General features: G+C 40.4%; 2 protein-coding genes and 1 pseudogene across 2 annotated transcripts; 1 reads left to right on the top strand and 2 right to left on the bottom strand.

Annotated features, from left to right (window-relative positions):
• Nucleotides 1-21,465: 21,465 nt before the first annotated feature.
• On the bottom strand, nucleotides 21,466-41,490 carry HSD17B13 (hydroxysteroid 17-beta dehydrogenase 13). The gene is made up of 7 exons (XM_010383130.2): nucleotides 41,221-41,490; nucleotides 37,094-37,201; nucleotides 35,545-35,676; nucleotides 33,948-34,054; nucleotides 31,721-31,858; nucleotides 27,747-27,863; nucleotides 21,466-22,965 (listed from the first exon to the last, which is right to left on the bottom strand). Exons 1-7 carry the CDS (start codon nucleotides 41,428-41,430, stop codon nucleotides 22,875-22,877), a joined length of 903 nt encoding a protein of 300 aa, XP_010381432.1. The 5' UTR covers nucleotides 41,431-41,490; the 3' UTR covers nucleotides 21,466-22,874.
• A 13,680-nt stretch (nucleotides 41,491-55,170) lies between these two features.
• On the bottom strand, nucleotides 55,171-115,460 carry HSD17B11 (hydroxysteroid 17-beta dehydrogenase 11). The gene is made up of 7 exons (XM_030916702.1): nucleotides 115,024-115,460; nucleotides 101,765-101,872; nucleotides 96,144-96,275; nucleotides 94,140-94,246; nucleotides 83,035-83,172; nucleotides 59,478-59,594; nucleotides 55,171-56,000 (listed from the first exon to the last, which is right to left on the bottom strand). The coding sequence occupies exons 1-7, from the start codon at nucleotides 115,231-115,233 to the stop codon at nucleotides 55,910-55,912; spliced, it is 903 nt and encodes a 300-aa protein (XP_030772562.1). The 5' UTR covers nucleotides 115,234-115,460; the 3' UTR covers nucleotides 55,171-55,909.
• An 18,905-nt stretch (nucleotides 115,461-134,365) lies between these two features.
• LOC104677959 lies at nucleotides 134,366-135,017 on the top strand (annotated as a pseudogene).
• The last annotated feature ends 9,162 nt before the right edge of the window (nucleotides 135,018-144,179 follow it).

Genomic DNA, 144,179 nt, shown 5'->3' with positions numbered 1-144,179 from the left:
AATATGTAATATCTTTAAGATATTAAGATATCTTTAATATCTGAATATTTTGTAGCCCTCAGCCCGATCAAGTTGACACTCAATATTAACCATCACATGGTCTCAGAGATGAGGAATTTGTTGGGGACTGGAGCAAAGGTGACTCTTGTTATGTTTTAGCAAAGAGACTGGCAGCATTTTGCCCCTTCCTCCTAGAGATTTTTGAAACTTGGAACTTGAGAGAGATGATTTAGGGTAGCTGGCAGAATAAATTTCTAAGCAATAAAGCATTCAAGATGTGACATGGGTGCTGTTAAAGGCATCCAGTTTTAAAAGGAAAATAGAGCATAAAAGTGGAAAATTTGCAGCCTGACAATGCGATAGACAAGAAAATCCCATTTTCTGAGGAGAAATTTGTGCCGGCTGCAGAAATTTGCATAAGTAATGAGAAGCTGAATGTTAGTCCCCAAGACAATGTCTCCAGGGCATATCAGAAGTCTTCACGGCAGCCCCTTCCATCATAGGCCTGAAGGTTTAGGAGGAAAAAGTGGTTTTGTGGGCCAGGCCCAGGGTCTCTCTGCTGTGTGCAGTTTAGGGACTTGGTGCCCTGCATCCCAGCCACTCCAGCTGTGACTAAAAGGGGCCAACGTACAGCTTAGGTTGTCACTTCAGAGGGTGTAAGCCCCAAGCCTTGGCAGCTTCCACATGGTGTTGAGCCTGTGAGTGCACAGAAGTGAAGAACTGAGGTTTGGGAACCTCTGCCTAGATTTCAGAAGATGTATGGAAACACCTGGATACTCAGGCAAAAATTTGCTGTAGGGGCGGGGTCCTCATGGAGAACCTCTGTTAGGGCAGTGCAGAAGGGAAATGTGGAGTCAGAGCTACCACACAAGAGTCTCTACTGGAGCAATGCCTAATGGAGCTGTGAGAAGAGGGCCACCATCTTCCAGACTCCAGAATCATAGATCCACCTACAGCTTGCACCATGTGCCTAGAAAAGCCACAGACACTCAATTCTAGCCTGTGAAAGCAGCTAGGATGCAGGTTATACCAGTCACAGGAGTGGAGCTGCCCAAGGCCATGGGAGCCTACCGTTTGCATCTGAGTGCCCTGGATCTGAGACATGGAGTCAAAAGAGATCACTTTGGAGCTTTAAGATTTGACTGCCTCACTGGATTTTGGACTTGGATGGGGCCTATAGCCCCTTTGTTTTGGCCAGTTTCTCCATTTGGCATGACTGTATTTACCCAATGCCTGTACCCCTATTGTATCTAGGAAGTAACTAACTTGCTTTTGATTTTACAGGCTCATAGGCAGAAGGGACTTGCCTTGTCTCAGATGAGACTTGGTACTGTGGACTTTTGAGTTAATGCTGAAATGAGTTAAGACTTTGGGGGACTGTTGGGAAGGCATGATTGGTTTTAAAACACGAGGACATGAGATTTGGGAGGGACCAGGAGTGGAATCATATGGTTTGGGTGTTTCCCCACACAAATATTATCTTGAATTCACACGTGTTGTGGGAGGGACCCAATGGGAGGTAATTGAATCATGGGGGTGGGTCTTTCCCATACTGTTCTCCTGATAGTGAATAAGTCTCATGAGGTCTGATGGTTCTATAAGGGGGAGTTTCCCTGCACGAGCTCTCTCTCTTTGCCTGCTGCCATTCATGTAAGATGTGATTTGCACCTCCTTGCCTTCTACCATGATTGTGAGGCTTCCCCAGCCACATGGAACTGTAAGTCTATTAAACCTCTTTCTTTTGTAAATTGTGCAGTCTCAGGTATGTCCTTATCAGCAGCATGAAAACGGACTAATAAAGATGGTAAGTTTTATGTTATGTATTTCTTACCACAATAAAAAATAATAGAAGAGGTGAGAATTGGATGGAAGTATAAATCAAACAAGTTGACCAAGAGTTGACAACTGGAGAGACTGGGTGATAGGTGTATGGGGTTCATTATACTATTTTATACATACTCTTGTATAGTATATGACACATAAATATATTATATTATTTTATGTTTTATAAATTGTCACAATAAAAAGCCCCTGATATGGTTTGGCTCTGTGTCTCCACCCAAATCTCCTGTTGAATTGTGATCCTGAGTGTTGGAGGTGGGGCCTGGTGATAGGTGATTGGATCATAGGGGCAGATTTCCCTCTTGCTGTTCTTGTGATAGTGAGTGAGTTTTCATGAGATCTGGTTGTTTAAAAGTGTGTAGCACTCCCCTTTGCTGTCTCTCTCCCGCTGCCATGTGAAGATGTGTTTGCTTCCCCTTTGCCCCTCCACTAGGTTTGTAAATTTCCTGAGGCCTCCCCAGCCATGCCTCCTATACAGCCTGTGGAACTGTGAGTCAATTAAACCTCTTTTCTTTGTAAATTACCCAGTCTCAGGTATGACCTGTATACAGCAGTGTGAGAATGGACTAAAACAGAAAATTGGTACCAGAGAAGTGAGGCATTGCTATAAAGATACCTGAAAATGTGGAAGCAGTTTTGGAACTGGGTAATGGGCATAGGTTGAAACAGCTTAGAGGGCTCAGAAGAAGACAGGAATATGAAGGAAAGTTTGGAATTTCCTAGAGACCTGTTAAATGGTTTTGACCGAAATTCTGATGTGGTATGGACAATAAAGTTTAGGCTGAGATGGTCTCAGATAGAGATGAGGAACTTGTTGGGAACTGGAACAAAGGACACCCTTGCTATGTTTTAGCAAAGAGACTGGCAGCATTGTGCCCTGCTCTAGGGATCTGTGGAACTATGAACTTGAGAGAGATGATTTAGGGTATCTGCTGGAAGAAATTTTTAAGCAGCAAAGCATTCAAGATGTGGCCTGGCTGCTTCTAAAATCCTATATTCATTTGCATAAGCAAAAAGAGCTGATATTTAAAAGGGAAACAGAGCATAAAAGTTTGGAAAATTTGCAGCCTGACCATGTGGTAGAAAAGAAAACCGCATTGTATGGGTTGAAATTCAAGCTGGCTGCAAAAATTTGCATAAGTTCAAGAGGAGCTAAATGTTAATAGCCAAGACAATGAGGAAAATGTCACCAGGCATTTCAGAGACCTTTGTGGCAGCCCCTCCCATCACAAGCCCAGAGGCCTGGGAGGAAAAAATGATTTCATTGATGCAGGGTCCCACTTCTTTATGCAGCCTTGGGACATGGTACCTGGCATCCTAGCGGCTTCAACTCCAGCTATGGCTAAAAGAGGCCAAGGTACAGCTTAAGCCGTTGCTTCAAAGGGTGCAAGCCCCAAGCCTTGGTGGCTTCCATGTGATGTTGTGCCTGTGGGTACACAGAAGGCAAGAGTTGAAGTTTGGGAACCTCTGTCTAGATTCTAGAGGATATATGGAAATGCCTGTGTGTTCGGGCAGAAGTCTGCTTCAGGGGTGGAGCCCTCGTGTAGATCTTTTACTAGGGCAATGCAGAGGGGAGATGTGGGGTTAGATCCCTACACAGAGTCCCCATTGGAGCACTGCATAGTGGAGCTGTGATAAGAGACCCATTGTCCTCCAGACCCCAGAATAGTAAGATCCACCAGCAGCCTGCACCATGCACCTGGAAAAGCCATAGTCACTCAACACCAGTCCTTGAGAGCAGCCATGGGAGCTGAGCCCTAGAGAGCCACAGGGGTGGAGCTGCCCAAGGCCTTGGGAGCCAACCCCTTGCATCAGATGTGAGACATGGAGTCAAAGGAGATTATTTCAGAGCTTTAAGATTTAATGACTGCCATGCTGGGTTTCAGATTTGCATGGGGCCTGTAGCCCCTTTGTTTTTGCCATTTTCTCCCTTTTGGAACAGGAACATTTGCCCAGCACCTGTACCTCCATTGTACCTTGGAAGTAACTGACTCATTTTTGATTTTACAGGCTCCTAGGCAGAAGGAACTTGCCTTGTCTCAGATGAAACTTTGGACTTGGACTTTTGAGTTAATGCTGGAATGAGTTAAGACTTTGGGGGACTGTTGGGAAGAGATTACTGTGTTTTGAAATGTGAGAAGGACATGAGATTTGGGAGGGGCCAGGGGCAGAATGATATGGTTGGCACTGTGTTCCCCACCCAAATTTCATGTTGAATTGTGATCCTGAGTGTTGGAGGTGGGGCCTGGTGGGAGGTGATTGGAACATGGGGGCAGATTTCCCCCTTACTGTTCTGAGATAGTGAATGAGTTCTCATGAGATCTCTTTATTTAAAAGTATGTAGCACTTCCCCCTTTGCTCTGTCTCTCCTGCCACTATATGAAGAGGTGCTTGCTCCCACCTTGCCCTTCTACCATGATTTAAGTTTCCTGAGGCCTCTGCAGCCATGCCTCATACAACCTGTTGAACTGTGAGTCAGTTAAACCTCTTTTCTTTATTAATTACCCAGTATTAGGTATGTCTTTATAGCAGGGTGAGAATGGACTAATACACCCACCAAAAGTTCTATGTCCTGGATAAAATTTTCCTGACATTGTTAATAATCACACAGCATTCTTTATCCAAAATGAAAATAGCTTTTCTCTCATCAAAATTCTGTATTTTATTTTATTTTTATTTTTAATTTATCTTTTGAGACAGAGTCTCACTCTGTTGCCCAGGCTGGAGTGCAGTGGTGCAATCTCAGCTCACTGCAACTTCTGCGTCCCAGGTTCAAGCGATTCTCATGCCTCAGCCTCCCGAGTAGTTGGGATTACAGGTGCACACCACCACACCTGTCTAATTTTTGTATTTTTAGCAGAGGCAGGGTTTTACCATGTTGGCCAGGCCGATCTCAAACTCGTGATCCACCTACCTAGGTGATCCACCTGCCTTGGCCAACCAAAGTGCTGGGATTACAGGCACGAGCCACTGCGCCTGGCCTAAATTTTATGTTTTACATGTTAACTGTCAAAAGAAAAGAAAAAAAAAATTAACCTTTTTCCATCCCAAATTATGGAAAGACCCAAACAGCAGAGATGACAGTAAAAAGAAATTTAAAAATCACCTCAAATCCTATCATTCACTGGAAAGAAACATTTGCATATATATCCTTCCAGACATTTCTTAATGTAACTGTGAGGGTTTTTTGTTTTTGTTTCTTGTTGTCGTTTTTCAGACAGAGTCTTACTCTGTCACCCAGGCTGGAGTGCAGTGGCATCATTTTGACTCATTGCACCTTCTGCCTCCTAGGCTTAAGCAATTCTTATGCCTCAGCCTCCTGAGTAGCTGGGACTACAGGCATGTGCCACCAGGACTGGCTAATTTTTGTGTTTTTAGTGGAGATGGAGTTTTACCATTTTGGCCAGGCTGGTCTCGAACTCCTGGACTCAAGTGATCCACCTGCTTTGGCCTCCCAAAGTGTTTGGATTACAGGTGTAAGCCCAAGAACTGTTTTTTAAAGTGTCAGTTTGTCGCTGTCAGATAAAAAGAGCCTATATTTATGTCATATGGAAAGTGACTCCTAGTTTATCAAGAATGTCATTCAAAATAAACATATGGATTAGCAATTACTCATTCCATATGCAAAATTATGTGTTTCTACATCAACATGTTTTTTCTTAGAGAAGAAGCCAAAATTTTCATCAGGCATCAAAGAATATGGTGTCTTGAACAGACTGATACTATAATCTTGAACCTCTTAAAATTGCATATTCTATTCAAACATGTCTTTGCAGCCAACCATTTCTTCATTAAAGACAAATTTGGAGGACTTTTATTTTATTGTAATTCAAGTTTGAAATTAATAACACACATCTTCATCAAGGAAAATAACCACCCAACACCAAGATTTTATTTGTTCTACTACTAATAATTGACCTATCCTCCCAGTAAAAAAAAAGTTGGATTAAAAATGTTGAGGTTAATGTACATTTTATATAAGCTTATTTGCTTTTGTAATTTTCAAGATCCAAAGTTTTATTGTGTTCACTTGCTTATTTTTCACAATTAGCCTAATACTTGCATAAAATATTCCGTTAGGTGATATTGAATAAAATGAGTTCAATGAGTCATTTTTTTCTTAAATTACTCAATTCAGAAACAAATTTCAGATTCAAATTCTATTCTCTTACTAAATAAAATGTAACCCCATTATAGAATGGTTTATTACATGGAATTGTAATAATAACTTGTGATGATGTATTTAAAATTATTATATAACAATTTGTAATTTTCATTCATTTAGCCATTTATTCACCATATAAAAGACAGTGAACAGGCAGGGAAAATTCTGTTGATGGCTGAGACTTTGCTTCCAATCTTGAAGTAGAAATGCAAATAGATGGAAGGCTTATTTTTCCAAAACAATTAAAACCTAGAAGACTTCAAGTCAAAACAAGCCTAATGACTTATTCTGTGAATTTTTTGCAATCTATTTCCTAATCCATTTCTTTAATGTCTTCAAGGTCAACTATCAGCACCAGAAGAAGAGGAACCAGCATGCATCAGCAACCAGGACTTAGGAGTGCTAAGTGGAGAGCTTGAGGACAGAATAGAGAGGGAGCCTACCAGGATGAGCTGCCTCTTGTCTCTTCCCTTCAAACCACATGAAATGTCAAAGATGGTGAGGATTAGACTCCTTTGGGTTAATCCCTAATATTGTCGACATACTAACAAGTAATTGTTAAAATTTACATTTCACATGAGTCATTAAATAAAACTTATGGGAGACCATTGTTTTTGACTGAACTCCTGCACTAGGCCCCAACAGACCAAACCAAAATGGAGTCACCTATGTAAAGTGACACACAATCAAAACTTAAAGGAAGCAGAAAAATCCCTAAATAGACCAACTTTTCCTAAAAACAAGAGATTCACAGCAACCAATTGGAAAGGGCCCAGTCAACCTGAGCATGCTAGGAACGTTTCTTCTGCTTTAATTCTTACAAGCAAAGTAACCTGATGTTAAGCAAGTCACTTTTTTTGGTATTAGTCTGTTTCATTGTTCCTGCTCAAGCTACCTTACAAAAACCAATGGTTGTGCTATGCCCAAGGAAGCTCTCTTTATTTTTAGATGGGATGCTGCCCAATTTATGAATAGCTAATAAAAGCCAATTAGATTTTAAATTACATTTGTTGAAATTTTGTTTTCCAACAGAATACACTTTTAGGTTTTATTTTACACAACTGGCTCAAATATTTTATAAGATGTTCACCAAAAGAGAAATTTGTTTAATTTAATTTAATTTTTTTTCCTTGAGATGGAGTCTTGCTCTGTCACCCAGGCTGGAGTGCAATGGCGTAGTCTTGGCTCACTGCAGCCTCCATCTCCTGGGTTCAAGTGATTCTCCTGCCTCAGCCTCCCAAGTAGCTGGGATTACAGGCACCTGCCATCTTGCCTGGCTAATTTTTGTATTTTTGTAGAGATGGGGTTTCACCATGTTAGCCAGGGTGGTCTTGAACTCCTGACCTCAGGTGATCCACCCACCTTGGCCTCCCAAAGTGCTGGGATTACAGGCATGAGCCACTGCACCTGACAGTTTTTATTTCTTAAATATAGTCATGGGTTGCATAATGATGTTTCAGTCAATGACAGACCGCATATACAACAGTGGTCCCATAAGATTATAATGGAACTGAAACTTTCCTATTGCCTAGCGATGCTGTGGCCATGAAAATGTCATAGAGTAATGCATTATTCACGTGTCTGTGGTGATGCTGGTGTAATGAACCTACTACACTGCCAGTGGTATAAAAGTATAGCACATACAATTAGGTGTAGTATATAACACCTAATAATAATAATAAATTATGGTTACTGGCTTATTTATTTACTACACTATACTATTTTTTTTTTTTTTTTTTTTTTTTTTTGGAGACAGAGTCTTGCTCTGTCACCCAGGCCAGAGTGCAGTGGCACGATCTCGGCTCACTGCAAACTCTGCCTCCTGGGTTCAAGCAATTCTCCTACCCCAGACTCCCAAGTAGCTGGGATTACAGGTGCCTGCCACCATACCCAGCTAATTTTTGTGTTTTTAGTAGAAATGGGGTTTCACCATGTTGGCCAGGCTGGTCTCAAACTCCTGACCTGCCGGCCTTGGCTTCCCAAAGTGCTGGGATTACAAGTGTGAGCCACCACGGCTGGCCTACACTATAGTTTTTATTGTTATTTTAAAGTGTACTCCTCATTTTTTTTTATTATATTAAAATGTACTCCTTTACTATAAAAAAAAGGTTAACTGTAAAACAGTCTCGGACAGGTCTTTCAGGACGTTTTTCAGAGGAAGGCGCTGTAATAATAGGAGGTGACAGCTCCATGCCCATTACTACCCCTTCAGACCTTCCAGGGGGACAAGAGGCAGAGGGGGAAGGCAGTGATATCAATGATCCTGACCCTGTGCAGGCCTAGGCTGATATGTGTGCTTGTGTCTTTGTGGTTAACAAAGATTTAAAAAGTGAAAAAGAAAAAAAGAAAAAGAAAAAGCTTTAGAATAAGAATATAAAGAAAGAAAATATTTTTGTATAGCTGTACAATGTGTTTGTTTTAAGCTAAAAGTTATTACAGAAGAGTTAAAAAGTTAAAAAAATTAAAAAGTTGCTAAAGTAAAAAGGTTACATCACCAGTAAACTGAGTTCTTCTCCTATTTTATATCAACCAAAATAGCACCCAGTTAGAAAAGAGGCAGGCAGGTTTTATTCCTGGCCAGCAATGGAGGAGGGGCTCTCACTCTCAATGCCACTTTTTCCCAATCAGTAGAGGCATGGGTTTTTTAAGGACTAAGTAGGCATGCAGCCTCCAGACACACAGGCTCAATTCATGCATATGTCTTCATACAATCCATGTCACAAAGTGATGGAGGAATTTTAGCATTATGGTGAAATGTTAATGACCTAAAGGCAACTAGGGGTCATCTGTTCCAGTTTGTGCCAGTTTGGGAGATCTTAATCTTTCTCTGGTATCTGGTCAGGGATCAAGAAACTCTGCTACCACCCCAGGCCATCTTATTTCTTTAAGCAGTTGTGTTTATAAATAAAGAGACTAAAGAAAAACAATAAGAAAAAAGAACTTTCCCAGCTAATTCATCAGGGCTGCCTGGGTAACAGAGTAAGCTGAGGTTAATTTATTATTGAAGAAAGAAAAATTAGTTTTATAATTTAGTGTAGCCTATCTGTACAGTGTTTATAAAGTCTATAGTAGTGTACAGTAATGCCCTAGGTATCTGGGGAATCCACCCCCAATATTTCAACGTAGGTTCTTTCTTTTTTCTGTAAGCGTTAGCCGGCTGAGAAATAGAGATAGTACAAAGAGAGGAATTTTACAGCTGGGCTGCCAGGGGTGACATCACATATCAGTAGGACCGTGATGCCCGCCTGAGTCTCAGACCAGGAAGTTTTTATTAAGGGTTTCAAAAGGGGAGGAGGTGTAAGAACAGGGAGTAGTACAAAGATCACATGCTTCAAAAGGCGAAAAGCAGAACTACTAGTAAGGATCCAACAAAGATCACAAGGCACAGGGCAAAAGCAGAACTACTGATAAGGGTCTATGTTCAGTGGTGCACATATCGTCTTGATAAACATCTTAAACAACAGAAAACAGGGTTCAAGAGCAGAGAACCAGTCTGACCACAAATTTACCAGGGTGGAGTTTTTCCCTACCCTATTAAGCCTGAGGGTAGTGCAGGAGACCAGGGCATATCTCAGTCCTTATCTCAACCACATAGGACAGACATTCTGAGTGGTCGTTCATAGACCTCCCCCCAGGAATGCATTCCTTTCCCAGAGTATTAATATTAATATTCCTTGCTAGGAAAAGAATTTAGCGATATCTTTCCTGTTTTCATGTCCCTTTATAGGCTCTCTTCAAGAAGTAAAATATGGCTCGTTTTGCCCGACCCAGCAGGCAGTCAGACCTTATGTTTGTTTTTCCTTGTTCTATAAATATCGCTGTTATTCTGTTCTTTTTCAAGGTACACTGATTTCATATTGTTCAAACACGCATGTTTTACAATCAATTTGTACAGGTAACACAATTATCATAGTGGTCCTGAGGTGACATACATCCTCAGCTTATGATGATAACAGGATTAAGAGATTAAAGACGGGCATAAGACATTATAAAAGTATTATTTGGGAACTGATAAATGTCCATATTAAAATGAAATCTTCACAATTTATGTTCCTCTGCCACGGCTCCAGCTGGTCCTTCCATTTGGGGTCCCTGACTTCGCGCAACATCTCTCCTTTTCCTTTTATATAAATGTGCCATGGTGATGAAGGCTTGTTCTTTCTCATGGTTTTGACACAGGATTCTTTGACTGGTCCTGCACACTAAAAACAAGCCGATTAAACAGAGAAACATAATTCCAAAATTTACTACAGTGGAGCCCCCAATAAACTTAATCCAAGTTGTTGGGTTTAGTCCATAAAGACTTCTGCTACCTGATCTAATGCCTCAGCTCCAGGCACAATGGATAAATGAGCTTGAGAGGCTTCAAAAATTTGATTTTTTAATTTAGTTATGTCCAAGGATAAATTATCTTCCCTACCCAGAAGGTGTCCTTTGACCATTTCCCATGAATGACCAGTCTCATAGTAGGAATATGGTGTGATACAGAAATCAGAAGTATTCCAATCACACTGCATTTGCATGTGATGTTTGTGACTCATTAGCCGATCTGCAAGCCAAATAACAGACTGTCTTAAACCATTAATTTGATTAGCTAAATTTTGATCTATGCCCTTTGAGAATTCCACATTTGGGTGAAATTGGCTTGCCAATCATTAACAAAATGAGCCGTTTGAATAGGTTGATGTAATGCCATTCTGGCAGTGGTGGCCAGTGCAGTGACTGTAATTAGGCCCGTGATCACAGCGATTAAAGTGAAAACAAATCTGTTAGATCTTTTGAGAATTCGTTGTAACACTTCATTAATTAAATGTACTGAGGGGGAAGATTCCCAAGGTCTGAGTAAAGTCACTGGTATCCAGATTCCTTCAAAAGCTCGTACCAACATTACACTTTTCCTGGAGTCAAAACGGGAGTTAACAAAAGTATATAAATGACAATTAACGAATTGGATAGTTTGATAGCTTGTCAAAATTTTGATATTTCCCACTAACAGCATGTAAGGAGGCTTAACACAACTCTGTATAGAAATAGTCAGGTTGGGCCGGGCGCGGTGGCTCAAGCCTGTAATCCCAGCACTTTGGGAGGCCGAGACGGGCGGATCACGAGGTCAGGAGATCGAGACCATCCTGGCTAATACAGTGAAACCCCGTCTCTACTTAAAAATACAAAAAACTAGCCGGGCGACGAGGCGGGCGCCTGTAGTCCCAGCTACTCGGGAGGCTGAGGCAGGAGAATGGCGTAAACCCGGGAGGCGGAGCTTGCAGTGAGCTGAGATCCGGCCACTGCACTCCAGCCTGGGTGGCAGAGCAAGACTCTGTCTCAAAAAAAAAAAAAAGAAAGAAAAAGAAATAGTCAAGTTGGAGGTAAACAAAGCAGAATGTTTGAATCTATGTTGATACTGAGGGAGACGAGCAGCAGTGGCAATGCCTGATTTTCTCTGCCATAAAGAAGCAATCTGAGGTGCCCGGGGATGCCGAAGAGGTAGAGGGGCATACCTGGGCTGAGAAGAATTATCATAATGCCAATTGGAGTCCCATAAAGGGGGATCAGCATCAAAAAGAGGAAGAGGGTTCAAAGGGGATTTATCATGGGATTCAGAATCATGGATGTGAGAGGTGGTAGTGGGGACAATAGACAGAAAAGTTTCCCCTTCCCATACTTGCAGTCTGGATGTGGCAATAGCCAATTTCCAAAGTTCTGGGTGTTCTGAGCTCAGTATGGGGAATATCATATGAGGCCTCAGGGTTGGGGGAGATAATGCCCTTTTCTTCCCATTTTAAGGGAAAGAATGAGCTGAACCTCCTATGCAAAGTAGGATGATGATCCTCGTCCTCCCAATAAGAAATAAAATAAGTAGCCTCCAGGCATTCCCTTCTGCCAGAGGAGCAATTGTTTTTTAAATAGCCCTTTGGTGCCCTGTCTATTACTAAACCATATGAGTCATTTTTTAATACTACTGCATGTGAGTTAACGCAATCTTCCTAAATTAAAGTTTTAGATGGGCCCTCAACAATTTTTAGGACATGGTTTTCCTACAGGTTTATATTGAAAGGATGGTGTATCTCCTATTACTCCCTTTTTCATTTGTCTTGGAGAAAGTGAGAGGCTGGAGACCAAATGTCCTCATTCCTCTGTGGCTAATCTCTCCAGAAGATAAGCAGCCCAGACTTGAGTTTCTAGATGGATACAACCAGGTGCATGTCAGAGGCACAGAGGAAAGTATTTATAACCCATAGTAACATTAAATGCTCTGCCGAGGCTCCAGCCGGTCCTTCCGTTTGGGGTCCCTGACTTTCTGCAACACTTAGGTCTTCCCATTCATTCACCACTCACTTATTGACTCACACAGAGCAACTTCCAGTCCTGCAAGCTTCATTCATGGTAAGTGCCCAATACAGGTGTACTATTTTTTAAATCTTTTATACTATATGCTTACTGTACCTTTTCTATGTTTAGACTCGTTTAGATACACACCTACTTACCATTGTGTTACAATTGCCTACAGTACTCAATGTAAGAACATGCCGTACAGATTTGTAGCCTATGAACAATAGGCTATACCATATACCTTAGGTGTGTAGTAGGCTATGCTGTCTACGTTTGTGTCAATACACTCTATGATGTTCACACAATAACAAAATCACCTAATGAAGCATTTCTCAGAACGTATCCCTGTCGTTAAGTGACAATGTCTTTATTACATACACTTGGAAAAGAAGGAGTGAAAGTTATATAGTGTTTATTTAGTAAGGGAAATAGACTCTGCCACTGTGGGATCCTATGTCAGTTTTCTAGTGCTGGGTAACAAAATACCACAAATTTAGAGACTTAAAACAACAGCATTTATGGGCTTATAGTTCTGTGCCAAAAGTGCAAGGAAGGAATGGCTGCATTCTCTTCTCAAGGTCTTAGAGCCCAAATCAAGGTGTCAGTCAAGGCTGTGATCTTATGAAGGCTTGTCCTCTTCTGAGTTCCCTGGAAATTGGCAGAATTAATTTTTTTGCAGTTGAAGGACTGAGATCCCCATTTTCATGTTACCTGTGGGCTGAGGACTGTTTTCAGCTCCTGAAGGTCATCCTTCTCAACGAGCAGTTCATAAAACGAATAAACGTTTGCTTTTTTTCCGGACTACCAGAGTGCATTTCTCTGACTTCTCCTGGGACCAGCCTGAGAAAAATTTTCTGCTTTCAAAAAGCTCATGTGATTTGGTTTGGCTCACCAGGATAATCTCCCTTTTTTAAAGTCAACTGTGTCATATAACATACCCTCATCCCAGGGTAAAATCCATGCTATTCACAGTCATTGGGATTATGCAGGGCATGTACACCAGGAAAGAGTAGTCTTGGGTGCCATCTTAGAATTCTGCTGGCCACACATCATTTCACTACAACCATTATCTGAGAGACAGCAATATCCAAGGAGCAGCAGAAGGAAGACAGCTCTAACACAGAGACTGAGAAAATCAGCCAAAGAAGTCAGAGAAAAACTGGGAAGAACTGAAAAATACAACCTCCTCACATGAGAGGCCTTCTAGGTGGATGATTAAGACCATGGACACTGTAGCTGGACTGATAATTCCACCATTTATTCCTTGGCTGTGTGGCCTTGGATGACAAGGTAGTGACACTTTACAGTTGCTTATTTTTAAACTGTAGCCAGTTTAAAAGCAATCCCTACCTCACAGGATTTTTTGTGTTGATTAAATGAGTAAATGCATGTAAGATTTGTAGGAAAGAGTATCAGAGAATAATAAGTGTTTGCCAATGTTTGAAAGTATTATGTGTTTGTCTGTATGTGTTTGCCAATGTTTGAAAGGATTATGTGTTTACCTACATGTGTTTGCCAATGTTTGAAAGGATTAAATCCCTTTTATATCATATTGATTAATGGAGCATATAATTTCTATTCTCATTGGACATTTAAAGATTCTTTTTAGGCCGGGCATGGTGGCTCACGCCTGTAATCCCAGCACTTTGGGAGGCTGCAGTGGGCGGATCACGAGGTCAGAAGATCGAGACCATCCTGGCTAACACAGTAAAACCCCGTCTCTACTAAAAATCCAAAAAATTAGCTGGGCGTGGTGGCGGGCGCCTGTAGTCCCAGCCACTCGGGAGGCTGAGGCAGGAGAATGGTGTGAACGTGGGAGGCGGAGCTTGCAGTGAGCCGAGATCCCACCACTGCACTCCAGCCTGGGCGACAGAGAGAGACTCCGTCTCAGAAAAAAAAAAAAAAAAAAAAAAAGATTCTTTTTATATCACCAGTTTCCGCCTAGGATAGCCCATAGATGGAGCCACTGCACTCCAGCGTGGCAACAATACAATACAATAGATGAATATAATACAATTATGTGCAACCATTAAGATTAAGAATAATTTAGGTGGTATGGTTCTTTTTAAAAATTTAAACATTGGCAGGGCCTGGTGGCTCAGGCCTGTAATCCCAGCACTTTGGGGGGTCAATGGGGGGACTGCTTGAGCCCAGGAGTTTGAGATCAGCCTGGGCAACATGACAAGATCTCCTCTCTACAAAAAAATGCAAAAAATTAGCAGGGCTTGGTGGTATGCACCTGTAGTCCCAGCTACTCAAGAGGCTGAGGTGGGAGGACTGCTTGAGCCCAGGAGGTCGAGCTTGCTGTGAACTGTGATGGAGCCACTGCACTCCAGCCTGGCAACAGAGCAATACCCTGTTTAAAAAAGAAAAAAATTTAAACATTTAAAAATTATGGGCCCGGCATGGTGTCTCATGCCTGCAATCCCAGCACTTTGGGAGGCCGAGATGGGCAGATCACCTGATGTCAGGAGTTTGAGACCTTGAGACCAGCCTGGCCAACATGGTGAAACCCTGTGTCTACTAAAAGTACAAAAAAATTAGCCAGGCGTGGTGGCAGGCACCTGTAATCCCAGGTACTCAGGAGGCTGAGGCAAGAGAATTGCTGAATCCCTGAGACAGAAGTTGCAGTGAGCCAAAATTGTGCCACTGAAATCCAGCCTGGGCGACAGAAAAGGATTGCATCTTAAAAAAAAAAAATTATGGTGAAATATACATGATATAAAGTTTACCATTTTAACTATTTTTAAGTGTAAACTTCAGTAGTATCAAGTACATTCACATTTTGCAGCCATCACCACCAACCATCTCTACAACTTTTTCATCTTCCTAAACTGATACTCTGTACCCATTAAATAATAACTCCCCATTCTCCACTCCCCTCAGCCCCTGAAACCACCATTCTACTTTCTGTCTCTGTGTATTTGATTACTCTAGATACCTCGTATAAGTGGGATCATACACTGTTTATACTTTGTACTTTTGTGACTAGCTCATTTCACTTAGCATAAAGTCCTCAAGGTTCATCCATGTTGTAGCATGGTGTCAGAATTTTCCTCTTGTTTAAAGCTGGATGGTATTCCACTGTATGTATATGCCACATTTTGTTTATCCATTCATCCATTGTTGGATACTTGGGTTATTTCCACTTTTTGGCTACTGTGAATAATGCTGCTGTGAATGTGGGTGTACCAATATCTGTTTGAGTTTTCTTTTCAATTCCTTTGAGTATATACCCAGAAGTGAAATTGCTGGATCATATGGTAATTCTGTTTACATGCAATGGTTATTTTAATATTGTATTTTTGCCCCCTTATATTTAGTTCAAAATCTGAGAACTCATCATTATGCTGTACTCTCTTGTTGCCTCAAGACTTGTGCACTTTATAATTTTAGATACTCTTGTAAGCACTGGAAATCCTTTCTGAACTAAAGGTGGGTAGAAAGTAATCAATAAATACCAGCTATAATGTGTTAACTTCACTTTTTCCATGGTCAATAATAGATAATCTATAGATAACTATTAAATACATGGCTCAGATAAATGTACTCATAGCAATTTGAAATTTTGAGTGGTTTTATACTGTGACTGTATATATGCCTGTATTGTGAAATTTAATAGCATACATATATTTATCTTTATTTATAAATTGGTTATTTTATAACTTACTATTTTCTTCTGTGCTCTATCCTCCACTTCAGTGCTAGTTTTGTCTTTCTCAACCACAGATCTGATCTCATTGGTTTTATGTACTCTATTCTTTCATAGCTTGCTTCAATAAAATCCAAATTTCTCAACATGTTTTTCAAAACTCTGTACTATTGGGCCCCAAACATCTTTTCCAAGCTGTTATTCCCCCAAATTCCTAGGCACATGATCCGTGTTGACCCTGGATGACTTACCGTGCTACAAAAGCACAACTTCTAAAACATGTTTTACCAACATACACGTTTGTTCCCTGTGGCATGTTCTTGCACCTCGTCTTCTTTGATATCTTTAATCGCATCTCCTCAGCAAAGATTTGCCCTGTCACCCAAAATTAATCATGCTGTCTCTTCACAAAACACATGGTTAGCAACTTTTCAAAGGGACTAACCCTATTTTTATTTGAGTGAGTTGTTATTTAGAAACAGACTGGGTTCGCTGGTCTGTTGTAAACATCTTTAAAGCGAGGATCACATCTTCCTCTCTGATTTTTCTACATTCTAGCATTATGTATTTCCTATCAAAGTTGCTGAGTGGATATCTTTTCTTGAATGAATTATAGAAAAAGCCTTGTTTTGGCTTGAAAAAATCTATGAGTTGTTGTAGTATGTTTATCTTGAATATTTCTATATTAAATTCACAAGCATAGAAAAAATACTCTCAATTTTGCAATATTGTTAGATAACAAGGTATACAGGAACTGAAATATTGTTTGAAATATTTAAATCACATCATTCCAATTGAATTCAACATCAAGTGGTCTTTTTTATTTTCCTGCTACGTAGGTAATAGAGGATAGTTTTGGTGACTGAAAAATAGGCTATGTTTCCAGACTAGATTAGAATGTGGGGAGAAGCTTAGAAAGAGAAGGCTGAAAAGAGAAGGAGTACAATGGAAGAGAAGTAGAGGATGAAATGCATCCAATTAATTGAATGAAGTCTGAACTAATTAGTAAAGAGCCATCAGAAGGAAAGAGGTGTTGAGAAACAGAAAGTGAAAAAATCCAGGGCTGGGTGTGGTGACTCACGCCCGTAATCTCAGCACTTCTGGAGGCTGAGGTTGGCGGATCACTGGAGGCCAGGAGTTCGAGACCAGTCTGGCCAACATAGTGAAACCCTGTCTCTACTAAAAGTACAAAAATTAGCTGGGCGTAGTGATGCATGCCTGTAAACCCAGCTACTCAGGAGGCTGAGGCTGGAGAATCGCTTGAACCTGGGAGGTGGAGACTGCAGTGAGCCAAGATCACACCACTGCACTCCAGCCTGGGTGACAAAGTGAGACTCTGTCTCAAAAAGAACAAAAAAAAAAGTGAAAAATCCTAGTTATTGGAATTAGATGTGGGAACAATTTGGTTTTCCGTGTTGTTTGGGAATATTTAAGTCTTAATTTATACGTTAGCCTTATATTTAAAAGTAAGAAGATCTCTATTGAGATAATGGATCATTACTGGAGGGTAATTGGTAAATGACTTCACTTTTCAGAAGTGTTTTGATGTGAATTGATGAATATTCTCTAGCTGCTCACTGGGTTTGTGAAGTTAGTTTGAATGGGACGTGATCGCACTCTAGGCAAGTCAGAATGTACTTGCTTTGATTTCACTGTGATTACTTTTACTATAAAAGATTCCCATCAAATACAAGTAAGTTCCCACTTAATTTCCTGTAATTCCACCCTTGCTGCAAGCAGCTCACAGGCAAATTTGATCAGATGTGATACATCCAAACAGATAAAGAAGTGGTTTTCAGCAAAACACTTGACAGATTTGAAGAGCTGAATAGAAAAGGTTATGAGCTGTCTGAAAACTTTCAGACACAAGAGGAAGCACATGGTAGAAGGCGTGAGAGCACCCTTAGGACAGGGATTGGTGTTTCCCCCTTATGGTTTCTCACGTAATTTGTGAAGAAATAAACACAAAGGTAACTGTTAAATTTGTTGTAATTATCACACGTTCAGAACAGCCCGGTTCACATAATGCTGCACTAAATTCGAAGTTAATGTTATAAAAAAAGATGCCTCTAAAACATATGAATTACCCAGGAGTTTTTTTAAAATGCAGATTCTGATTTTGTAAGTTTAAGATGGGTTGCAACAGTTTGTATTTCCAACCTGCCTCTCACGCTGCAGCCATGCTGCAAGGGCATAGAGCAATCCTGGGATGGGTGTTTCGGGGCTCATGGCCTGTGTAAATGGGAAGCTTTAACGTTAGATGTTCATTCCATCTTTGCAAACATTATTACATAGATCATATAAGATTTAGATTAGAAACTAACCAAACATTTTCTCTTCAACCGTACATTTACTCTGCTACTCCTTTAAGCTTTGAATATATTTGAAGATTGGCTGTACCTATGCCACCCTTAGATCTGAGCAAGTGGGGGCCTTACCCCAGTCCTGTGCCTCAGAGATCCTTATTCTTTGGAGTGCCCTCTTCGCAATTTTCCAAGTCCTCTTCTGATGCCTGCTCTGTTTTTTCTCTCTGGGGTACTCTCCCTTTCTCTCCCTGTATATAAGGTTGACCAGATGTCCTGGGGAGTTATGCAGCTTGTAACTATAGGATCATCCTGGGATCTTGTTTCCAGGCTTTAGTTTCAGGAGGGTGGCCTGGAGAGCAGATTGCTACTTCTGGTTGGCAAAGTATTTCTTTTGCAGGATTACATGAAATTTGGCTGCCAGAATGATGCTGACATGCTGATTTTGGATAATTCTCACTCACCCTGGGCATAGATCTAATTTAGGGTTGTGAGCTATCTAAGGTCCACTGCTCAAGCCACATGTGTTGACCGATGCGTCCACTCGCACTATGTTCTGAGTATGATGTCACTTCTGCTATATAACATCCAAGGGCTGCAGGGTGACATCGGATGTCCTTACTCCGCTTGCCAATAGCATTCAGGAAAATCACCTTATCCCCTCTGCCGGTTCTATGCCATGGGTCAGGCAGTCCTTGTGTGTGTGTGTTGGGTGGTGGGGAGGGTGGTGGCTGCACTTATCTCTTCTCAGGGCTTTTAAGACTATTGCTTCTTCACACCAGTGTGTCTTTCTGATTGATGGGATGATGCTGTGTTCTCTTCTCCCTGGTCAATGTTAAGCTCTCCTAGAGGAGGGACAGACATTCCTTGTGCAAATGGGACTGTTCATTTTGTTCTGTCCACAATCCCTTGTCTGCTACTGGTGGTGTGTGGGAGGTAGGGTGCAGTAAAGAGTGGCAGAGATCAATTCTAGAAATATAATGATGATGGCCTAAAAAGTTCAAGACAAGACACAGTTGAAAGATGTGTTGTTCTAGGTGATGCTATAACATTCTAAATGATAAATTTAACATGAACAATAAACAACAAATCATTCATGTTTTCTTGTATGTATATCCTGGGTAAGACTTGAATTTGTGATTATCATCAAATATTGTGCCAGTAACAACTGTACCGTATTGTACTGTGTTGTACCAGTAACTATCTTTGAGTGATTGACTCTGAGTGATACCCAGTATTCATGGGTAGCACAATGGATGATGCAATGTCAAAAGGCATAATGTAGCCAAGATTAAATAAATGGCAGCAGGGTATTGGAAAGGGGTGAAGATTCATATTATTTTAATACAAACATGTTACAAAGAGCCATGGCATTATGAATAATAACAGCATTGCTACCCTTTCTTGTGGTAAAAGATATGAAATTAGCTAGGAATGGCTCATTTGATAAAAAAGAAATGGTTCCTGGACCAAAGAGATAGTACCGGGACACCAAGAAGAATCTTTACATGTACTGATGGAACAATAAATAAACAAATCTTCCTATTATTCTAAATCTTTATCAATAAATCAGTATACTGCATGCACATGGACCTATACATTTTATAAAACATCTTTAATAAAAGCGTTTATATAGACAGAAGCCCTGCCAAAAAATATTTGCCTGGTGATCTGCACACCCTAGCAGTAGCCCTGGAACCGGGATTTTGGTGGAAGAGAGGGCAGTTAGGGAGAATTATAGATGAAGATTGTCATAGGAAAACATTTGGAAGCTCAGGTGAAGCTTTTTTATTTTATTTTATTTTTTTTGAGACGCAGTCTTACTCTGTTGCCCGGGCTGGAGTGCAGTGGAGTGATCTCGGCTCACTGCAACCTCCGCCTCCCAGGTACAAGCGATTCTCCTGCCTCAACCTCCTGAGTAGCTGGGATTACAGGCATGCGCCGCCATGCCTATCTAATTTTTGTGTATTTCGTAGAGACAGGGTTTCGCCATATTGGCCAGGCTGGTCTCGAACCCCTGACCTCAGGTGATCCACCCACCTTAGCCTCCCAAAGTGCTGGGATTACAGGCATGAGTCCCCAAGCCTGGATGCAGGTGGAACTTTTAAGGAGGAGAGCTCCACTCAGAATATGCAAGAAAAATGGGCAAAGAGAGATGAATATTTTGCTCCCACATTTCTCTGAACTTGATTCATAAAAGATTAAAACCAAAATGGAATTAAAATAAGTTTTCTGCTTTGAACTTAACACTGGGATTTAAGAGGTTTTTATTTTTGTCAATATGTATATAACAAAATATATTTTAGTCGCCTGTGTATGGTATAGTTCTTCCTCAAAATGTTCTTTCTCAGAGTGCTCTTCCCTGACTCAACTGCTTTAAATGCTCGCTCTCATATTTGCAGTCCCCTTATTGTTTGTCCCACCTACTAGAACGTGAGCTCTGTTAAGACAAGGAGTTTGCCTTATTCAGAGATGTTTCCCTGGGCCTAGAACTTTGAGGGCACTCAGTAAGCATTTGTTAAATTAACATATAAATAGATGAACTAAGAAATACTGGAGACATTCTAAGTGCCTATCAAAAGGGAATGTTAGAGTACTATTCTAGTACTGTGTACTCAGGAAAAAAAAAGTTGAATTCTCTATACTTAAACAAAGAGCTGTTTGTGATAAGTTGGTAAGTTAAAAAAGCAAGTTACAGAACATAATGTATGGTATGAACCTACTGATGTGACCCATGCAATAAGAATATAACGTATTTGTCGTGCATATGCATCAGAAAAAGACTGGAAGATTGTGCATTGACGGCGTGACCTCTGGGAAATGGGATTGCTGGGGGTAAGCTTCTATCTTTTACTTTCCATGTTTCTCTTTTGAATTTTTGTAACCATACTTTAAAAATAATACATTTTACTCATAAATTTCTTGATTATAAGGCAAGAAATTAAAAGAATATTATGAACAAAAATTATTGCCAGTGACTAAGAAAAAAAATTTGAAACAATAGCACTATGCTCAATGTCACAATAGAAAGGACTCAGTAAGTTTCAGTTGATAAACCAGCATTCCTGCTGTCAAAGAAATCAGAGTTGAGAAAACCCCTGGATTCATTTAATATCTGCCAGATCTAGCTATTACTATCCACACCCTTGGTTCTTGAAGGACACTCACAGAGACAGAGATTAGAAGTCAAACATTTTATTTTATAACTACAAGAGGTTACTTTTTTAAAGCATAATGACATATTTATTTTCAGTGAATTGTTTTTGTTAGTGACTTTTAACAAATCATTTGTTTTTAATAAAAACAAGAGGATAGTCCATGCAAAAGCATTCTATAATACATGTGAAAAACACACAGAACAAGATTAGTCTTGATGTAGTGGGAGTCAGATTATTCTTTCTGTTAAAAAAAAAAAAGACTGGGGCGGTGGCTCATGCCTGTAATCCTAGTACTTTGGGAGGGCGAGGAGGGTGGATCACGAGGTCAGGAGATCGAGACTATCTTGGCTAACATGGTGAAACCCTGTCTCTATGAAAAATACAAAAAATTAGCCAGGCGTGGTGGCGGGCGCCTGTAGTCTCAGCAACTGGGGAGGTTGGGGCAGGAGAATGGCATGAACCCAGGAGGCGGAGCTTGCAGTGAGCTGAGATCGGGCCACTGCACTCCATACTGGGAGACAGAGCGAGACTCCACCTCAAAACAAACAAACAAACAAAAAACAAAAAAACCTTTCTTTCTTCCCTTCCTTCTCTTGGATCCATTGTTAGTTATGTAATAGCCAGTACAGTTCCTTTTCCTGTGTTAGCTTTAATTTTTGAGCCTAAAATTGTCTAAACAGCTCTGGGACCAAGGATATATGTAAGCATAAACTACAAAGAAAGAGGTTATCATGGGACTAGAACTTAAAATTCTCAGATTTAAAATACAGTTGGTCACCCTTCGTAATGTATCTTATAAGATTATAAAAAGGGAGGAAATATAGAGGGTCCACACTTAAGAGTTATACAGAAGACAGAATCAAGTAATAAAGTCCAGAATAGAGTTGCACCGTTTCGGGCTGATGAAAAAGGAAGAGGCTAGGGAAATCTTTCAAATGCTGAATCTTAAAGTCTGTCCAGGTTGAGATAAAGCTGCCTGCTGAAGCTTGATCTCTTAGCTGTGCACTCATTCTGTATTATTGTTGATATTCTGTGGCGTGGCTACAGATTGGAATGCTGCTTGAACAGTCTTAAACCTTCCCTGTGTAAATAAGTCATCTTTATATTTACTCTTAGTGAGGTAGCTTTTGTCCACCTTTAAATGGAAAAATAAAATATCTTAAAGAAAACCTTTTAAGTATGTTTATGTAAGCACAGAAGTTTTTAAGAGGCATGAAAGGAAAACAGACCTATTAAAAACTACGTTAATATTCTTGAGAAACAGGAAGACAGGTAATTATCTTGATCTTTTCACTGCTGCTAGTGCTAAACCAATGTTTTTAATAGTAACAGGACTGAAAAAATGTGAAGTAAAGCTTTGCAGCATTGATTCTAAACTATTCATATCATTATCATGCATACAACTCTGGCTGGAGCTTATTTATTCATTTCATTTTGATTTTGTTGCCAACCACTGCTTCAAATTGAATATTCTGCATACGATTTAAAAACGCTGAGGCGCGTTCAGGAAGAAACCTGTACAAAAAAGAAAAAAAAAAAAAAGGAAAAATTTTCAGTTTAAAATATTTGACAACAGAGTTCTTTTTTTGGTCATTTAGAATACACTGAGAGTTATCTGGTTTGTGTTTAATTTTCCTCCATTCTTCTTTACTTCCTTTGCAACCACCTCTCTCTTACGTGTGCATCTTTCTTTTCTTTTTTTTTTTTTGACATAACTTCATAGTGGACTTCATTAGGAAAAGTGTAAAAACATTCAAATTCATAAAATTTAAATGAGACAGTAAAATTATGCCTTGTGGCTATAGTAATTGCCATAATAATCACAAGTAAGGTAAAGTCTAAATTACTGCCTAAACACGGAGGTTGCAAGATCATGCCATTGCACTCCAGCTGGGTGACAAGAATGAAACTCTATCTCAAAAAAAATAAAAAGTAAAAAAATAAATTATTGCCTAAACAAACACTATTTTGTCAAGCTTCTGCTGCAAGCCCAAGGCAGAAAACATTGCAATTATTAGAAGTCAGCCCAATTATGAATCTGCATTTGAAGCTGGAAGAAAAGGAAAAAAAGTGTGTTCTGATTACAGCATCAAGACATTCTAGCCTGCAAAAAAGTAACTTTATTAACGTCTTGCAGCAGAATACATTAGTAATTGTAACCATGCATTAAAATTCTCATTTCATGTCAAAAAGAGAGTAATCGGTTTTCTTCATGATGTATGTTTTACTGAATTTCATATGGTTTGTCCCTCTGAAAATGTTTTTGGGAACATTCCTTCTCCAGGGAGTGCATCCTAAGATACGCTTACCTTGGGTCATCTTTGGTCATTTTAAATCAATCTGTCTGAACCTATGTGTGCACCTTTGTAATATTCATAGTTCAAATTGTATGCAAATATAAATAAAGCACTGATACATACCACTCTTCTCACTCTCTTGTCTGATATGAGTAAAGATCTAAAATGAAGGTCTGAGCTCATTGTTTAAACTGCTGATTAATCTTGATGCTAAAATCTCACCAAGAGACACCACCAGAATCCATTCCATCCAAGCCTTCACCTCTCCTTTACTATTTACTGAGTATCTATTATGCACTCTATAATAAGGTGAACTAAAGTACTTAAAAAACAGCTATTGTCTTTGAGGAACTTATTGTTTAGCGGAGAGGCTAAAATGGTCATCTTAAAACAGTTATTGAAAAATATCAGCCATCTAGAATTAAGGGCTATAACTGGAAGGAGGATTCACATGGGCTCAGATAGTGGAGAAAAGCTTCAAAAGGACAGCCGATATCCAGGAATGCATAAGAGATGAGTAGGCAGATGAAAGGAAGAGAGTGGCCTGCCCAGTGGCTCACACCTGTAACCCAGCACTTTGGGAGGCAGAGGTGGGCAGATCATGAGGTCAGGAGTTCGAGACCAGCTTGACCAACATGGTGAAACCCTGACTCTACTAAAAATACAAAAAAATTAGCCAGGGTGGTGGCACATGCCTGTAATCCCAGCTATTTAGGAGGCTGAGGCAGGAGAATCTCTTGAACTCAGGAGGTGGAGGTTGCAGTGAGCCGAGATCAAGCCACTGCACTCCAGCCTGGGCAACAGAGCAAGACTCCATCTGAAAAAAGAAGAAAAAAAAAAAAAAAGGAAGAGAGTATGTGAATGTAAAGAGGCAGATATAACATATTCTGCAAAGAAAGTCATATTGAAAATCACTTTGGTATTGTTGACTAATGCAAGATTTACTTCCTTGTTTTGGGGGTAGGTGGGTGAAAGATGGGGGAATGAGCAAACCGGCAGGGAAGATCTGGCTGAAAGAAGGACAAGGATAAGAAGAGAGCTCATGTGGGCCTTTTACCCTCACAAAGAAACCTTCATGCTAGTAATTGCATCTGCTCATAAAATGTTGTCTCTCTGTAAAAGGAATTGAATGCAAAGAAAATTAACAATACATACCTGTTGCCTAGTTACAAACCACCATGACAGCTTCAAAGGATACAAAAGACTTTGAGACTGTTGTTTATTTTACTGGGATACTATTCTCCAACTCAGGCAGAATAATTGTTTTTATCACCATGGTCATATGCATGTATATGCATGTACATATGCATGTAATTTTCAATATTAATATGACTTGCTTTGGGCCCCAAGAGAGTAGGTGTTCCATGAAACTCACTTCCTACAGTGCTTAGTACCAAGACACTAATTTAGTCAACTGTTTTTTTTTTTTTTCTTTTTTTTTTAAATTTATTTTTCCAAGACAGAGTCTTCTGTCGCCCAGGCTGGAGTGCAGTGGCATGATCTCGGCTCACTTCAACCTCTGCCTCCCGGATTCAAGCAATTCTCCTGTGAGTGCCTGGTATTACAAGCACAGGCCACCATGCCTACTAATTTTTGTATTTTTAGTAGAGCTGGGGTTTCACCATGTTGGCCAGGCTGGTCTCGAACTCCTGACTTCAAGTGATCTGCCTGCCGTGGCCTCCCAAAGTGCTGGGATTACAGGCATGAGACACCACACCCGGCCTAGTCAACTCTTGAGATGATGTTGCTTGGGGGTCAAGGTTCTCCTTATGTTATCTCAAGTCAGTCTATTTAAGCTAAAACAAAATACTGAAATTGATACACCAATGCAGTTTGTACCCTGTTCTCAAATTGTTCTATTTCAAGTTTGTTCATAATTTATATGGATTTGTTTCAAAAAGGTCCAAGGGCTTATGAAGTTAGTATAGTTATCTTCTCACTGATACAATTTCTATTTATAAACTGCTCCTCAGAAGAAAGCTGAGAGAGTATATCCTCCGGGAAATTGTTGCTGTTGCTATTTCATATAAATTCTGTTCTCTAAGATTTTAACATTTGACGTCTATACCTTTTCAGTGACAGGAGCTTTGTTTCTATTATATTGTTTTATTCTTATGGCATCCTTATAAAGAAGATATCACCATATTCATTTGGCCAGGTGCAGTGGCTCATGCCTGTAATCCCAGCACTTTAGGAGGCTGAGGCATGCAGATCACGAGGTCAGGAGATCAAGACTATCCCAGCTAATGGGGTGAAACCCCATCTCTACTAAAAAAATTAAAAAAAAAAAATTTAGCTGGGCATGATGGCAGGTGCCTGTAGTCCCAGCTACTCGGGAGGCTGAGGCAGGAGGATGGCATGAATCCGGGAGGCAGAGATTGCAGTGAGCCAAGATCTTGCCACTGCACTCCAGCCTGGGCAACAGAGCAAGACTCTGTTTCAAAAAAATAAATAAACAAAAATAATAAATAAACAAATAAATAAATAAACGACATTCTAAAGACATTAAAAGGATAATAAGGGAATGTTATGTACAAATTTATGCCAAAGAAATTATACAACTTAGATGAAATGGACAAATTCCTTGAAAGACATACATTACCAAGAATTAATAAGTAAATTGAATTGCCATGTAGCTATTAAAGAAATTAAATTTGTAATTAAAAGCGTTCCCAAAAGAAAATTAGAGGCTCAGGAATCTACCAAAAAAAAAAAAAAAAAAAAAACTTATTGAGTTTAGCAAACAAAAAGTTTAGCAATTTAGCAAGGTTGCAAAATATGAGATCAAATTACAAAAATCCAATATATACTGACAACAAACAATGATAAATATAAATTTTTTTAAAAATGCCATTTGCATTAGCATCAAAAACCGTGAAATAGGGCTGGGCACGATGGCTCATGCCTGTAATTCCAGCACTTTGGGAGGCTGAGGCAGGTGGATCACATGAGGTCAGGAGTTCGAGACCAGCCTGGCCAACATGGTGAAACCCCATCTCTACTACAAATTCAAAAAATTAGTTGGGCGAGAGGACAGGTGCCTGTAATCCCAGCTACTTGGGAGGCTGAGGCAGGAGAATCGCTTGAAGCCAGGCGGCCTAAGTTGCAGTGAGCCGAGATCACACCACTGCACTCCAGCTTGGGCAACAAGGGCGAAACTCTGTCTCAAAAAAAAAAAAAAAGAACTCATGAAATACTTTGGAATAAATCTGATAAAATATGTGCAAGACTTTAACACCAAAAACTACAAAATACAATTTAAAGATTTAAAGATTTTGAAGAAGATTTAAAAAATAGATATTATATTATTGGATTCGAAAACTCAATATTGTTGATATGTCAATTCTCCCCAATTGATCTATAGATTCAGTGCAATCCCAACCAAACTTCCAGTAGGCTTTTAAAAATGGAGTCTTTATTATTAACTACTTCACTATATTGCATTCTTTTTAAACTGTGTTTCCTTTAGTTAGAATAGTCTTCAGCAAAGTTTGGGCAGAGACAGTAGATTTGGTAGAGAAAATGAATCATTCTCTTTTTATAGACTGGGTAGGAAAAGAACAGAGGAAACTTAACTGTTCTCCCCAGGGGTGGAGAGTTTCCATGCCAATTTTCACAACTGAAAGATTCTCCATAATAATAGCTCTACTGGGGCAGGCGCGGTGGCTCATGCCTATAATCCCAGCACTTTGGGAGGCCGAGACAGGAGGATAACTTGAGGTCAGGAGTTCGAGCCCAGCCTGGCCAACACGGGGAAACCCCATCTCTATCAAAAAATACAAAAATTAGCTGGGTGTGGTGTGGTAGCACACACCTGTAGTCCCAGTTACATGGGGATCTGAGGCACGAGAATTGCTTGAACCCAGGAGGTGGAGGTTGCAGTGAGCCAAGATCGTGCCACTGCAATCCAGTCAGGGTGACAGGATAAGACTCTGTCTCAAAAAAAAAAAAAAAGCTCTATTGGTGTTTTAGTATTTAGGTGTTCTGTGCTGTACTTACTTCTGTAGTATCAGAAAGATATTGATATATGATGGAACAAAAATCATTTTCTTATTGGTAAGTATTCCATCTATCAGACTTCTTACAACTTCATCTGTCTCCAGTACAGGCCATAATCTGTGATTAAAAAGAGGAAAAGTTTATTTTTATTTTCTAAAATTTTAATTTCATAAGTAAATGATGGTAGGAAAATTATCCTATATTTTTACTAAATTTAGAATGAAGATTTAAAATATTCCAGGATTTCCTGCATTAATGCCACCCTACCCACTTCCTCCGCATCCCATGTTGATGTTTTGTTATCAGAAACTTATACTTTCATATCCAGTAGGTGTGTTTCATAGCTCACTTAGTCAAAATATCAAAATGGTGGAGAGGCATTAGATGGTAAGGAGTAGAGGAGCCATGCAAGAAAGAGGAATGGCTAGGATTAATCATGGGACAGGAAGGAAAGATCTGACATCTCAAAGCCTGTTGGATGCAAGGAGAAAATTCTATAGCTAAGTATACTTTCTTTCTTGCGGAGGTATTCCATAAAGCTGGATTGTTTTAAGGTCATCATTTTGTCAGAGGCGTTTAAATCAGAGCAACTCCATCTTGAATAGGGCCTGGGTAAAAGAAGGCTGACACCTACTGGGCTTCATTCCCAGGAAGCTAAAGCATTCTTTGTCACAGGATGATATAGGAGGTTGGCACAAGATTCAGGTCATAAAGACCTTGCTGATAAAATAGGGTGCAGTAAAGAAGCCGGTCAAAACCCACCAAAACCAAGATAGTGATGAAAGTGACCTCTGGTTGTTCTCACTGCTCATTATAAGCTAACTATAATACATTAATTAGCATGCTAAGAGACACTTCTATCAGCACTGTAACAGTTTACAAATACCATGGCAATGGCAGGAAGTTACCCGATATGGTCTAAAAAGGGGAGGAAATCTCAGTTCTGGGAATTGCTCACCCCTTTCCCAGAAAACTCATGAATAATCCACCCCTTGTTTAGCATATCAAGAAGTAACTAAATATCCTTGGTGGAGCAGCCCCAGCTGTTCTTCTCCGTGGAGTAGCCATTCTCTACTCCTTTACTTTCCTAATAAGCTTACTTTTGCTTTGCACTGTGGCCTTGCCCCAAATTGTTTCTTGGGAGAAATCTAAGAACCCTCTCTTGGGGTCTGGATTGGGACTCCTTTCTGGTAAGAATTTCATATTTGAGATTCACCTCTGACTTGCCTATCCTGCAGTTTAATGAGAATTTAAGAGGTGCCCAAGGAGTATGACAACTGGAGGTGTAACCTTCCTTATACTGAAGGCTGTGTACATGTATTCTTGAAAAACATTCATAAACATAGGCTTAGTGAAGAATTGCCTGTTAGTGCAAGATGATGACAGAAAATTAAAACATAAATGGATTTAAAATGTTATATTCAAATTAAGATGTCTAGGCGTGGACTGAACAGCCAGTGAATGTAAAGGCTGGACGAGGAGTTAGCGAACCAATGAATGTTAAAACTCCATTCCCTGGGATGATCTGTGGTTTACTGCAGATTAGTATGTGATTCACTTCTCCACTGCATTGAATAGCAAAGCCAACAGAGAGTAATACAAGTCAATACATTTCTAAATTACTCTGTTCTGCCCTTTCTCTCCCTGATATCATCTATATGGATCCAACAACCCAGCTTAGGAGCCAAGTGTGACATTACATATCAATGCCTTAGCCCAGACTAAGGAAATTCACAATCCAGCAACCTCTATAAAATCAATCCCAAATCTTCAGCACTGCCTGTGTCTGCCCCTAAATTAGCCCCCAGGAACCTTATACCCAGAGTTCCATTATCTTTACTCTTCTCTTCTATTATGCTTTCCCCAAGAGTGGCAGGATACCCTTAGGAAAGCTCATGGCACGCTAAGCCTGAAAGCCTACCAAGAGGGTTTTTATTGGGCCCAATTCCTTGTCTAAGAAAACAGTCAGAAGTTGCAACAGTACTATAGTATTTACTTACATATTGCATACTTATTAAGTACTGTGAGAAGCCACGTTTGCTCACTTCTGCTTGTCAGCATAATTTCACAAAGTCCCTGACTCTGTGACAATGTGGAGCTCTCTGGAAAGATGCTTTGAAGACAATACAGGATAGAGCACATGGCCCCCAGTACTAGAGCAGTCCAACTGAACCTCTCTAAAGGGCTGCTCTCAGGCTATAGGCCTCCTTCTGTAGTCTTCAGTAAGGCTTCTAAATAAAATCAACACTTTTAATTCTTTAAAAACTTATTTTTTGGGCCGGTCGTGGTGGCTCACGCCTGTAATCCCAGCATTTTAGGAGACCGAGGCAGGCAGATAACCTGAGGTCAGGAGTTCGAGACCAGCCTGGCCAACATGGCAAAACTCTGTCTCTACTAAAAATACAAAAATTAGCCAGGTGTGGTGGTGGGCACCTGTAATCCCAAATACTCAGGAGGCTGAGGAAGGAGAATCGCTTGAACCCGGAAGGCAGAGGTTGCGGTGAGCCGAGATTGAGCCACTGCACTCCAGCCTGGGTGACAGAGTGAGACTCTGTCTCAAAAAAAAAAAAAAACAAAAACAAAAACTTATTTTTTTTCTTTAATCAACAGTACCTATGGTCTAACACCATGAAGGACTCCAGTGGCAGGGAGTGACTCCAGCTGCAGAGACCACACAGCTAACTCAGGCTGTAAGAGTCAGTATCCTCAAACGAGGCGGCACTCAACAGAGAATTGTTTAGTTCATTTGAATGAATGTGTTTAGGACTAATTCCCTTCCAGTAAAAAATTGGTTTTGAATCATTAAGCTTAGTATATTTTGTTAATCTGCAGCAGAATATATACCAGGATTAGAAAAATTTGTTAAACAGATGGCTTAATTTTCAGGCCTTATCCACACCCTCCTGCTTTTTTCTTCTCCTTTCAGGACTACTTTTTTCTCTCTTGTGGTCTCAAATCCTCTCACCAGAGACAAGAGTTCTTGCAGAAATTCACCTTGACTAAGGAGCTAGAGACTCAATTTATTTGCTGGTCCTTGGAACATTTGCATTTTAAAGACAGGGTGGTAACAGTGATCAAATGTATATAGAGATTGTGTGTGTGTGTGTGTGTGTGTGTGTGTGTGTGTGTGTATTTAGAGACAGAGGTCTCACTATGTTGCCCAAGTTGGAGTGCAATGGCTATTCACAGGTGCAATCATAGTGCACTACAGCCTCAAACTCCTGCCTTCCTCTCGCCTTAGCTTCCCTGGTCTCTAGGACTACAAGCTTGCCCTCTGATAATATTGAATATATCAAAGTTTTCCAAACCTGCCTCTGTTCTCATCTGGTATGCTTGTAAGACAAAACAAAACAAAACTCCTAATTCTTGGAATTAATCCTAGTCTACTGGATCAGAATTTCCTTAGAAATTCCTAAGGACGAGCCTATGAACTTTATTTTTTAAGTAAGCACAAGCAATAATTCTTAGGATGAGACAAGTTTGGAAAATGTTTGGGTGCCTTATGTTAACATTGTGGCCAGTGCTGTGGAAGACATAAAAGAGGCATAAGTACCCATACCTTTCTATGCTCTGTTTGAAGAGGATGAACCACTAATGGAAAGGGGAAATGTCATGTATCATTGATTTTGTGGGTGCGGTGTCCAGGAGAGGAGACTCTCGCCATTCCCTTAAGCACACCTCTCCAGCCCCCCTTGCCCCATTCCCACTTCCCACTTACTCTTGGCACCTGAGTGTGTGTTAAGCTTTTTCCCAGACACAAATAAATATCCCAGTTCATTGGTAGCTGATAATTCCTGCTAGTCCCTAATGTTTTTCCCCTTTATTCCTTTAATTTCAGGATAATAATATTAATAAGAAAAAAATTTTTTCTGTTTCTTTTTTTTTCTATTAGTTGGCCTGCATAAACATTTCTCATTAGTTTTCATATCAATTTATCATACCACAGTCTCATTCTAACTTGATTTTGACCTTACCTTGTGCTTGGATTTTTGGTGAACCCAGTATTCACAAAAACTGGGCAGAGACATGAGGTTTTGATACCAGTTTTTCCCAAAGCTTGAAGTTCTGATGTCAGACCTCTGTGAAAGCCAACAGCAGCAAATTTGCTGGAACTGTAAGAGAATTATTAAGCATTGTTAGCTAAGGGAGAGTGAAACCAATCCTCAGTTTTCTGTGAGAAGGCGGTATCATTTGACTTAAGAACAAGTAGATCCTGGCTAACATGGTGAAACCCCGCTTCTGCTAAAAATACAAAAATAAATTAGCCAGGCGTGGTGGCGGGCTCCTGTAATCCCAGCTACTCCGGGGGCTGAGGCAGGGGAATGGCAGGAACCTGGGAGGCGGAGCTTGCAGTGAGCGGAGATCGCGCCACTGCACTGCACTCCAGCCTGGGCGACAGAGTGAGACTCCATCTCAAAAAAAAAAAAAAAAAAAAAAAAAAAAAAGAACAAGTAGAAGCCAAAAATCAGCCACTTGTGATTTTTCTGAGAGTATAAATGGCAATTCATTTTCATTTTCTTATACGATTAAGCAGAATTGTGAACGTATCTCATTTCTTAAACAACGATAGCAAAAGAACAAAAATAACTCTATTGATTGGCTTAATGTTCAGTTTTCCACCCTACATGTAAGGTTTTTCCATTGAATCTTCAAACTGTTTTCTAATCAGTTTTTATTGCTTTTATTTTGAAAAATATGAATCAGGAAAAACATATTTAGTAATTCTACAAAATTGATGTCTGTGTTGACAGACTTCTGTAGGACTCTGCTCATTTCTCCTTTCTCTCTCAATAACTGGGTTGATGGTTTTTCTCTTGATAATGGCTGCCACTTTGGCCTCTTAATTTTATTATGAGGATCTGGAGAAGAGTTTACAGGAAAGGATATTTGGCAAACACAGTAGTATATCCTTAGGGCCTCCCACCTCCTTCCCTTTAAGTCTTTGGTGGTACGTGGAGTGTGGTATCTGCAACTTTTAATCAGGTAGAGTTGTTTCTCTCTCTCTCTCTGTCTTTCTCTCTCTCTCTTTCTCACACACACACACACACACACACGTTCATGGCACAAGCACACTGTAAAATGTTTTGATCCAGGGACCACTCTGATTGTCTTATTTTGGACACCAAGGCCATGACATAGACATGTATTCTTTTTCGCTTCTGTAGGTTTTGCTTCTTAGTCTGTGGAGTTTCTGTTTCTTATTCCAGGAAACAATGGAAACGTGCTTGGCATTACTGTTTTCTCTCATTGTTCTACAGAAGAATTTGCAGAAATCTAAAAGTATTTTAAATATAATTATAAACCGGTTTCATTGCTTTAGAAAAAGTCATTTAAAAAATTCATTCTAGGCCGGGCGCGGTGGCTCAAGCCTGTAATCCCAGCACTTTGGGAGGCCGAGACGGGCGGATCACGAGGTCAGGAGATCGAGACCACCCTGGCTAACACGGTGAAACCCCGTCTCTACTAAAAATACAAAAAACTAGCCGGGCGAGGTGGCGGCGCCTGTAGTCCCAGCTACTCGGGAGGCTGAGGCAGGAGAATGGCATGAACCCGGGAGGCGGAGCTTGCAGTGAGCTGAGATCTGGCCACTGCACTCCAGCCTGGGTGACAGAGCGAGACTCCGTCTCAAAAAAAAAAAAAAAAAAAAAAAAAAAAAAAAAATTCATTCTAAACCACTGTAAATTTAAATTCTGTTAACCTAAATCACTCTACTCTGAGCATTGCCATCTTGAGGCAGGAGAATAGGGTCTGGAGGCAGGGAACATAAGGCCGATTCATGCTGACTTCCTAGAACTAAATCAAATGGAAACACTTCAGCTATGACAGGAAATATCCTTTCCATTTATATGGGGTGTACACTGAGTAAATGACTTTGTAACTTTAATTTATCCTCTTCATTTACATAGGACGTACAACAAGTAACCAGTGGAAACCTCTAGAGGGTATTTAAACCCCAGAAAATTCTGTAATGGGCTCTTGAGCCCCTGTGCTTGGGCCCACTCCCACCCTGTGGAGCATACTTTCATTTTCAGTAGATCTCTGCTTTTGTTGCTTCATTCTTTCCTGGCATTTTGGTGCGTTTTGTCCAATTCTTTGTTCAAGATGCCAAGAACCAGGACACCCTCCACCGGTAACAATGTGAAGTGTAATGCTCCCTTCAAAGTGTAAAAATATATAACATGGCTGGCATGTGATACTTACCAATATGGGATGAGGTAAGGAATCACTTCGTGGCCACACACTGAAGCCACCGTGACGATGTGGCCATGATTTCTCTCTATCATCGATGGAAGAAGTGCTTTTGTGATCTTAAGTCATTGCAGAAAGAAGAAAAACAATGACATAGGTGTTAGGTTTCCAAATCAGGTGGTTTTATTTTTGTTAAGACAGAAAGGCATTTGAGAGAACTTATAAAATGAAATAAAATACTTCCAAGTATTCCATGATCAATTCTATACAAATGATAGAAATAAAGATACAAATTTATTGGTATGGTTATACCCCATGCCAACACTAATCTCAGTATTCCCCATCCTTCCCTTCAGAAGGAATCAAATAGATCCTTTTCTGGATATGTCATCTAAACGATATTAAGGGAAAAATTCAGAGTTTTCAGAAGTAAAATAATTCCTTATGATAATTTGGTGTCATGTAATTTTTTGGTTTGGGGCTTTATCATTCTAATTAAAAGAGTGAAATCTTGTGTAACTGTATTAAGGCAGTTGAGTAGTGTAAGCTGAGAGTTCTACACCACACTTATGCATCATGATTGAATTCACTATCTCCCTCTTTGTAATATTATATATTATATGTTGCTGTTACAGGAAACAAGTCTTTCTTTTTTTCCAAAAACCTCTTTTGTGAGAAACATCAATAAAATGTTATAAGAATGTAGTAAATCCTACGCAAATTCGTAGAACTAGAACTCCCAACCCAAGCTACCCCCAAATTCCCAACCCACAGAAACTGTGAGAGGATGGTGAACATATATTGTTGCTTTAAACCACTAAGTTTTGTATAATTTGTTATGCAGCTATAGGTAACTAATACATGAAGTCTCCATGTAGTTTGGTGGGCATGGGAGCCAATTCACATATGTGAGGAGCTGGTAAAGGTAAGGGGGATACCTCTCTTTTTTTTTCTTCTTTCTTCCAGAATCCAGATTTGCCCTAGATTCTATACTAATATTGAGGCACTGGAAGATTAATCATAAAAATTTCTATACAAAGGCAGCTGAAGTTGATATTTCCATCTCCCACAAAACTAACCAATTATATGAGGTCTGTGTAGCTGCATTTCTCAATTCTAGCATCCCATGGATCTAGAACTTGCCTCAGAGTCTCATTCAAAAGTGTCCTCGACCCTATATACATCCACGTAATTACTTCTGATGTCCTTCCCATTCTAAAATTCCACAAAATGAGGACGCATTACAAAATCATGGTGTAGAGGGGAAAAAATGAGGTCACAAGTGAGAGCATTGAAAAGATGTACACTGACAACCCTTAACAAGCCTCCACAAACATTTGTTGAATTCTTGGTACATGCCAAGCTTTGTGTCAGATACTGGTGGACAAGACAGACCAAGTAGCTTACATTCTAGTGTGTTGTGTCCACTTGAATTCTGTGTCCTTGTGTCAGAGACTCTGTGGCTCTTCTACTCAAACAAATTTGATGATTCTTGATTAAGCCTAAGATTTGGCCAGTTTCCTATCCAGAAGTATGTGAACGCCGTTATAAGTTTCATGTATCTTAAGAGAAGGTGCACAAATCAGAAATGTTTCTGACTCACACTCACCCAAAAATGTCCTAGGATGTTGACCTCAAATGTTTTGGTAATCTCTTCATCCTTAGTGCTGCGAAGATCGGCTGGATATACTGTCCCAGCATTATTCACCACAATTGTCACATCACCCACTTCTTTCTTCACCTTTTGAAATTGAAAGAACACATTCATTGGGTGTGTTATACAAACTCAAAAGTTTTGGGACCAATATAATCCAGAGATTAGAGTCTTTCTTCTACTGTATGAGGTCTCTCAGAATTCAGGCAAGATGGACTGTTGAGCTCAAATAGTGGAGGCCAACGGAGCACTGTCATAAAGGTGGGATAAACTGTTCTTTTAACATCTAAATTTCAATACCCAGCACATCATGTTTTGCAAATTTATCAGTAAAGTGAAATTAACATTTATGCTGATAAATTACTATATAAGTTCTGACCAAATATTTTTAAAGTGCTCATTTTTTTAAAAAGTGGTTTTCTTTAAATTTTTTTTTTTTTTTTTTTTTTTTCAGAGATAGAGTCTCACTACATTGCCCAGGCTGGTCTCGAGCTCTTGATCTCATATGATCCTTCCACGTTGGCCTCACAAAGTGCTGGGATTACATGTGTGAACCACCGCACCTGGTCTAAAGTGCTGGTTGGGTAATCCTGGTTTCATAACCTACTAACTACATGACCTTGGTCTGGCTTAACCTCTCTGAGTCATAATTTGTTCATTTGTAAAATGAAGTTTACAGGGTTATTGTAGGGATTCGATTTTTTTTTTTTTTTTTTTTTTTTGAGACGGAGTCTCGCTCTGTCATCCGGGCTGGAGTGCAGTGGCCTGATCTCAGCTCACTGCAAGCTCCGCCTCCCGGGTTCACGCCATTCTCCTGCCTCAGCCTCCCGGGTAGCTGGGACTACAGGCGCCCGCCACCTCGCCCGGCTAGTTTTTTGTATTTTTTAGTAGAGACGGGGTTTCACCATGTTAGCCAGGATGGTCTCGATCTCCTGACCTCGTGATCCGCCCATCTCGGCCTCCCAAAGTGCTGGGATTACAGGCTTGAGCCACCGCGCCCGGCCAGGGATTCGATTTAAAAATGTAAAGTTTGTTGGAGTGCTTAGTTCATTGTGATTATTTGATATTTGCTCTTTTAAAATAATTGTGATAATAAGTATTAATATTACATTTTCTACAGAAGACTACATTAACGCCAAAATAAAATCTCACAAGGGAAATAATTAAAGAGAAGACAGGATTACTGCAAAGTTAATAGGACTAAAACATAACTAGGAAGTGATCCATATTCCCTTATGATAAATCTTTTGTCAGTCACTCTGTGTCACTGCTCACACTTCTGATCAGAATGAAATTGATTAATAATATGAATAATAATAATGCGCAGAGCTGAATGGATTACATACAAGAAAAAAAGTATATATCCTTCCTTGGTCACATAACTACTTCAGTTAGCAGCTAAAATCCATTTAAATCAGGCAGTCGTAGAGAACTTTCTCATTTTCCATGTCAGTGTCGTAGGAAACAAAATCATCTGAAGAAATTTGTGAACCTGAAGTCTCACCTGATTTAGAGCGCGATAGATTTCTTCTCTGTTGCTGCAGTCTACCACATACGCATGCGCAGTGACGCCTAGTTTTCGGCACTCAGCTGCAGTTTCCTCCACACCACGCTGTAATTGGAAGAAACAAATTCCGAAGAAAAAGTGGAGAAGACATTGGAGAAGAAAAATTTTTAAAAGAATTAACATTTGGCTTGGCGTGGTGGCTCACGCCTGTAATCCCAGCACTTTGATTGGCCGAGGAGTGCGGATCATGAGGTTAGGAGTTCAAGACCAGCCTGGCCAACATGGTGAAACCCCGTCTCTACTGAAAATGCAAACATTAGCCAGGCCTGATGGTGTGGGCCTGTAATCCCAGCTACTTGGGAGGCTGAGGCAGGAGAATTGCTTGAGCCTGGGAGGAAGAAGTTGCAGTGAGTGGAGACAGTGCCACTGGACTCCAGCCTAGGCAAACTGGACACCAGCCTAGGCAACAAAGTGAGACTCTGTCTCCAAAAAAAAAAAAAAAAAAAAAAAAAAAAAAAAAAAAAAAAATTATCATTCATGCTCAAAATGAACGATTAACATTCATTTTGGACATGAAGGTAGTTAATCTTTTAAAAATTGGCCTCCTGGGTCGGGTGCAGTGGCTCATGCCGGTAATCCCAGTGCTTTGGGAGGCCGAGGAGGGTAGATCACTTGAGGTCAGGAGTTTGAGACCAGCCTGGCCAGCATGGTGAAACCCCATATCTACTAAAAATACAAAAAATTAACCGTGCATGGTGGTGGGGGCCTGTAATCCCAGCTACTCGGGAAGTTTAGACAGGAGAATCACTTGAACCCGGGAGGCAGAGGTTGCAGTGAGCTGAAATCATTCCATTGCACTCCAATCTGGGTGACAGAATGGGATTTGGTCTCAAAATAAAATAAAATAAAATAAAATAAAAATTGGCCTCCTTATTTTTTAGAAAATTTCTTGAGAGTGATTGCCTAGTTGCAACAAGATTACCCCTGGCTTTTCTGCCAGGGAATGCTCATACTAAAACCAAAGCAAACAAAACAAAATCCCTTCATGCTTTTTCCAGCTTTTCCTCTTGGTTGGAGGCTGTACAGTAGGCAGTTTCTCTAAAGCAGGCTACTTTCAAACCTTAAAGAACATTCTTGAAAAACGTTGCTCTTTATGGTGCCATGGAAGATGAATTTGGAGAAGAAAGAAAAACTCAGCCATTAATTTATCATACATTTGTTGAGCATCAACTATGTAATAAGCAGTAAAGTGCTAAGTAGCAATTCTAAACTAGTGGTAATGGTAAACTATATGCCTCTGCCCATCATACTTTTCTCAATGATTCTGACTCATCCTCCTAGGAGGGAAAGGGAAAGAAGGCTCCTTATGGAAGGACTTTCATAGGGAGACCATGCCTCTACTCTAGGAGATATAATATTACATTCTTCAGGTGTTTGGGAGTGAGATGAGCAAGGCCACTGGATCGATTTCTCATTTATGTGCCAATCTTGCCCATAACCATAGGACATGGAGACAGAGCAATTTACTTTCAGCCTAAATTCAAAAGCCTCCTTCTTAAGATAAAATTGCCCTAATGTTTCTTGACTCACATTTCTGGAAAATTAGAATTCTTTTCAAGTTTTGACATCAGGTGACTTTTATAGAAAAGATTATAAGGTTTTAAAAATTATACTTTTCCATCTCACAATCGGTAAACTCTTCTCTGTGACAAGCAGGCAAGGATACCTGAAAAGCCCTATTCTTTGCGTGTTTGGATGACAGTGGTGTTGCTGCTATTTAGGGCAATCCTCTAATGAGTGGTCTCTGGATCCTTTGTATTTCACGACTGTAAGCTAAACCCTGGAGCAGCAGCCTGAACTCCCCAAACGTGGATGTTAGGACCCAGTCACAAAGTCAGTATCCCCTCAATTAGCCTTTTGTGGGATTGCAGAAGATTAAAAAAAGGATAGGAGAGTCTTTCACTGACTTAGATGGTAGCTTGCTCACTGCCAGATTGCACAAACCACACCATACTCTCTCATCTGTTTCTAGGTCAGTAGAGAGCATTAGTAACCAGAGCATTCATCAGATGTTTTGATTGAAGAATTAATTATTCAGTTTTGTAACTGAGCTAGATAATTGCAAAATTGCAAAATGTAATGCCTTGTCTTTTTGTTAGCAAAACACTTGCTTTAGCTTAAATTCCAGTGTGTTTTTTGAACTGTATTCCCAAAGCAACAGTTTAGATTGCATAAGGGCCAAATTGCTACTGTGTCTCTCATCTCATAGGGCAAAAGGAGTCAGTTATGGTGAAAACTCAGATAGCATCTTCCTCGCCTAAAGGAGATCTGAGTTACATTACAGCCTTAGAGTGAATCATTCAGTAGCTTAAATGTTTAACCATAAAATTTAACGATTCAAAGAGAATTTTGGAGGTTGGATTACCCATTCTTCTTAAGTCTTGTTTTTTTTTTTTTTTTTTTTTTTTTTCAGATAGTACCTGGCTCTATCGCCCAGGTTGGAGTGCAATGATGTCACCATAGCTCATTGCAACCTCGGCTTCCCGAACTGAAACGATCCTCCCACCTCAGCCTCCTGAGTAGCTGGGATTATGGGTGCGCACCACCAAACCCAGCTAATTTTTGTATTTTTTGTAGATGTGGGGGTTTTGTTGTGTTGCCAGGCTGGTCTCGAATCCCTGGGCTCCAGCAATCTGCCCACCTCGGCCTCCCAAAGTGCTGGGATTACAGGTGTAACCCACTGCACCCGCCCTTAAGTCATTTTTAATATGACTTCCTTCTAATTTACTTTTCTCTTGTCTCTGGAAATTTTAAAATTAAAAAAAAAACTTAATATATATGGTCCTTTCCACAAAAATACACATCTGGAAAGAGATTTGAAGGTTAGATTTCATCAAGCCCTTTTCATAGACTTATACTTATTTATGTTTTTGGACAATTGCCTAAGAACAGCAGGCAACAATTTTCTCTGTTTGCAAATTCTTGGTATCTTCCAGAAAGTTCATTCGAATTTCTTCAAAGACCAAACAGATGGCAAATCATTTTTATATACATCAACTCATCTATTATATAAATGCTCATATCTGTTAAATAAAAATGTACTAGCTGTTTTGAATAGCATTCTTCACTATTCAGAAAAAAACAAAAAAGAATTAATTCTCAAAGTTTAAGAGACATTTTAGGTTTCAACTAAACATGACAGCAAAGAACATGAGAAAGAAATAATATAGTGGTAATTGAAACCTCACTGTAATTTGCGGAAAACGTGATTCTCAAGAAGTACTTCACAATTTTTCCAATCCTAACATCCTGTAAACACTTTTCTGTGTATATTTTCATGGCCTTACCAGAATTTACAAGTTTAGAGTAAAAGATACAAGATTTCAGTTACTTCAGTTTTATCTGGGGTTGTTCATGTAGGTGTTTACAAATAAGAACACAGGAAAAATGCTGATGTCTGAGGGAAAGCCTGACTCACTGCACACATATTTTATTGAACACAGTTATTGTTTATCATGTGCCAAGTATCGTTTACCGTGTGCTAAGTACTGAAAATATTACTTATTTAATCCTTTTGACTAGGGACTGGCAAACATTTTCTGTAAAGAGTCAGATAGTAAATATTTTAGGATTGTGTTGCGTGTGTATGAGGAGGCACTAAAGGTTTATGTTGCATGTTCTCCTTTGTTGACTTTTGTTTGGTGACCTTTCAAAATGTAAAACTCATTCTTAGTTCAACAGGCTGCCCACTGGCCAGATTCAGCCTATCAGTTGTAGTTTTCAGATCTCGTTCTTGCCCATCTCCTAAGTTATTATCCTCACTTCAGAACCAAGAAAACAGGCTGAGAGATAATACGTGACTTGCCTCATTTAGCAGCTGGGAAGGAGCCTGGCTCCTGAGTCTTTGCTATCACCCTGCACACCATGTCATAAAAATCGCTGCTTAGTTCTCAGTTACATTCCCTTCATCTAACTAACCTGATGCATATACAGACTAAGGCACCAGGGAATTTATCAAACTTTGAAAAACAAAATTACAAAGATAAGTAGATGGCAAGTCAAAGAATTCTTATAATGCTTATCTTACTCTGTGACTTTAAAAGGTTGGAAGATGTATACATTACCTTATTAATATCCCACAGAACCAGTATGCTCTGTCGTTTTGCAAATTCATAGGCAGTCTGCCTGCCTATTCCGTGCCCAGCTCCAGTAATGAAAACAATCTCCCCAGCCACAGATTTTCTCCTCCGAGGAATGAAAAACTTCACCAACAACTCCAAGTAGGAGCAGATGATGGTGATCAGAAGCAGAAGGATTTCCAGGATGATGTTCATGGCTCTGTCCTGTCCTCTACCTTCTGGTTCAGTCCTTGTATAGTCCTAGGGAGGAGGTACTGTGTACACAGAGCTCCAGGGAAGAGGTGTGCCCCCGTGTTAATGGGACTACCAGATAGAAGCCAGCTTCTATCACGTGGAAGCAGGCCTTGTTCACGTGTCCTAAGGTGTTGGAAACACCTCAGGTTTTTGAAGTGATGCCAAGTGCTAGCAGTAGCTTAGCTCACATCAAGAGAACCCAAGAGAATGTGCTCTCTGGACTTGCTTATCTGAAAAGCAGTTATGTACTATATTTCACCTTGAAGTTTCACCTCTAAAAACAATTCTAGGGGCCAGGTGCAGGGGCTCACATCTGTAATCCCAGCACTTTGGGAGGCTGAGGCAGAGAATTGCTTGAGCCCGGGAGTTCGAGACCAGTCTGGGCAATATAGTAAGACTCTGTCTCAAAAAAAAAAAAAAAAAACACTTTAGAAAAAAATGAACTGGATGTGGTGGCACGTGTCTGTAGTCCCAGAGGCAGGAGGATTGCTTGAGTCCAGGAGTTCGTGGTGCAGTGAGCTGTGATTGCACCACTTGCACCACTGCACTCCAGCCTAGGCAACAGAACAAGGTCTGGTCTAAAAAAAAAAGAAAAGAAAAGAAAAGAAAAGAAAAATAATTCTGGAGATACTGCATCAGCCAATGATCTGTTGTTATCTTTCTGGAAATTGTTTCCTTTTTAAATAGGGAAAAGGAGAATGTAGAGATAAGTTTAAAGAAACTTAAATAAAGTCTGAATGAACCCAGCTTAGCTATTTGATTCATTTATTCACAAAAGCTCAGCATCAATATTTCAATTGGCTAATTATTTTACATATGATGACCATTTCCCTGAAAATCTCTTGAGTTTGGGGGAGACTTTAGGATATAGAACCATCAGTTCCTTTTGTGGTAATACTGGAAAGAGCATTAGACCAGGAGTCGGAAATCTCAACTTGAAAGTGGGGTGGCTTCTGTCTTTGTCTGTTGCTGTAACAAATTACCATTGACTAGCTGGTTTATAAATTACAAAAACTTATTTCTCATAAGAAGTCCAAGATCAAGGCACTGGCATATTCTTTGGTAAGAGCGGGCTTCCTGGTTTATAGATGGCTGTCATTTCACTGCCACCTCAAGTGGCAGAAGGAGGAAGGAAACCTTCCATGTTCTCTTGTCTAAGGGCAATTATTCCCATGGCAGAACTCTCATGACCTGATCACCTCCCAAAGGTCTCACTTCCTAAAACCATCACACTGGGGGGTAGGATTTCATAATATGAATTTTGAAGGAACACATGCAGCCAGCCTATAGCAACTTCCAATAGCCAAGAAGTGGGAACAACTCCAGTATTCATCAACAGATGAACAGATAAAATATGATATATACATACAATGGAATATTACTCAGCCTTAGAAAGGAAGGAAATTCTGACACATATTACTAGATAGATGAACCTTAAAGACATTATGCTAAGTGAAATAAGCCAGATGCAAAAGTATAAATATTGTATGACTCCATTTATATGAGGTACCTAGAGTAATCAAATGCACAGAGAGAGACAGAAAGCAGTAAGGTGATTACTAGGGGATGAGGAGAAAAGGAACGGGGAGTTATTGTTTAATGTGTATGGAGTTTCAGTTGCGATGAGGAAAGCTCCACAGGTGGATGGTGGTGGTGGTTGTACAACAATGTGAATGTGCTTGATGCTACTGATCTGTACATTAAAAAGTAGTTAAAATGTAAATTGTGTGTTACGTGTGTGTGATTTCCAGCAATCCTATTTATTTTCTCCATGCTACATTTTCCTTAACTGGAAAATAGATATTCTTTTAAAAAAACATACATTACCCAACATAGACCTTCATAACACATAACAATCTCAACCTTCCCTCATATGCCAACAACAAAGTGGCTATAAGGATCAAATAAGATAATATGTTTATGAAATAGTTTTGCAAGTAGTGAATGGTTATATAAATCAAATAATAATTATAGTAGAATTCGAATGTGTTAATCACGATATACCATGGACTGATTTAAGGGCTTTACATATCAACTTGTTTAATCTTCACAAGATACATTTGAGGTAGGTGCTATTAAAATCTGCATTGTACAGATGGGGAAACTGATGTACAGGCAAGTTAGGTAACTTATTTGTAAGCATAAAGTACAACTGGTAAGAGGTGGAGTGAAGATTTAAACCCAGGAAGCCTGATTCTAGAGCCTCAACTTTTAACTTAGATCAGTGGTTCTCAATTAGGGGTTACTTTTGTTCCACAGGGTACCTTTTGGCATGTCTGGAGACATTGTTTGTTGCCACAATTCAGGCATTCCACTGTCATCTATCTAATGCGTAGAGGCCAGGGAAGCTGCTGAACACTTTACAATTCATAGGAAAGCCCTGTGCATTGAAACCAAGAATTATTTAGCCCAAATGTGAGTAGCCTCAACTAAGGTTGAGACCTGGCCTATACTTACATTATATTGGAGACAATGTGATTGATTCTTTAAGTTTGAACCTTGGATAATTTTATGGCAAAAAAAAAAAAGTATAGTACTTGCTTTTATCTTTCTGCATGCAGGTTTGCTGTGACATGTATATGGAGCTGTTAAATATTAACATAGGTGCTTTAGATCAGACCTCACGCTGGGCTGCAGTGCAGGCATCTGTTTTCAGATTGAATGTCTATAATTTGAATATCCAACTTGCTCAGAGGGGGCCAGACCAGGGGAACTAATGCTATCTAAATCAATACAGTACTGATGCAGTTTTGAAAGACAGTTTTAAAATTTACAGTGGAATCTAGATTATTTTACCTATTGGAAGATTTGCATTATGCAAGAATTAAGAATCTTTGAGACAGTGAACAACACTTCTTAAGATTTTTCTCAAATAGTTTGGTTGCTGAGAAATTTTATTTCATGTGAGACAACCTAGTGAGCTTTTTTGTTGTTGTTGTTGCTTGTTTTCTACGGGACAGAATGTTCATGTTCCTCAATTATAGGGCTCATATTTATCCCAACAAGGCTAGAAACATACACTTTGTCCCTTGATTTTGTTGTTGTTGTTTTGTTTTGTTTGTTTTTGAGACGGAGTCTCGCTCTGTCATCAGACTGGAGTGCAGTGGCGCAATCTCAGCTCATTGCAACCTCCGCCTCGCGGGTTCAAGTGAGTCTCCTGCCTCAGCCTCCTGAGTAGCTGGGATTACAGGTGCCTGCCGCCATGCTCAGTTAATTTTTGTATTTTTAGTAGAAATGGGGTTTCGCCATGTTGGCCAGGCTGGTCTCAAAATCCTGACCTCAAGTGATTCACCCACCTCAGCCTCCCAAAGTGCTGGGATTACAGGTGTGAGCCACTGCGCCTGGCCCCCCCTTGAATTTTTCCCTAAGTTTTAGAGACTTTTTGTTTGTATGTCTTTATGACATCATTGGCTTCATTTCAACAGATTTTCATAACAAATAAAAATGTTTAATTTGCTTTGATCACATTTTAGGTCAGTTTCCCACTGATAAGAATGAAGACATCTTAAATTTATCATTAATTTGTCTTTCACTCACATTTTAGGATGAGATGCTTTCAGTAAAATTTTCTCAACTAAGTTAAAATCATCCATAGCATTTAGAATCTTATTAAAATAAGACATTTTCTAAATTTTTGTCTGCTTTTTTTTCCTTTCAGTAATGTCCCTTTTGAGAGCCATCTGCCTACCAGTTTTAGAAATGTAATTATCTTTATTCAGGTAAGAATAATTATCTTTGTACAAAGGGTCAACACTAAGCCATCATTTCTTTGAAGATCATAAAATGAGGAAGTTATGGAAATGATGCACATTAATCTGTTTGTTTAGGCTAACTGTAGTAATCTGATAAGTAGAGGTTTGGGGATATAGTCTCTTCAAATACATACTCTTTTATTTTCCTTCCTGGTGTGGTTCATTAGTTCATTGTCAAGGGTTCTACTCATATGTACTGCCAAACTGATAACGCAGTATTAGGTATTCTTAAAAGACATATAAACCTCTCTTTGAGGGTCCAAAACCCCTATCCAAATACGCAAACCCCAAACTCATATTTCATGCAGAGTGTTGGCATGTTTTGGTTTATAAAACCTCTTGCTTCATCACTCCTCCTTGTAGTACCAAAGAGAGAGTCCCAATCTCTATAGTCTGGTTCTCAATCTTTCTTTTCTTGTTCTCCTCATTCTTCTTCCTCTGTTTATTCCAAACTCTTCCTGCTAAAAAGTTGTCTCTTTTGTTTTCAAATCTTTTCAGATCTCTCCCATTATAAAAATATTCAATAAGATCATCCTGTCTTCCCTATTTTACAGCCAAATTAGTCTACAGTGATTACCTCGGTTTTCTGGGTTCCCATTTCCTTAAGAAGACAGAAATCCCCTGTCCTTTTACCTCTTGTACTCTCTACCTGATGCAAAGTGTTATGACAGCTGCATATAAGGAGCAACAGGAGTTCACAGGAAGGGCAAATTACCCAGCCCTGAGGATGGAAGTGGGAGGTGAGCTATAAATGGGGCCCTGAGGATGACAGGAGTAAGACGGGTGATGAAGGAGATAAGAGTGTTCCATATATAGAAGACCATGTATACCAACAGTAGGAGGTGAGGGATTGTGGTGAGCTCAAGGAATAAGAAGTTCTGGCTGGGCACGGTGGCTCAGGCCTGTAATCCCAGCACTTTGGGAGGCTGAGGCAGGTGGATCACTTAAGGCCAGGAGTTCGAGACCAGCCTGGGCAACGTGGTGGAACTCCATCTCTACTAAAATATAAAAATTAGCCAGGCATGGTGACGTGCACCTGTAGTCCCAGCTACTCAGGAGGCTGAGGCACAAGAATCACTTGAATCTGGGAGTCAGAGGTTGCAGTGAGCTGAGATTGTGCCACTGCACTCTAGTCTGACAGAGTGACACTGTCTCAAAAAAAGAAAAACAAAAAACAACAAAAATAAAACAGAAGTTCTGTCTTGGAAGCAGGGTATTGGGTAGAGAGAAGTTAGAGAACTTAGCAGAGGCTCAGTCACTCAGAGCATAGGATCAGTAAGGACTAGTGACAGGTGTTGAGCAGGGAACCGATACCATCAGATGCACACCCCAGGAATGCTGCAGTTTGGAGAATGCATTGAAGGGAGGACAAGAATAGATGGAGGGAGACCAGTAAGGAAGATTTTCATTAATCTAGACCAGGCTGGGTGCAGTGGCTCATGCCTATAATCTCAGCAATTTGAAAGGCCGAGGTGGGTGAATTGTTTGAGCTCAGGAGCTCAAGACCAGCCTGGGCAACATAGCGAGACCCCCATCTCTACAAAAAATACAAAAAGTAGCAGGGCATGGTGGCACATGCCTATAGTCCCAGCTACTTAGGAGGCTGAGGCGGGAGGATCACTTGAGCTTAGAAAGTGGAGGTGGCAGTCAGCTGAGATTGCGCCACTGCACTTTAGGCCTGGGCCTAGGAGCAAGACCCTGTCTCAAAATCATCATCATCATCATCATCGTCATCCTCTAGCCCAGAAGTCACAGTGGCCTGAATGAGGGTGGTGGCAAATGAGACATTAAGGAAACAGAATAATACGATACATAGGCATTTATTTATTAAATCTATAGAAAACACTTCATTTGTTTCAGAGACTATTCTAAGTATTTGGGTAATACCAGTGAACAAAATAGATGAAAACAAAACTGTTCCCTTGGGAAACGAACACTCTAGGGTCAATGTAGACAATAAAGAAGATAAATAAACAAAATATATAGAATGCTCCACAGTGATAAGTGCTAAGGAAAGAAATAGAGAATAGAGGGAGAAATGGAATCTTGTAGGGTGTGGCTGTGAGAGGGGTAGGGTTGCAGTTTTACCTATAGAGTTAGAAGACCTCCAAAGAAAGAACTAAGCAAAAAGACTTGAAAGAAGGAGCTAGCTATGTAGATATCTGGAGGAAGAGCATCTAGAGAGAGTGAACAGTAATATACTAAGGCCTTGAAATAGAAACATGCCTGGTGGGTTGAGGAGCATCAAGGGGACCTATGTAGTTACAGACAATTGAATGAGGGTGAGGCCAGTGCAACAGTTAGTTTTATGGGTCAACATGACTAGGCTATAGTCCCCAGTTATCCAATCAAACACTAATCTAGGTGGTGTTGTGAAGGTATTGTAGATAAGGTTAACAGCTATATTCAATAGTGTTTGACTAAAGGAAATTATTCTTTACGATGCGGATTATAAAGAATTATAATCCCAACTTAACCAATTAGTTGGAAGGTTGTGAAAGCAAAACTGAGGTTTCCCTGAGTAAAAAGAGGTTCTGCTTCAACATTGCACCACCAGTTCCCACCTAAGAGTTTACAGCTTTCTAGGCTACCCTACAGATCTCAGACCTGCTAGCCTCGCACAATCACTTAAGCCAACTCCTCAATTTCTTGAAATACATCTGTACTTCAGAATTTCTTGAAGTACTCTCTGTCCGTGTGTGTGTGTGTGTGTGTGTGTGTGCTGTGCATATATATAAATGTGTGCATACACAATCTCCTACTATTTCTCTGGAGAAGCCTGATTTATACAGGTAGTAAGGTAGTGGGTAATTGTAGGGACAAAAGGCTAGAATACATATGGCCTTGTAAAGTCACGGTAAGGATGTTAGCTTTAAGTTTCAGATGAGAAATTAATGGAGGATTTTGAGCCTGAAGCATGACATGATCTCATATATCTTTTTTAACTTTTATTTTTAGGTTCAAGAATACACGTGCAGGTTTGTTATATAGGTAAATTGCATGACATGGGGGTTTGGTGTACAGATTATTTTGTCACCCAGGTAATAAGCATAATACTCAATGATAGTTTTTCGATCCTCACCCTCCTACCACCCTCCGTCCTCAAGTAGGCCCCTGTGTCTGTTGTTCCCTTCTTTGTGTGTATATGTACTTGATGTTTAGCTCCTATATATAAGTGAGAACATATGGTATTTGGTTTTCTGTTCCCGTGTTAGTTTACTTAGTCTAATGGCCTCCAGCTCCATCCATGGTTTTGTTTTTTTGTTTTGTTTTGTTATTTTGAGATGGAGTCTCCCTCTGTTGCTCAGGCTGAAGTGCAGTGACTTGATCTTGGCTCACTGTACTCCGCCACCTGGGATCAAGCAATTCTCCTGCCTCAGTTTCTCGAATAGCTGGGATTACAGGTGCTCGCCACCACACCTGGTGGGGTTTCACCATCTTGACCAGGCTGGTCGCAAACTCCTGACCTTGTGATTCGCCTGCCTCGGCCTCCCAAAGTGCTAGGATAACAGGTGTGAGCTACCATGCCTGCCCTCCATATTAATTTTAAAATAGTTTTTTTTTCTAATTTTGTGAAGAATGTCATTGGTAGTTTGATAGGAGTAGCATTAATTCTATAAATTGCTTTGGGCAGTATGGCCATTTTAACAATATTGATTTCTTCTCACTCATGAGCATGGAATATTTTTCCATTTGTTTGTGTCATTTCTGATTTCTTTGAGCAGTGTTTGTAATTCTCATTGTAGAGATCTTTCACCTTCCTAGTTAGTTTTATTCTTAGGTATTTTATTCTTTTCATGGCTATTGTGAATGGGATTGCTTCTTGATTTGGCTCTCCGCTTGGATGTTGTTTATGTATATGAATGCTACTGACTTTTGTACATTGATTTTGTATCCTGAAACATTGCTAAAGTTGTTTATTAGGTTGTATTAGGTGGTTTTCATACTGCTATAAAGAACCACCCAAGACTGGGCAATTTATAAAGAAAATAAGGTTTAGTTGATTCACAGTTCATCATGGCTGGAGAAGTCTGGGGAAACTCACAATCATGGTAGAAGGCAAAGTGGGAGAAAGGCCCCTTTTTCACAAGACAACAGGAAGGAGAAGTGCCCAGCGAAGAGGAAGTACCCCTGATAAAACCATCAGATCTCGTGAGAACTCACTATCATAACAGCATGGGAGAAACTGCCCTCGTTATTCAATTACCTCCACTTGGTCTTTCCCTTGACACATGGGGATTACAATGCAAGATGACATTTGGGTGGAGACACAAAGCCTAACCATATCACAGATCAAGGAGCTTTTGGGCAGAGATTATGGGATTTTCCTAGATACAGAATTGTATCTCACCCGCAAACAGGCAGAGTTTGACTTCCTCTTTTCCTGTATGGACACCTTTCATTTCTTCCTCTTGCCTGGTTGCTCTGGCTAGGATTTCCAGTACTGTGTAGAACAGTTGTGAGAGAGGGCATCCTTGTTTTATGCCAGTTTTCAAGGGGAATGCTTCCAGCTTTTGCCCATTCAGTATTGTATTGGCTGTGGGTTTTTCATAGATGGTTCTATTATTTTGAAGTATGTTCCTTCAATGCCTAGTGTGTTGAGAGTTTTTAACATGAAGAGATGTTGAATTTTATTGAGAGCCTTTTCTGCATTTATTGAAATTATTATGTAGTTTTTGCTTTTAGTTTTGTTTATGTGATGAATCATATTTATTGATTTGCATATGTTGAACCAACCTTGTATCCCAGGGATAAAGCCTACTTGATTGTGGTGGATCAGGTTTTTGATGTGCTGCTGAGTTCAGTTTACTGGTATTTTGTTGAGAATATTTACATCTATGTTCATCAAGGATATTGGCCTGAAGTTTTCATTTTTGTGGTGTCTCTGCCAGGTTTTGGTATCAGGATGATGCTGGCCTCATTGAATGAGTTAGGGAGGAGTCCTTCCTCCTCAATTTTTTGAAATAGTTTCAGTAGGAATGGTACCAGCTCTTAATATATCTGGCAGAATTTGGCTGTGATTCTGTCTGGCCCTGTGCTTTTTCTTGTTGTTGGGTTTTTATTGCTGATTCAATTTTGGAACTCCTTATTTGTCTGGTCAGGGATTCAATTTCTTCCTGGTTCAATCTTGGGAGGTTTAATTTTCAGGAATTTATCCATTTCTTCTGGGTTTTCCAACTTGTGTGCATAGGAGTATTCACAGTAATCTCTGAGGGTATGTTGTATTTCTGTGGGGTTAGTGGTTACCCTTTGTCATTGCTGATTGTGTTTATTTGGATCTTCTTTTTTTTCATTAGTCTAGCTATGTGGTCTATGTATCTCATTTATTCTTTCAAAGAACCAATTACTGGATTCACTGATCTTTTGTATTTTTTTTTTTTTTTTTTTTTGCATCTCAATTTCCTTCATTTCAGCTCTGATTTTGGTTCTTTTATTCTGCTAGCTTTGGGGTTGGTTTGCCCTTGTTTCTCTAGTTCCTCTACATGTGATGTTTGGTTGTTAATTTGAGATCTTTCTAACTTTTTGATTGGGCATTTTGCACCATAAGCTTCCCTCTTAACATTGCTTTAGCTGTGTCCCAGAGATTCTGGTATTTTGTATCATTGTTCTCATTAGTTTCAAAGTATTTCTTGATTTCTGCTTTAATTTGATTGTTTACCAAAAAGTCATTCGGGAGCAGTTTGTTCAATTTTCATGTAATGATATGGATTTGAACAATTTTCTTAGTATTGGTTTCTATACTAATTATGCTGTGGTTCAAGAATATGCTTGGTAAGATTTCAGGTTTTTTTTTTTTTTAATTTGCTGAGGATTGTTCTATGTCCAATTATGTGGCTGATTTTAGAGTATGTGCCATGTGCAAATGAGAACAATGTATATTCTGTTGTTCGTGAGTGGCGAGTTCTGTAGGTATCTCTTAGGCCCATATGGTCAGTGTTGAGTTCAGGTCCTGAAAAATCTTTTGTTAGTTTTCTGCCTTAATGATGTGTCTAATATTTTCAGTTGGGTGTTAATGTCTCCCACTATTATTTTGTGGTTATCTAAGTCTCTTCATAGGTCTCTAATAACTTGTTTAATGAATCTGCATGTGCTTCTGTGTTGGGAGCATATTTAGGATAGTTAGGTCTTCTTATTCCCATTACGTAATGCCCTTCTTTGTCTTTTTTGGTCTTTGTTTGTTTAAAGTGTTTTGTCTGAAATTAGAAGAGCAATCCCTGATTTTTTTTTTTTTTTTTTTTTTTCCATTTGCTTGGTAGATTTTTCTCTATCCCTTTACTTTGAGTCTATGGGTATCATTGCAGGTGGGAAAGGTCTCTTGAAGACACTGTGTCATTGAGTTTTGCTTCTTTATCCAACTTCCCACTCCATGCCTTTTAACTGGGGCATTTAGCCCATTTACATTCAAGTTTAATATTGATATGTGTGGATTTAAATCCTCTCATTTTGTTGTTAACTGGTTATTTTGTGGACTTGCTTGTGCAGTTGCTTAGTAGTGTCAATGGTCTGTGTACCTAAGTGTGATTTTGTAGTGGGTGGTAATGATCTATCTTTTCCACATTTAGCACTCTCTTCAGGACCTCTTATAAGGCAGGCCTGGTGGTAATAAATTCCCTTAGCATTTGCTTGTCTGAAAAAGATCTTAATTCTCCTTCACTTATGAAGCTTAGTTTGGCTGGGTATAAAATTATTCATTGGAATTTCTTTTCTTTAAGAGTGCTGAATATAGGCCCCCAATATCTTCTGGCTTGTAGATTTTCTGCTGAAAGGTCCACTGTTAGCCTGATGAGGTTCCCTTTGGAGGTGACCTGCCCCTTCTCTCTAGCTGCCTTGAAAGTCTTTTCTTTCATTTTGACCTTTGAGAATTGGATGATTATGTGTCTTAGGGATGGTTACTTAGTCCAACAAAAATAAAGAAAAAGATTAGGCTGGGCATGGTGGCTCACACCTGTAATTTCAGCACTTTGGGAGGATAAGGAAAGAGGATCATCTGAACCTAGGAGTTCAAGACCAGCCTCGGTGGGGCGCGGTGGCTCACGCCTGTAATCCCAGCACTTTAGGAGGCGGAGCAGACAGATCATGAGGTCAAGGGATAGGGACCATCCTGGCCAACATGGTGAAACCCTGTCTCTACTAAAAATATAAAATTAGCTGGGCGTGGTGGTGCACACCTGTAGTCCCTGCTACTCAGGAGGCTGAGGCAGGAGAATCTCTTCAGCCTGGGAGGTGGAGGTTGCAGTGAGCTGAGATTGCGCCACTGCACTCCAGCCTGGTGACAGAGTAAGATTCCATCTCAAAAAATAAATAAATAAAAATAAAAATAAATAAATAAAAGACTAGCCTGGGCAAGATGGTGAGACCTCACCTCAACAATAACAAAAAATTAGCCAGGCATGGTGTTGTGCACCTGTAGTTCCAGCTATCAATGAATCCCCTAGTTCAGGACCACTGGAATATCATACTCATTGACAATGAGAAATCATTCCCCATTTACCTGAAGACAACCTAAAGCTCTTTGATTTTAGTATGTCTCTCAGAATTAGCTCAATTGATGACCAAGATGAATTTTCCCACCAAACTGCTAAGAAGTGAAATCAGAGTTAGGATAAACTTAATTCAAATAACATTGACAAGTTTTCAGACTTTGAGACACAGGGCTAATTGCCTAATGTTGGTGAGTTAAAGCAAGCTGCTTCTTCTACTTTTTTTTTTTTAATGTAGAGAACAAAATTCAAAATCCCCATGACACTATAGTCATTCATCTTTCCTCTAGAGTAAGGACTATAGACTCCAAGGTTCCTTTGGGTTTCTGCTACTACTGCTGTGTTCACAGCTAGTTCAATGCCTTCTAACAATGCCTTTTGCACAGGACTGCTGAGGGACTAAGTGGCAAACTGTGCCTGACCTATGGTTAACATTCAATAAATGGGGCACACTACCATTTGCCCTCATGACATCAAAAGAGGTAATGCTTATTTCTCATAATGGTTAATGCTAAAGTACATCCAAATGTTTATTTATGACAAGTGTTTTAGGAGCCAAAATATTTATCAGGAAAAGCTGTCAGTATATTTGGGCCTCGATTATCTTACTAAAGTTTGCTAAAGGTTTTTTCCTAGTCTACTTCACTGGCGGGTGGCTAGCAGTCTGGAACAAGTATAATTTAAACAGAAGAATAAACAATTAAATCTATTTCAAAGTGAGTTAGAAGCTGAGTTTAACAGGCTCTTCACTTTCTTTTTTTTTTTTTTTTTTGAGATGGAGTCTGGCTCTGTCGCCCAGGCTGGAGTGCAGTGGCCGGATCTCAGCTCACTGCAAGCTCCGCCTCCCGGGTTTACACCATTCTCCTCCCTCAGCCTCCCGAGTAGCTGGGACTACATGGGCCCGCCACCTCGCCCAGCTAGTTTTTTTGTATTTTTTAGTAGAGATGGGGTTTCACTGTGTTAGCCAGGATGGTCTCGATCTCCTGACCTCGTGATCCGCCCGTCTCGGCCTCCCAAAGTGCTGGGATTACAAGCTTGAGCCACTGCGCCCGGCCTGGCTCTTCACTTTCTAGAGTCATTTCTGTTACCAGGATAGGTGTTTTAATCTATAAATTCTGTGGATAGTCAACCCCAGAGTGCTAGTAGAGTATAGCTGATGTATGGAGAGGAATCTAAGTTATATTATTCAAATATAATGTTTGGGAGACAAGAATTTTTGACCCATATGTATTTACACTAACTAAATGCAAACTATAGTCCAACAGCAATGGTATTTTGATTCTCTGAGTTAGAAGGTAATTGATGGGAATGAGGGAGAAATTTACTGTAGAAATGATGCTTTCTGAGAAATATCTTATATGTTACGGAATCCATAACATAACCTTCCTTAAACATATTACCATAGGACCCTTATAATTTCTGATGACACTGATGATATTACTTGTTGAATGGGCTAATTGATGGTAAGTTAAGTGTTTAGGACAGTAACTGACATATGTTCAATAAATATTAGTTTCTGCTTAAAATCTGGATCAAAATCTTTCTCCAAAAATTTTCTAACCCTAAATGTAGCTCATTTGCTACACTTAACAGGACGTTAAAGGATTTTGCCTTATGTTTTTTCTGAATATGAACGTTCTGATAAAAGGATTAAAGTTCTTCATGTGTTATGTGTTTGAGATAGCCTTTTTTTTTTTTTTTTTTGAGATGGAGTCTTGCTCTGTTGCCCAGACTGGAGTGCAGTGGCACAATCTTGGCTCACTGCAACCTCCGCCTCCAGGATTCAAATGATTCTCCTAGTACAACCTCCTAAGTAGCTGGGATTACAAGCACCTGCCACCACGCCCAGCTAATTTATTTATTTATTTATTTTATTTTTTATTATTTTTTATTTTTTTGAGACTGAGTCTCCCTCTGTCTCCAGGCTGGAGTGCAGTGGCACCATTTCGGCTCACTGCAATGTCCACCTCCTAGGTTCAAGCGATTCTCCTGCCTCAGCCTCCTGAGTAGCTGGGACTACAAGCGCCCGCCACCACACCTAGCTAATGTTTGTGGATTTTTAGTAGAAACGGGGTTTCACCATGTTGGCCAGGATGGTCTCAATCGCCTGACCCCATGATCTGCCCACCTCAGCCTCTCAAAGTGCTGGGACTATAGGCGTGAGCCACCGCGCCTGGCCTACGCCCAGCTAATTTTTGTACTTTTAGTAGAGATGGGGTTTCACCATGTTGGCCAGGCTGGTCTCAAACTCCTGACCTCGTGATCCACCCACCTTGACCTCTCAAAGTGCTGGGACGCAGGCGTGAGCCACTGTACCCAGATGTGTTTGATATAGTCTTGAAAATATTTTTCTTTAGTAGAAGAAACCTAACCTACTAAATTTTAAAATTTATAGATCTGATCTTATAGTCCCATCTCAGTGAGCCTCACATCCAAGAAATTTCCAGACAGTTTTTAAAAAAAGATTACACAATTTATTTTCCTTTAATTTGAAGGTTAAGTCATGTTCTGTTTAGGAACAAAAAGATGAAAACACAGAAAGTTTAAGTGTGATCCATTTATTATTGCTGCCATTTGTGGGTACATTCTCTCAATTCTCCTTAAATCCCAAAGATGCTTTTATACTTGCAACATGTGTATCCACCTCTAGCTTCCCTGTGCAGAAATGTCTGGCATTGGAATGTGAGGTATCTCTCAGGAAACAGAGTGGTAATGGGTAGGATGAAACCTACCCATTGAGAGCTCATGATATTCATTGTGAAATACCACTAGATAGAGTCCTTCATTATATTTAGAGAGCTTGAAGTTTCTGCTTTTATGTAGAACAGAAAAAGAAACACAAATCACACAAAATTTAAGTGCAATCAAAAATAAAAATATATGTTAAATAAACAGTTATGGTACAAATTTTGCAAAGCCTTCAGGTGAGCCACAAATAATCTTAGAAATTATTTTAATAAAGTCATTTTGGTTCTTTTTCTTCATTTTCCTTGAAGTCACCTCTAAAGGTATTTCTCAGTTTATATCATATGTAATCAGCTTTTAGCTAAAGAACAAGTGGTAGTAAATGAAGACTGTCAAAGCCTCAAAGGTGATATTGGAGAAATGGGGATAATTAGAAAAAACAGAAGTTCAAACATTAAAATTCTGACACTATTAGATGAATCAACCTAAACTTGGTAAATCAGTTTTCAGAAAACTAGGCACTTATTGAGCTTTCATTTTATATCCAATAACTGCATCAAACTTAATATTGATTTTTCTTTTTAAAACTGCCAGGAAGCGCTCCGGAAGGATCCTAAAAGAAAAATATATGAAAATAATTAGAAAATTAATATTAAGTGCATTTGTAGAATACCCTCTTTAGAAATACTTTGAAGTTATCATGTATCATCGTGTTCATCTTAAATAAGATTAAGCACCTTAAATCTGAGTTACTACTATATATTCTTTCTCATTAAATCTATTTCGTTTTCAAATGGAAAAGAAGGCTTAGCCTTCTTTAGAGTAGAATAATCTGAAGTAGTCAGTTTTTGAAACAAAAGATCTAAGAGAGGAGGTATATGAACTGAATAGTTGAGATACTAAAGACTTTACAAAAAGAAACCCAACATTAAAAAGGAAATGAGAATAGGAACTAATTTTATACTTTATGATGCAGAATATTATTAAAACGTTCCACTAAGAGACTGGGGAAGTAGAACTGCTAAATAAAAATGCAGACAATGCACTTGGTTTTGAGCATAATGCTGAACCAATTATTTAACCTTTTAGTTTAAATTCATCACGTGTTAATGGAAAAATTAACACTTATCCCTCAGTGTTCTTTTGTGGAATCAATGTGTTACTATATTAAATAAAATGTCTTGGCCGGGAGCCGTGGCTCACACCTGTAATCCCAGCACTTTGGGAGGCTGAGGCGGGCAGATCACCAGGTCAGGAAATCGAGATCATCCTGGCTAACATGGTGAAACTCTGTCTCTACTAAAAATACAAAAAATTAGCCAGGCATGGTGGCAGGTACCTGTAGTCCCAGCTACTCGGGAGACTAAGGCAGGATAATTGCTTGAACCTGAGAGGAGGAGGTTGCAGTGAGCCAAGATCGAGCCACTGTACTACATCCTGGGCAACAGAGTGAGACTCCATCCCCCACCCCTTCCGAAAAAAAAAATGTCTTAAACAGTGACAGACACTAGCAGATCTCATCTTTTTTCTCCAGACACTACACTTAGAACGTTTAGGGACTTGTCACATTCCAGTGGGTCTGGGAGAAAACAAAACAGAATATATAAATCAACATAATAATATACAGAAATCTGCCTAGAAATCTGCCTAGATGGCATGAAAAGAGGGTTTGGAAATATGACACCAATGTGACCTCATAACAAGAATTAGGGCAATGATAATAATAATAGTAGTTATAATAACAGTGGCATATAACATTTATTGAGTACTTACAGTGTACGGAGTACTTTTTATTTTATTTTTTTGAGATAGGGTCTTGGCTTGCTCTGTTGCTCAAGAGGGAGTGCAGTGGCACGAGCATGGTTCACTGCAGCCTCAACTTCCTGGGCTCAAGCAATTCTCCCACTTCAGCCTCCTGAGTAGCTGATACTACAGGTGTGTTCCAATGTGCCTGGCTAATGTTTTTGATTTCTAGTAGAGACAAGGTCTTATTATGTTGCCCAGGCTTGTCTTGAACTCCTGACCTCAAGCGATCCTCCTGCCTCCGCCTCTCAAAGTGCTGGGATTACAGGCGTGAGCCACCGCACCCAGCCCTGAGTACTTTAAGAGCATTATTTTATTTATTCATCTCAGCCCTATACAGTCCAATTGTTTTCTCTATGTTACAGATAAAGAAATTGAACTTCAGATAAGTTAAAAATAACTCATCCATGTTCATGTTGCAAGCAAGTCACACAAACACATTCAACTCCAGAGCTTCATTCAACTCCACAGCACAAACTTTGAGTCTTTATGTTTAAAGGTCTAGAAACTAGAATTAATTTATTCAATCAACAAACATTTTGGTGTCAGACACTCTTCAAAATGCAGAGCATACAGTGATGGAAAAATAGGCAAAATGCCTTCTTTCACAGGGTTATATTCTAAAGCACTGTGTTAAGATTTTAACATGGATGTTTGAGTTGGACCAGAAATCTGTATTTTAATAGGCAGCTGCCACAGACAGTGGTCCAGAGATTATATTTTGAGAATTACTGATGTGAAGAGCAAAAAAATCAAGAGATAAAAAGCGTGACATATGTTAAGCTTTCTCGCCCCTTCTGCTAAAAACTATGATGAACACGCCTTGGAGGTTTAGGTAGTAAAGCTCAAGGATCTCTTTGGTGAGTAAACAGGTTAAAACCTATGATGTTTCTGGCATTGTACTTGTCATGTTACATAAGTATGCACTCAGTGATCACTTCCCAAGTGATCATGATATCCCACTGACTTGGAGAAGCCCAGTTTAGGACAGGCAGCAAGAAGCTTTTTCTCCCAGCTGTCCTAAGGCACCTCTCTCCTTTCCCCTCCTTATGTGGCCAGCCTCATTGCCACACAGTTTTCCCAGATGAGGAATGAAGCAGTGTGCTATGATGTGACATTCGTGAAACCAGTGGTTTCCAATCTTGGCTGGATAAGTGAATCACCTAGAAAGTTGTTTTATCTCTCAAAGCCCAGAGCACACTCCAAACCAAGTCAATCAGAATTTGGGGGAGTTGGTCTCAGGCACTGGCATTTCTTTTTTTTTTTTTTTTTTTTTTTTTTTGAGATGGAGTCTCGCTCTGTTGCCCAGGCTGGAGTGCAGTGGCCGGATCTCAGCTCACTGCAAGCTCCGCCTCCCGGGTTTACGCCATTCTCCTGCCTCAGCCTCCCAAGTAGGTGGGACTACAGGCGCCCGCCACCTCGCCCGGCTAGTTTTTTGTATTTTTTTAGTAGAGACGGGGTTTCACCGTGTTAGCCAGGATGGTCTCGATCTCCTGACCTCGTGATCCGCCCGTCTCGGCCTCCCAAAGTGCTGGGATTACAGGCTTGAGCCACCGCGCCCGGCCAAGCACCGGCATTTCCTAAACCTCCCAGGTGAATTCCAGTGTGCACCAAAGTTGAGAGTTACTGCTCCAAAGAAGTGCTGCTCAAATTTTAATATGCATACAAATCATCTAGGAGAACTTATTGAAATGTAAATTCTGATTCAAGAGATGAGGAGAGTCTGTATTTCTAACAAATTTCCAGGTAATACTGATGCTGCTAGTCCAAGAACCACATTGGAGGAAGCAAGGCTCAAGGATTTCTAATATTATTTAAAAAAATAGCAATTCATATATGTCAGTATGATTTAGCACAAAACAAAAGCTCAATGATTATCTGTTGTATCTTTAAATAAATACGTAAAACCTAAATCTGGTCTCCTTTAATATCATTGTTCTATGATTCCATTATGTAAAGATGCTTAAAAACTATCCTTCTTCAGAGTCATTCATTTATAAGACAAGACTTACAGAAATATACAAATTTCTTCCTTTACAAAAAGTAAAAATGTGTGGAAATTACTCAGTTCATTCACCCAGGAGATGTATCAGTCTTGCCTCAATGATTAACACACGTGGTTTAGAAAAACTGATGACATCTTTATTCAGCCTGTTATTTTTATTAAGTCAATTCCATCTAACTGTACTTTATCAACTGCCTGATTTTAAATGTCAGCAAAAAATGTAATAGATAATTTTTATTTTACCTTTCATTTCTAAGGCTGAAAAACTTAACTGTCACTTACCTTTCCAATATTGTTAAAAAAGCTATAGAAGATGGAACAAAAATCATTTTCTGCTCAGTCAGAATCCCATTCATCAGCCTGTTTACCACTTCCTCAGGTTCCAGAGCAGGTCCTAAACTGAAATCAGAGGCAGTCTTCAGAAACAAAATACTTCACCAAGGCTTCAGCTTTAGTTTGGTGCTAACAAACAGCTTTAGTATGGCACAGACACCATAACATAACTGATTTGTAGTGTCTAGCCTAGTATAGGTGCTCAGAAATAGCAGCTACTTTACCATTGATAATAACAATCATTCACTTAGTGCTTATCGTGTACCACAAACTGTGCTAAACTTTCTACATAGGTCATTCCATTGAAGTTTGACAATAACCTTACAAAGGTAATATTATAATTCCTATTCTATGTGGGGAAAAGAAAGAGAGATCAGACTGCTACTGGGTCTATATAGAAAGAAGTAGACACTAAAGACGCCATTTTGTTCTGTATTTGAGATGCTGTTAATCTGTAACCCTACCCCCAACCCTGACCTTGTAAGAGACATGTGCTGTGGTGACTCAAGGTTTAACGGATTTCGGGCTGTGCAGGGTGTGCTTTGTTAAACAAGTGCCTGAAGGCAGCTTGCTGGTTAAAAGTCATCACCATTCTCTTAATCTCAAGTACCCAGGGACACATACACAGCGGAAGGTCCCAGGGACCTCTGCCTAGGAAAGCTAGGTATTGTCCAAGGTTTCTCCCCATGTGATAGTCTGAAATATGGCCTCGTGGGAAGGGAAAGACCTGATCGTCCCCCAGCCTGACACCCGTGAAGGGTCTGTGCTGAGGAGGATTAGTATAAGAGGAAAGAAGGCCTCTTGGCAGTTGAGATAGAGAAAAGCATCTATCTCCTGCCTGTCCCTGGGCAATGGAACTTCTCAGTGTAAAACCCGATTGTATGTTCTATTTATTGAGAAAGGAGAAAACCGCCTTAGGGCTGAAGGTGGGACGTGCTAGCGGCAATGCTGCTCTTTATGCACTAAAAAGGTTTATGGAGATATCTGCATACGCACATCAAGGCATAGCACTTTTCCTTAAACTTATTCATGTCACAGAGATCTTTATTCATATGTCTTACTGCTGACCTCCCTACTATGATCCTATTATCCTGCCACTTCCCTTTTCTAAGATGGTAAAGATAATGATCAATAAATACTGAGGGAACTCAGAGACTGGTGCGGGCGCGGGTCCTCTGTATGCTGAGCGACGGTCCCCTGGGCCCGCTTTTTCTTTCTCTACACTTTGTCTCTGTGCCTCATTTTTTTCCTCAGGTCTCTCGTTCCACCTAACGAGAAACGCCCACAGGTGTGGAGGGGCAGGCCACCCTTTCATCTGGTGCCCAACGTGGGTGCTTTTCTCTACGGCGAAGGTACGCTCGAGAGTGGTCATTGAGGAAAAGTCAACGAGAGACTCCCGAGTATATCTACAGTCAGCCTTGCGGTAAGCTTGTGCGCTCAGAAGAACCTAGGGTAACAATGGGGCAAACGAAAAGTAAATACACTTCTTATTGCAAAAAGAGGGGGAGTTAAAGTCTCTACCAAAAATCTAATTATGCTATTTCAAACAATAGTACAATTTTGCCCATGGTTTCCAGAACAGGGAACTTGATATCTAAAAGACTGGGAAAAAATTGGCAAAGAATTAAAACAATAGGGAAGGTAAAATCATCCCACTTACAGTATGGAATGATTGGGTCATTATTAAAATAGCTTTAGAACCGTTTCAAACAGAAGAAGATAGCATTTCAGTTTCTTATGTCGCTGAAAGCTGTGCAGTAGATTGTGAAAAAGAGGCAGGGATAGAATCCCGGAAAGGAACGGAAAGTTCACATTGTAAATGTGTAGCAGAGCCGGTAACGGCTCGGTCAATGCAAAATGTTGACGATAATCAATTACAGGAGGTGATATATCCCAAAACATTAAAATTAGAAGAAAAAGGTCCAGAATTAGCCGAGTCATCAGAGTCTAAACCACGATGGCCAACTCCTCTTACAGCAGCTCAGATGCCTGTAACTTTACAATCTCAAATGCAGGTTAAACAAGTACAAACTCCAAAAGAAGATCAAATAGAAAAAGATAGAGTCTCTGTCATGGCAATGCCAATCCAAATACAGTATCCACAATATCAGCCGGTAGAAAGTAAGATCCAGCCGCCAGTAGCCTATCAATACTGGCCACCAGTCAAATTTCAGTATCGGCTGCCCCCAGAAAATCCGTATGGACAGCCAGGAATGTTTCCAGCACCACAGGGCAGGGCGCTATAGCCTCAGCCGCCCACCATGAGACTTAATCCTACAGCACCGCCCAGTGGACAGGGTAGTGCATTACATAAAATTATTGATGAGGCAAGAAAACAAGGAGGTATTGAGGCGTGGCAATTCCCAGTAATATTAGATTCAAGACCATCTGGAGCAGGGGCCCAAGAGGGAGAGCCTCCCGTAGCTGAAGCCAGATATGAGTCCTTTTCTATAAAAATACTAAAAGAAATGAAAGAGGGAGTAAAACAGTATGGACCCAACTCTCCTTACATGAGAACATTATTCGATTCCATTACTCATGGACATAGACTCATTCCTTATAATTGGGAGATTCTGGCAAAATCATCACTCTCACCCTCTCAATTTTTACAATTTAAGACTTGGTGGATTGATGGGGCGCAAGAACAGGTCCGAAGACATAGGACTGCCAATCTTCCAATTAACATAGACGTAGATCAACTATTGGGAACAGGTCAAAATTGGAGCACTGCTAGTCAACAAGTAATAATGCAGAATGAGGCCATTGAGCAAATTAGGGCTATCTGCCTTAGGGCCTGCGAGAAAATCCAAGACCCAGGAACCGCCTGCCCCTTGTTCAATACAATAAGACAAGGCTCTAAAGAGCCCTATCCTGATTTTGTAGCAAGGCTTCAAGATGCTGCTCAAAAGTCAATTACTGATGAGAATGCCCATAAGGTCATAGTGGAGTTAATGGCATATGAAAACGCCAATCAGCCATTAAGCCATTAAAAGGAAGGGTCCTGGCAGGATCAGATGTACTCTCAGAGTACCTTAAAGCCTGTGATGGAATTGCAGGAGCTATGCATAAAGCTATGCTTATGGCTCAAGCAATCACAGGAGTTGCTTTAGGAGAACAAGTTAGAATATTTGGGGGAAAATGTTACAACTGTGGTCAAACCGGTCATTTAAAAAAGAATTGCCTAGTCTCAAATAAACAAAATGTAACTACTCAAGCTACTACAATAACAGATAAAGAGCCACCTGGCCTATGTCCAAGATGTAAAAAGGGAAAACATTGGGGTCATCAATGTCGTTCTAAATTTGATAAAAATGGGCAACCACTGTCGGAAATGAGAGGAGGGGCCAGCCTCAGGCCCTGCAACAAACTGGGGCATTCCCAATTCAGCCCTTTGTTCCTCAGGGTTTTCAGGAACAACAATCCCCACTGTCACCAGTGCCTCAGGGAATAAGCCAGTTATCACAATACAGCAATTATCCCCCGCCACAAGCGGCAGTGCAGCAGTAGATTTATGTACTATACAAGCAGTCTCTCTGCTTCCAGGGGAGCCCCCACAGAAAATCCCCACAGGGGTATACGGCCCATTGCCTGAGGGGGCTGTAGGACTAATTTTAGGAAGATCAAGTTTAAATCTAAAGGGAGTTCAAATTCATACTGGTGTGGCTGATTCAGACTATGAAGGCGAAATTCAATTGGTTATTAGTTCCTCAATTCCTTGGAGTGCCAGTCCAGGAGACAGGATCGCTCGATTATTACTCCTACCTTATGTTAGAGTTGGAAACAGTGAGATAAAAAGAACAGGAGGGTTTGGAAGCACTGATCCGGCAGGAAAGGCTGCATATTGGGCAAGTCTGGTCTCTGAGAGCAGACCTGTGTGTAAGGCCATTATTCAAGGAAAACAGTTTGAAGGGTTGGTAGACACTGGAGCAGATGTCTCTGTCACTGCTTTAAATCAGTGGCCAAAAAATTGGCCTAAACAAAAGGCTGTTCGAAGACTTGTTGGTGTAGGCACAGCTTCAGAAGTGTATCAAAGTACTATGATTTTACATCGTTTAGGGCCAGGTAATCAAGAAAGTACTGTTCAGCTAGTGATTACTTCTATTCCTGTTAAATCTATGGGGTCGAGATTTATTGCAACAATGAGGTGCAGAAATCATTATGCCAGCTCCATTATACAGCCCCACGAGTCAAAAAATCATGACTAAGATGGGATATATACCAGGAAAGGGATTGGGAAAAAATGAAAATGGCATTAAAGTCCCAATTGAGACTGAGGAAAATCAAGAAAAGAAAAGGAATAGGGTATCCTTTTTAGGGGCGGCCACTGTAGAGCCTCCTAAACCCATTCCATTAACCTGGAAAATAGAAAAACAAGTATGGGTAAATCAGTGGCTGCTACCAAAACAAAAACTGGAGGCTTTACATTTATTAGCAAAGGAACAGTTAGAAAAGGGACACACTGAGCCTTCATTCTCGCCCTGGAATTCTCCTGCATTTGTAATTCAGAAAAAATCAGGCAGATGGCATATGTTAACGGACTTAAGAGCCATAAATGCTGTAATTCAATCCATGGGGCCTCTTCAACCCGGACTGCCCTCCCCAGCCATGATTCCAAAAGACTAGCCTTTAATTATAATTGATCTGAAGGACTGCTTTTTTACCATTCCTCTGGCAGAGCAGGATTGTGAAAAATTTGCTTTTACTATACCAGCCGTAAATAATAAAGAACCAGCCACCAGGTTTCAGTGGAAAGTGTTACCTCGGGGAATGCTTAATAGTCCAACTATTTGTCAAACTTTTGTAGGTCAAGTTCTTCAACCAGTTAGAGACAAATTTTCAGATTGTTATACCATTCATTATACTGATGATATTTTATGTGCTGCAGAAACAAGAGATAAATTAATTGACTGTTACACATTTCTGCAAGCAGAGGTTGCCAACGCAGGACTAACAATAGCATCTGATAAGATTCAAACTTCTACTCCTTTTCATTATTTAGGGATGCAGATAGAAATTAGAAAATTTAAGCCACAAAAAATAGAAATAAGACACATTGAAAACATTAAATGACTTTCAGAAATTGCTAGGCAATATTAATTGGATTCGGCCAACTCTAGGCATTCCTACTTATGCCATGTCAAATTTGTTCTCTATCCTAAGAGGAGACCCAGACTTAAATAGTAAAAGAATATTAACCCCAGAGGCAACAAAAGAAATTAAATTAGTGGAAGAAAAAATTCAGTCAGTGCAAATAAGTAGAATAGATCCCTTAGCCCCACTCCAACTTTTGATTTTTGCTACTGCACATTCTCCAACAGGCATCATTGTTCAAAATACTGATCTTGTGGAGTGGTCGTTCCTTCCTCAGAGTACAATTAAGACTTTTACGTTGTACTTGGATCAAATAGCTACATTAATTGGTCAGGCAAGATTACGAATAATAAAATTGTGTGGAAATGACCCAGACAAAATAGTTGTTCCTTTAACCAAGGAACAAGTTAGACAAGCCTTTATCAGTTCTGGTGCATGGCAGATTGGTCTTGCTGATTTTGTGGGAATTATTGATAATCATTACCCAAAACCAAAAATCTTCCAGTTTTTAAAAATGACTAATTGGATTTTACCTAAAATTACCAGACATGAACCTTTAGAAAATGCTCTGACAATATTTACTGATGGTTCCAGCAATGGAAAAGTGGCTTACACAGGGCCAAAAGAGCGAGTAATCAAAACTCAATATCAATCGGCTCAAAAAGCAGAGTTGGTTGCAATCATTACAGTGTTACAAGATTTTAATCAACCTGTTAATACTGTATCAGATTCTGCATATGTAGTACAGGCTACAAGGGATGTTGAGACAGCTCTAATTAAATATAGCATGGATGATCAGTTAAACTAGCTGTTCAATTTATTATAACAAACTGTAAGAAAAAGGAATTTCCCATTTTATATTACTCATATTCGAGCACACACTAATTTACCAGGACCTTTAACTAAAGCAAATGAACAAGCTGACTTACTAGTATAATCTGCATTCACAAAAGCATAAGAACTTCATGCTTTAACTCACGTAAATGCAGAAGGGTTAAAAAACAAATTTGATGTCACATGGAAACAGGCAAAAAATATTGTACAACACTGCACATGTACCTTCATTTGGAAAATTATCATACGTTCATGTAACAGTTGATACTTATTCACATTTCATATGGGCAACCTGCCAGACAGGAGAAAGTACTTCCCATGTTAAAAAACATTCATTATCTTGTTTTGCTGTAATGGGAGTTCCAGAAAAAATTAAAACTGACAATGGACCAGGATATTGTAGTAAAGCTTTCCAAAAATTCTTAAATCAGTGGAAAATTACACATACAACAGGAATTCCTTCTAATTCCCAAGGACAGGCCATGTTGAAAGAACTAATAGAACACTCAAAACTAAGTTAATTAAACAAAAAGAAGGGGGAGACAGTAAGGAGTGTACCACTCCTCAGATGCAGCTTAATCTAGCACTCTATACTTTAAATGTTTTAAACATTTTTAGAAGTCAGACTACTACTTCTGCAGAACAACATCTTACTGGTAAAAAGAACAGTCCACATGAAAGAAAACTGATTTGGTGGAAAGACAACAAAAATAAGACATGGGAAATAGGGAAGGTGATAACCTGGGGAAGAGGTTTTGCTTGTGTTTCACCAGGAGAAAATCAGCTTCCTGTTTGGATACCCACTAAACATTTGAAGTTCTACAATGAACCCATCGGAGATGCAAAGAAAAGCGCCTCCATGGAGACGGAAACACTGTAATCGAACACCATTGACACGCAAGATGAACAAAGTGGTAGTATCAGAAGAACAGATGAAGTCGCCATGTACCAAGAAGGTGGAGCCGCCAACCTGGGCACAATTAAATAAGCTGACACAGTTAGCTGGAAAAAGCCTAGTGAGCACAAAGGTGACACAAACTCCAGAAAATATGCTCCTTGCAGCTTTAATGGTTGTATCAACGGTGGTAAGTCTCCCCATGCCTGCAGGAGCAGCTGCAGCTAATTATACCTACTAGGCCTAGGTGCCTTTCCTGCCCTTAATTTGGGCAGCCACATGGATGGATAATCCTATTGAAGTATATGTTAATAATAGTGTATAGGTACCTGGTCCCACAGATCATCGTTGCCCTGCCAAACCAGAGGAAGAAGGAATGATGATAAATATTTCCATTGGGTATCGTTATCCTCCTATTTGGCTAGGGAGAGTACCACGATGTTTAATGCCTGCAATCCAAAATTGGTTGGTAGAAGTACCTACTGTCAGTCCCACCAGTAGATTTACTTATCACATGGTAAGTGGAATGTCACTCAAACCACAGGTAAACTATTTACAAGACTTTTCCTATCAAAGAGCATTAAAATTTAGGCCAAAAGGGAAACCTTGCCCCAAGGAAATTCCCAAAGAATCAAAAGATTTAGTTTGGGAAAAATGTGTGGTCAATAGTGCAGCGATATTACAAAACAATCAATTCGGAGCTGTTATAGATTGGGCCCCTTGAGGTCAATTCTACCACAATGGCACAGGACAAACTCAATCCTGTCCCAGCACACAAGGGAGTCAACTGTTGATAGTGACTTAACAGAAAGTTTAGACGAACATAAGCACAAAAAAATTACAGTCTTTCTACCCTTGGGAATGGGGAGAAAAAGGAATCTCTACTCCAAGACCAAAAATAGTAAGTGCTGTTTTTGGTCCTGAACATCCAAAATTACGGAGGCTTACTGTGGCTTCATATCACCTTAGAATTTGGTCTGGAAATCAAACTATAGAAACAAGAGATCGTAAGCCATTTTATTCTATCAACCTAAATTCCAGTCTAATAATTCCTTTACAAAGTTGTGTAAAGCCCCCTTATATGTTAGTCATAGGAAATACAGTTATTAAACCAGACTCCCAAACTATAACTTGTGAAAACTGCAGATTGTTTACTTGCATTGATTCAACTTTTAATTGGCAGCACCGTATTCTGCTAGTGAGAGCAAGAGAAGGCACATGGATCCCTGTGTCCATGGACCGACCATGGGAGGCCTCGCCATCCATCCATATTTTGACTGAAGTATTAAAACGCATTTTATATAGATCCAAAAGATTCATTTTTACTTTAATTGCAGTGATTATAGGATTAATTGCAGTCACAGCTACAGCTGCGGTGGTAGGGGTTGCATTGCACTCTTCTGTTCAGACAGTAAGCTTTGTTGACAATTGGCAAAAGAATTCTACAAGATTGTGGAATTCACAATCTGGCATTGATCAAAAATTGGCAAATCAAATTAATGATCTTAGACAAACTGTCATTTGGATGGGAGATAGGCTCATGAGCTTAGATCATTGTTTCAGGTTACAGTGTGACTGGAATACATCAGATTTTTGCATTACACCCCAAGTTTATAATGAGTCTGAACATCACTGGGACATGGTTAGATGTGATCTACTTGGAAGAGAACATAATCTCACTTTAGACATTTCTTTTTTTTTTTTTTTTTTTTTTTTTTTTTTTTTTTGAGACGGAGTCTTGCTCTGTCGCCCGGGCTGGAGTGCAGTGGCTGGATCTCAGCTCACTGCAAGCTCCGCCTCCCGGGTTCACGCCATTCTCCTGCCTCAGCCTCCCGAGTAGCTGGGACTACAGGTGGCCGCCAGGTCGCCCGGCTAGTTTTTTGTATTTTTAGTAGAGACGGGGTTTCACCATGTTAGCCAGGATGGTCTTGATCTCCTGACCTCGTGATCCACCCGTCTCGGCCTCCCAAAGTGCTGGGATTACAGGCTTGAGCCACCGCGCCCGGCCCACTTTAGACATTTCTAAATTAAAAGAACAAATTTTTGAAGCCTCTAAAGCTCACTTATCCATTGTGCCTGGAGCTGAGGCATTAGATCAAGTGGCAAAAAAATCTTTATGGATTAAACCCCACAACTTGGATTAAGTCTATTGAGAGCTCTACTGCAGTAAATTTTGGAATTATGTGTCTCTGTTTAATTGGCTTGTTTTTAGTGTACCGAACCAGTCAAAGAATCCTCCGTCAAAATCGAGAGAACGAACAAGCCTTCATCGCCATGGCACATTTATATAAAAGGCAAGGGAGAGAGGATGTTGCAGGAAGTCAGGGACTCTGAACGGAGGGACCCGCTGAAGCCACAGCAGAAAAACATAAAATGTGAAGATTTCATGGACACTTATTAGTTCCCCAAATTAATATTTTTATAATTTCCTATGTATGTCTTTACTTTAATCTCTTCATCCAATCATCTTCTTTGTAAGCTAAGGAGGATATATGTCACCTCAGGCCCCTGTGATGATTATGTTAACTGCATAAATTGTTTGTAGAGCATGTGTGTTTGAACAATATGAAATCTGGGCGTCTTAAAAACAGAACAGAATAACAGTGATGTTCAGGGAACAAGGGAGGTAACCTTGAACTGGCCGCAACAGAGGCATATTTCTTCTCTTTTCTTTAACAAATAGGAGAAATATTGCTGAATTCTTTTTCTCAGCAAGCAACATCCCTGAGAAAAAGAATGTGCTCTGAGGGTAGGCCTATAAACCACCCCCCTGGAAGCGTGCTGCCTTTTACAGTCGAAGCTGAAGGGATGAAATCAGCCCTGGTGTCCTGTAGCGCTCCCAGGCTTATTAGGAAGAGGAAATTCCCGCCTAATAAATTTCGGTCAGACAGGTTGTCTGCTCTCAAACCCTGTTTCCTGATAAGATGTTATCAATGACAATGCGTTCCTGAAATTTCATTAACAATTTTAATTTTAATTTTGCCCCATCCTGTGGTCCTGTGATCTCACCCTGCCTCTACATGCTTTGTGATATTTTATTACCTTGTGAAGTATGTGATCTCTGTGTTGGTACCAGAAACTGAGGCAATTGCAGGAGTTGCTGATGGCCTTGCAAATCTTAACCCTGTCACTTGGGTTAACACCATCTGAAGTATACTATTGTAAATTTCATATGAATCCTTGTGTGCCTGTTCTGTCTACTGTTAGTTTGCAGGTATACCCAACAATTCCAAAGAGACAGCCACCATCGAGAACGAGCCATGATGATGATGGCGGTTTTGTTGAAAGAAAAGGGGGAAATGTGGGGAAAAGAAAGATCAGATTGTTACTGTGCATATATAGAAAGAAGTACACATAAGAGACTTTATTTTGTTCTGTATTTGAGATGCTGTTAATCTGTGACCCTGCCCCCAACCCTGTTCTTGCAAGAGACATGTGCTGTGGTGACTCAAGGTTTAACGGATTTCGGGCTGTGCAGGGTATGCTTTGTTAAGCAAGTGCCTGAAGGCAGCTTGCTGGTTAAAAGTCATCACCATTCTCTTAATCTCAAGTACCCAGGGACACATACACAGCGGAAGGTCCCAGGGACCTCTGCCTAGGAAAGCTAGGTATTGTCCAAGGTTTCTCCCCATGTGATAGTCTGAAATATGGCCTCGTGGGAAGGGAAAGACCTGATCGTCCCCCAGCCTGACACCCGTGAAGGGTCTGTGCTGAGGAGGATTAGTATAAGAGGAAAGAGGGCCTCTTGGCAGTTGAGACAGAGAAAAGCATCTGTCTCCTGCCCATCCCTCGGCAATGGAACTTCTCAGTGTAAAACCCAATTGTATGTTCTATTTACTGAGAAAGGAGAAAACCGCCTTAGGGCTGAAGGTGGGACGTGCTAGCGGCAATGCTGCTCTTTATGCACTAAAAAGGTTTATGGAGATGTTTGCATACGCACATCAAGGCACAGTACTTTTCCTTAAACTTATTCATGTCACAGAGATCTTTATTCATATGTCTTACTGCTGACCTCCCTACTATGATCCTATTATCCTGCCACTTCCCTTTTCTAAGATGGTAAAGATAATGATCAATAAATACTGAGGGAACTCAGAGACTGGTGCGGGCGCGGGTCCTCTGTATGCTGAGCGACGGTCCCCTGGGCCCGCTTTTTCTTTCTCTATACTTTGTCTCTGTGCCTCACTTCTTTTCTCAAGTCTCTCGTTCCACCTAACGAGAAACACCCACAGGTGTGGAGGGGCAGGCCACCCCTTCAAGTATACAAATAAGAATTACAGAAGTAACCAAGATTCAAAAATAATTGAGCTAGATTAGGTCTGACAAGTTTACTTTTAAACTTTAAGCAGTCTTGGGAAAAAAATCAGATACTATTATACGAGTTTTATTATATACTCAGTCTCTTTAGTGAACAATTCCTAAAGCATCAGAGGAATTAGAACATGACAGGTATGTGCCCACCTTTAGGCCCTTCATCTCCACATGATATGCTTATATTTATTAGGTCTTTGCTTTTTATTGTTATTTTTTGTTTTTGTTTTTGTTTTTTGAGGCAAGGTCTCACTCTGTCACCCAGGCTGGAGTGCAGTGGTGAGATCTCAGCTCACTGTAACCTCCACCTACTGGGTTCAAGCGATTCTCCCGCCTTGGCCCCTCAGGTAGCTGGGACTACAGGTGTCCGCCACCACTCCAGGCTATTTTTTGTATTTTTAGTAGAGATGGGGTTTCACCATATTGCCCAGGCTGGTCTTGAACTCCTGGGCTCAAGTGATCTGCCAGCCTCGGCTTCTAAAAGTGTTGGGATTATAGGTGTGAGCTACTGCACTTAGGTTTTGGCTTTGTTACTTAGTTCCATGTTACATCTTTGCCAGGTAATTTACTCAAGTATATGTACCACAGACTAGCAAGTGGCCCCCAAAAAGTGGCTTTTAGGCTGGGGTGATGGTTCAGGCCTGTAATCCCAGCACTTTGGGAGGCTGAGGCAGGTGGAGTGCTTGAGCCCAGGATTTCGAGACCAGTCTAATCATCACGGCAAAATTGTGTCTCTACAAAGAAATACAAAAGAAAATTAGCCAAGAGTAGCGGTACACTCCTGTAGTGCTAGCTACTCAGGAGGTTGAGGCTAGAGGATCCCTTGAGCCTGGGAGGTCGAGGCCACAGTGGGCCATGATTGTTCCATTGCACTCCAGCCTTATTTAGAGACAGAGCTAGACCCTGTCTCTAAATAAATAAATAGATAAGTGGCTTTAAAAAAAATCAGTTACAGAAGTGCACTTAGAGAGGAGCTGCACAAGAGTTGGTACTGAGATTTTTTAACATTTTATTAATGACTTAGAAAAAAATGATACATAATTAAATGTACTCATGAAATTTGCCATGCCACTAAACTATCTGGGTGGCTAACATTTTGGGGAGGCATATTTTTAATGTGTGTGTCTAGTTAAAAGAAGTGAGATGCCAGGCGTGGTGCTCAATGCCTGTAATCCCAGCACTTTGGGAGGTCAAGGCAAGCAGATCACTTGAGGTCAGGAGTTTGAGACCAGCCTGGCCAACATTATGAAACCCCATCTCTACTAAAAATACAAAATTAGCCAGGCATGGTGGCAGGCACCTGTAATTCCAGCTACTCGGGAGGCTGAGGCAGGAGAATCACTTGAACTCGGGAGGCAGAGACTGTAGTAAGCCAAGATCGTGCCACTGCACCCCAGCCTGGGCGACAAAGTGAAATTTCGTCCCAAACAACAAAAAAAAAGAAGTGAGACAAAAAGTACTGGATGTGCGGATGTGCCAGGCAGAGTGACTCATGCCTGTAATCCTAGCACTCTGAGAGGCTGAGGCAGGAGGATCACTTGAGCCCAGAAGTTGGAAACCAGCCTGGGCAAGATGGTGAGATCTCATCTCAAAACAAACAAACAAACAAACAAAAAACTGGATGAAATTCTTTAGAAAAAAATAAAGAATAATTCATTCAGAAAAAAATACATGTTTTGAAGTAAAATTGGGACAACTGAGAAGTATAATATTGTATTTAAAAGTGAGCATGATTATTGGATCCATGAAGGAGAGTAGAGCTTAAAAATATATAAGCTTTAATTCTCAGCACAGTTCATTCATTTATTAGAATATTGTGTTCACCATGGGACCCTGAAGCAATAGTATTACATCTGAAAATCTTGGAGATTTCACAGGAGAGGAGATGTAATAATGAAATCAATGGCTTTTGGCCTAACGGAAGCAAAAAATCAAAGCAATAGAAGCTTGCAGCGTAAACAGGTAGGGGTATCAAGGAGGATGAATCCAGAAACTGAAGGATGCTATGCCTTGAAAAGCATTTAGAGGGAAATTCACTTTGTAGCACATTGCTACCAGACTTCAATATTCTCCAGCTCCATGAAAGCTTATAAACATCTGTGTAAATAGAGCACTCTCTCATCCACACTGTGGCTTTGCTAACCTACCTATCAAGTGGTGCTGCATTCACCAAACTTTTCTAGTGTACCCGATTTCTTTACCTAAGGTTTTTAGCCCCTGTCAGATAACTTCTCATTGAAATATAATGACTGTTCAATATCATAATTTTAAAAGCCAAAAGAAAAGGCTTTCAGAAGAAACTCAATTTCTTAGCAAAATAATATCTTATTAAAATGTCAGTATGTGGAAACATTTTTTCTCCTGACATTCTAAAGTTAATGAGAGTTACAAATCCTATTAAACAAATCTTAATGGATTTTGTAGAAACTATCCAAAAACACTTCAGGCCAATCTGCTGGGGTGGGAAAGGAGAGTGCATGTTGGGGTAGAGAAATACTGAGGGGGAAAGAGTTTTTTCAGTCTGAAGGATTGTATTTGATGACCTACTTTAACCACTTAAGTAATGAGTAATTTTGGGGAAAACATTTCAACTCCTCTTTTTTTGAGACAGAGTCTCGCTCTATCGGCCAGGCTGGAGTGCAATGGTACGATCTCGGCTCACTGCAACCTCCGCCTCCCAGGCTCAAGCAATTCTCCTGCCTCAGCCTCCCAAGTAGCTGGGATTACAGGCATGTGCCACCACGACGAGCTAAGTCTTGTATTTTTAGTAGAGATGGTGTTTCACCATGTTGGCCAGGCTGGTCTCGAACCCCTGAGCTCAGGTAATCCTTCTGTCTCGGCCTCCCAAAGTGCTGGGATTACAGGCGTGAACCACCACGCCCGGCCTCAACTCTTTAAATCTCAGGTTTGTTTTTGTTATTTCCTAATCTGAAAAATAAGGATAGTGCAGTGGTGCAGTGGCAAATGTTTAACCACTGGCTCTCTAGGGGACAAAAATCCCAGTTTAGTAGGATTTGTTGATTTCCACAGTGTAAATATTCCCACAACAACTAATTTTAAACTATCTACATGACATCATTGAATGAGTACTACTATACAAGCCAGCACCAGCACTCCACTGGGAATATGATGGCTAAATGGAAATGTATATATACAAGCACTTTACACAGTTACACTACACAAATGTTACATGAGGCATTTTCTTATATAACATCTTTTTATGGTACTAGTCAATAAAAACTAGTATCTTTCTGTGACACACACATACAAACTCCTACATTTTTAGAGAAAAAATAAATTGTGTTATGTACATTACAGATGGGAAATTAGATATTTTAAAACTATAGTCAACAGAAATAAATCTTGGGTGCCCCCAAAATGATCAGAACACTCAATTACACCTCATCTAATAAATTCAGGTTATGCAGCATTGTTTCTATCATTAGTTGAAAAGAGATAACTTATTTCAGGAAAAATACATGTAACTAAAAATTGCTTGTGTAGCTAACAAGAGATCCCCAAAATATTATATATGAAGCAAACCCGTCAGAATTAAAGAGAGAGGGACATAAGACAGTTTCAACAATAATAGTTAGGGACTTTAATTTACACTTTCAACCACATATTGAAGAACCAGACAGAAGACCCCAAGAAATAGAAGACTTGAATAACACTATAAATCAACTGTACCTAACAGATATATGTAAAACACACCATCCCAACAATAGCAGAATACACATTATTCTCAAGAACACATGGAAAATTTTCTCCCAGATAGACTATACATCAGACCACAAAGCAAATCTCAATACGTTTTAAAAGATTAAAATTATACAAACTATGTTCTCTGACTACAATGGAGTAAAATCAGAAAATAACAGAAGGAAAATTGGAAAACTCGCAAATATATAGAAATTAAACAGTACCCCTAAATAAACAATGAGACAAATGAGAAACCACAAGAAATTAGAAAATACTTAGAGGTGAACACAACAAATCAAGATTTATGGGATGAGGTGAGCATAGTGACTCAAGTCCATAATCCCAGCACTTTGGAGGCCGAGGCAGGAAGATTGCTTGAGCCCAGGAGTTTGAGACCAGCCTGGACAACTGAGTGCGACCCCATCTCTACAAACAATTTTTAAAAATTAGCTGAGTGTGGTGGCACGCACTTGTAGTCCTAGCTACTCCGGAGGCTGAGGCAGGAGGATCGCTCGAGCCCAGGAAGGTAGAGGTCACAATGAGTTATGACTGTACCACCGGCCCTCCAGCCTGGGTGACACAGTGAGGCCCTATCTCAAAAAATAAAAATAAATAAATAAAGACCTATGAGGTGCAGTGAAAGCAGTGCTCAGAGGCAAATTTATAGCTGCAAATGCCTGCATTAAAAAAATAAAAAGATCTCAAATCAATAAAGTGAAATTCCACATTAAGAAACTATAGAAGCCGGGCGCGGTGGCTCAAGCCTGTAATCCCAGCACTTTGGGAGGCCGAGACGGGCGGATCACGAGGTCAGGAGATCGAGACCATCCTGGCTAACACAGTGAAACCCCGTCTCTACTAAAAATACAAAAACTAGCAGGGCGAGGTGGTGGGCGCCTGTAGTCCAGCTACTCAGGAGGCTGAGGCGGGAGAATGGCGCAAACCCGGGAGGCGGAGCTTGCAGTGAGCTGAGATCCGGCCACTGTACTCCAGTCCGGGCGACAGAGCGAGACTCCGCCTCAAAAAAAAAAAAAAAAAGATAAACAAAATTAGCAAACCTTTAGCTACACTGACCAAGGCAAAAATAGAGAAGACTCAAACTACTAAAACCAGGAATGAAGGCAGGGACATTCCTGCTGACCTTACAGAAATAAATAAGATTATAAGAGAATACGAGGACAATTGCAGGCCAACAAATTAGAAACCTACATGAAATATACAAACTCTCAGGAATACACAAACTACCAAAACTGACTCAAGGAAAAACGGAAAATCTGAGATCTTTAAGAAGAGACTGTATCAGAAATCAAAAAACTTCCAGGAAAGAGAAGCTCAGGACTAGATGGCTTCATAATGAATTCTACCCAATGTTTAAAAAGGAATTAACACCAATCCTTCTCAAATTCTTCCAAAAAAATAGAAGAGGAAGAAATTCTTAACTCATTCTCTGAGTCCAGAATTAACCCGATACAACAAACAGAGTAAGAGATCACATGAAAACTATTGACCAGTATCTCTTAGGAATACAGATGCAAAAATCCTCAACAAAAGATTAGCAAATTAAATCTAGCATTATATTAAAAGAACTACACGCCATTATCCCAGGAATACAAAGCGGCTCACCATACACAAAACAATTATTATTTATATTTATTATATTATAGTTATTATTATATGTTATATATTATCATATATTTTTATTATAATATTTATTACTATTTTAATAAAATGAAGGGAAAAAACCTAAACAATCATCTCAGTAGGCATCAAACACACATTTGACATGATACAACGTTCCCTTGTGGTAAAAATACTCAACAAACTAGGAACAGAAGGGCATTTCTTCAACCTGTTTTATAAGCATTTGTGTAATGCAGTCTGATTTATATAATCAAAATGGAGTAGCAAAAATAGCAGGACTTACTAAATATAAAAGGATGGGCCGGGTGTGGTGGTTCATGACTGTAATCCCAACATTTTGGGAGGCCAAGGCAGGCGGATCGCTTGAGGCCAGGAGTTTGAGACCAGCCTGGCCAACAGGGCAAAAGCCCTGTTTCTACTAAAAATTCAAAAATTAGCTGGGCCTGGTGGCATGCACCTGTAATCCCAGCTACTTGGGAGGCTGAGGCAGGAGAATTGCTTGAATCCGGGAGGTGGAGGCTGCAGTTAGCTGGGATCATACCACTGCACTCTAGCCTGGGCGACAGAGCGAGACCCTGTCTCAAACATAAATAAATAATTAAATGAATGAAAATATTATTGTTGGCCCACTTAATGATAAAAATATCATATTAAGGAATGAACTTCCATTCACAATTGCTTCAAAGAGATTAAAATACCTAGGAATCCAGCTTACAAGGGATGTAAAGGACCTCTTCAAGGAGAACTACAAACCACTGCTCAGTGAAATAAAAGAGGACACAAACAAATGGAACAACATACCATGCTCATGGATAGGAAGAATCAATATCGTGAAAATGGCCATACTGCCCAAGGTTATTTATAGATTCAATGCCATCCCCATCAAGCTACCAATGAGTTTCTTCACAGAATTGGAAAAAACTGCTTTAAAGTTCATATGGAACCAAAAAAGAGCCCGCATTACCAAGACAATCCTAAGTCAAAAGGACAAAGCTGGAGGCATCACGCTACCTGACTTCAAACTATACTACAAGGCTACAGTAACCAAAACAGCATGGTACTGGTACCAAAACAGAGCTATAGACCAATGGAACAGAACAGAGTCCTCAGAAATAATGCCACACATCTACAGCCATCTGATCTTTGACAAATCTGAGAGAAACAAGAAATGGGGAAAGGATTCCCTATTTAATAAATGGTGCTGGGAAAATTGGCTAGCCATAAGTAGAAAGCTGAAACTGGATCCTTTCCTTACCCCTTATACGAAGATTAATTCAAGATGGATTAGAGACTTAAATGTTAGACCTAATACCATAAAAACCCTAGAAGAAAATCTAGGTAGTACCATTCAGGACATAGGCATGGGCAAGGACTTCATGTCTAAAACACCAAAAGCAACGGCAGCAAAAGCCAAAATTGACAAATGGGATCTAATTAAACTAAAGAGCTTCTGCACAGCAAAAGAAACTACCATCAGAGTGAACAGGCAACCTACAGAATGGGAGAAAATTTTTGCAACCTACTCATCTGACAAAGGGCTAATATCCAGAATCTACAAAGAACTCAAACAAATATACAAGAAAAAAACAACCCCATCAAAAAGTGGGCAAAGGATATGAACAGACATTTCTCAAAATAAGACATTCATACAGCCAACAGACACATGAAAAAATGCTCATCATCACTCGCCATCAGAGAAATGCAAATCAAAACCACAATGAGATACCATCTCACACCAGTTAGAATGGCAGTCATTAAGAAGTCAGGAAACAACAGGTGTTGGAGAGGATGTGGAGAAATAGGAACACTCTTACACTGTTGGTGGGATTGTAAACTAGTTCAACCATTATGGAAAACAGTATGGCAATTCCTCAAGGATCTAGAACTAGATGTACCATATGACCCAGCCATTCCACTACTGGGTATATACCCAAAGGATTATAAATTACTCTACTACAAAGACACATGCACACGTATGTTTATTGCAGCACTATTCACAATAGCAAAGACTTGGAATCAACCCAAATGTCCATCTGTGACAGACTGGATTAAGAAAATGTGGCACATATACACCATGGAATACTATGCAGCCATAAAAAAGGATGAGTTTGCGTCCTTTGTAGGGACATGGATGCAGCTGGAAACCATCATTCTTAGCAAACTATCACAAGAACAGAAAACCAAACACCGCATGTTCTCACTCATAGGTGGGAACTGAACAATGAGATCACTTGGACTCGGGAAGGGGAACATCACACACTGGGGCCTATCATGGGGAGGGGGGAGGAGGGAGGGATTGCATTGGGGAGTTATACATGATATGAATGATGAATTGATGGGTGCTGACGAGTTGATGGGTGCAGCACACCAACATGGCATAAGTATACATATGTAACAAACCTGCACATTATGCACATGTACCCTAGAACTTAAAGTATAATAATAAAAAAAAATACAAAAATTAAAAAAAATATATCATATTAATATAACATGGGAGTACTGTCTTTTTCCTATCATACTACCAAGATTAAAAGTGTGCTAAGCTGGGTGTGGCAGCTCACGCCTATAGCCCAGCTACTTGGGACGCTGAGGCAGGATCAGCCTGGGGAACAAAGCAAGACCTTGTCTCTAAAAGAAAAATATATATATATATATATATATATATATATTTTAAAAAAATTTTAAAATTATTTATTGAAATTCAAGTTTATTTAACAAAAATAACTGAGCTTAAAAAAAAATCGGAACACCTGATTTACATTTAATCCCAATAAACCCAGATTATGCTGTATTATACCTTTATAGTAAACAGTTTCTTTGCAGTGTGTTAGCTGTGTAAATATAAGAACCAATAAACTACATCTTAGATATGCTCTCAAACAGAATTTAAGTTCCAACATTAATATGAAACAAAATATTTATAATTCAGCCATTTAGATATTGGTTCAATTTTCTTTATTCAGAAAGGCCTATGTAGCTTAATCTGAATCTCAGTAACTGGGCAAGTTACTTAATTTCTCTAAACCTCAGACATCTCTCATCTACTGAAGAAGGACTAATAACATCTCCCCCAAAGTATTGTTGTGAGGTTTAAGAAAATGACATTTTATTTGGTCTCTAACATGTAAACCGGTATTTAATGAGGAATGTGTTCTCTCTTCTAATTAGAAGTACTAAGTTTCTATATTAAAACTAACTTCATCTTTGGAGTCTACTTTAGTACCAGCTTAGCCTCAAAGAGGTTCGTATGTCAGGACCAATATTCTAGGCCCTTCCTTGGTCAGGTTTATATTCAGCCTAGAATCATCTTAGCCTCTGTTCACACTTTTCCCCCAGAGTGGGCTTCCTAATTCTTTTTTAATGGCACTAGTAAGTTTTGTCAGGAGAGGGCACTGGAGCCCACATTAAGGTCAGCTCTGTGCGGTCTTGTCAAGGGGGCAAGGTTAAAAAATTCAATTATAACTTTTGAAAATAGGATGTCTGTTTTTAACTACTGACAGTATGACTTAAAAACTTGACTCAAATATGTTATTTTAGTATCCACATACTGAAAAAGAAATTGAGGAAACTGGCAAGTTTTATCTTCAACATCTGCTTTCAGTTTTACTGAAGCTTATCCTCATCACTCTCATTCCTCAGATCTATTTCCCAACCTGAAAAACTTATCTGTCCCTTCTCTTCTCTCTTCAGACTCCAGTTAGGGTTTTCTTGTTTAATATTGATAAATTTAAACATTGACCTCTAAAATAAATACTCTTACTTTCGTTTTCTAACAAAATTGTGTATTAAAAAAGATTTTAAAGACTATTTGATAGATTCTTGGGGGCTTGAGATCTTTGGACAGCTCCCAAATTTCTGTCTAATGTTGGCTTTCTATTCTGCTTCCCTGTGGGATGACTTAAATTAAGTGTATTTAAAATAGAACCTGGGGGCCGTGGATCACCTGTCAGGAGTTCGAGACCAGCCTGACCAATATGGTGAAACCCCGTCTCTACTAAATAAAAAACAAAATAAAAATAAAATAAATAAAATAAAATAAAATAAAATAAAATAAAATAAATAAATAAAATAAAATAAAATAAAATAGAACCTGTTAGGATGGGCGTGGTGACTCACGCCTGTAATCCCAGCACTTTGAGAGGCTGAAGTTGGCAGGATGACTTGAGTCCAGGAGTTTCAATTGAGTTCAAGGAGCCCTTGAGCCCAGCCTGTGCAACACAGGGAGACCCTGTCTCTACAAGAAATTTAAAAATTAGGCAGGTGTGGGGACACATGCCTGTGTGGTCCCAGGTACTGGGGAGGCTGAGGTGGGAGAATTGCCTGAGCCCAGGAGGTCAAGGCTGCAGAGAGTTTTGATTGTGCCACTGCATCCAGCCTGGGTGACAGAGTGAATTCCTGTCTCAAAAAAAAAAAAAATTTAAAAATTTTTAAAAAAAGAAAAAAAAAAATAGAACCCATTAAGCCTTCAAGTGGCCACACTGAATATTTTTCATTAATTTTAAACACATTTTCAACAAAGGCAGCTGAATTGGGGGAAAGATGGGGAAGTTTGAGGGGGCAGAATAAAACTTAAAAACTGAATCTTGGCTGGATGCAGTGACTCATGCTTATAATCCTGGCACTTTGGGAGGTGAAGTGGAGGTGGGAGAATTGCTCAAGGTCAATTCGAGACCAGCCTGGGCAAATAGCAAAACCCTGGCTCTCAAAAAAAAAAAAAAAAAAAAAAAAATTAGCTGGGCATAGTGGCACACACTGTAGTCCTACTCAGGAGGCTGAGGTGGAGGGCTTCTCCAGCCCAGTTCAGGGTTACAGTGAGCCACGATCACACCACTGCACTTCAGCCTAAGTGAGACCCTGTCTCAAAAACAAAACACAACTAAGCAAAATTGAATCTCGTCATTACAATAAAATTGGGACTCCAAAAGTCTATCCAAGTAAGCATGTGAACTTATAATATGAATTTAATATCGGTGAGGAAAATGATGTATTATTTAATAAATAGTACAGAAAACTCATTAACTATTTGGAAAAAACAAACTATACTGTGACCTTACTTCTTAAATCAAAATAAATTTGGGTGGGGCAATGATTTAAGTATGAAAAATGCAACTATAAAATATATGCTAGAAAAAATATGGGTAAATATTTTCATAAGCTCGGAATGAGAAAGACCTTTCTAAACACCTCACAGAACCTAAAGGCCATGAGAAAAAAGTCCCTAAGAAAGTTTTAATGTAAAAGTAAATGAAAATAGGTTTAAAAGCAAACAAACAAACAAACAAACAAACAAACTGGGGAAAAAACCAGTATGTGATATATAAAGGGGCTTCTCAAATGTATGAAGAATTATTTCTTATGTATCAATTAAAAATCTCTAGAGCTCAGCTGGGCGTGGTGGCTCATGCCTGTAATCCCAGCACTTTGGGAGGCCAAGGCGGGCGGATCACTTGTGGCCTGGAGTTTGAGAACAGCCTGGCCAACATGGTGAAACCCCGTCGGTATTAAAAATACAGAAATTAGCCGGGCATGGTGATGCGTGCCTGTAATACCAGATACTCGGGAAGCTGAGGCATGAGACTCGCTTGAACCTGGGAGGTTGAGGTGGCAGCGAGCCGAGATTGTGCCACTGTACTCCAACCTGGGCAACAGAGTGAAACCTTGTCTCAAAAAAACCAAAAAACAAACAATCAAACAAAAACAACTCTAGAGCTCAATAGCAAAAAGTGAGCTGATGCCACGGAAACAGGCAATTCATAAAAGAAGTCAAATGTCCAAAAATCATAAGCAAACATGAATGTAGCTAGTCATCAGGGTAAAACTAAAGATGATTCTTCGTGTATTGGATTGGCAGTGATTAAAAGAGTCACAGAAAGCAGACTGGTGAAGAAGTAGAGAGTAAGGTGCTCTCCCTGCACCGTGGGTAGGAATGCAAATCAGTGCAGCATTTCTGGAGGGGAGTTTGGCAATATGTAGGAATATTTACAAGTTATATACCCTTTGGCCCAGTAATCCCCCTTTATGAATCTACCTGAAGGAGATAATTATCCAAAAGTGAAAATATGTGTGCCCAAGCATGCTTATTGCTGATTTGCTATAAAAATCCAGAACACTAAAAACAACCCTAAAATCATCACTAGGAGATGCTATTGCTCCCAATAATCAATACAATTTATTATAATGCTCTGTACTTTATTAGATGTCTATAACATAATGCTGAGGGAAGTACACAGTATACTTGCTGCTTCCAGGACCCTATGTGTAACATACACCAGTTATATAAAATTCAGAGAAGTCTAGAAGGATGTTCATCAAAATTTTAAGAGTGATTTCCACTCGATAGAGGGTTTTAAGGAGATTAAAAAAGAAACTTTTTGATTTGTATTTTTCAGTAACATTGGAATTTAAACAAATAAGTATGCATTATGTTTACAAAGACATTAAAGCTATTTCTAAAAAGAGAAAACATTAAAAATTATCTTCAAATTAATCCTTTATAATTTTATTTTTTAACCAAGGAAAGAATATGATCTGGTACTCCTTTTGGAGGCTAATCTCTAGATTACCAAAGGGAAGTGTTTTTCACATGTGGTCCTGGGTTATCTCTATCAGAATCACCTATGATAATCACCTTTTTAAAAAGTAGAGTTCCAGGCCCCCTTCCCTGCCACTACCCTACCCCAACCAAACTCAGTAAGTCAACATATCTGAGGGTGAGGGCCCTGCATAGTTCCCAAGCACACCTGGTGACATGTTTGTATATTTATGCCTGTGAATCATCACTCAGGAGAAGAAAAAAGGAAGAGTTCGCAAGTTTACCTATGTCATTCATGTTTACTTTTTTAGTCACTCTCCCTTGCTTTCTCTCTTTTTGGCTTTCCACCTGTTTTCCCACAATCTGCAGAAGCTGAAATCAAAATGAACTAAGAGCATTAACTATCAGGTGTTTCAGGGATTAAAACATTTAGGAAAACCCACAGAATGGCTGGTATTCATAGCAACCACCAATCCTTTTGTCTCAATTTCTCAACTTACCTTGTACTTGGATTTTTGATGAAGCCAGTGTTTATGAAGTTAGGACAGAGACATGTTGTTTTGACTCCAGTTATTTGCAAGGCAGCCAGTTCATCTGTCAAAGCTTTATGAAATCCAACAGCAGCAAACTTGCTTGAACTGAAAATAAAGAGAGAGTTTACAAAATAATTCAAGAATTCGGAAATGTCTGCCTTTTTCCCTCAGTTCAGAATGGTCCTCTGCAGAGCAACGTAGGCATTCCCTGAATCTCAGGCCCCAGTCCAGACCGACTGCATCAGAGCCTACATCTTACAAGATTCTCAGGTAAATCTGTAGGCACATTAAGGTCTAAGAAGCACTGACACAGAAGATTTACTGCATCTTAGCATCACTTATGGAATAAGAACTTTTCCTTAAAAAGCCTTTTAAAGAAAATTAGCAGAATATTTGTTTTTGTTGTTGTTCCACAAAATTCAGTGTCACTATAAGCTCTTCCTTGTTTATTTTAAGATGTTCACAGAATTTGCTGAAAACTTTTCCTGGATAAATCCTATTCTTCTTTTAAGTCAAAGCTTCACTTCCTCAAAGAGGCCTTTGCTAACCCCCAGTCTAAATTATTTTCTCATTATATGGTAGTTCTCAGTTTTCTATGATAGTATCTATCTCAGATTTGTAACTGAACACTCAATTGAGATTAATTTTTTTTTTTTTTTTTGAGACAGAGTCTCGCTCTGTCGCCCAGGCTGGAGTGCAGTGGTGCAATCTCGGCTCACTGCAAGCTCCGCCTCCCGGGTACACGCCATTCTCCTGCCTCAGCCTCCCAAGTAGCAGGGACTATGGGCGCCCACCACCACGCCCAGCTAATTTTTTGTATTTTTAGTAGAGATGGAGTTTTACCATGTTAGCCAGGATGGGCTCGATCTCCTGATCTTGTGATCCTCCCGCCTTGGCCTCCCAAAGTGCTAGGATTACAGGCGTGAGTCACCACGCCTGGGCGAGATTAAGTTTTTTAAAACATCTGTCCCCCACACCTCTCCTATAAGCTCCATGACTGTTTTGGTCATCAGTGAATCTCCAGGGCCTAGCACAGTGCTTGCTCTTAGGTGCTCAAGGAATATTTGTCAAATGAGTGAATCACAATGCAAAGTGTTTCTTACTGTAACAGCTCTTTCATTTGGAAATAGTAGTGAAATTACTTACTCTAAATGGACATTACTTTCTCAGGTTTTTTTTTTAAAAAGGGCTTTATTAAGATATAAATTCATATATCATACAAAGCATTCACTTAATGTACAATTAAATGGTTTTTGATATATTATTAACTTTTTAAAAATTGTGGTATAATATATATCATGTAAAATTTGTCATTTTAACCATTTTTAAGTGTGCAATTCAGTGGCATTAATTATCAGATAATCTTTTATTCTGTTAAATCTGTATGAATTAGCAATTACACAAAGTAGCTATGAATTCTGGCCAGTTAATCTATGCTTTGGAAGACAGAAAGCTGTGGAAATGTCTCTCTTACCTTTTTATAAAAAGCTTAGGCACATATTGAAGGTGATATAGTTTGGCTGTGTCCCCACCCAAATCTCATCAACAATTGTAGTCCGAATTGTATTCGCCACATGTTGAGGGAGGGCACTCGTGGGAGGTGATTGGATCATGGGGGCAGTTTTCCCCATGCTGTTCTCATGATAGTGAAGGAGTTCTCACAAGATCTGATGGTTTTATAAGTGTTTGGCAGTTCATCTCTTGCTCTTAATCTCAATCTCTCAATCTCTCTCTCTCTCTCTCTCTCTCTCTCTCTCTCTCTCTGTCTCCTGCTGCCATGTAAGACATGCCTGCTTCCCCTTCCTCCATAATTGTAAGTTTCCTGAGGCCTCCCCAGCCATGCATGAACCTCTTTCCTTTATAAATTGCCCAGTCTTCAGCAGTTATTTATAGCAGGGTGAAAGTGGACTAATACAGAAGCCTTAAAAGAAAGATTGCTGGATTAAATTATATGAGATTAAAAGGTTCTGTATACTGAAAAACAACATAAATAAAAATCATATCTAAAATAGATTACTATGTGCTAGACATTGCCCTCAGTTATTCTGATGCATTTTGGAGTTTTTTGGGGAGTCTTTATAATTATTTCATTGAATCTTCATAACACCCCTATAAAATATATTATGATCCTCATTTACCAAAGATCAAACTGAGGTAAAGAGGGGTTATCAAACTTGCCTAAAGATACAATACAAAGTGGTAGAATCAGGTTTTACAGGTGGGTAATAAACCAGGTTTATATATGATATGCTCTAAACTTTATGAACTCCAAGCAAATTAAAAGGCAAGTGACAAACTGGTAAAGCATTTGCAACATATAAGACAAAGATAAGGTTAATATGTGGCAACTTTTATAAAGGAATAAAACAGTACTCTAATAGATAAATAGCTAAAGGGCATTCATGGAAAAATCTTAATATAAAAATACCAGTAGATATAGGCATATAAAAATGATTTACATTAGGAATAATTCATATAAAAGCAAAGTAAAACAAGACAGAATTCTTGCCTAGCAGTAATTATAAGGATATGAAGAAATTTTTATCTGAGTTTTTTTCAAAGTACAGATTTTTCACCTCATAGAATTGAATCTAGCAATCTTTTCAAGTCTTCATTCAATATATGTCAAATTTTTTAAAAAGTGATAAAAACTTTCTTTCCACAGCTTTCTATTTTTCAAAGCACAGGTCAACTGGTAGCCTTTTCTGGAAGGCAATTTGGCAAAAGGTATCAAATTCATTAAAAGTATGCCATGCTCTTAGATCCAGTGTTTATCCCAAGGAAACTATCAATCATGTCTCCAAAGATTTATGTTCAAGGATAGTCCGTAGGGTACAGTTCATTAAAGCAAATAGTTGGGAATAATGTGAAACGTCTGTAGTGGACAGCTGTTGTTTTTTCCCATCAGCATTTGTATCCCCTTGTTCTGGTAATACCACTGTCACCAAATGCATACAGTGAGTGGCTCCGGGTTAGTCTAGTCACTGACCTCTAGAACAAGAACGTTTGAAGCCATTGTTGAAGTGTTTTTTTCCTCCTCCTGCTGGACCTGGAATTTAAAGGGTTTAACCCTGGAACTTTTGGTAGGTATCTGGGCATCAGAGGAAGAGAGCCTGTTGAGGCTTTAATTACAGAGGCAAAAAATTCCTCTTTGGGGCAGTTTAAGTTTTTTGTTCTTTGCAACTTAAAGAGTCCTGACAAAGTACCAATGATAATGAATAAATTGAATAACTAGTGGCATGTATGTGCAGTGGCATCCCATGCAGAAATAGAAAACGATGTTGCATACAATATATATTTATTAACATATAAATATTATTTTAAATTAAAAGCTGGCCGGGCGCGGTGGCTCAAGCCTGTAATCCCAGCACTTTGGGAGGCCGAGACGGACGGATCACGAGGTCAGGAGATCCAGACCATCCTGGCTAACACGGTGAAACCCCGTCTCTACTAAAAAAAAACAAAAACAAAAACAAAAAAAAAACAAAAAAAAAAAAAACAAAGAAAATGATGTTGCACACAATATATATTTATTAACATACAAATATTATTTTAAATTAAAAGCCAAAATTACATATAGATTTTTTCAATGCATAACTATATGTTTGCATTTAAAATATCCTTAAAAATTATAACATGCATATTATGATTATTTTGTCAGAGTCGTGTAAACCAGAGCAACTCCATCTTAAATAGGAGCTGGGTAAAATAAGGCTGAAATCTACTGGGCTGCATTCCCAGATAGTTAAGGCATTCCAAGTCACAAGATGAGATAGGAGGTCAGTACAAAATACAGGTCATAAAGACCTTGAGACCTTGCTAATAAAACAGGTTGCAATAAAGGAGCCACAAAAAACAAACCCACCAAAACCCACCAAAATCAAAATGGCCACAAAAGTGACCTCTGGTCGTCCTCACTGCTACACTCCCACCAGCGCCATAACAGTTCACAAATGCCCTGGCAACGTCAGGAAGTTACCCTATACGGTGTAAAAAGGGGAGGCATGACTAATCCACACCTTGTTTAGCATATTATCAAAAAATAACCATAAAAATGGGCAACCAGCAGCCCTCGGGGCTGCTCTGTCTACTGAGAAGCCATTCTTTTATTCCTTTACTTTCTTAATAAACTTGCTTTTGGCCCAGCGCGGTGACTCACGCCTGTAATCTCAGCACTTTGGGAGGCTGAGGCGGGCAGATCACGAGGTGAGGAGATCGAGACCATCTGGCTAACACGGTGAAACCTCTTCTCTACTAAAAACACAATAAATTAGCCAGACGTGGCGGTGGGCACCTGCAGTCCCAGCTACTCGGGAGGCTGAGGCAGGAGAATGGCGTGAACCTGGGAGGCGGAGCTTGCAGTGAGCCGAGATTGGCCACTGCACTCCAGCCTGGGCAACAAAGCGAGACTCCCTCTCATAAATAAATAAATAAACAAACAAACTTTCTTTCACTTTGCACTGCGGACTCACCCTGAATTCCTTCTTGCACGAGATCCAAGAACCCTCTCTTGGGGTCTGGATTGGGACCCCTTTCTGGTAACATCTTTCCGGCAACCACTAAGGGGCTATAGTGCAGAAACCCTGATCCTACCGCTACCTTTGGGTAAGTGTTGGGGTCTTGTAACATATTTCTGGCGGACTATAGACTGCAGGATACTGACGAGATCCCCCGCCCAAAGGAAAACAATCCGCGCACACCAGTGGGCTGACACCTGGGTAAAGAATGGGATTGGGTTAGAGGCCCAACTTAGGGGAGTTACAGTCTCTCCTAAGACACAGTGAGTTACAGGTCCTTCTTAATAAAAGACAAGGACACCCACTCGAGTTAGAGGCCTGACTTAGGAGGGTTAGAGTCCCTTCTAAGATTTAGGGGGTTAGGCCGGGTGCAGTAGCTCACGCCTGTAATCCCAGCACTTTGGGAGGCCAAAGTTTTATGTCCGTGGGAGCTTGATCTTTTAACTGCATGGCAGTACCTTCTCTCGGTACTTCCAGGGAACAAGAATTTTAAAGTTCATGTCATAGCCAGCTCTGAAAATCATATTAAATAGTTAAAAGCCTTTGCAAGCTCCAAATTAACTAATCTAGATTCCTTCTGAGAAAACAAGTTGACACTGTCCAGTCCTGTAGCTCAGTAGATAAGGTTTTGCACTTTCACAGTGGTAGTCTAGGTTCAATTCCCCACCTAGAAAGTAAGTTGTTACTGATTTAATATATGCATGACCCTGTCTATTCTCTTCTCCTCCATGGACTGTCTTCAATTTTCCTTTCTCGAAGCACCTAGGAGTTTACCTTTGGTAAAGTTCAGAAGCTGGAAATACTGGCTGCTTGGCATGGCTAAAGTCGGGTAATAAGAGCTCTGAAAGGATTTCTTCTTTAAAGAGCACTATGGTTAAAAGTCAGCTTACTTAAAAGTGGAACAAGCTATAGATATATTTAAAAGGGCTTTATGTTTTTCTCTTCTTGAAACTTGTTTTGCTGGAAAAAGTTTTCTTCTTCTCAGTCAACTGAATTATTATTATTATTATTATTTTGTCTTGTTACTCTTAATGCTCACATGAAAGGCCTGAGATAACTTCTGGTAGCTTGGGACTCCTTGGGAAAAACAAAGGAGGTACCACAGACCCCATTTTGGGGAAAAAAAAAATCCTCTGTTTTCCTCATGAAACCCCAAGAATTAAAAGCAGATAGATCCCTCTCGAAATCAAAGACTCTGTTCTGTTTTGGATTGTGTTATCTGATGGTTTTGAGTTTGGGGGGTATCAGCAATTACTCTGCATTATGAGAGAGTTTTGGTGTGTAATAACTAGGTAGGAAATATACTTTAAGGGGTGGTTAACAGTAATTATGGAGGGATACTTGACTCTGCACACTTGGATCAGAGAAGCATGCTCTTGGCCACCTGGAAGATAAGGCAACATCCTTACCCCTCACTGGGAGATGAGACTCTCATGAGGATGGGCTGATTACAAAATGGGCTGATTGGCTTTAGGTTGCCTTGTAATGAAATGCACAGTCAGTAAAAGCACTGCACTATCTTCTTCCGTAGTATTTCCCTCCTTTTGGGGATCCAGGATCCAGTATAAAATGGCACCTTTAATTGTGGAGATCTGTCTTTGCCTTCAGCTGCTTATTTGCTACTTGTTTAGCCCTAGAAACGCATGCTCTCCCGGCCCTGTTCCTCCAAGGGCACCACCCTGAAGCCAGTCATCCAATTAAGAAACTGGCAAATGGTGGGGCGAGGTGGCTCATGCCTGTAATCCCAGCACTTTGGGAGGCCGAGGTGGGCGGATCACTTGAGGTCAGGACTTCAACAACAGCCTGGCCAACGTGGGGAAACCCCGTCTCTACTAAAAATACAAAAATTAGCTGGGGGTGGTGGTAGGCGCCTATAATCCCAGCTACTCAAGAGGCTGAGACATAAGAATCACTTGAACCTGGGAGGCAGAGATTGCAGTGAGCCAAGATCATGCCACGGCACTCCAGCCTGGGTGACAAGAGCGAAACTCTGTCTCAAAAAAAAGGAACTGGCAAACGAAAAACCATATAAGTGCTGAATCTTCTATTTATAGTGTATGTTTATATATTAAAAAGCTCTAATTGACTTAGAAAAATACGTGCATAAATCAAATATTTTATCAGAAAAATAGAAACTTTAATGCCTTTTTGTTCATGTGACTTTAGTAATCTTTTGAAAATAAAGACAGTTTTAAAGTTTATTGGTAAAACAAAATGTCTTAAAAATGTAGACATTTGGTCTAAATTAAGGTCAGATATCAGATTTGCTAAATGCTTTAAGGTCAAACTGTTTCTTTAACTTTTGAAAATTGTTCTATTTACTTACCTTAAAGCCATCAGATTCTAGATAAGGCGTCTAGAATGGCTAATGTGGAATTAGCCATGCTCCCTGGCTATGCTAGAGAGTCAGCCCTTATCTGCACTTCTGCCTGGTGTGTCCTGCCTGGTGTAATTAAGACCACTGAAGAAACAGTTTTACATGCAAAGTGTATAAAAAAGGTGAAATGTGTTTTTGGTAAAGAAAAAAAAAATTATTATAAGAAGGCATGGGAATGTGGATTATTTTCTGCCTAAAGTGTTAAAGGATTGTGTTAAGTGAAAAAAAACAATTTTTTTTAAAGAAGCAGTGGAAGGTTTTTTTTTTTTCAGACGGAGTTTCGCTCTTGTTGCCCAGGCTGGAGTGTAATGGCATCATCTTGACTCACCGCAACCTCTGCTTCCTGGGTTCAAGCAATTCTTCTGTCTCAGCTTCCCACGTAGCTGGGATTACAGGCATGTGCCACCATGCCTGGCTAATTTTGTATTTTTAGTAGAGACAGGGTTTCTCCATGTTAATCAGGCTGGTCTCAAACTCCTGACCTCAGGTGATCCACCCACCTTGGCCTCCCAAAGTACCGGGATATACAGGCGTGAGCCACTGCGCCTGGCCTTCGTGGAAAGTTTATAAAAATTAATTGTAAGAGATTCTGTGTATGAACATATTGGCTAAAGTTAAAGGGGTATTATTCAGTTTTTCCATAAATTAAACATTGGAATGAAAGCACAACAGGTTTTTCTTAAAGGACTTATCTGCTCTTTCACAAAAAAATGTAAAGGGTTATAAAGGTTTATAAAAATATTACCTTATGATTAAACATTAAAATTGGGTTAATACGTCTCTAAGGTTTTATTAAAAATTGGGTTTAACATTAATAATACATTAATGCAAAGGTGAAATTTTGCTTATTTGGTATAAAAATCATCCAGGAAGCATTATCAAATGTGAAACAGTGTTTTGCTTTCTTCGGACTATATTTGCATAAATATGTTATTGGTATATGTTCCAAAGTTATACGAAACTCCTTTAATTCTAATATGACTTAGTGTATGTTACTAATAATTATAATAATTATAATTGTTATGGAAAATTTTGTGTGCCACAAAAGTAACCAAATTTCCTTATCAATTGTGGCTTTAATAGTGGCTGTCCTAAAGCTTTTAATCATCCACAGACAATTGTTGTCTTGTTTTAATCTTCTTTAAAAGGTGGTTTATAATCAACTGAACCTGGGAGGTGGAGGCTGCAGTGAGCCAAGATTGCACCACTGCACTCAAGCCTGGCAACAGCGCGAAACTGTCTAAAAAAAAAAAAGCCACTTTGCTCCTCAAGCAATTTTACTTCCATCTGTTGGAAAAATCCTTCAAGTCTAAAAGGACCCCAATGTGAATACAGCATGGTAGAATTGTGTAGTGCCCGATCTGCACAACTGTGTGTGGCATCCCTGCTTTGACAGTACCTTATGAAAACCTTTATTTCTGCCGAAAACATCACCACTAATCACGAAGATAAATTTCTTTCTCACAAAAAGCACATTTTTCTCTTGGTTTTCAATGTGAAACACACAGTTAAACAGAACGAAGGCTGAACCCAAAGAGTTATAGTGTTTATTATGCAAACAGAAGAAGAAGCATGACAGAGCTCACTGCCCTGCTGGGTTCTCTGATCCTCTTTGCCTATCTCAGTGCCTGGTAACTAAGATAAGTGGCTAGGGGTGAGCTGGGAGGGTGTTGTGTAGTAGTTGCAGGGGCTGGGATTGCGGGAGGGGGATAGCACCTGTAACTATCTTTCATCAAGGAATTGAAATAAATGTCATATTTTATTAGCCCTTGATGGCTGGTGGTAATCACCTAACTTAAACTGGCTCTAAAAGAGACAATATACAATCTTGACACCATAGGTCTGTTCTTCACCACTTATTTCATCTTTTTTTTTTTTTCTGAAAATTCAGTCCGAATCTATATTTATTATTTGTTTATTTATTTTTGAGACTGAGTCTCACTCTATCACCCAGGCTGGAGTGCAATGGCATGATCTCAGCTCACTGCAATCTCTGCCTCCCAGGTTCAAGCAGTTCTCCTGTCTCAGCCTCCCGAGTAGCTGGGACTACAGGTGTATGCCAAAACGCCCAGCTAATTTTTGTATTTTTTGGTAGAGATGGGGGTAGATGGGGGTTTCACCATGTTGGCCAGGCTGGTCTCGAACTCCTGACCCCAGGTGATCTACCCTTCTTGGCCCCTCAGAATGCTGGGATTACAGGCATGAGTCACCATGCCCGATCCCAAGTCTATATTTATTTTAAAAACTATTAGAAAACTAATATATGAAAATATATGTTCAGAAAAAAGAAAGAAAGAAGAAAGGAAGGAAGAAAGGAAAGAAATATAGATGAGCAAAAAGAAAAAAATAAAAATCACTTAATTACTTATCTTGCCATTACGTAAGAATAACCACTTTTCAGGTGTGATTAAACAGTTTGTTATATATCCTTGCAAATGCAAGTTGAATAAAAACAAATTACCCACCTATGCCTGTGTCTACATATTTGTACACATATCTATAGCTACATATACAACTATATCCATGTTTTTAGAATTTAGATATTTAATTCCAAAGGAGAAAACAAATTTGAGCATTACATTATATATGCATATATATTTACACAATCATTCAACATTTTAAAAGTTATTATTTGCGGCCGGGCGCGGTGGCTCAACCCTGTAATCCCAGCACTTTGGGAGGCCGAGACGGGCGGATCACGAGGTCAGGAGATTGAGATCATCCTGGCTAACACGGTGAAACCCCCTCTCTACTAAAAAATACAAAAAACTAGCCGGGCAAGTTGGCGGGCGCCTGTAGTCCCAGCTACTCGGGAGGCTGAGGCAGGAGAATGGCGTAAACCCGGGAGGCGGAGCTTGCAGTGAGCTGAGATCCGGCCACTGCACTCCAGCCTGGGCAACAGAGCCAGACTCCGTCTCAAAAAATAAAAAAAATAAAAATAAATAAATAAATAAATAAATAAATGTTATTATTTGCTTAAACATACAATAACTGTTCAATAAAACATAAAATACAGCCAAGAATTGGTAAGGTGTGTGTAACCAGTAGAATCATCCTAGATACAGTGGCCTCACTGATCTCCCCAGTGAAGTATAGGGTCACTGTGAACTGCTATTTCAAGTTTTCAGTTATTACAAGAGCATGTTTTTTTAAACGGATAACCATTAAAATTTTTTAAAAAACCAATTCCCTTGTTTGGATTCTTTCAATGTTTAAAATCCCACTATTAGAAAACTAATATTTGAAAATATATGTTCAGAAAAAAAAGAAAGAGAAAGGAAAGAAAGGAAGGAGGAAAGAAAATATAGATGAGCAAAAAGAACAAAATAAAGACCACTTAATTACTTGTCTTGTCATTACCTAAGAATAATCACTTTTTAGGTATGATTAGAGTAAAATAGTTTGTTATATACCCTTGCAAATGCAAGTTGTATAGAAACAAATCACCGGGCCGGGCGCAGTGGCTCACGCCTGTAATCCCAGCACTTTGGGAGGCCAAGGTGGGAGGATCACAAGGTCAGGAGATCCAGACCATCCTGGCTAACACGGTGAAACCCGGTCTCTATAAAAATACAAAAAAAGTAGCCGGGCATGTTGGCAGGCGCCTGTAGTCCCAGCTACTTGGGAGACTGAGGCAGGAGAATGGCATGAACCCGGGAGGCGAGCTTGCAGTGAGCCGAGATCGCGCCACTGCACTCCAGCCTGGGCGACAAGAGTGAGACTCCATCTCAAAAAAAAAAAAGTCACCCAACTGTGCCTAATATTTTCTTTCTCTCACTCTGATTTCATTTCTGCAAAAATTTACCCATTTTTATTAATATTAAAAATTATTAATATTAAATTTGTTACAATTATTAATAATACTAATTATTGTTCTTGTGTAATTTCTTGCTGTTAAAAGAGACGAGAAATGTTGTAAAAGTGGTTGGCTCATAACTGAATAAATTTCTGGCTGCCACCTCTAGCAGGGTCTTCTAGAAGGGGATTAATGGTTGATAATGTTGTTAGACAAGAGACTTCGTGCAACTCTTTCTGCTTATTTTTTGACAACTCCCAATAATAGACTGGACAATTTCAAGTCTATTATGATTATAAAAAGAGTTCTCATTAGACAGGGTAAGAAATCTCATACACAAGGTAAGCATAAGAACCAATGAAGGAAACACATGTTCACATACCAGTAAGCCAGTAAGAAGGGGACCGAAACATGTCCACCTGCCGAAGCCACAGTGACAATATGGCCATGGTTATTCTTCATCATTGCGGAAATAAATGCCTTTGTAGTCTACAAATAGTTTTTATTAAAAGAGAAAAAAAAATACTGTATTTCAGACTCACAGACCCCTTGGGAATACTTTGAAACAGAAGTATATATTTTTAACATGAATCCTGGCATAAATGAAAAAAACATAAACTAAATGACAAATGCAGCAACAATAAGGGGACTGGATATGATGCCCACATTAGAAAACCTGAGCAAAACAATGGCTACTGAAAGCTTTGAGAATCCATCTCACTTAAATTGCTAAATTCAGCCAGGTGTGGTGGCTCATGACTGTAATTCCAGCACTTTGGGAAGCCAAGTCGGGCAGATCACTTGAGGTCAGGAGTTCAAGACCAGCCTGGCCAAAATGGTGAAACCCCATCTTTACTAAAAATGTAAAAATTAGCTAGGCATGGTGGCAGGTGCCTGTAATCCCAGATACTGGGGAGGCTGATGCAGGAGAATCACTTGAACCTGGAAGGCGGAGGTTGCAATGAGCCGAGATCACGCCACTGCACTCCGGCCTGGGCGACAGAGTGAGATTCTGTCTAAAAAAAAAAAAAAGAATTTCTAAATTTTTATGTTCCCCAGCCCTCTACCTCTTGTTATTGATGCTTGGGATGAAGAAACAAACAAGATAATACCCAGCCAAGTGCAGTGGCTCACACCTGTAATCCCAGCACTTTGGGAGGTTGAGGCAGAAGGATTACTTGAGCCCAGGAGCTTAAGATCAGGCTGCGCAACATGGCAAAACCTCATCGCCACAAAAAATACAAAAACTTGCCGGGCATGGTGGTGTATGCCTGTAGTCCCAGCTACTAGGGAGGCTAAGGTGGGAAGATCATTTGAGCCCAGGAAGCTGAGGCTGCAGTGAGCCAAAATCACGTCACTGCACTCCAGGCTGGGCAACACAGAGAGACCCTGTCTCAAAACAACAACAACAACAAAAGAGACAGTAACCTATATTTGAACAAACACAAAAATATAAAGATATATGTCAAAAACTTGGGAATATTAACATACAATAATACTGCATTTTTATCAACCCCAATATTCTTTTGAGATTATTCATCCCAAACTCTCATCCAAGAAATCTTTGAGGGGCCTTTTTAAGAACTGGCTATTTGGGCAATATTTGAAGACTTCAGAAACACACACAGCCTATGTACATATATATAACTTAAGACTTTCAATGGTGAGGTTCACAATAAGGTTTGCAATTTTAGGGCTGGGAAATAACATGAGGCCTGAGCCTAATGCAAATCTGAAAGCCAGGGCAGTGGCTCATGCTGTAATCCAAGCACTTTGGGAGGCCGAGGCAGGTGGATCACTTGAGTCCAGGAGTTCAACACCAGCCTGGGCAACATGGTGAAACCCCATCTCTACTAAAAATACAAAAATTAGCTGGGCGTGTTAACGGCTGTAGTCCTAGCTACTTGGGGGTGCTGAGGTGGGAGGATCACTTGAGCCTGGGAAGTTGGGGCTGCAGTGAGATGAGGTCGCATCACTGTACTCCAGCCTTGGCAACAGAGTGAGACCCTGTCTAAAAAAGAAAAAGGGCAATCTAAAAGCAAACTGGATTCACCTTTATAAAATCACAGATGATGACTCAAATGATCCTCAACTTCTTTCTTTATCTCTAAATAGGATCACACACAAATGTGAGAACCTAGTTAGAATTAAAACCTATACAATACCTGACATTTCTTATTAATTTATTATTATTATTAATATTATAAGTGAGGAAGAATGATAGAATTTGGTGATAGCATGAAAAATGATCTCTTTGTATAATGTTATTCCTGGTGCCTGGAGAAAACTTTAGCTTGATTTAATACTTCCTTATGTCTGTTGAAAGCCCCACTTTAATCTTTGGGATTTTCAAAAGGAATATTTTTGTAAAAGAAACCATACTCACCCAGAAATGTGCAAGTACATTAACTTCAAAAGTCTTTTCAATCTGAGCATCTTGTGTAGCAAATAAATCTGATGTATAGACTACACCAGCATTATTTACTAAAATACTAACATCTCCAATTTCTGCCTTTACCTTCAAAAAATAAAATAAGAAAAGTAAATTAATTAAGAGGTATGAGGGTTAGTTTATACACAATGGCTTTTTTTTTTTTTTCTTTTTTTTTTGAGGTAGACTCTTGCTCTGTTGCCCAGGGTGCAGTATAGTGGCCAAAATCTTGGCTCACTGCAACCTCCACCTCCCGGGTTCAAGTAATTCTCCTGCCTCAGTCTCTGGAATAGCAGGAACTGAAGGTGCATGCCACCTCTCCACACCTGGCTAATTTTTGTATTTTTAGTAGAGATTGGATTTCACTATGTTGGCTAGGCTAGTCTCGAACTCCTGATCTCAAGTGATATGCCCGCCTCAGCCTCTCCCAAAGTGCTGGGATAACAGGCATGAGTCACCATTCCTGGTCTTGTATGCAATGACTATTAAAGGAGTATGTATTTTTCTGCTAGATCTGGATAAAAGTGATTTTGTAATCCATGTGTCAACAGGGGAAAAAATTCTTTTTATTTTACGCACTTATGTCCAAAATAGATATATCTTCAAGTGTATCAGGTGGAAATTTTCTTTTGCAATTTAGTCTCTTGACTTTGTTCTACTGACTATAGTTCAAGAGGCATTTGGCTAAATAGCATTTTTTTTTAAAACATTACTTCAAAAGGTAAGCAAAAAAAGTTAAATTAGGCCAGGTGTGGTGGCTCACGCCTGTAATCCCAGCACTTTGGGAGGCTGAGGCGGGTGGATCACCTGAGGTCGGGAGTTCGAGACCAGCATGACCAACATGGAGAAATCTTGTCTCTACTAAAAGTACAAAATTAGCTGGGCATGGTGGCAGGCACCTATAATCCCAGCTACTCGGGAGGCTGAGGCAGGAGAATCACTTGAACCCAAGAGGCAGAAGTTGTGGTGAGCCGAGATTGTGCCATTGCACTCTGGCCTGGGCAACAAGAGCAAAACTCTGTTTCAAAAAATAAAAGTTAAATGAATATGGTAAAATCAGGGACTACTATGAAGAATTGTGGAAAACTGATTACACTATTAGGCTGGCCACATTTTCTATTTCTTTATTTCTATTTATTTTCTGTTCTATTGTTCAATCGCTCTCCATTAGGTGGCAGTAGGCTTAAGGGTGAAGAGTGGTTTTCTTGGACCTTGAGTTTTGGCTCTGCCACTCACTATCTGTTGGACCTTGACCAAGTTACCTAACTTCTTAAAACTTCAATTCTTCCTCTGCAAAATAGACATACTAATACAAGTTCCTTGTAAGTCATTGTAGAAACAAATGAAATAATGCATGTAAAGGAGTTAACACTGTATCTAATACACACAGTAAACTGCTATTACTATCATCATTATTTTAAAATCATTTATACTTGTCTACAAGTAACATGATTTAAGGTTCGCTTCTTGACCTGCTCAGGTGTCTATGAGGGTACTTAATATAGAAATATTGGCCAACTGAGGTGGCTCACGCCTCTAATCCCAGCATTTGGGAGGCCAAGGCAGGCATTTGAGGTCAGGAATTGGAGACCAGCCTGAAACACATGGTGAAACCCTATCTTTACTAAAAACACAAAAATTAGCCGGGCACGGTGGTGCACGCCTGTAATCCCAGCTACTCAAGAGGCTGAGGCAGGAGAATCGCTTGAATCCAGGAGGTGGAGGTTGCAGTGAGCCGAGATTGTGCCACTGCACTCCAGCCTGGGTGACAGAGCGAGATTTCGTCTCAAAAAAAAAAAAAAAAACCCACAAAACAAAACAAAACAACAAAATATAGAAATATAAATGAGGTAAATAATATAAAAATACATACGTGTGTTTTTCTAGTATATATGCGTGGTATGTGTGTTTTCTCTTGAAAATTCTATTTTGGTATTGATCCAGAAGAAAGAGCATTTGAGAAATTAAAATGGTTATGTGGAAGGGCTTATGTAAACCCTTACGGCCAGATTTCAAAGGTTGTTGCAGCTATCATTGGTGAAATGATTTCAGTTGAGAAAATATAAACAAAAGAACAAGGCTAGCTGCTAAGAGCAATAGAAGGCATCCACTGGATTGTAAAGACTATTTGTAAAGACTATTTGTAGGCTGGGCATGGTGCCTCACATCTATATTCAGTCAGAATTGAATTTCATCAGATTATATTTACATTAGTGAAGTGTCAAGCTAAGTTTTTTGAGCCCTGATCAATACCATTTATACCTATATACTATTTTATATTATCAAAGGATTTTCCCAGATACTCTTGACCCTTTCTTCATCATTGCCTATTATCTCCCCAGGACATGAATGTCTGCTTTGTATTTCTTTTTTTTTTTTTTTGTATTAATTTTGTTTTTAAATTTTTGTGGGTACGTAGTAGTGTATATATTCAGGGTTACATAAGACATTTTGATACAGGCATGCAGTACATAATTATCACATCAGGGTAAATCAGGTATCCATCCCCTCAAGCATTTATCCTTTGCATTACAAACAATACAATTATACTCTTTTAGTTATTTTAAAATGTACAATTAAATTATTATTATTAATTTCTTTTACTAACAAAAGATTCTTTATGGCTGCTCCTTGCAGAGCAGGGCTAACTCACAGGCAGTGCAACCAGAGTAGCCTATTTGTTCTATTTTTTGGTACCCATTAACCATCCCTACTTCTTCCCTACACCATCTCTACCCTTCCCAGTCTCTGGTAACCATCCTTCTACTCTCTATCTCCAAGGGTTCAATTATTTTAATTTTTAGCTATCCCAAATAAGAACATGTTTTGTGTGTATATATATGTATGTGTGTATATATGTATGTGTGTGTGTGTGTGTGTATATATATATACATATATATATATATATTTTGAGATCTTGCTCTGTCATCCAGGCTGGAGTGCAGTGGTGCGATCTCAGCTCACTACAACCTCCGCTTCCCGGGTTCAAGTGATTCTCCCACCTCAGCCTCCAAAGTAGCTGAGATTACAGGCACCCGCCATCATGCCCAGCTAATTTTTGTATTTTTATAGAGACAGGGTTTCATCATGTTGGCCAGGCTGGTCTTGAACTCCTGACTTCAGGTGACCTGCCCGCCTTCGCCTCCCAAAGCGCTGGGATTTGTATATTTCTTAATAATGAAAGCAAGCTGAGAATTTAATTCTTTTGGTGGCATAAAAATGTTCTGATAGGCCAGGCGAAGTGGCTCATGCCTGTAATCCCAGCACTTTGGGAGGCCAAGGTGGGTGGATCACCTGAGGTCAGAAGTTCCAGACCAGCCTGGCAGTAAAATCCCCTCTCTACTAAAAATACAAAAATTAGCCATGCGTGGCCAGGTGCGGTGGCTCAAGCCTGTAATCCCAGCACTTTGGGAGGCCGAGACGGGTGGATCACGAGGTCAGGAGATTGAGACCATCCTGGCTAACACGGCGAAACCTCGTCTCTACTTAAAAAATACAAAAAACTAGCCGGGCGTGGTGGCGGGCGCCTGTAGTCCCAGCTACTTGGGAGGCTGAGGCAGGAGAATGGCGTAAACCTGGGAGGCGGAGCTTGCAGTGAGCTGAGATCGGGCCACTGCACTCCAGCCCAGGTGATAGAGTAAGACTCTGTCTCAAAAAAAAAAGAAAACAATATATATATATATATATATTAGCCATGCGTTGTGGCAGGCGCCTGTAATCTCAGCTACTCGAGAGGCTGAGGCAGGAGACTTGCTTGAACCCAGGAGGAGGAGGTTGCAGTGAGCCAAGATTATACCACTACACTCCAGCCTGGGCAACAGAGCAAGACTGTCTCCAAAAGAAAAAAGTTCTGATACTAAAATGGCCACATCAAAATAGCTACTTCAAAATACCTGAAAATGGGCCAGGTGCAGTGGCTCACGCTTGTAATCCCAGCACTTTTGGAGGCCGAGGCGGGTGGATCACAAGGTCAGGAGATCAAGACCATCCTGGTTAACACGGTGAAATCCCATCTCTACTAAAAATACAAAAAAATTAGCCAGGAATGGTGATGGGCACCTGTAATCCCAGCTACTCGGGAGGCTGAGGCAGGAGAATGGGGGTGAATCCGGGAGGTGGAGCTTGCAGTGAGCCGAGATTAAGCCATTGCACTCCAGCCTGGGCAACAGAGCTAGAGCTAGACTCTGTCTAAAAAAAAAAGAAAAATAAAAAGAACTCAGGCCGGGTGTGGTGGCTCATGCCTGTAATCCCAGCACTTTGGAGGCCAAAGAGGGTGGATCACTTGAGGTCAGGAGTTTGAGACCAGACCAGCCTGGCCAACATAGTGAAACCCCATCTTTACAAAAACACAAAAATTAGCCGAGCATGATAGCATGTGACTGTAATCACAGCTACTCGGGAGACTGAGGCAGGAGAATTGCTTGTGAACCCGCGAGGCGGAGCTTGAAGTGAGCTGGGATCACGCCACTGCACTCCAGCCTGGGCGACAGAGCAAGACTCCATTTCGAAAAAAAAAAAAAAGAACTCAAATCTAAATTTCCATAAACAAAGAGGTTTTCACGTCTGGCTGAATCAGACTCTTTGGACTCTTTGTACTGCACTGAATTAGGATATCCAGGGGTAAGGTCCAGGAATGTATATTTTAAGGAGTCAGCCCAGGTAATTCTGATGACCTTGCTCCCATTAAGGTATTTAGTTAACAGGTACAAGTGAGAATGCGTTCAGAGTGAAACCCCATTATATATAGCACCTCTCAATTGTATCTAGAAGAGGCAAATAATGCTTTATAGATACAGATCTGCTGGGAGCGTGGCTCACGCCTATAATCCCAGCACTTTGGGAGGCTGTGGTGGGTGGATCTCCTGAGCTCAGGAGTTCGAGATCAGCCTAGGCAACATGGTGAACCTCCGTTTTCTACCAAAAATACAAACTATTAGCTGGGAGTGGTGGCACACACCCGTGGTCCCCGCTACTTGGGAGGCTGAGGTGGGAGGATTGCTTGATTCTGGGAGGTGGAGGTTGCAATGAAACGAGATCATGCCACTGCACTCCAACCTGGGTGACAAAGTGAGACCCCCATCTCAAAAAAAAAAAAAAGGAGAGAAAAGAAAAGAAATAGATCTATCTACACTAAAAACCTGATAAAGAATAGCTTTATTGTAACTTTCTAACTCAATTCTATGAATGGGCTTCAAAAGATCCTGTCAGCGATTCTGCAAGTGTCATTCAAGGATAGTTACCTATATGAGAATCATGGGTGAGGTGAAGGTGCATGGGATGCAGGGTGGATAGGGTGCATTTGAGGCCCTGCCCTCAAACTACTGAAAGAAAACCTCTGGAAGTGGAGCCCAAGAGTGTATATTTTTTTAACAACTCCCTGGAAAATTCCAGAACATACTAATATTTGAGAACTTCAGTTCTCGGTTCTAGTTTTGGGTTTGCTATGAGCTAGTTCTATAACCTTGGTCAAACAACATTTCTCAGTTACTTCAGGTATATCATGTACAGACTGGATCATTTCCAAAACACCTCCTAGCTCTAACATGATATGATTCTAACTAAACACAACATTTCACCTTCTTTGCAGAGCTGTAAATATCTTCTCGGTTGCTGCAGTCTACCACAAAGGTATAAACCTTGGCACCCAGTCCCTTGCATTTGGCAGCTGTTTCCTCCAGTCCATGCTAGAAAAAGCAACAAAGAGGGCAAGGTAATAATTGATATAAGCATATTGTATCAACAGCTGAAAATAATTGAAAATAATTTTTAAAAAGTAGTGAGATTCTTTCCATTTGAATTGGGCAAGATTGTAACAACACATTTTTGGCAGGTATACAGGCACATTTTGCTTTTAGTATTTTGACTAGCTTCTTTTATTTGGAACTGAATTTAAAGCAAGCTTCTTAAAAGAAGATAAAAATCTTAAAATACTAGTTTTTACATTTATGAACTTTAAATACTTTGTGAATGTCGGTATCTCTGTGTGTTCCGTATCAGGTTTTTTAAAAAATGTAAGATTAAGCTTTTTTCCATGTCATTAAAAACTCTTCATGGACGTCGGTTCACTGGCTGCAAAATAAATAATGAGTTAACTACAGTTCATTAAACCATTCGTTCTTTTAGCATTTTAATGTGAAAGTCATATTCACTGAGCTTAGAAAAACCTTGACACAAAAATGAATGAGGTAGAGTCCTGACCCCAAGGAGTTCTCCTTGGGTTAGTAGAAAGAAACGTAAGTATCATAGTTAAGTGGGACCACATAATACTGTTATTGTTTTGATAATAAAGGATTCAATATTGGCAGTTTCAATCTAATACATTGTGATGAGTATCACAGCAGAGTTCTATACAGGGAGTTATGGGAACACAGAGGGGCACATAATACAATTCTAGCAGTGGTTTGCCATGCCCTTTCACTTACTTTCCCCAGGGTGAAAGGACACATCAGGCAGGGTGTGGGCAATGACAGAGAGGAGACTGGTCATGTGGAAACCACTAGTAGGATCATTGTTATTGGATGGATCATAAAGTTCAAGGCCAGCAGAAGTTCAGATTAAGATGTCACATGTCATATTAAGATTTATCAAAAAGTGAATGGGGAGCTACTGATTAAATTATAGAGTCAGGTTGATGTGTCGTATTGATTATTCTGGCTGACGTATGGAGGCTGGATTTTAGGGGTCAACACTGGAGGAAGAAAAAAACTGAGAGGCAGTTACAGTGATTCAGGTAATAGATGACACAAACTTGAATTGTGGTACTAGTAGAAAAAATGTTTAGGAGGTAAAATCAGTAAGACTTGGTGAGCAGATGAGGAAGGATGGGGAGGAGACACATCGGACATCTTTGCTTTCTAGTTTTGGTAGCTGGCAAGATCACGCTGCCACATGTCAGACAGAGATGACAACAAATTTGAGGAAAGGGGGTGATGAGTCCAATTTGGGGTGCTGATTTTGAGTTAAGTTTAGGATCATACCATTGGGTTTTGTTGTTGTTGTTGTTATCTTTGTTTGTTTGTCTTTGGCCAATTTTTGCCTTTTTTTTTTTTTTAACTTTTAAGATAATGTCTCAAAAGATATTTTGGATTAAGATCTAGTTTGTGTACTCTGCAGGCCAAGTATTAATTTGCCATTAAAATAATGGCAAAAACAGCAAATTACTTTTGGATCAACCTAATAATTGTTAGCTAATGCACAAATGGGCAGATCCTAGGAGGACTCATACATTTATCCACAGAGAGGATGGTGAATCAGTGTACACATTTGTAAACAGCATGTTGCAGAAAGGCCAAGTCTGGACAGCTGTGGGGAGAATTAGTAGCTTGTATAGTGAGCCTGTTATCATACTAAAGGGAAACAAGTTCTTTTTCTGTTGCGGGAAGTCAGGGACCCCGAACGGAGGGACCAGCTGGAGCTGTGGCAGAGGAACATAAATTGTGAAGATTTCATTTTAATATGGACATTTATCAGTTCCCAAATAATACTTCTATAATTTCTTATGCCTGTAATTTCTTAATCCTGCTATCTTCGTAAGTTGAGGATGTACATCACCTCAGGACCACTGTAACAATTGTGTTAACTGTACAAATTAATTATAAAACATGTATGTTTGAACAATATGAAATCAGTGCACCTTGAAAAAGAACAGAATAACAGCAATTTTTAGGGAACAAGGGAAGACAATCATAAGGTCTGACTGCCTGCAGGGTCAGGCAAAAAGAGCCATATTTTTCTTCTTGCAGAGAGCCTATAAACAACGTGCAAGTAGGAGAGACATCACTAAATTATTTTGCTAGCAAGGAATATTAACATTAATACCCTGGGAAAGGAATGTGTTCCTCGGGATAGGTCTATAAATGGCTGCTGTGGGAATGTCTGTCCTAGGCAGTTGAGATAAGGACTGAGATACGCCCTGGTCTCCTGCAGTACCCTCAGGCTTATTAGGATGGGGAAAAACTCCACCCTGGTAAATTTGTGGCCAGATGGGTTCTCTGTTCTCAAACCTGTTTTCTGTTGTTTAAGATGTTTATTAAGACAATACGTGCACTGCTGAACATAGATCCTTATCAGTAGTTCTGCTTTTTGCTCTTTGAAGCATGTGATCTTAGTACCTACTCCCTGTTCTTACAGCCCCTCCCCTTTTGAAACCCTTTTTTTTTTTGAGACGGAGTTTGGCTCTGTCACCCAGGCTGGAGTGCAGTGGCGTGATCTTGGCTCACTGCAAGCTCCGCCTCCCAGGTTCACATCATTCTCCTGCCTCAGCCTCCCGAGTAGCTGGGACTACAGGCACCCTTCACCACGCCTGGCTAATTTCTTGTATTTTTAGTAGAGATGGGGTTTCACCGTGTCTCGATCTCCTGACCTCGTGATCTGCCCACCTCAGCCTCCCAAAGTGCTGGGATTACAGGCACGAGCCACCGCGCCCGGCCTGAAACTCTTAATAAAAACTTGCTGGTTTTGCAGCTCAGGTGGGCATCACGGTCCTACCAATATGTGATGTCACCCCCGGTGGCCCAGCTGTAAAATTCCTCTCTTTATACAGTCTCTCTTTATTTCTCAGCCAGCTGACACTTATGGAAAATAGAAAGAAACTATGTTGAAATACTGGGGGCGGGTTCCCCCGATATCTGGCATGCCAACATGGTTTTCTTTTTCCTAAGCATGTGGGAACCCAATTCCCTTTGGTAGGTGTGGAGAAACATTCATTGGTCCAGTTCACAGAAATGCTTATTCAGCTCCCTGACGATTGGTGAATTGCCTGTGTATCGTCCGGGGTAACTATGGGTCACGTGCTGTCTAAACATTATGCTTATCTCTGCTATATTAAACTCGTGTTAAAACGGGGGGAGTGTGAGTGCCCATGGAAAATATGGTCACCCTATTCATGGCAGTGAAGGAACACTGTCCTTGGTTTCCTGGAACAATGGGATTGTGTTGGTACAAAATTCTGGAAACTGGTCCTGACTGGAAATAATGTTCCCATCACTGGGGTGATTGGGCCTTGGTATGTGCCGTCCTAATGACATACCAATCCCGTGACCCCCTGCAGTTACCACAATTTTCTGAATCTGGTGACCCACTACCTCTTCTTCAGCTTTCCTGTACCATTTGGCCTTTGTTATCTGCTCAGCCTCTCCCTTCGTCTACTCCTCCCCCACCTGACAATGTTGAGAATTCAATATCTAACTCTGGTGACTCTGGCTTAATGTCACCTCCTGATGATCTTATTTCTTTTCATGAAGAGCCGGTACTTGTAGCTACCGCGGCCCCAACTCGGACAGCACGGGACGATATCTATACTAACTCTTCCCTCTCCAAACCTTTGCAGTCTTTGCCTCCAGGGCCATCTAATGGCTCTGGGACCAAACTACAATCTACCTGTAATTCTGCAGGCCCTCCCCCATCTACCTCAGCCCCTCACCCTCCTGTCATTTCGGTACCTCAACCGGTCACTTTGCCATCCACTCAACCTTCTTCTCTGTACCCTTCTTCACGCATGGATGCCCTGCCACTCTGGCTGCACAGGATTGGGACAATAATCACCAGTATACTTCTGCCTCTTCTGCTCCCCCAATGCCCTTTTCTCATGCTCTCATACTGGTCTGACCTCCTCAACCTCAGTTTCCCTTATCTACACATACTTTTCCTGTCACTTCTATGCTGACTCCGTCTCATGTGCCTGTTGTTGAAACTTCCATGCAACGCTCATTACGCCAAAACAAAAAAACAAGCGGATTAGAGGTGTGGGATTATCCAGTCATGCTGGAACCTTCTAATGCTCAAGGGGTATAAGTGCATTGATATGTGCTGCTTAATTTTACCTTTTTAAAAGAATTCAAGGATTCTTGTACTCAGCATGATCCTACTGCTCCATATGTTAAAATGGATTTACAGACTCTTTGTACTGAGGTCATTTTGCTTCCTTTAGACTGGGACCTTTTGGCAAAAGCTGTTCTAACTTCATCTCAGCATTTACAATTCTGTACCTGGTGGTCAGAGGTGGCTCGTCTGCAGGCTCAGCTAAATCGGGCTGATGGCATTCTAATTACTCAGGCTCAGCTCACAGGCTCTGATCATTGCTCTGACACTACTACCCAATTAGGCTTTGATGCTCTCACCATGGAACAAGTAAAAAACGGTATGTATGAGTGAGAGCTTTGGATAAATTATGTGCCCCAGGCCAAGTTCCTGTTTCTTTTACTACTGTTAAATGGGTCACAGTGAATTGTAATCTGATTTTTTGGCTAAATTACAAGATGCTGTTCAAAATTCTGTCTCTGATGAGCACACTCAAGGTATTGTCCTTCGTATGTTAGCTTTTGAGAATGCGAACCATGAGTAAAATGGCCACGTGTTCCGTCCAATGACAAAATTTACCTGATTATGAGGTGTTGCCTGCATATATTAAAGCTTGTGAAGGCTTTGGATTAGAGACTCACAAAGCTATTCTGTGGGCACGGGCCATGAAGGACAGCAATCAAACTGGCTTGACTGATTCTTTTCTTGGAGCCTGCTTTAATTGTGGTCAACTTGGTCACACTCAAAAAAATTGCACTGTTAAAAACTTAAAAGTAGCCAAGCCAGCTCAACAAACACGGCCAAATGCTCCTGCTACTGTTTGCCCTCGTTGTTGTGAAGGTAAACGTAGGGCAAGTACTTGCCGCTCTAAGTCTGATATAGATGGAAACCCCTTGCCACAGAACCAGGGAAACGGGAAACGGGAAGCGGGGCCAGTCCCAGGCCCCAATATCAAATGGGACACCTCAGACTCAGACCAATGTTATGTTTCCGCTTCAAGGAGTCCCAACACAGCCCCCAGCACAAACAAATTTCCCTACAGCCAACCCAGATGGGTCCCAGCCTCTTCTTTTGTCTCAGTACAATGCTTGTCCACCTCCACAGTAGGGGGTGGGGCGGTCGATCTCTGTAGTTCCATTCCTCTAAATTTACTACCTAATTCTTTGCCTTTAATTCCCAGACCACTACCTGGTAACCCAGAACAATTATAACATGGGGAAGAGGGTATGCTTGTGTTTTGCCAGGAGATCATCAATCCCCTATCTGGGTGCCCACTAGAAGACTGAAACTTCATGTGAATACTGACAATGAAAACCACAGGGAAAAGATGTCCGTGTCAGAGACCGCCCTCATACCTGGTGAGATCTGTGCTGACTCCTCAAAAACTGGCACGCCAAATCAAAATGGGTCTGGTTCAATCCTCCCTAATGGCAACAGAGACTCCTCTAACTAATCTCACTTCTAATTACCTTCCTTTTTCTCCTTACGAACCTAAAAATCTCACCATTTCTGTTAGCCTGAAAACAACATCCCCTGGTTCTTCTCTTCCTCCTTCACCACTGGATCTTGCTTACAATAAGTTTTATTTAATAATTCTCCTCATTATACATTCTGTCTCGCCAGTTTCCCCTCAAACTGATTTACCTGCTACACAAAATTATTCTTATTGAGCTTATGTGCCTTTTCCTGCACTTATTCGATCTCTCACCTGGGTGGGTGCTCCTGCAGAAGTCTATACTGATGATAGTGTGTGGATGCCTGGAGCTACAGATGACCGTTGCCCTGCTCAGCCAGGAGAAGAAGGCACTGCATTCAATGTTACTATGGGTTATAAATACCTTCCTCTGTGCCTCGGACATGCACCTGGTTGTATCCATCTAGAAACTCAAGTCTGGGCTGCTTATCTTCTGGAGAGATTAGCCACAGGGGAACGGGGACATTTGGTCTCCAGCCTCTCCCTTTCTCCTTTAAGGCAAATGAAAAGGGGAGTAATAGGAGATACCCCATACTTTCAATATAAACCTGTAGGAAAACCATGTTCTAAAAATTCTGTGGGTCCATCTCACATACAGTAGTATTAAAACATGACTCATATGGTTTAGTAATAGACTTGGCACCAAAGGGCTATTTAAAAAACAATTGCTCCTCTGGCAGAAGGGAATGCCTGGAGGCTACTTTTTGATTTCTTATTGGGAGGATGAGGATTATCATCCTACTTTGCATAGGAGGTTCAGCTCATTCTTTCCCTTAAAATGGGAAGAAAAGGGCATTACTCCCCCACCCCCCCAGGTCTCGTATGATATTCCCCATTCTGAGCCCAGAACACCCAGAACTTTGGAAATTGGCTATTGCCATGTCCGGACTGTGAGTATGGGAAGGGGACACTTTTCTGTCTATTGTCCTCACTACCGCCTCTCACATCCATGATTCTGAACCCCATGATAAATCCCCTTTGTACCCTCTTCCTCTTTATGGTGCCGATCACCCTTTATGGGACTCTGATTGGCATTATGATAATTCTTCGAGACCCAGGTATGACCCTCTGCCTCTTTGGCATCCCTGGGCACCTGGGATTGCTTCTTTACGGCAGAGAACATCAGGTGCTGCCACCACCGCTCCTCTCCCTCAGTATCAACGTAGCTTCAAACCTTCTGCTTTGTTTACCTCCAGCCTGACTATTCCTCTACAGAGTTATGTTAAGCCTTCTTACATGCTGTTAGTGGGAAATATCAAAATTTGGACAAACAATCAAACTGTCCAATGCATTAATTGTCATTTATACACTTTCGTTAACTCCCGTTTTGACTCCAGGAAAAGTGTAATGTTGCTTTGAGCTTGAGAAGGAATCTGGATACTGGTAACTCTACCCAGACCTTGGGAATCTTCCCCCTCAGTACATTTAATTAATGAAGTGTTACAACAAATTCTCAAAAGAGCTAAGAGATTTGTTTTCACTTTAATCGCTGTGATCATGGGCCTAATTACAGTCACTGCACTGGCCACCACTGCCGGAGTGGCATTATACCAATCTATTCAAACAGTTCATTTTGTTAATGATTGGCAAGCCAATTTCACCCAAATGTGGAATTCTCAACAGGGCATTGATAAAAAAGTAGCTAATTTTGATATGTGATGTCACTCCCGGTGGCCCAGCTGTAAAATTCCTCTCTTTATACTGTCTCTCTTTATTTCTCAGCTGGCCGACACTTACGGAAAATAGAAAAAACCTACATTGAAATATTGGGAGCAGGTTCCCCCGATATTTTTCTTTTACTGAAATCTCCCTCACAAACTGTAGTATACTCTCATGAGGAACTCTTATTCCTCAAGGGACATCAACATCTCAGATAAACTTTATTTTGCTCTCCTATACTTTACCAGCAGCTTTTGGCATTTCCTTTTACAAGTACATTTTATTAATGTTGTATACACATATGATAGAATATTATTCAGTCTTAAAATGGAATGAATTTCTGACACATGCTACATGTCAACCTTGAGAACATTATGCCACATGAAATAAGCCAGACACAAATACCATATGAGTGTACTTACATGAAGTACCCAGAGTACCATATTCATAGAGACAGAAAATAGAATGATTGTTGCCAGGCCCTGGGGAGAGTGAGGGCTGGGGAGATATATCATTTTACTGGGTAGAGTTTCAGCTTGGGAAAATTTCTGGAGAGAAACAGAAGAGATCACTGCATAATGCGGTAAATGTACTTAAGGCCACTAAACTGTACACTCATAAATAGTTAAAATGGTGTGTTATGACATATATTTTACCACATTTTAAAAAGTTTTTTAAAAGTATATTGTATTGGCCAGGCGCAGTGGCTTACACCTATAATCTCAGCACTTTGGGTGGCTGAGGCGGGCAGATCACAAGGTCAGGAGTTCGGGAACAGCCTGGCCAATACAGTGAAACCCTGCCTCTACTAAAAATATAAAAAATTAGCTGGGTGTGGTGGTGGGCACCTGTAATCCTAGCTACTTGGGAGGCTGAGGCAGAAGAATCGCTTGCACTGGGAAGGCAGAGGTTGCAACAAGCCGAGATTTTGCCACTGCCCTCCAGCCTGGGCAACAGTGCAAGACTCCATCTCAAAAAAAAAAAAAAGTATATTGTATTGATTGGGTCTTCTCTTTTTTGAACAAATATATTTCCCTACATGAACACATTTTAAAATAAAAATTTATTTCCCATTTATTCTGTTTTCAGAGATTTGCTTATTACTGATTGGCTTTCTGTAACCACCAAGCGACTAACTACCACTCCACTATGTGGAGGCAAAGATACCCTTCTTTCACATCTGCTGTCTCACTTTTGCCCTGTTTACTTGTCTTCCTCATTTAGGTTGGTCTGCTTTCCACACCTTCTGAATTGTGCAACTTTTTTTTTTTCTTCTGAGATGGAGTCTCGCTCTGTTACCCAGTCTGGAGTACAGTCATGCGATCTCAGCTCACTGCAGCCTCTGCCTCCCCGGTTCAAGTGATTCTCCTGCCTCAGCCTCCCTAGTAGCTGGGATTACAGGCATGCGCCACCATACCCGTCTAATTTTTATATTCTTAGGAGAAATGGGGTTTTACCATGTTGCCCAGGCTGGTCTTGAACTCCTGGCCTCAAGTGATCCACCCATCTCGGCCTCCCAAAGTGCTGGGATTACAGGTGTGAGCCACCGTGCCTTGCCAGTGCAACAAATTTAAGTTCTGAATTCCTCCAGAAAAAATTCTGGACAATGTCCTGTAGATAGTTGGTAAGAAATAAAAAATAAGCAGATCTTCAGGAAAAAATGAATTCTTCCTTTAAAATGTTTTGCAGCACAGTACAATTGCTCATAACTCTTCAAGATTTCCCTTGGTTTTTCAAATATGTTTGTCTATTGCTACAACTAAGACCTTTACACCCATTATCTTGATTACTAAAAATTTTTAAATTCCTCCCATTAATTTTTCAGTTATTCATTAATTCAGTTTTTCATTTAATAAATAGTCTTTGGGCATACACTATATGCATACCACTTACAGTAAATTTTTCTTTCCAAACTAGTACTTTAGGAGAAAGGGTCTCCCTGTTGCCCAGGTTGAGTGCAGTGGCTATTCACAGGCCTCATCCCACTACTGAACAGCACCGGAGCTCTGACCTGTTCCATTTCCAACCTGGGTGGGTTCACCCCACCTTAGACAACTTGGTCTCCTTCATGCCCACTGCCAGGAGGTTACCATATTGATTGTAAACTTATGTGGACATGCAGAGCACACCACAGTCCAGAACTCCTGGCCTCAAGCAATCCTGCTGCTTCAGCCTCCTGAGTAGCTGGGGCTACCGGAGCATGCCACCATGCCTGGCTACAAACTATTCTAACCAGGCATGGGAATGAGAATAGTTAAGAAGTGATAGATTATCATAAAGCAGAATGAATAATTCCCGGTATCAGTCTCAGTGGAACAACAAAGCTGACACCACCATTAATTCTTCCCTAAATTAACATTAGGTACACGTGGATATTGCTATCCTCATTACATGGACAAATCTAAGGGATTGTCTTTGTACTCTAGGTGAAAGGGCACTCCGTTTGACCCCTCCCTGCGCTTCCAGCTAGATCTCATAACAATCAAACACCACTCCACTTTCTTCCTCATTCTCCAGGTATTCACCAGCCCAAGAGCTTCACATCTCCAGTTTCTGCTACCTAGACTGCTCCAAACTCCCACCCTGTCCTTCCCCAATCAGGTTTAGTGGTTCTTAGACTTCTATAATTTCAAATCTATAAAACAGCAAGAAAAATAGAGTGGGGTATGTATACTGAACTAAGATTGCCAAACTTTTGGCCAAATAAGGACCCTCAAAACTAACAAAATGACCCTCATATGTTATCATTGTAATTTCATTAACAAATATATATTTTACCCACAAAAAAGTAGGAAGGATATAATCTCAAAATAAAAGATAGATTATTTAAATTAAACTAATTTAACCTCATAAAAACTCACTACATTGTCCTCAATTTTTCTGACCATTACTCCCAGTTTCTGCTGCTCCCAACCTCGTCCAACAGTCCCCATAATGTCATCTCATGCCTGGATTATCACAGTAGTCTCTTACTTTACTTGCTCCTTCCATCTTTTCTCTTCTTACATCTCTTCTAAGCCCAGCAGCCGGAGGATCCTCTTCAATAGGAATTACCCTCAAAACCCTTCATTGACTCCCCAGAGTAAAAAGCCAAAGTACAGGAAATTTTATCATCTGCAACTCCAGCCCCCTAAATCTCTAGACCAGTACTGTCTCATAGAAATATAATATAATGCAAGCCATGTACATAATTTCAATCTTTCCAGTAGTCACATCAAAAAAAAAAAAAATCTAGTGGCATATTTTATTTAATCCAATATATCTAAGTAACTATAATTTCAACATGTAATCTATATAAAAATTCTTAACACAAAATTCTACATTCTTTTCTTCATACTAAGTCTGCAAAATCCAGTGTGTATTTCCACCCACAGTCCATCTCAATTCAGACTGGCCACATTTTCAAAGGCTCAAGAGCCACAAGAGGTTAGGGGTTACTACTACCATTGTGTTGCACAGAGTAGATCTAGACCTTTCTTGTGCTTCTCTCCCTTCCCTCAGTCTATGCCAGGCTTTGTATTTGCTGATCCTTCCCTGCAGGACTCACTGTGCTCTCAGCTTCTTCTGATCTTGACTCAATTATCTCCACTTCAGTGGGGCTTTTGTGGCCACCTCTGTAAAGTCAACACTCCCCTCCTACCCTCCCCACCATATACAGTCTTTAATCTGCTTTCACCTTTTATTTTTTTCTTTATGCTTAACACCATCTAACAATTAAACATTTTATTATACAGTGTGGCATACTGCCCCTAGCTCATGAGGCTCATGTCTTCCTCAGTGCTATATCCTCAGTTCTGCATTAGAACAGTGCCTAACAGATAACAGATGCTCAATAAACATTTGTTGGATAAATACATGTCACTGAAGATCAGAGAAAATTTTGTACAAACCAGCACTGGACATTAGAAGTCATTAACCTAACTAACTCTTACATATATTTAAATTTTAGCTTAAACCACTACTTTGTCAAGGAATAGTAAGAACTAACACTCCAGTGTTTACCTTATACCAGCCACTGTGCTAAATGCTTTGTGTGCATTATCTCTTATCACACTCCCAGCCTTCTGAGGTAGGTATTGTTATTTTATCCATTTTGCAGAAAAGGAACTAAAGCTGTGGAAAAGTTGAGTAAGTTACCCAATTAAAAAATGAGAACTCAGATGTGTCTGACTATATCACCATGCCAGATCTTGACCATGCTGGTCCAGGCTGGGCCTAGGTTGTATTTTTCATTGCACTTGTAATTACTTATTTTTTATTTATTTATTTTATTTTATTTTATTTTATTTATTTATTTTTGAGACGCAGTTTCGCTCTTGTTGCCCAAGCTGGAGCACAATGGTGTAATCTTGGCTCACTGCAACCTCCGCCTCCCAAATTCAAGCAATTCTCCTGCCTCAGCCTCCTGAGTAGCTGGGATTACAAGCGCATGCCACCATGCTCAACTAACTTTTTGTATTTTTAGTAGAAATGGGGTTTCACCATGTCAGCCAGGCTAGTCTCGAACTCATGACCTCAGGTGATCTGCCCGCCTCAGCCTCCAAAAGTGCTGGTATTAAAAGTGAGAGCCACCCCGTCCAGCCTGCACTTGTAATTACTTAATGTCCATTTTCCCTACTAGACTGAGGTCATGGAACCTTATTTTCTGTTTGTCACTCTGTCCCTAATGTCTAAGCAGTGGACAGTATTTGTTGATTGCTGTCTTAATCAGCCACTCACTGGGTTAACTCTCATTTAACTTCACATCCTTTGAATTATTATTTACAGCATTGCATGTCAACTAGTGTGTAATGGATAATGTTTCAGGCCATCAGGTATCTTATAGAAACCCCTTTGTTCATCTACCAAAGGTCAAATAAAAGGTTAGAGTCTAGGTCCTCTTCCCTAAGCTACACCTAAACTTGTCCTGGATAAAAAAATACATTGAAAGTTTTTTTTCTATTTATTATTTTTACTAAAAGATGCTTTCCTGCCACTCCTTCAGTGTCACAGGTCAAACGTGATAAAAAAAAAAAATGCTTTTTTTTTTTTTTTTTGAGACGGAGTCTCACTCTGTCCCCCAGGCTGGAGTGCAGTGGCCCGATCTCGGCTCACTGCAAGCTCTGCTTCCCAGGATCACGCCATTCTCCCGCCTCAGCCTCCCGAGTAGCTGGGACTACAGGCGCCTGTCACCACGCCAGGCTAATTTTTTGTATTTTTAGTAGAGACGGGGTTTCACTGTCTAGTGAAACCAGGATGGTCTCGATCTCCTGACCTCGTGATGCGCCCTCCTTGGGCTCCCCAAAGTGCTGGGATTAGAGGTGTTAGCCAATAAAAAATGCTTTTTTAAAAAACTTGAGACAGGGTCTCACTCTGTCACCCAGGCTGGAGTGCAGTGGGGTGTTTACACTACAGCCTCCACCTCCCAGGCTCAAGCAACCTCCCACCTCAGCCTCCCGGAAAATTACTCTTGGCAATAACTATGGCAATGTAGCATTGCTTTCTGTTGAGTATAATCTTTTAAACCACTTATCTCATTAATAACAAGTAGGCTAGGACTTTCTCTTAATAGGTACAAGCTTCTTACTCTTTTAATATATAGCTAAAACGATTACTTTTTCCCTATGTTTAAAATAGAGGGATGAATGAAATCAGGTTCAGGAGAAAATTATGAGTTATCCTTAGGGCAAAAATGGGGATCAATTTACAACGGGGCAGTAACTGGGACTCTTATAACCTCTAGGTCTGTTTATCATGTGATCATGCAACATATTAATTCATGCCCTCCCATCTGCAAAATGGCAATACTAATTTTATTTTTCCTCCCTGCTTTACAGAGATGCGGTAAAGGGTGGTTGCCAGCAAAATGCAGACATGTCCACAGATTAAAGGAACCAGAAAGTAAAACATAGTAAGCACTGTTACCTTATTTATATCCCAGAGAACCAGCTTGCCTTTAAGTTTAGCAAATTCATAGGCAGTCAATCTCCCAATTCCATGCCCAGCTCCTGTAATCAGCACGATTTCGCCGGCGACTGATTTTCTCCTCTTAGGAATAAAAAGCTTCACGAAGGACTCTAGGCAGCAGACGATGAGTAAGGGGAGAAGCAGGAGGAGGTCCAGAAGGAATTTCATCCTTTTTGTTGCTGGGAGCGTTTGGTGTGTCTTTTCCAATCACTCTAAACTGCTTTTAGAGGGTTGCTCGATCTAACACCAGAAAGAGTAGGGGCGAGAGCAAGGAAGAGCTCCCCTATCAAAGAAAAACAACTCCGAAACCGTTCCTTCCGCTGGGCTGGGCTTTGTTGGTCTTTCGCAATTGGCTCGGGCTGCAGGGGTTGCTAGCTCAGAGATCTGGGAGGGACGAAGTCCAGACCTGAGCAAAGCTTCCTAGTTCTGTTTCGCGCAGCCCCCAAGCGATGTGTGGCCGCGACTATCTTTTACCCACTTTCTCCCGGTGTCGTGAGCCGGCCGTGGAGGGTTAGCTGCTCACTTGTTTTCCTAAACTGGGTAAATTCCAAGGATAACCGACAGTATCCGCAAGCCAGATGCTTCTTTCAAAGTTGAAGGTTGCTTATCACTAGATAGGGGTGCCGCTGGGCGTGGCGGCTCTCGCCTGTAATCCTGGCACTTTGCGAAGCCCTGGAGGGAGAATCGCTTGACCCCAGGAGTTCGAGATCAGCTTGAACAACATAGGGAGACCCCTGGTCTCTTTTTTTTTTATTTTTTATTTTTTTTGGTAATTAGCCAGGAGTAGTGGCGCGTGCATGTAGTTCCAGCTACTCGAGACTGAAGCACGAGAAAAGCTTGAGCCCAGGAGGTCTAGGCTACAGTGAGCGAAGACGGTGCCGCTGCACGCCAACCTGGGTGAAAAGGCCAGACTTTGTCTTAAAAAACAAAAACTAGATAGAGGATGCAAATGTAGATTCCTATCTTAAAGGATCTTGAAAAGACCAAGCGTTCTGCTTCCAGCTGAAAAATTACGCTACATCACATTTTAGTTTGAAATAAGCACGATTTCTGAAGACGGGGAATTTTGTCTGTTCAAGGATAGCTATAATCAAGCGCCAGGAAAAATTGTTACCGTATTAAAGGGATTGTTTCCACAAGAAAGAAGAATATATTTGAATAATCATTTTTCACTTGACCTATTAGAGTTTGAAAAGAAGGCCGGGCGCGGTGGCTCAAGCCTGTAATCCCAGCACTTTGGGAGGCCGAGACGGGCGGATCACGAGGTCAGGAGTTCGAGACCATCCTGGCTAACACGGTGAAACCCCCCCATCTCTACTAAAAAATACAAAAAGCTAGCCGGGCGAGGTGGCGGGCGCCTGTAGTCCCAGCTACTCAGGAGGCTGAGGCAGGAGAATGGCGTAAACCCGGGAGGCGGAGCTTGCAGTGAGCTGAGATCCGGCCACTGCACTCCAGCCCAGGCAACAGAGCGAGACTCCGTCTCAAAGAAAAAAAAAAAAAAAAGGGAAGAAAAAATATATATTGTACTTTAGGAATTTTATCTTTATTCAAGTGAATAAATAAATAGCAAATCATTTAGCCTAAAGATTACCTATGTAACATTTCGTTTTGTAGCCTATATAAATGGGTATTCAGTATATGTTAACTGTTGACTTGAAAAAATTCTAGAGATTGATTAAGGGAAGAAAAGACCTAACTAGAGCTTGTGTGCAGTAAGAGCTTAATAATGGTATTGTATGCAATTTTTTCCAATTCATTTTTCACAGACATTGAATTTGGGTTTTGCGCAAGACACTCCAGTGCTTGGGAAGAGACTTCGTTGTGTGACAATTGTCAACTTTTATGTTTAAGAGCCAGAAAGATCACAAAAAAAAATCGAAGTTCACAAATAGTTCATACTCAATGGTCCCTCTTACTTAAGCAGCCATACGTTGTTATAGGGGATGAAGGGATAGTGGCAGCCTCACAAATGTGAACTCCATTGTGGAATTCTTTGAATTCAGAATATCATCTACAACGTTTTTTGGATAGCCTCCACATCCAAATTTACGAAACACTTGTATAGAAAGTTTACCAAGTGTTTTTCCACATGTATTATTTCATTTGATTTTGAAAAGCCTCCTAGGAAATAGAGAAGAAAAGTAGAGTAAGGATATATTTATACCCCTATACTATAAATGAATAAATCTGTTAGATCAACTTTAAAGTCTATACAGCGAGTAAAAGTGTAACTGGGGCTACACATATGGTCAGTGTTTATCAATTTTTTTTGTTCAACACCTACAGGAATAAATTACACATCTTACATGGTGATCTAGTATAAGAAGTATTTCAATTATGTTGACTTACATATATTGAGTATTGACGCTCTAACTATGCTATTTCTTTTTCTTTTCTTTTTTCTTTCTTTTTTTTTTTTTTTTTTTGAGAAGGAGTCTCACTCTGTCTCCAGGCTGGAGTGCAGTGGCGAAATCTTGGCTCACTGCAACTGCCACCTCCCAGGTTCGAGTGATTCTCCTGCCTCAGCCTGCTGAGTAGCTGGGACTACAGGCATGTGCCACCACACCAGCTAATTTTTGTATTGTTAGTAAAGACGGGGTTTCACCATGTTGGCCAGGATGGTCTCAATCTCTTGATCTCATGTTCCACCTGCCTCGGTCTCCGGAAGTGCTGGGATTACAGGCGTGAGCCATCGCACGCAGCCTGGCTATGCTATTTCTCATTCCATTCTATTAATAAAAAAAAAAAAAAAAATTCGGTAGTTTTAACCTACAGTTGATAAAGGTTTCATTGGTTAAGGGAAAGAACACAGGATTTGGAAGCAGTCATACCTGGATCCCTTATGTTTGTGTGACTTCATCTCTCTGAACATGTTTCTTCATTTGTAAAATTGAGATAACTAATACTTAGCCTACCGGATTCTTGTGAAGTTCAAACGAGTTAATAGAAAGCACATTGTTTTATCAACTATTCAACTCTATGTAAATTTTAATTAACACTAATAGAATGTGAGTGATGTGAATGGTCTTGTGAGTGATGGTTGTAACGTGAATGATTTTGTTAACAGCACACTAGATGTTTACAATGAAAATTGTTCACAGAACACAGATTAGCTTCTAATCTGACGGTTATGTGATTTTATGTATTTGTGGTTTTAAAAAACATCTTTCATTGGCAGGGTTTAAAATATTTTGTACTTGGGACATCTGTTTTAAAAAATTTTTTTTATCTATTTATTTTGAGACTGGATTATGAGACTAGCTAATTTTTGTATTTTTGGTAGAGGCAGGGTCTCCCTACCCTGGTAGAGGCTGGTCTTGAACTCATGGGCTCAACCGATCCACCGGCCTTGGCCTCCCAAAGTGCTGGGATTACAGGTGTGAGCCACCGCACCCAACCTGTGTGGGACATCTTAATTTCATGCTGCCTTCCCAGAAGTTGAAACAGTATTTAAAAAAAAAAAAAAAAAGATGAGGATAAAGGGGTCTTTCTTTCTTTCTTTTTTAGTGTTCAAAAACACTAACTTGAACCAGAAGAATAGGGTCTTTCATCAATGTCTTGAACACTTGCTATGTCCAGGCATATGCTAAGTGCTTCACATAACACATTTCATTTTATCTTCTCAATAACTTTAAGCAGTAGGTTCAATAGAAATCTATATTATATGAATGAAGAAATAAAGAATTAAGAGAAATTAAGCAAACCACTTGAGGTCATAGTATAAATGTACAGTTGAATTTAAACTTAGGCTGTCATCACCAGCCTTTTTTTTTTTTTTTAACTGGGAGTCCCAGCCAGAGCAATTTGCCTTCTTCTTCTTCCGTAGGGCAAAAAAGAAAAGCTTATCAGTTCTGAACCATTAGATAAATTCAAAAAGATCAAAACTCCTGACTTTGAATCACAACATTAATAACACTTCCCTTTCATACAATTAGGTAAATACCTAATTAGCAGGCAATAGATTGCAGCTGCTAAAAGAAGGCGTTTGACATGTTCTCACTCACAGGTGGGAATTGAACAATGAGGTCACTTGGACACAGGAAGGGGAACATCACACACCGGGTCCTATTGTGGGGAGGGGGTAAGGGGGAGGGATAGCATTAGGAGATATACCTAATGTAAATGACGAGTTAATGGGTGCAGCACACCAACATGGCACATATATACATATGCAACAAACCTGCACGTTGTGCACATGTACCCTAGAACTTAAAGTATAATAGTAAAAAAAAAAAAAAAAGGCATTTGAATTCCTACCAAGCTTTTAATGAGCTATGTGGTATTTGGTTAATTACTTAACCTCTCCTGAGGTCTCAGTTACCTCATCTGTAAAATGGGTGTAAGAGCAGCTTGGTTGCTCTGAAGAGTAAATGAGATATATATAAAGCACAGAGTCATTCATAAGAGTAAAAAGCACAAGAGTAAATGAGATATATAAAAGCACATCTTGCATACAAACATACTTAGTGAATGACAGCCATTACTATATGTTAATCAGTCATCAGTAAGAGGCCTGTATTTGTAAGGCTGACTCTGTTGTATACCAGCAGATTAGGAATGAAAGACCACCGTCACACTTAGCAATTACACAGGCCAGTGAAGAATGCTCACTTTCACTCTAAAGAATACTGAGGAAAAATATACAGAAATGATTGCCACACCTGCTAACAGTGGTATTTCCCATAGTTTTCTTGTCATCCTGAGATAGAAGACTTCACAGTTTGACTCCGAAATCTGAATTTTAGAGCTGGAGAAATTTAGCCATTAGCTTGTGTGCAATGACACATTTTTTTTTTCAATAATGAATCTGTAAATTCAAAGTAGTACTTTCAAAATTGGAGTCAATGCTTTCAAACCCTACTGCTGTTTTATAAACTAAGTTTATGGAATATTCTAAATCCTTGTTTTCATTTAAATATCTTCCCGGCATCTTCACTAGAAGTAGATTCCATCTCAAGAAACCGATTTACCTTGCACTTGTTTATCTGATGGAGATGACTTCTTTCCTTAAACCTCAGGAACCAATTTCCACTAGCTTCAAACTTTTCTTCTGCAGCTTCCTCACCTCTCTCAGCCTTCATAGAATTAAAGAGAGTTGGGTCTTGAACTGGATTAGGCTTTGGTTGAAGGGAATATTGTGGCTGGTTAGATTTATCCAGACTAAAACTTTCTTCATATCAACAATAAAGCTGTTTCACTTTCTTATCATTTATGTGTTCATTGGCACAGAACTTTTAATTTCTTTCAGTAATGTTTCCTTTGCTTTCACAACTTGACTAACTGTAGATGCAAGAGGCCTAGCTTTCAGCCTATCTTGGCTTTCAACATGCCTTAAGTTTAATCATTTCTAGCTCTTGATTTAACGTGAAACACATTGGAGTCTTCTTTTCACTTGAACACTCAGAGACCACTGTAGGGTTATTAATTAGCCTAACTTGAATATTGCTGGGTTTCAGGAAACAGGAGGCCTGATTATGGGGAGTGGGTGAGAGGGTTGTAGGGAGACAACCTGTTGGTGGAGCAGTCAGACGCATGATGCTTATTGATTCAGTTTGCTGTTTTATTCAGATACGCGGTTTTTGGTGTCCTAAAACAATTACAATAGTAACTTCAAAGATCACTGATCACAGATCATCTTAACAGATATAATAATAATGAAAAGGTTTGAAATATTGTGAGAATTACCAAAATATGACACAGAGACATGAAGTGAGCTTTAGGAAAATTGTGTGGATGGACTTGCTCAATGAAGGGTTACCATAAAGCTTCAATTTGTAAAAAGCACAATATCTGTGAAATGCAATAAAATCAAGTGCTGTAAAACAAGGTATGCCTGTAATTTGTCGAATGTTCTATGGTTCATAATATGGGAATCTAGGTCTCTCTGACTCTGACGTTATACTCTTGAAATGTCCCCCCTTCTCCCTTTTTTTTGGCCTCTAAGATGTCCTTGGATTTGTATAGACTAGAGAGAAGACCCAGCTTAAATGGATATTAGTTGGCCTCTTTCAGCTGAACACTCCTTTTGTCAGTAGACCTTAGAATCGGGAGAAAACAGAAAAAAAACCTCAAAAAACAAACATAAAACCAGCCAACCAACCAACAAATACAAAACCACAGAGATGATCAATAGATAAATATCCAATAAATATTTAGGATAATGGGCAGTTTTCTTTAGGACTCCTCTGCTCCCACTCGAGTGTCTCCGCACTCTAAATAACATCAATCCAACATGTAAAATGACCCGGCTATTGCCCACTTTTCGCTTTGGTGTCCATAGCTGTGGAAGCTGCCCAAGTATTCAGGAAGAGCCACACAGAGAAGAAGTCTTTTCATTGGATCTTTATTTTGAATTGAAGATATGATGAGAAAGTTCTTGAAATATGGGTTTGGATATAACTTTTCCAAATTACATGTCATATGTTTCAATGATAACGTCCTAGAAAATTAATAACTATGATACCACTTTAAGAAAAAATTAAAACCTGTGATAAAGAACTTTCTTTTATTTATTACAAGTAGTAATATGCTCAGAGCTCTAATGATGAGATTATCCAATAAATAACTACACATTTATTGCATATCACTCCAATCAACAACCACAATTTTAGTATTATCCATCTCAACGTGTTTAAAAAACGTGTTGGCTAGGCAGAATGGCTCATGCCTGTAATCCCAGCACTATAGGAGGCCAAGGCGGGCGGATCACCTGAGGTCAAGAGTTTGAGACCAGCCTGGCCAACCTGGTGAAACTCCATCTCTACTAAAAATACAAAATTAGCTGGGAGTGGTGGCAGGCGCCTGTAATCCCAGCTACTTGGGAGGCTGAGGCAGGAGAATCACTTGAACCCAGGAGGTGGAGTTTGCAGTGAGCTGAGATTGCGACACAGCACTCCAGCCTGAGTGAAAAGAGTGAAACTCTAAAAAAAAAAAAAAAAAAAAAAAAAAAAAAGTGTTACATACCTTTGTGCAAGCAATCTAATTTATTTTGCTTCTTATTTTATTATTATTTTTTGAGATGTAGTCTCACTCTGTTGCCCAGACTGGAGTACAGTGGTGTGATCGCGGCTCACTGCAACCTCCTCCTTCCAGGTTTGAGTGATTCTCTTGCCTCAGCCTCTGGAGTAACTGGGATTACGGGTGGGAGCTAACATGCCCACCTAATTTTTGTATTTATGGGGTTTCACCATGTTGGCCAAGCTGGTCTCAAATTCCTGACCTCAAGTGATCTGCCCACCTCGGCCCCCCAAAGTGCTGGGATTACAGACATGAACCACCATGCCTGCCTAGCAATCTGATTTATAATACTAAATTATTTCATTGAAATTAGCCTAAATAATATTTATGATATATTACTAAATTATGTTTATTAGCATACACCATTGGAGAAAAACTGAGTTTTAATATTACAGGTCGGGAATGACTATTTAGCAGATTTAACACATGGCCATTTTGATTAAACTTTTTTTAAAAATTTCATGCTTTCCTTTAATATTATTAAAAATGAATAAACAAAATTAATTCTAATTAGTTTAAATATGTATTTGGATATTAATGGCAGTGGGGGCCTGTCTGGAGTGGCCACTGCCATCACACTGGCTACAGCGAGGGAGGCGTGACTGGGGCTGTGTGCTTCATGGAGCTGGCAGGAGCTGAAACAGGCAGAAGCCCCATCCCCTTTCTGAGTCGGTAGGGCTAGAGTCTTGTGCTTCCTAGTGCAGCTGTGGCTGCCCAGCCACGGCTCTGGAGCTGTGCATCCCTGTTCTCTTGGGGGCCAGGAGCAGGCAGGAGCCCCCGTAACTGCAGCTGCCCAGCTGCAGCTGGGGACCCGGGCATCTCTGCACTCTCAGGGGCCCAGGAAGCCCCCATGCTTCAGCAGACTCAGATGTGCGTGCTCCTGCTGCCTGGTCTCTCCCCACTACGGGCACCTGTTCTGATTTTGGAGCAAAGTTGAGGCCCAGCCCCGGTGCTATCACAGCCCGCCCAGATGTGTGCATGCTTGGGGCAGTGCTGACAGGCCAGTCCCCTGCCTCCTTGGTCCCCTCCAGACTGGGTGCTGATGAGCATGGGAGGCAGGTGGAGCAGGTGCTGAAGGCAGCTTGATGCTAACCTGTAGGTACCCCTCGGTATGAACGACCTGGGCACTGTGGCCACTGTGGAGAGCAGGTTAATGTTGGCAGGAGGCAGATAGGCTCCAGGGTGGAAGGGGCGGGTCGCTGGTGAAACTCTACCTTCAAGGCCACAGATAGTCTGAGGCCTGGGGGCCATGTTGCCAGTTCTGTGGACCAGAGTGAGAACTTATGGTGCTTTATATGGACCCACCCATGGCCATCCATGGACCAATTAGCACATACCTCCTCCCCTCTGAAGCCCATAGAAACCTTGGACTCAGCCAGATTTGGGCAGATGTTGGGACAACCTGCCTGCTGAGAGGAGCTACCCACTGTGGGTTTCTTCTCTGCTAAGAGCTGAACAGATGTTGGGATGAACCTGCCTGTTGCCTGTGAAGAGGAGCTACCCACTGTGGGTCTCCTCTGAGCTGTTCTGTCACTCAATAAAGCACCTCTTCACCTTGCTCACCCTCTGCTTGCCTACATGCCTCCTTCTTCCTGGACGTGGGACAAGAACTCAGGACTTGCCAAATTGCAGGGCTGAAACACGTCCCTTGCTCACTGTGTTGTAGGCGATGAGAAGGAGGGAAGAGAGACGGAGAGAAGAGCTGTGACCCTTCAGAGATCCCAGACCTGGGAGCTCCCTGAGCCAGTGCTGTGACTCCTTCTTTGGGGCTCTGTGCTTCCTGGCATCTCGAAGCTTCTGGGTGCCACCACGTTCCCCAGTGCCAGCTGTGGAAGCTGCTTACAGTACTCCTGGTTTGGTCACAATTTCACAGGAAGCTAGTGCCTGTGCTGGCACCTGGAGCTGCCCGCCCCACTGTAGCCAGCATGTCTGGCTGTGCACAGTAGCTGGACCCCACACTCACTCAGTCACACACCCTTCACCACTCTGTGCCCGGCTAGCCCTCGGAAGGCATGAGGTCCAAGCTGGTAGCGTGAGCTGAGTGTAGCCTACCAAGCCCAGTGGGCCTGAGCAAAACTTGGGCAAAGGCACCACTGACCATAGAGGTTTGTGGCTGGAAAAGTGACACTCAATGATCCTGTGACATTAATATTAATAATAATTAAGAATATTAATCTTTAATATGCTTTTGTTTCAAATTATACACTGGGCTGGAGGTGCTGGTTATCTCTCCTTAGGGAGGGCTCCGTTTTACCTGTGGTTCATTTTAACCTCCATTTGAGAATCACTTATCAAAGCCTTACTGGGTCTCAGAAGTGTCCTTATTTGTGGTACGAGCAACATTACTGATACAGTGCACCTCCCCCCTGGGAAACTGTTTGAAAGAAGCATATACTTTCTGAAAAGTGTGTTCAAAATTCATCCCCTTATTTTGTAATCACACCTACTGTGGAGGGTATTACAGGATCATGCTTTTCCTTTAGTCTTCAGCTTTTTCATACAATTGTTTTGTAAATTATTAAGGCAAGATATTTAAATATATTTCTCAATAATGGGGCAGTGAATATCATTTGAGTAGTATTTTCGAGGGTAATTGAACTTTTATTCCCTAGATTTTTTTTTGTTTTAAGAGAGTCTTGCTCTATTGCTCAGGCTGAAGTGCAGTGGCATGATCTCAGCTCACTGCAACCTCCGCCTCCTGGGTTCAAGCGATTCTCCTGCCTCAGCCTCCCAAGTAGCTGGGACCACAGGTGCACACCACCACGCCTGGCTAAGTTTTGAAATTTTTAGTAGAGATGGGGTTTTGCAATTTTGGCCAGACTAGTCTCCCACTCCTGACCTCAGGTGATCCACCTGCCTTGGCCTTCTGAAGTGCTGGGATTACAGGTATGAGCCACCACGCCTGGCCTCTAGATTCTTTTTTATGTTTTCGTTTTTGAGACAGAGTCTCACTCTGCTTCCCAGACTGGAGTGCAGTGGCGCACTCTCGGCTCACTGCAAGCTCTGCCTCCCAGGTTCACACCCGTTCTCCTGCCTCAGCCTCCTGAGTAGTTGGGAGTGCAGGGGCCCGCCACAAAGCCCGGCTAATTTTCTTTTGTATTTTTAGTAGAGATGGGGTTTCACCGTGTTTAGCCAGGATGGTCTCAATCTCCTGACCTCGTGAACTGCCTGCCTTGGCCTCCCAAAGTGCTGGGATTACAGGCGTGAGCCACTGTGCCTGGCCTAGATTCTTTAAAACATAGTCTATTTTTATTGACCAGGAATATTAAGCCTAAGTTGTACCCTGTATGTTAAAGGTGATAACACTCTATGAATTGAATCAAAGAAAAGACAATCAAATAGCTACGAAAGTTAATAATTTTGAAGTATTCAGCCACAGTAGTGTTGGGGTGATCAGACCCAACACCTGGTCACGGGGTGATGAAGTCTGGCAGAGTCAAAAGGTTGAGAAAAAGACAGTTTGAAAAGGAAAGTGGGACGAGGGGGCCATCATGATTGTGGAGGTTGTGAAGGCCCCGACCTCTGGGACCCCAGGCTATTTATTGGGAATCCAACAAAGAAACAGGTCATGAGAATGTGGGGGTCAAAAGGGCAGGCACATGATCTACAGCTGTGATGGTTTAACATTGATATGGAACATCTTCTGCTACTTGAGACAATGGGAATACAATCGATCTAGAAGCCTAGGAGGGCTAGAAGCAAGGAGTCGGCAAGTCTAGACACATTCCAGAGGACATCATATCAGACATGCAAGCCCTGACTCAGTTTTTTTCCCCAACATGCCCCACTTCTCCTTTTTGTAAAAGAGAAGGTATCATTATTACTATCATTATTACTAGTTATCATTGTTACTAGCATAAAAGATGGCCTCTTTTAATTGAGCAAGACAATTGCAGGCTGTGCAGCCCTTAATTGCCGGTTGGTGGTCCAGCTTCATTTTTCTTAGCTCTTATTCAAACTGGAGTCTCTGTGGTTTGAATGCATCCCACATATCTCCCCTTTCCCTTTTACAAGAGGACCGTTAATCCTAGGGGTTGCAGAAAGATGAAGGTTAGTCTTCTGTAACTTCTTCATGCTGAATAGGGGCAATGATATTCCTGCCTAACTATTAGGGTCTCTTGTATTCAGGGTAGGGAGGAGCTGAGTCAGAAAGCACTGGTTCATTAAGCATCATGACTCTGGTCAGTCTTCATTCCATCTTCACATTCGGATTCAACTGGCTCATGGCTCCTACTGGGGGAACCCAGTCCACGGTTGGGGTCCATGGGTCCCTCCAGTCTCCCATTCCATGGTCATACACATCTTGAGGGCATCCACACGGTTCATTCATCTCCTGCAAAAACACAAGCATACCCTCACACCTACATTATTAAATCTACTGAAACAGAAGCAAAAACTTTTGTGGCTGTAGCCGGGAGGCCACTGATAATGAGAAACAGGCCCCTTCTAACAGAAGGCACAAGGAAAGCAAATCGAGGCTTTTCAGACCTTCAATTCACACTGTACAGTTCGGTCCACTAGATGCTGTGGCTCATGATAGATCTTCAGATGTTTGGTGGGCACCCACACAGGCACCTGATTGTCACCTGGAGAGACACAAGCAAATCCTCTTCCCCATGTAATTATCTTTCCTTTTTCCCAGTTCTTTGTATGTGTATCCCTCCATCATATATCTTGTCCAGCCTTTTTATTTTCCTTTTGTCCTGTCAGAAGTTGTTCCGCTGCAGTTATGGGTTGATCTTTTTGTAAAATTTAATGATAATAAAGCTAGATGCAATTGCATATGTGATATTTTATATTCCTGGTCTCCTGCCTTCCACTTTTGTATCTGAGTTTTGTTTTTTTTTTTTTTTGAGACGGAGTCTCACTCTGTCGCCCAGGCTGGAGTGCAGTGGCCAGATCTCAGCTCACTGCAAGCTCTGCCTCCCGGGTTCCGCCATTCTCCTGCCTCAGCCTCCCGAGTAGCTGGGACTACAGGCGCCCGCCACCTCGCCCGGCTAGTTTTTTGTATTTTTTAGTAGAGACGGGGTTTCACAGTGTTAGCCAGGATGGTCTCGATCTCCTGACCTCGTGATCCGCCCGTCTCAGCCTCCCAAAGTGCTGGGATTACAGGCTTGAGCCACCGCGCCCGGCCGTATCTGAGTTTTTAAAGTACGATTAGCTCTTTCCACTATTGCCTATCCTTGTGAGTTATATGGAATACCCATAGTATGGGCAATATTCCATTGTTGAAAGAATGTAGCCATGGCTTTACTACAGTATCCTGGGCCGTTATCAGTTTTTATTTTTTCTGGGATTTCCATAACAGAAAAGCAAGATAAAAGATGTCTTTTAACACGAGCTGTAGCCTCCCCTGTTTGACATGTGGCCCAGACAAAATGTGAATAGGAATCTACTGAAACATGAACAAAGGACAATTTTCCAAAAGTGGGAATATGTATTACATCTGCCTGCCAGATGGAATTTGGAGATAACTCCTAGGGTTAACTCCTCTTCCTTGATGTGGCAAATGCAGGACTTGGCAGGCAGAACAACGTTGTACAATTTCTTTAGCTTCTTTCCATGATGCACCATATCTTTTCCTAAGGCCTGAAGCATTAAGAAGGGTAAAAGAATGAAATGTTTGTGCACTAGCAAAAGCTGCGGACCCCAATGCATCCACCCTTTGATTAAGTTTAAAGGGCCAAGGAGGTTAGTATGTACTCTCATATGAGTGATATAGAAAGGTGAATGCCTTTGTTGTAGTGCTTGCTGTAAAGAATGAAATAAAGAATTAAGTTGTTCGTCAGTCACATTTTGAATTAAGGCACATTCAATATTTTGTGTGGTTTGCACTATGTAGGCTGAATCAGAAACAATGTTTACTGGCTGTTTAAAAGTATTTTAACACTGTTATCACAGCCATAAGTTCAGCCCTTTGAGCAGAAGTAAAGTCAGTTTGCAAAACTTGTTGAGGTCCCACAAATGAGGCTTTTCCATTACTAGATCCATCAGTAAAAATAGTAAGGGCCCCTTTAATAGGGGCTTTTTGAGTAATAGAAGGCAATATCCAGGATGTTAATTTTAGAAACTGAAATATCTTAGATTTAGGATAATGATTATCAAGAATGCCAACAAAACCTACCAAATTAACTTGCCATTCTTGGGAATTAACATAGGCTTGTTGAATTTGTTGTTTAGGTAACAGAACTATAATCTGATTTGGATCATATCCCATTAGCTTTGTTGTGTGCAGCTTTGCTTGTCCTACTAGCACAGCAATTTGATCCAGGTACAGAGTGAACGTTTTGGTTGTATTGTGAGGTAGAAAAACCACTCAACCAGATCATCCTGTTGAACTATAACTCCTGTAGGCAAATGCTTAGTAGGAAAAACTAAAAACTGTAATGGTTGCATTGGATTAATCTGTTCTACGTGTGCTTGCTGATATTTTTTCCTCAATTAATTGAAGTTCCTCCAATGCCTCTTTGGACAAGGAATGTTTCTTGTTAAGGTTAGAATCACCTTGTAAGGTAGAAAAGAGGTGAGACATAGCATAGGTAGGAATGCCTAAAGTTGGACAAATCCAATTAATGTCACCTAGTAATTTTTGGAAATCATTTAGGGTTTCTAAGTTATCTTTGAATTTGAATCTTTTGAGGCTTAATAGGATTTTACTCTACCCTCATTCCTAGATATTGAAAAGGAATAGAAGTTTGGATTTCACTGGGGGCTATAATCAACCCTGCCACCTTTACAGCTTTTTCTAACTGTTTGTAGCGCAACATCAATTCTTCCCTAGTTTCAGCTGCACACAGAATATCATCCATGTAATGGCTGATATAACATTTTTTAAACTGTTCTCTAACTGGCTTAATAGCTTTCCTGACATAAGTTTGGCAAATAGTCAGGCTATTTAGCATCCCTTGTGGTAGTACTTTCCAATGGTATCTGTCTGCTGATTCTTTATTATTTATGGTGGGACTAGTAAAAAGCAAATTTTTCAGAATCTTGGGCAGCTAAAGGAATGGTTAAAAAAAAAAAAAAAAAAAAGCAATCCTTTAGATCTATCACTATGAGAGGCCAGTATTTTGGGATCATTGTTGGGGAGGGTAACCCTGGTTGTAGTGCACCCATGGGTTGAATTAAAGCATGAACAGCCCTTATATCTGTTAATATTCTCCATTTCCCTGATGTTTTCTTAATGACAAATACAGGAGAATTCCAAGGGGAGAAAGTAGGTTCTATATGATCCTTTTGCAATTGTTCCTGCACCAGCTCTTTTAAGACCTCCAGTTTTTCCTGTTTCAGTGGCCACTGCTCCACCCAAACTGGTTTGGCAGTTAGCCAAACAAGAAGAATGGGCGCTGGAGGCTCAACAATGGCCGCTTCTAAAAATGACACCCCAATCTGGTCCAATCTGTTTGTCCTTTTAATTCTAAAGGTTCTGATTGGCCATTTTTATCTTTCCCTAGTCCTTTTCCTGGGCAATATACCATATTTATCATCATTTGTCTACTGTTACTACTATATTGATCCATAGGAATAGATATTTCAGCCTCCCATTATTGCAGTGAGTCTCTACCCCATAAATTGAGAGGAATAGGTGTAATGATAGGCTGAATTGTCCCTTCCTGACCATCTGGCCCTTGACATGGTAATACCAAGGAACTTTGAAAAACTTCCGAGGCAGCTCCTACTCCAACAATACCAATGGATGCCTTTTGCTTAGGCCAGTGCCAGGGCAATTGATTTATAGCAATAATAGAGACATCAGCTCCAGTATCTACTAGTCCTTCAAAATATTTTCCCTGAATAGTTACTGTGCGAATAGGTCTTTTGTCAGACACTTGATTAACCCAATATACAGTGTTTCCTGTTGCATTAGTTCTACCAAAGCCTCCTGTTCTCTTCATTGTGCTGCTTCCTAATTTTATGTAAGGTAACAGCAACAACTGAGCAATTCTTTCTCCTGGGGAAGCAGACCATAGCATTGAGGAACTACTTGAATTTCTCTGATATACTCAGAATCAATTATTCCCATATGTAAGTGACACCTTTCAAATTTAGACTAGACTTTCCAAGTAATAGACCAACTGTTCCTGTGGGTAAGGGTCCCCTAACTCCTGTGGGGACCTGTTTTGGTGGCTCCCCAGGAAGTGAGGAGACAGGAATTGTGCTGCAGAGGTCTATAACAGCACTGCCTGCTGTGGCGGGGGACAATTGTTGTACATTTGTAAGGGCAGTGACTGTACTGGGTATGTCTCGGTTTGTTGAGGGGCTCGAGGTGGGCCCCTCTTCCTGTTTTCTGAGAGAGGTTGTCCATCTTTGCTAATTTTAGAATGACACTGACTTGCCTAGTGATGGCCTTTTTTCACAATGGGGGTATACACCAGGACTTTTCTGTTTGTTGGTAGTTCTTGCCTTTTGATTTCCTTTTCTACATTCCTTTTTGTGTGTCCCAGTTGCCCACAATTAAAGCAAGAGCCTAAGAAACAGGGCATATTCTTTCTGACTCTTAATCCAGCCATAGCCTGAGCTAAAAAAGTAGTCTTATGTAAGTTACCCCCAATGCCACCGCAAGCCTTAATATGTTCAGCTAAATGAGCCTTCCTTCTCAGGTGTCTAATAGCAGTTTGACACTCTGTATTAGCATTATCATATGTAAGAAGCTGTATTACAACATCTTGAGCTGTTTTATCAGTTATGGCTTTATACACAGCCTCTTGGAGCCAACCAATAAAATCAATATATGATTCTTTAGGTCCTTGTTGGATAGAACTGAAAGAAGGATATTATTCCCCTGTAACATTTATCCTTTCCTGTGCCTGTAAGTACACAGAGCGCAGCTGAACAATGGCAACATCCTCCATTACTGCTTGATTTTCTAATCAACCCCAATCAGCTCCGACTCCCATTAACTGTTCAAAGGAAACAGGCACAGGTGGTTGTGCTTGTGTCTTTTCCTTTGCCTGAGTTTGAGCTTCATCAGCCCACCAGGTTTTAAACTGCAAGTACTGAGATGAAGTGAGAACAGATTTTGTTAAAGTATCCCAATCATACGGTATTAATCTATTATCGAGAGAAACGATTTTTAATAAAGTTTGCACAAAAGGAGAGTTTGGCCCATATTGACTAATGGCTTGCTTGAATTCCTTTAACAGCTTAAAAGGAAAAGTGGTTCGATTAGCCATATTCTGTCCTTCCTGTTGGATTATAGTTAAGGGAAATTGCCATGCTTCAAGGTCTCCCTAGGGTCTAGCCTTTTGAATAGAATTTTGTATAGCACCACCAATTGCTCCAGATTTTAATGTTACAACTACAGGAGCAGTAAGTTTTGTAGCTAATTCATCTTCTCACCCATTAAGGGGAGAGAGAGGAGGTGGCCTTTCACTTAATTCAGCAGGTAGAGCCGACAGGCTAGTAAAACATACTTTTTTCAGTTTCTCTTTCTTTTCTTTAATTTCCTCTGTTTCCTGTTTATTCCTCACATTCAGAATCTGAAGATAGGTTTTTACACTCATCCTCCTCTTCCCCATCTGAATCTGCCTCATCATCTGTTTGAAATGATTCAAGAGCTGCTTTTATTAGCACGCACATTGACCAAACCAAGACTGGAATTTTTGCTCCATCTTCATATACTTTAAAAAAAATCTCTGCCAATTATCTCCCATTCATTCAACTCCGTAGTCCCTTGTTCCAGGAACTATGGGCAAAACTGCTTTACTGCATTAAAGGGTGACAACAAATTCTGACTACTAACTTTCACTCCTCCTCTTCGTAATAAGTGCCTTAAGAAATTTAAATAAGCAGAATGTCTGCTTTCACTTTGTCCCGTTGTTACCCTGGTTCTTCCAAGTGCTCAGCTTTTCTGCCAAGCTTCTTTTAGACGTCCTTGGGTGTCCTTTGATGATGCATCCTCTGCTTTCACAAGTTCTAGTGTTCCTTCACCGGTGTCTTTATTGCCCCATTTTGGGCTGCCAGCAATGTTGGGGTGATCAGTCCCAACACCAGGTCGTGGGGGCGACAAAGTCCGGCAGAGTCAAAGGATTGAGAAAAAGTTTGAGAAGAAAAGTGGGACCAGGGGGCCATCATGATTATGGAGGCTGCAAAGGCCCTGAGCTCTGGGAGCCCAAGCTATTTATTGTGAATCCAACAAAGAAACAGGTCATGAGAATGTGGGGGTCAAAAGGGCAGGTGCATGATCTACAGCTGCAATGGTTTAGGATTTATATGGAACATCTGCTACTTGAGATAATGGGAATACAATCAATCTAGGAGCCTAGGAGGGTTAGAAGCAAGAAGCCAGCAAGTCTAGACACATTCCAGAGGACATTATGTCAGACATGCAAGCCCTGCCTCGTTTTTTCCCCAACACTCAGCTTTTTCCCAACAAGTAGTGGGAAGTTTCAGAAAACTATGATCTATAAATTCAGTGACCAATAAGGAAACACCTTATTAGAAAATTATCTAAGCTTATACTCTAAGAAAAGTAAATTTATGAATCAGATCATAAAATTGTCAAACTAGCATTGGACTAGGTATATACAGATACATTTTTTTCTGCCTCATAAGTGAGACTAGAATTTAAACCTGAATATCTTATCTAAGAATTTTGCTATATACAATGTCCAAACCATACAATTTTTAATCTGGGATTTGAAAGAGATTGAAATTAAACTCTGCACCTGAACTCAGTGCTGCTTCCCCCTAATTTATTTGCAGTTTTCTGTTATTTGGTGCCTCATGTTAAACCTACTGGGAGAAAGAGGTTCTGAAGCTTTCATATGCTATCCACCTTTGTTTTGTTGTCCTTGCTTTCCTCTTCAAGGCTACTGTGGATATTCTCTATAGCTTGATTTACTTCAAGTGAAAATATTCCCTTTTGTGGAGATAAAGGAGTAAATAAAATGGTATGCAGGTTTATTTGTCGTTGACTTATAACCCCGAAGAATTAGGTTGAATTTGCTTAATCCAGTTCCTCTTTCCTACTATTGAGTTTCCTTCATCATGAGTCAAAACCACTCAACACTCCTCCTTTTTTGCCACCTTTATTGTTTGCAGCCTTTTAGCCTCTTGATTTCCCTGGAGTTTTATAACACTCCCAGAATGCTTTGTCCTATGATCACTCCCATATAAATTATAGGTCTATTTACTGTGTGTTAACTATCTACCTACCAGTGATAACCTCTGAGTTCACCGCTCTTTCATAAACAGGAAGATAAGTCCTCTGAGAACTGCCAAGTCTCCTGTTAGCATGCAACAGTAAAATAGTTACATAATGGAGACCAATGTGCAGAGAAGAGACTAGATAAGGCCAAAAATTGCTTGTTTGACTTGACTTTTACTCAGTTGTCTTTATCTCTCATTCATGACCTTGATATCCTTGGTTCTGCACAGCATCCCAATCTCAGCTTGGAACCTCCCCGTCTCTCACACCCCACCCCTCCCTTACTAGCCTTCCAGCCCACTCACTTGAGTGTACTAGAGCAACTGCTTGACTAGTGTCTTCCAATCAACTGACTTCCACTTTCCACTACAGATTACCTGACTCAGTTCCTCCCTTCTCCCCTTATTCAGCTTAGAACCCATGGCCCTTCATTAGAATCATTCTCCTGATGCTTGATCCCACTATTGGACTCTCCTAGCAATGCTCTAACCCCTAGTTAAACCCCGCTCTCTTCTACTTTGTGTTTGCACCACGAAGCTGAGCATTCCTGAAACAAATCAAAAAACGGCCTCAACCATGCTGATTGAATTCACATACACAAATCTCAAAGGATCATTAAATATTCCCTGGGAGGAAATTTCCCACGATGTTTCCTTTCCCACTGTCTAAAAGAGGCTATATCACACATTGTCCTCTCTCCTCAAACTGTCTATACTCCCTTTCCTTCCCTCACCATCAGCTGACTGCTTTGTCTCCATTGGCATAAACAGAAGCAATCACAAGGAATGCCCTCATCTCCCAGCCACCAAATCAATTAAACTCTCTGTGGATGAATGTCCAGATAGCTCTTGTCCTACTTCTTGCAGCACTGCTACTATACACAGTAGTGTTTGTTTGATGCAAACTCACAGTTTAGTTCTTTCTCCAGCAATAAATATTGATGAGAGGTTACTTATGGAACCTGACAGAACTCACCAAAAGGAAGAAAAATGACTAATTTAAAACATGGAGACTGGTAGTCTCAACGTGAGCAAGCTAGCATGGTGGCCTGCATTGTGGTGGGGCATGGGGTTGCAAGAAGCCCAGGCCAGAGTCTCCAGGCTGGGGGTTGGCCTCTGTTGCTTGCAGTTCTTGAGTCCCTAATTCATTCCTCCAAGGGGGAAGAACAAATCCTCTGAAATTTCAAAAAGGAAGAAAAGTTATGTTAGAAAGGAGAAAAGTACTCCACATTCCAGAGTTCTATTTTGGAAGTATTCTTTGTGTTACTATAGCTAACTCATATGCCAGTGAAAAAACTCAGCCAGTTTCTGGGGATTTGCATCCAGAGATCAGGAAAAGGACTTGGGGCTACTTTTATCCTTAGGAATATTATCAAAGGACAAGGTGTTAAGATTTGCTTTGAACTCTATAATCTTCGAATCCAGGAGATTCAAGTGGTCAAATTAGAGAAATGGCTGGATGATAACTTGCTGTAGTTACGAGATGCCCTTCCTGAATATAGCACTGCTGATGTGAATATGAAGCCAGTAGCACAACAGCCTAGCCAAGAAGTTCCTGTTAATAAGCTGAAAGTGAAAATGAAGCCTCAGCTCTTGTCCAAATACTGGGACTGTCCAAATTTTAATATTTAAGGAATAATATTTGATGTTTGTTTCACCAAGAACAAATGAAAGCAACTTAGAAGTAGAGACAGCTGTGACTTGAATTGGATATGATGAGGGAATATGATATTTCAAAAATTGAAGCTGCAATATGGGATGAAATGGAAGCATCCAGAAAGTCCTGATTCTGAGCATGAATTTGGTTACTTGCAGAAGATATATTGGCTCTAAGAGAACATATTGAGAGACCAATTTAATTTCATTTATAAGAACGCAGTCATTAAATGAACTAAGCATTCATTGTTTCATTAGTATTTTTTTCTAAAATAAAACTTTCACACCAGTTTATTACTCTAAAAAAAAGAATTATACATGCCAAATGGTCCAATATCCATTCCCTTACTGGAGGCACAGTTACAATAGGAGTCAGAGCATCACCAGAATGCTCTTTAATGAGCATGGAATTTGAGCAAGGGGAATAGGTGGAGTGATCTTTTTTAAATTGTGAAATAAATCATAAACACAACAATGTATGATTTACAGAATAATAAAATGGACATTTACGTACCCATTATCAGGTTAAGAAATAGAACATTTAGGCCGGGTGTGGTGGCTTACCCTTGTAATCCCAGTACTTTGGGAGGTCAAGGCAGGCAGATCACTTGAGGTCAGTAGTTCAAAACAAACCTGGCCAACACGGGGAAACCCTGTCTCTACTAAAAATACAAAAATTAGCCGGATGTGGTGGCACATGCCCGTAATCCCAGCTGCTTGGGAGCCTGAGGCAGGAGAATCACTTGAACCTGAGAGAGAGAGAGAGGTTGCAGTGAGCCGAAATTGCACCTCTGCAATCCAGCCTGGGTGACAGAGTGAGACTCAGTCTCAAAAAAAAAAAAAAAAAAAAAAAAAAAAAAAAAAAAAAGAAATATCTGAGAAGGTTAAGAAATAACACTGAATAAGATCTAAAACAAAAAAGGAAAACTATTCCATATTTTGTTTTTCAACTAGCTGTTAAATCAGATAATTTTATTTCCTTTACATGGCAAATGTCAGCTAGGCTGGTCCAGCAGTTGTGAGTTATCAGAACTTATAAACATTAGTGTCACTAAAGTTGGTGTACAACCCTACCCTCCCCCCAGCTAAATTTGACTGGCTTAAAACAAACAAACAAACACAAAAAGTCCATGAAAGCTTTCAAAAATACTTACTTTCAACTGCAAAAGCACATTTTCTGAAATTTCTTTCATGTAACACATGGTGACATTTGCAACGACTGTCTTTGAACAATTTCTGTTGCCTAATAAACAATGTGAGATAGAATTGACAAGATCTTTTTAAAAAAAATAAATGTTGGCTGGGTGCGGTGGCTCACGCCTGTAATTCCAGCATTTTGGGAGGCCGAGGTGGGTGGATCATCTGAGGTCTGGAGTTCGAGACCAGTCTGACCAACATGGAGAAACCCATGCCTACAAAACATACAAAAAAATTAGCCAGGCATGGTAGCGTAAGCCTATAATCCTAGCTACTAGGGAGGCTGAGGCAGGGAAATTGCTTGAACCAGGGAGGTGTAGGTTGCCGTGAGCCAAGATCGTGCCACTGCACTCTAGCCTGGGCATCAGAGCAAGACTCTGTCTCAAAAAAAAAAAAAAAAAGGTTCGGTTAATGGATGGTTTGTTGGGATTTTTCTAATGTCTTGACAATGTCTCAATCCCATTTTGGAACACGGTACATTGACAAAATGTTTGCTTTTTTTTTTTTATATATAAACTAAGTATTTAATTTTTGGTTCCTGTCTTGATGGAGCAAGGTATATTAAAGATTTATCAAAATTTACGCTGATGAACTATGACCTGTGAAGACAGATGTTACATGGACTATAGCACAGAGCATGAGTTAGGAAGACACTTAGGGAAACCTGTGTAGTTCTACAGCCCCGTGGGAGTAGTTCTATGTCTGTTACAATAAGACTATAGTTGCACCAGTAGATTCTTTAAGGAAGAGAGGAGAGTGGGAAGAGGGAAACTGATTTTATGAGCACTTATATGTGTTAGACCTTGTGCTAGCAGGACTACATAAGGATTTTTGCTTGTTCTTCGTTTTATGTCTAGTGACCCCATTCTTCCTTCAGATCTCATCTCAAGTAATTCCTAGTATGTGGAGCTTTCCCAGACTTGACCAAATTCCTACAGCACCATGTACCTCCTATCGTAACATGTATCATAGTTGCAATTTGACATTCATTTGCATGATTATTTTTACCAATATCTATTTCTCCAGTGAACTTGTTGGCTCATAAGGGCAGCCCAAATCAACCAATGGTGATTGGTTTTGCTTCACGTCGTAGCCACAGTACCTGCCACAGTGCTTCTACGTATCCAGAATTTAATAAATATGAAGTGGACAAATGCATGGTTGGAATTTGAGCTTGTAGTCTCATAGACCTACATTTGATTCCTTATGTAGCAAACTGAATAATGAAAGATATCAGGTCTTAATCCTTGGAACCCATAAATGTTACCTAACATGAAAAAAGGGTCTTTGCAGATGTAGATAAGAATTTTGAGATGGTGAGATTATCCTGGTGGGCACTAAATGAAATCACAAGTGTCCTTACAAAAGAGTGGGAGAGGCTGGGAGCAGTGGCTCATACCTGTAATACCAGTACTTTGGGACATCAAGGCAAGTGGATCAGCTGAGGTCAGGAGATCAAGACCAGTCTGGCCAACATGGTGAAACCCTATCTCTATTAAAAATACAAAAATTAGCTGGACATGGTGGTGCATGCCTGTAATCCCAGTTACTTGGGAGGCTGAGGCAGGGGAATTGCTTGAACCTGGGAGGTGGAGGTTGCAGTGAGCTGAGATCGTGCCACTGCACTCCAGCTTGTACAACAGAGAAAGACTCTGTCTCAAATAATAATAATAATAATAATAATAATAATGACAGGGAGAAGGAAATTTGATTCAAACAGGAAAGGGGAAGGCAATGTGACCACAGAAGCAGAGATTGGACTGATGTGGCCACAAGCCATGGAATGTTAGCAGCCACCAGAAGCTCTAAGAGACAAAGAATGGATTCTCCACTGGAGCCTCCAGCGAGAGCATGGTCCAGTAGACACTTTCATTTTGGTACAACAAAACTGATTTTGGACTTCCAGTCTCCAGAACTGTGAGAAAATAAATTTCTGTTATTTTCAACTACTAATTTGTGGTAATTTGTTATAGCAGCCACAGAAAACTAATACATCTGACTCTAGAAATTATTAGATAGGCTGTGTGAAGTTGAGCAAGTTATTTAACTTCTCCAAGTCTGAATCCTCATCTCTAAAGTAGAGGCAATCAGACCAGCCCTCCGGGGGGTAATTGTCAGCTCTAAACGTGGTGATATGTGTAAAGTATATAGCCAATTGTAGGTATCACATTGTAAATGCTTGAAAAAAATAATAATTACAATTTTTTTAGACATTTTATAAAATTTATCTTCTTTAATTCTCATAGCTCTATGATGTTGATTACCATATCTCCTCATTTTATAGGTAAGGAAACAGGCATAGAGAAGTGAATGTGCCCAAACTACATAGACAAAATAAAAAAAAACCACCATGAGCATATTTTTGAAATATTTTTAGATGTTTTTATATTTGAGTGTCTTATTGCCCTGAGGCACTCCATCCATCGAAATAATGGTTTCCATGCTTAAGGGGAAGAATACATATGAATTGGAACAAAGAAGCAACTGTCAAATGGGATTTTTGAGTCTCCAGCACAGGATTAATCTTGAAAGCCAGGCTTTGTCAAGTGAGAAGGGGTTTTAAAAAATCCTTCTGCATGCATTAACTTATCAAGAAGCAGGGCTGGTGAGTGTGAAGGGTTTCTTTAACTGAAAAAACAGAAGATATGAAAAAATGTTTTTTTCCAAAAGGAAAGAGAGAGGGGGAAGGAGGCTACTTCTGACCCAGTGAATTGTGGGAAATAAGAGGGAGATGACGGTAATAGAACCAAGTATTAGTTGGGTGTGGTGGTCACGCCTGTAATCCCAGCATTTTGGGAGTTTGAGGCAGGTGGATCACTTGAGGTCATGAGTTCGAGACCAGCCTGGCCAACATAGTGAAATCTTGTCTCTACTAAAAATACAAAAATTAGCCAGGCGTGGTGGTGTGCGTCTGTAATCCCAGCTACTCAGGAGGCTGAGGCAGGAGAATCGCCTGGACCTGGGAGGCAGAGGTTGCAGTGAGCCAAGATCACACCACTGCACCCCAGCCTTGGCAACAGAGCGAGACTCTGTATCTAAAATAAATAAAATAAAATAAGCAAGTATGAAGAATCCAATACCCTGATCCCACACAATGCCCACTTGAATGCTGCTGTTTATCCAGTTTCAATGTTTATAACATCTACTTCTCTATGTTGTGAACAATAAAATTTGGTGGAGTTTTAATGACTTCTCATTGCACTTGGGATAAGATCCCAGTTCCTCAGAATGGTGTGTAAGATGTTTAAGTCTTGAGTCAGGATTTTTACATAAAATTAACACAATCATAATGATAGGATTTATTTTCTTGATTAGTCCAGAAGCCAGCTGTCCAGGGCCAGTGCATCTACTTGAGGAAGTCATAAAAGACAGGCTCCTTCTTGCACCCTACTGTGCCATCCATACTGTGTGGCTTTTGTCAGTATTGGTCTCAGGATAGCTCCTCCTTCTCTAGGAATTATGTCCTCCTTTCAAGCTGGAATAAAGGAAGGAGGCGAAATGGCAAAGGGTAAATGGTGCTTATGAAATGAGCTAATTCCTTTTTACCAGGAAAACAATACCCATTCCGGAAGACCCACACAGTAGACTTCCACTTTCATTTCATTGACCAGAAAGAGCCACATGGCCCCTTTAGCTGCAGGGAGAATTAGGGAGGTAGAAGTTAAAACTAGGCATATTTCTACACATAATGTGGAAGAAAGAATTAATGGGTATTGGGAAGCAGCCAGCAGTGTCCACCATACTGGCCTAAATACAGATTATTATGCCTCTAGTTTACTATGCTTTAGTTTATTGGCCTTTCTATTCCTTGGCTATTTTATTTTATTTCATTTTTTTGAGATAAAGTCTTGCTCTGGCGCCCAGGCTGGAGTGCAATGGCATGATTTCGGCTCACTGCTACCTCTGCCTCCCTGGTTCAAGCGATTCTTCTGCCTCAGCCTCCTGAGTAGCTGGGATTACAGGCGGCTACCACCATGCTCGGCTAATTTTTGTATTTTTAGTAGAGACATGATTTCACCATGTTGGTCAGGCCGGTCTTGAACTCCTGACCTCAGATAATCCACTTGCCTTGGCCTCCCAAAGTGATGGGATTACAGGAGTGAGCCACTGTGCCCGGCCTCCTTGATTATTCTTATTTCTTTCCTACCTCAGATCTGTTTTTTCAACGTACAGTCTTCCCTGCCTTGAATGGTTTTTTCCCAGCTTTTTCAATGACTGGCAGCTTCATGTCCTTAGGTCTCTGCACAAATGTGACCTCATCAGAAAAGACATCCTCCCCCTGCAATCTAAAGTAGTCACTTCTCCCTCAACTATTCTGTCCCTCAGCAAGTTATCTATTTCCTTCACAGCACTTTTCCTAATTTGGAATTCCTAGTTTATTGGTTTACTTATTAACGTTTATTTCCCTCTCCTATAAAGTAAGCTTCATGAGAGTAGGACCTTGTCCATCTTGTTCACAAGTGTATTCCTGGCACCTGGGGTGGTGTGCTTGGTAAACAGTATTATTTGTCATTATGGTATAATGTGAATAAATGCGAACCCGAAAGAGGCAATCCTTTAAGATGGATCCCATGTGGCTAACAAATTTTAAACAGAGCCAAGTGGCCATTTGCTTACTAAAGGTCACACACATACTCTGAGTTCACTGAAAACTCACACCTCTATTGAACTTCAGGATTTACGAAACTCACCCGAACCAACCAGTAGGAGCTCAGCTGTGTCAATCAATCAGAACTAAGCTAGCTTGAATCCCTCATTTGTATAAACAGACCTAATTAGTAATCTGGGTGGCAATTTTGGTTATAAAATCCAAACCCTCTCTCTGTTCTCTGGAGCACACTTTTGTTTTACACCAAAGGCCATGTTTCCCTGGTTTGCAAACTGTCCACTGGAATAAAGTCTCTTTCCTCCAAATTCCTTTTCAGAGAATGTTTGTTTACAATGACTAAATGAATGGAAGAAAAAAAAAAGAGAGAGAGAGAGAATACGTTAGACCATTCTTGCATTGCTATAAAGAAATACTTGAGGCCAGGCATGGTGGCTCATGCATGTAATCCCAGCACTTTGGGAGGCCAAGGTGGGCAGATCACAAGGTCAAGAGATTGAGATCATCCTGGCCAACATGGTGAAACTCTGTCTCTACTAAAAATACAAAAAAGTAGCTGGGCTTGGTGGTGTGGGCCGAGTAGTCCCAGCTACTCAGGAGGCTGAGGCAGGAGAATCACTTGAACCCCGGAGGTAGAGGTTGCAGTGAGCCGAGATCGCGCCACTGCACTCCAGCCTGGCAACAGAGCGAGATTCCATCTCAAAAAAAAAAAAAAAAAAAAAAAGAAGAAAAGAAAGAAATACTTGAGACTGGGTAATTTATAAAGAAAAGTGTTGCAGGAAGTCAGGGACCCCAAACAGAGGGACTGGCTGGAGCCACAGCAAAGGAACATAAATTGTAAAGATTTCATTTTAATATGGACATTTATCTGTTCTCAAATAATACTTTTATAATTCTTATGCCCGTCTTTAATCTCTTAATCCTGTTATCATCATAAGCTGAGGATGTATGTCACCTCAGGACCACTGTGATCATTGTGTTAACTGTACAAATTGATTGTAAAACATGTGTTTGAACAATATGAAATCAGTGCACCTTGAAAAAGAACAGAATAACAGCAATTTTTAGGGAACAAGGGAAGACAACCATAAGGTCTGACTGCTTGTGGGGTCAGGCAAAAAGAGCCATAATTTTTTTCTTGCAGAGAGCCTATAAACGGACATGCAAGTAGGAGAGATATTGCTAAATTCTTTTCCTAGCAAGGAATATTAATATTAAGACCCTGGGGAAGGAATGCATTCCTCAGGGGTGGTCTATAAACGGCTGCTCTGAGAATGTCTGTCCTATGTGGTTGAGATAAGGACTGAGATATGACCTGGTCTCCTGCAGTACCCTCAGGTTTACTAGAATTGGAAAACTTCATCCTAGTAGAATTTTGGTCAGACCAGTTCTCTGCTCTTGAATCCTGTTTTCTGTTAAGATGTTTATGAAGACAATACCTGCACTGCTGAACATAGACCCTTACCCAAGAGTTCTGATTTTGCCCTTGTCCTGTTTCCTCAGAAGCATGTGATCTTTGTTCTGTCTTTTGCCCTTTGAAGCATGTGATCTTTGTGACCTACTCCCTGTTCCTATACCCCCTCCCTTTCTGAAATCCTTAATAAAAACTTGCTGGTTTTGTGGCTCAGGTGGGCATCATGGTCCTACCGATATGTGATGTCACCTCCAGTGGCCCAGCTGTAAAATTCCTCTTCGTACTCTTTCTCTTTATTTCTCAGCTGGCCGACAGTTATGGAAAACAGAAAGAACCTATGTTGAAATATTGGGGGTGGGTTCCCCTGATAGAAAAGAGGTTTGCTTGGCTCACAGTTCTGCAGGCTGTACAGGAAGCATGGTGCTGGGCATCTGCTTGGCTCCTGGTGAGGCCTGAGAAAGCTTATAATCATGGTGGAAGGCAAAGGGGAGCTGACATTTTGGTGAGAGTGGGAGCCCGAAAGAGGTGGGGGAGATGTCATACATCTTTAAATAACCAGATCTCGCATGAACTATCACAAGGACAGCACCAAGCCATGAGGGATCCACCCTCATGACCCAAACACCTCCCACCATACCCCACCTCCAACACGGGGGAATACATTTCAACATGAGATTATGGGGGACAAATATCCAAACTATATCAGGGAAATAGTTGAGATTCTGAATTACTCTTACTTTTAGCATACCTATCAATTCCAGTGATCACATATGTCACTTTCCTATTGAAAAATTCTCATTTCTCAGTGTCATTGGCCTGTCTCACTAACTATTGTAAGATGTCCTTGAAGTTGGTACATGCTTCATAAATTTTAAAAGTCCTTACTTCTCCTTACTTAAATTCTGATGACATCTGTTTAACTAATTTAGGATGTGGGTAATTTGATAACGAGATGTCTTTTTTTTTTTTTAACCCCAGAGCAGGTTGCAGAACATGCACTCACTACACCCTAGCAAACATGGGAGTATGCGTCCCCGAAGGGAGGAACCCAGGAGATCTGGTTGTCCCAGCTAACTGCGATTTGGTTTCAGTGCCATGGAATTGGTTTTGTTTGCACAGTTGTGTGGTTCATCAAACTAAGTTCACACTAGCCTCCCCTTAAGGAACGTGGAGTTAGAAGACTAGGGTCTGAGGAGCTTCCTGTGAGAACTACTTTCTGTTGCTCCCTTTCTTTGCTTGTTGACTTTGTAACTCACTGCTTTTCTCCTGTCCTCTCTCTTGACTAATTTGTCAGCAGACTTTGGAAACGCTGAACTTGATGAGCAGAGCTGATCTAATACATTTCCAACTTAAGCAGTGATTAACAACGTTGAGAGCAAAGTTTATCTGACCAAAGGAAGCCAAGTACAGATATTTATCTTTAAAATGCACATTTCAATAATACGACTTCTCAACCTGAGATAGCAGTCAAAATAAATGAAGCCGGACACTAGTTAAAGCAGTAAGGACAGACTTTATTCAGTAATGCCAGTCCAATAGGGAAGAGAGTGTAATATGAACCCCACACTTCCCTGAAACAAAAGGCTGAGGTATGCAACAGAGAAAGGCACAAAAGGATCTTAAGTTTTAGGGGGTGGCGAGCAGCAGGGGGCGGGGGGGGGGCGGTGGTTTGTTGATTGATGTGACTATGCCATTTGGGTTTGTTAACTGGCTTGTATCCAGAGGAGAAACAAACTTCTATCTTTATGATAGGAGGCAGTGGTGCTAGCTAAAGCAAGGTACCTGCCTCCTATAGGGAGCAGGAGCTAGGGTGAATTATCTCCCTGAATATCTGCATTTCAAGGAGATGGCTCCCAAGTCTTTGAGGAAACTGTTTTGGGTGGTAGACTTACATCAGGAAGGGTAGAGAAAGAAGAATTCTAAGGTAACTGCTCTAATAAGGGATTCAGTGACCTATCTGCCTATCACCAAGTTTTGGCTGGAACAAACAGTAAATTCTGCAGGCATTGAGTTTTGATTTCAGGGAAGCATTTTAATGGGGTCTGGGACCAGCCTAGGGACAAGGCCTTAAGCTAC

The sequence above is a fragment of the Rhinopithecus roxellana genome, chromosome 2 (genome assembly GCF_007565055.1).
Source record: "Rhinopithecus roxellana isolate Shanxi Qingling chromosome 2, ASM756505v1, whole genome shotgun sequence".
NCBI lineage: Eukaryota > Metazoa > Chordata > Mammalia > Primates > Cercopithecidae > Rhinopithecus > Rhinopithecus roxellana.
Note: the sequence above shows the minus strand (reverse complement) of the source record. Positions and strands in the feature narration are given on the sequence as shown.

What these genes read in the sequence shown, in the direction of transcription:
- HSD17B11 (XM_030916702.1), bottom strand. Translation starts at nt 115,233, where the DNA reads ATGAAATTCCTTCTGGACCTCCTCCTGCTTCTCCCCTTACTCATCGTC. An exon ending in TTTACAGCTCTGCAAAGAAG is followed by an intron (nt 96,276 to 101,764) that starts GTGAAATGTTGT and finishes TATTTTTTGAAG; the next exon opens with GTAAAGGCAGAAATTGGAGA. An exon ending in TTTTTAACAATATTGGAAAG is followed by an intron (nt 56,001 to 59,477) that starts GTAAGTGACAGT and finishes TTTTTCTTTTAG; the next exon opens with GATCCTTCCGGAGCGCTTCC.
- HSD17B13 (XM_010383130.2), bottom strand. Translation starts at nt 41,430, where the DNA reads ATGAACATCATCCTGGAAATCCTTCTGCTTCTGATCACCATCATCTGC. An exon ending in TTCTGTGGGATATTAATAAG is followed by an intron (nt 37,202 to 41,220) that starts GTAATGTATACA and finishes TTCCAATTACAG; the next exon opens with CGTGGTGTGGAGGAAACTGC. An exon ending in ACATCCTAGGACATTTTTGG is followed by an intron (nt 34,055 to 35,544) that starts GTGAGTGTGAGT and finishes CAATGACTTAAG; the next exon opens with ATCACAAAAGCACTTCTTCC.